At 38.6% G+C, this 114,793-nt stretch overlaps 3 protein-coding genes across 6 annotated transcripts; 2 read left to right on the top strand and 1 right to left on the bottom strand.

Annotated features, from left to right (window-relative positions):
• The first annotated feature begins 8,509 nt into the window (after positions 1 to 8,509).
• Positions 8,510 to 62,146, top strand: TMEM62 (transmembrane protein 62). 3 transcript variants are annotated; one of them, XM_043983879.1, is made up of 14 exons: positions 8,514 to 8,867; positions 9,025 to 9,136; positions 12,489 to 12,626; positions 14,863 to 14,908; positions 21,171 to 21,312; positions 22,721 to 22,845; positions 22,979 to 23,101; positions 28,272 to 28,427; positions 33,381 to 33,540; positions 46,324 to 46,437; positions 47,637 to 47,721; positions 53,633 to 53,737; positions 56,643 to 56,761; positions 61,345 to 62,146. In XM_043983879.1, the coding sequence occupies exons 1-14, from the start codon at positions 8,649 to 8,651 to the stop codon at positions 61,675 to 61,677; spliced, it is 1,977 nt and encodes a 658-aa protein (XP_043839814.1). In that variant the 5' UTR covers positions 8,514 to 8,648; the 3' UTR covers positions 61,678 to 62,146. The 3 variants fall into 3 exon arrangements, with proteins under 3 accessions (XP_043839815.1, XP_043839814.1, XP_043839817.1); XM_043983880.1 differs by lacking the exon at positions 28,272 to 28,427 and having other exon boundaries at positions 8,510 to 8,867; XM_043983882.1 differs by lacking the exons at positions 8,514 to 8,867; positions 9,025 to 9,136; positions 14,863 to 14,908.
• A 131-nt stretch (positions 62,147 to 62,277) lies between these two features.
• CCNDBP1 (cyclin D1 binding protein 1) lies at positions 62,278 to 71,022 on the top strand. Of its 2 annotated transcripts, none has more exons than XM_043983883.1 (11): positions 62,278 to 62,507; positions 62,595 to 62,654; positions 62,972 to 63,051; positions 64,264 to 64,345; positions 64,576 to 64,672; positions 64,834 to 64,907; positions 66,494 to 66,570; positions 67,255 to 67,508; positions 69,177 to 69,237; positions 70,317 to 70,363; positions 70,613 to 71,022. In XM_043983883.1, the coding sequence occupies exons 1-11, from the start codon at positions 62,411 to 62,413 to the stop codon at positions 70,719 to 70,721; spliced, it is 1,038 nt and encodes a 345-aa protein (XP_043839818.1). In that variant the 5' UTR covers positions 62,278 to 62,410; the 3' UTR covers positions 70,722 to 71,022. The 2 variants fall into 2 exon arrangements, with proteins under 2 accessions (XP_043839818.1, XP_043839819.1); XM_043983884.1 differs by having other exon boundaries at positions 62,361 to 62,507; positions 62,977 to 63,051.
• A 1,762-nt stretch (positions 71,023 to 72,784) lies between these two features.
• EPB42 (erythrocyte membrane protein band 4.2) lies at positions 72,785 to 106,571 on the bottom strand. Its single transcript, XM_043986643.1, has 13 exons — positions 106,410 to 106,571; positions 98,336 to 98,521; positions 95,491 to 95,724; positions 88,931 to 89,049; positions 88,456 to 88,560; positions 87,380 to 87,557; positions 85,763 to 85,901; positions 84,388 to 84,497; positions 83,717 to 83,959; positions 79,145 to 79,429; positions 78,686 to 78,846; positions 77,501 to 77,634; positions 72,785 to 73,813 (listed from the first exon to the last, which is right to left on the bottom strand). The coding sequence occupies exons 1-13, from the start codon at positions 106,417 to 106,419 to the stop codon at positions 73,651 to 73,653; spliced, it is 2,067 nt and encodes a 688-aa protein (XP_043842578.1). The 5' UTR covers positions 106,420 to 106,571; the 3' UTR covers positions 72,785 to 73,650.
• Positions 106,572 to 114,793: the final 8,222 nt, after the last annotated feature.

The following is a 114,793-nucleotide window of genomic DNA, read 5'->3' on the forward strand; positions in this document are numbered from 1 at the left end:
TCCTCCTGCCTCAAGGGCTGGTGCTCTATCTACTGCATCACCTAGCTGCCCCAGTACCAGAGTTTCTTAAAGGAAAAACAATATGGTTCCAGACAGACTCCAGGGAAGATAAAGACTTTGGAATCTTCAAACATATAAGGGAAGCTAGCTTTGCAATATGTCCAATTTTTAGCTTGCCTCTCTGTACTTTGGAGACTTTCCCTTGCATGAAATTGGGCCCTCTCTTTTGGTCGACCTGAAATCTCATCTCACTCTCATCAAAAGAATTCATTCACTTGTGTATTTGGGGGCATATTTTTTTTTAATTTAAAAAAATTTTTTTTGTGGGGCAATGAGGGTTAAGTGACTTGCCCAGGGTCACACAGCTAGGAAGTGTTAAGTGTCTGAGGGTAGATTTGAACTCAGGTCCTCCTGAATCCAGGGCCAGTGCTTTATCCACTGGGCCACCTAGCTGCCCCATGGGGCGTATTTTTGTCTATATAACATCAAATTTCTACTTGCTCTTTGCTAAAATAAATGTGTTTACTTGCTAATATGTAGAGAAGGCAAAATACCCATCTTGGATATAGATAAAGGAAAGAGAAATCACCCAGCTATGGCTTTTCTCATGCTCTTCTTAAAGCAGAAATCTGCAGTCTTCCTTGAAGGGGGTGACCTGATTCTAGAGATCTCTATCCATGTTTTCTTCAAGCCATATTGAGACAACATACATACACTGGCACACATCATACCAATAAATGTAGTGTTGAGTACCTATCTAGATGAAGGAGAAGAGAATGAGTAGAGATTGGCATTGGATGTTCCTTAGCCAGGAATTTGGGCAGCTGCATGTATGGCTCTCCAAAACCACAACTTGTGTCTCAATGAAAAATAACACAGCTGTGAGAATTAATGAGAATTTTAGGACACATTGATCATTGGCATTTCAAGTGTATTTGCAGCCCAGTCTGAGCAAAATCATGCAACTGTTCTTTATGGGGTCCACTACAAATTTATGTTGGTCTCTCAATGCTACTAGGCAATCCTACTACTTCCCTTATCAACTCACTTATGCCAGTCTCCACACTGGCTTTTCCAAACTTTTTGTCCCTCCTCAAACTTCCCATGGCTTTCCCTTCCCTCACTCTTAGCTGATAACTTTTCCTCATATTTTACAGGGAAAAAATTGAGGCCATTCTCCATGAGCTCTCTCTTCTCATTTCATATCACTCAAATGCCTCTTTCCACTATCTCCTCCTTCACCCCTATCTCACATGAACAGGTGGCCTTACTCCTTATCAAGGTCCCCCCATACCTGCATAAGAAGTCCCATTCGATCTCATTTCCTCCAATAGATTGCCCTCCTGTCACTACTCTCACTTATTTTCAGTCTCACTATGTCTACTGGCTTATTCCTTACTGCCTACAGACAAACTAATTTCTAAAAAAAAATCCTCAGAGGCAGCTAGGTGGCGCTGTGGATAAAGCACTGGCTCTGAATTCAGGAGGACCTGAGTTCAAATCCAGCCTCAGACACTTAACACTTACTAGCTGTGTGACCCTGGGCAAGTCACTTAACCCCTATTGCCCTACACAAAAAAAAAAAGGTTAAAAAAAATCCTCATTTGATCCTTCCACCCTTTTTCTGTTCTTTGTGGCTTTGTTCTCAAAGAGGACTGTGACATTGGGAGGTGATGTCATGATTTGCAGTGAACTGGAATTAAGTGAGGGAGAGCTGTGCAAGGTCACCAATCTCACTCTATCCTCCAGAGCCATCTGGGTCTAGTGGAAAGATATATATATCAGGACAACTGGAGATTGCCCTGAATGTTTGAGGCAATAGGGGTTAAGTGACTTGTCCAGGGCTCACCACTTCTCTGGGCTTTGCAGATAGATTACAGTATTTGGATACCCTCTCAATCTGGCCACTTCAACAGCATTGGTCTAGCACTGGTCCCTATTGCCACTGAGAGAGAATCAGGCTAGAGTGCCTGCTGCCACTCATAGTCTGGTCTTAGTTCTTTCATCACCCATTCATAACAGATATAAATATCAGACATTATTCCTGACCTCAAAGAACTTGAAAAATTGGAACTGGAAAGGCAAAATTAAGACACAAGAAACAACAGTTAACAAAATGTAATGAAGTACCAAATTGGTGCAGAAATTGATTTCTTATTGTTCTTCAGTGTTATCCAACTATTTGTGACCCCATATGGGGTTTTCTTGGCAAAGATACTGGAGTGGTTTGCCATTTCCTTCTCTAGTAGGTTAAATTAAGGCAAAGAGAGATTAAGTGACTTGCCCAGGGTCACACAGCTAGTAACTATCTGAGGTTGGATTTGAACTCCGGTCTTCCTGACTACAAGCCTACTACTGCTCTATCCACTGAGTTACTTTAGCTACCTCACACCCAGTTCTAATCTGAGTTCTTTAGACCTTCAGGATAGAAGAAGATTAATGAGTGTTGCATTGGTGAGGGAAAGGTTTCATTAAGAAAATGGGACTTGAATTGGGAGTGAAATAATATAGAGGGGTTTGACAAGCAAAAGAGGGAATATTCCTAGTAGAAAGAAACTTGAACAAAAGCAAGGACTTACTTTCTATTCCACTGATTGTCTGGGTGTAAAAGATTTGTCAGGATAGAAGTGATTAAACTAGTCGCAATAGTTCTTTTGCCAGAAAATTTGGCTACTGTTAACTATATCAATTTAACTATCATCTAGAGAGAGTTAACTGTCATGGCTATGAGATTCTATTGAGGCACTGAAAGACCTAAGAACTCCATTCCCGAGAGAATGAATGAATAAATCTTTGAAAGAGACTGAAGAGACATTTTTTAAAAACTGAGTTTAGCTTTTATGTTGTGGAGAAGCTATCCTGAAGAGAATTTGACTCTGGCTGTGATCTTTCTCATATTTTATACATTATTGAAATCTATATAAATGTCTTTATATTTTGTATTACACTATTAATAAATTGTATATTCAGCAACATTGGTCTTTGTCTAAGGCTAGGATGTCATGGGCTGTTAATAAGAGAAAAAAGTAAAAGCTTATGGGAAAAGAAGTTTCTGCAATTTATAAACTGAGGTGGAGGTTCAGGGGGTGGTTAATGAGAGATACTGTGCATTTCTATTAATTTGTGGGAAAATATTAGATTGCTTTAGAATCCAGGTGGAGTTAATAAGGAAATGAGCCAGTAGCAGCTAGAGAGTCTTGAGAGTTGCTGTGTTTGTCAACTACATGACATCCAACACCAGACAAAGGCTATGCATGGACAGTCATCTCTGAACCTGTTACACATGCAAAGAATTTTCTTAAGAAACTTAAGTTATTTTATTTTTTCTTTGGATCTTGTTACTTTGTCACTGTGACTACCTATAAAGGGTATGTACAGCTTGTCTTTGCTACTAAACATGAATGATATATTAAGCAGTTTGGTTTAACTGGACAGAGATTGGATAGATTCTGAACATCTCATAACATTGGTATAGTAAATACTCTGAGTGGGAAAGCTCCCTCTATCAATGCAACTTAGCATCTTTTCTGCAATTTATAGCCTTAGAGAGTTTCCTAGAGCACTGAGAAATTAAATAACTAGCTCAGGGTCATGTAGCCAGTAAGAATAAGAGGTGAGACTTGAAACCAGGCGTTCCTGGCTCTGAGGCCAGGACTGCCAACCACTGTACCTGTGACCTCTCACTGGTCAGAGATACTATATTTAATTGCAGGACCCTAGTGTCATTGCTAAGATCTTTACTGTTACAACTTATAGCTATCTTATATTTTGTAGAGCACACAAAGACAACATTTCAATTTTTGAAAACCCAAGTTTTAAATCTGTCTAATTTTCCATTTGGAGGCAGGTACTACAGTCCTTGAAGCTAAGAAGATCTGGGTTCATTTCCTGCCTTTGACACATACTGGTTTTGTGACCCTAGGAAAGTCATGTAACTCTGTCTTCTAGATAATTATTTAAGGATATAATTTGAGAAGGTGCTGACTTACATTGGTAGAGGGGATTTCCCTATACTAGTGAATCACTGATACAGTTCCTATCCCTTTCCATAGAATTATAAAACTTTAGGACTGGAAAGGTCTTTAGAGATCATTGCCTCATCATTTAATTTTAGGATAGAAAAAACCAGCGTGACATACATGCCCAAAGTCATACAGTTGGCTAAGTACAGAGGAGATTGGAGTAGAATCATTCATAAATACTGATTGATGGGTACTTTCTGATGCCCAATGAAGTTCTCTTTCCAATACACTAAAATTATTGAAATGCTTCTGTTTACCAAGTACCCATAAATGGAAATTTTATCAAACATGTTCCAACGGCTGTTTTCTAGAATTGTATTCTTAGATTGAATTTTATTGGATTACAATAAACATTAAAAAAAAAAAAAGGTGTCCCTGGACATGTCATTTAACCTATCATCCTTAGTTTCTTTGTAAAATGAGTAGAATAATAGCACTCACCTCACAAGGTCATTGTGAGTATCAAAGGAGATTATATATGCTAAATGCTTTGCAAATCTTAAAGTGCTATATTAATGCTAGCTGTTATTATTGTTCTATTATCAGGGGAGCAGACTAGTCCAGTTCTAAGGGTACGAAGAGGGAAAACGGGAGATAGAACAAAACAAATATGCTAGGGTAGAAAGGAAGAACAAGAGGGTGGAACTTGCTATTTTTCATAATGAGGGAGAATTTCTCATATTCTTATGAAGAATACTCTGCTTAAGAAGAATTTATAAATATTAGAAGACTAGGTGGGGGAAGCGAGCGTAAAATGAACATTACTCATCTGAAATGGACAAAGGACAATTGAACAGGCATGCGCATGCGCAGTGCGCTCGCGAGCATATACAGGAGACAGACACGTACACAGACACACACAGACACAGACACTGACGCACAAGGACGCACAGACACCCACACAGACACACCCACAGACAGACACAGCATGATGTAGAAATACATCAAACTCACCCAAATAAACAGCAGGGGAAGAGGGAGTAAGAGGAAAGATAATAACAGAGAGGGAATAGCTTCAAGAAAAACAAACTTCCTGATCCTGGTGGTCCATGGTAGGATTAAAGGGGGAAAAATAAAAGCAAAGAACTAGAATCTAAGGGAATGCTTTTCAGTAAGGAAATGGCTGAAGAAATTGTGGTACGTGAATGTAATAAAATATTGCAATATCAGAAATGAATAAAAGTATGGTTGTAGAGAATCCTGGGTAATATAAATGAACAGAATGAAATAAGCAGAACCAGAAGAACAATTTATAAGGAAAACAACATTATTAAGAAAAAAAAATAGCTTTGAAAGACTGAATAATTCTGATCAATGCAATGACCAACTATGTCCTTAGAGGATATACAAGGAAGCATGTTATCCATTTCCTGAAAAGAGGTAATAGACTTAAGGTGTGGAAAAAGACATACATTTTTTGATATGACCAATGTGTAGATTCCTTTTAATTAACTGTGTTTATTTGTTATAAAGTTATTCCTCTCTTCTCTCAGTTTTTAGAATTTGGGTGGAGGAGGAGGGTTGCCAATAGTCAATTAAAAAAGAGAACCACTGAAACATTTTAATAAAAGTACAGGAAATTCAAAAGGAAGCCCAGACCCAGAATAGTTTTGGAAGTAACAAGGAATTTTGTCAAATAATTTTTTTTGAAACATGCAGTAACATGGATATTCATACTCTTTTTTGTTTATGTGTGTGTGTGTGTGTGTCACACACACACATGAAAATACTCTTTTTTGGTGTTTAAATTTAGAACAATTACTATTTAAAGAACAATGAAGAATTTTTGACAAGCAATTTATATTGGAGAGATGGTAACTGCGATTATACTGAGAGCAACACCCTGGATGGAAAACATGAGAATGATAGTACTAGAGAAAAGTCTCAACCCCTTAAGGTTATCCCTAGAACTCTAAGGGGATCAGTAGTCTTGCTCTGGTGAACCTGAATTACTAGTCAGAAATCAGCTAGAAGGAGTGGCTTTAAGAAATAGGAGTAACCTATATGTGCTACAGATAGACACCTAGTTTAGTAGGTAGGTAGGTAGGTAGGTAGATAGATAGATAGATAGATAGATAGATAGATAGATAGATAGATAGATAGATAGATAGATAGATAGATAGATAGATAGATAGATAGATAGATGGATGGATGGATGGATGGATGGATGGATGGATGGATGGATGGATGGATGGATGGATGGATGGATGATAGGCAGATAGATAGATGGGCAGGTAGATGGATATGCAGGCAGGCAGAAAGATACTTAGAGATGGTTGAGGGCTAGTATGCAGTAATAATTCTGTTGTCCTTTCTTCTCCCTATGTGAGTGACACCACAGAATTACAGGATTTTAGAGTTAGAAAGAACCTTTTCCAACCCATATCTGAGAAAGGATTGATTCTACCATATACTTTCAAGTGATCATCTAGCCTTTGCTTGAAGACTTTTGATGAAGAAGAACCCATTACCTCTGGAGGCAATGAATTCTACTTTTATATAGTTCTAATTATGAGGAAATTGAAATCAAACCTAAATTTGCCTCTTTTCATTCTCTCTGAAGCCAAGCAGAACCACTCTATTTCCTGTCCTAGGTGAAAACCCTTCAAACTATTATGCCCCCTACTAAATCTTCTCAAAGCTTAACATCCCCAGCTCACTCAAACCATCCTCATATGGCCTGAAATCTGGGCCCTTCACATCCCATATGTCATCCTCTGAGCACTGAAACTTATCAATGTTCTTCCTAAAATGTAGCACCCTGAATGAAACCAAGTACACCTGATGTTCAGCAGCCAGATGGCTCAGTAGATAGAACACTGGACCCCCAGCTCTGCATCTATGACCCTATGACACTTCCCCCACTTAAGAAAACTGAACTTGAAAAATGAGTTTGGGGGATTGTACTTTTAAAATTTTTATTTGGGGGTAGGTTTTAGGTCCAAAGTGGCTGTCTGCTGGGGCTTCACAAATGTTCAGAAACTCTTAGTTTAGGAGAGACAAAGTGGGAAGAGATTTGCTCCACTGGGACCTCTTGGAAAGGGCTCTGGCTTTGGAGTCAGAGGGCACAGGTTCACATCTCTATATGATGTTGGGCAAATGGCTTATACCTCCCTATGCCACAGTCTCTTCATTTGTAAAATGAAGTCGAACTAGTTGGTTTTAAAAAATAATAATAAACATTTTTATTGAAAGGTTTGAGTTCCAAATTCTCTCCCTCCTTCCCTCCTTCCCCTGCTCCCCTTCCTCAGTCAGTAAACAATCAGATATAAGTTCTACAACTAGTTGGTTTTTGAGGTTCCTTCTAGCTCTAAATCTATGATCCTCTAATGCCCTTGTGGCCTATGCTGTCTGTATAATCTTAGGGAAGTCATCTCACTTCCCTCAGTTTCCCTATCTGCAAATGGACTAGATAGTCGCTGAGGTTCTCTCCGGATCTAGCTCTATGTTCTAGATCTGTAACCTGAAGAAGTCATTTCACTTCCCTCAGTTTCCTTATCTGTAAAATGGTCTACCTTTCCTCTGAAGTTCCTTCCTGCTCTAAATCTATGTTTCTGTCTTGTCATTCCTCCTTTCCCATGCTAGTAATTTGTATGACCTAGACAAGTCACCTCAGTGACTTCAGTTTCCTTATCTGTTGTTTGTCTTTCGATCTGCAAGAGGACCATGACATCGGGGTGATGTCATGACTTGGAGTCAATAGGATTTAAGTGAGGGAGGGCTATGCAAGGTCACCAACCTCACTCTCTCCTCCAGAGCTATCTAGGTCTAGTGGCAAGATATGTATCAAGACTAATGTAGATAGCTCTGATGGCCCCCAATGTTTAAGGCAATTGGGGTTAAGTGACTTGCCCAGGGTCACACAGCTAAGTAAGTATCTGAGATCAAATTTGAACTCAGGCCTTCTTGGGCAGCTTAGGTGGTCTTGGATAGAGCAGTGGCCCTGGAGTCAAGAGGACCTGAATTCAAATTTGACCCCTATTGCCTTAAAATATCCAGGCCATCTCCAGTCTTCCTGATGTGTATCTCACCACTGGACCCAGATGGCCCTGGAGGAGACAGTGAGGTTGGTGACCTTGCACAGCCCTCCCTCACTTAAATCCAATTCAGTGCAAGTCATGACATCACCCTGATGTCAGGGTCTCCTTTGAGAAAGAAGGAAAACCAACAACAATGGGACATCATCATCATCATTGTATACAACAACAACAACGGTTCCTCCCAACTTCAGGGCCAGTGCTCTATCCACTGCACCACCTAGCTGCTCCCTCCCCCCCTCCCCCCATTTCTAAATGTTCTAGATCGCCACTGGGGTTCTCTCCAACTCGGGACCTATGCTCCAGTCAGTGCGACCTGGACAGGTCACATCCCTACCCTCCATTTCCTAATCTGTAAAAAGGTCTAGAGGATGAGTTCAGGGGTCATATTCTATGAGTATGACAAAAGGCCAGGTCAGGGCGGGCCGGTGCGGCTCACCGATAGGTGACGCCGGCTACGAGCCCGGGAACACCGGCACTGCGGCTGGAGGCCGGCTCGTGCGGCCGGGCGCTGCGGCCTGGCTCCGGCCCAGGCGGAGCATAGAGTCCCGGAAGTGCGTGGCAGAGCGGTTCCCGGGGGGCCCGCAGGATGTCTGTCAGCAAGGGGGAGCGGAGCGGAGGCTGGATGTCCGTGGGCTTGGCGCTCAAGGTGGTGGCTGGGCTGGCGGCCGCGGCTTTGGCGGCCGTACTGCTCGAGCACTATGGCCTGGTGGGCACGTCATCGCCGTGGCCCATGCGACCCCGAGCCTCCCAGAGGCCTTTCCCGGCGCCCGGGGCCGAGGACACCAACATCTTCTGGGGCCTGCAGGTGAGGAGCGCGGGCAGCGGGAGGTGCCCCGGCCGCCGGCTAAGCCGGGAAGGGAGCCCCCGTGTGGGGACCGAGCCGAGGAGAGGCCTTGCAATGTGCCTGCCGTGCTTCCCCTCCCCGACTGCCCTCTGTTTCATGTTTAACCGCTGCTTTGCAGATCTCGGACCTCCACATCAGCAAGTTCTTTGATCCAGGCCGAGCCACAGACTTGGAGAAGTTCTGTTCAGAAACCGTCGATATCATCCAGCCTGCCATCGTCTTAGCCACGGGTAAGCGGTGGCTGCCGCTGTCGGGGCATAGAATGCTTTGCTTCTCTGCTTTGGCAGTGCTGGGTTCGGAAGTGGACCTCAGTATCTCTGGGTCCTCCAGAGGTTGATCAGCCTGTCATAAATAAGCCCCACTGGGTCCTCCCTAGATGCATAACCATTGAATGCAGGAGGTTGTCCAAGGACAGGTGTTACCTGAGTTTGGAGAGTTCTAGTAAGGTTTGTGTGGGGTGATAGATACCACCACCACCATCATTTTAGTTAAGACCATTCCTCTATTAAGTTGTAGAGGGGGCTAAAATGGAAATATGTTTTGCAGGACTTCACATGTATAATGGGTTCCCTATTGCTTACTTTCTCAATGGTTGGAGGGAGGAAGAAAATTTGGAACTCAAAAAAAATGGATGTTTAAAAATAAAGCAGAGGGTTTTTTATCTGGAATTAGGATAAACACGGATAATACATAGTATCTATGAGAGGGAACAGCCACACTAGCAAAATTAAGGAACCTGAAATTTGTTGTATTTACTGTTTACTTGGGAAATTTAAAACCTCTATATCAAAGCTTCTTAAAACTGTGGGTTATGAACCCATATGGGGTCTGTAACAGAATGTGGCGGTCCGAAAAATTTGGCAACAGTAAAAGGTTATGTATATCTATTTTATATACCTATATACCTGGGGTTGAGTAAAAATTTCTCTGGTCAAAAGGGGTTGCAAGTGGAAAAAGTTTAAGAAGATCTTTGTTCTGTATCATAATGAGAATATAATAAAAAAACCAATATTATAACATAAAGTTATAATAGAGAAAGACAAAATGTAACTGACTTGCCCAGAGGAAGTCTGGAATTTATTTTAGAATGAGATACTTATAAGTCACCTCACAGATGCTATAACAAAGTGACAAACACAATAGACATATGAATTTCTGTTGTTTTGGGTTTCTGAATCTTTGTTTCTGAATGTAAGAGAAAGGAGGTGGAATTACTTAATTTTAATAGGTACTATTAATCTGTTTTATGTATTATTTTACCCCCGTTACATGGTAAACTCTATGAGGCAGGGATTATATCTTACCTATATATAGTAACCATGAGAAATTTTAATACTTATTTGTTGAATAAATTAACTGAATGTAGAGCAAGAGTGAGCTTTTTGTAGGGACTCATTTCTACCAGCCCACAATCTTCTTTTTAAATTGTGAACTTTTGAAGAAGATTGAAACGTCTGATTCAAGATTTTGTTGCCTCATCCATTAGTTTCTGTGACTGACTCCACTACTTAATAGTTGATCTATTAACATTGTGCCTGGCACATAGTAGGTACTTAGTAAATACTGGTTGAAAAAAAAATGCTGGTTGAGTGACTGACTCAAATAATATACTCCTAAACCCTTTCTTTATTGGGGTAGTCAGTTGAAGGTGAGGCTTTTCTACATCTCTTCTTGAACTGAGGGAGTACCTTTAGGAAACCTGATTAATATCCCTTAAGGTGAATTCTTCAATGGGGATATCTGGTACTTGCCTAGACTAGTTTAATTATTTTTTCTAAATTCAATTTTGTTTTATTTTCATTTCTGAATTTTTATCTTCCCACTTCCCACTCTCCCACTCATTGAAAAGGCAGGAGGAAAAAAAAGTAGAAATAGATATCATCAAGCAAAACAAATTCTCAACCAGTTTTCTTTTTCTTTTTCTTTTTTTTTTGGTGAGGCAATTGGGGTTAAGTGACTTGCCTAGGGTCACACAGCTAGTAAGTGTTAAGTGTCTGAGGCCAGATTTGAACTCAGGTACTCCTGACTCCAGGGCCAGTACTCTATCCACTGCACCACCTAGCTGCCCCAACCAGTTTTCTTAAATTAAAAAAAAATGTTCTATTAGAACCTTGTAATGAAATTTGTACCATGCTCTTTAAAGAGGTTATTTTACAACTCAATGACTGTTAGGTAGAGTAGTGAATTGGAGTCAGGAAGACCTGAATTCAAATCCTGTCTTACACACTTAACTGTGTGGCCCTGGCAAGTCATTTAACTTCTCTCTGTCCAGGTTACCTATCTATAAAATGGAAATAATAATAGCACCTAAGTCCCATTAAATGAGGATTAAATGCTTTGCTAACTGTCATATAAATGTTAGTTATCTTAATGATTGAAAAAGCTAGTATTGTGTTGAATTGGCTGTACAAGTACAAAAGAAAAGACTGTCCCTACCCTTAAAGTGCTTACTTTCTAATGGTAGGTATGAGTTACTGAGAAAATAGATAAGGCTTTTTAGGGAGCAGGTTAACACACCCCATCCAGGAACAGTAACATTTGCTCATGGTTCTCGGCTCTGGAAGTGGAAAGTAGTGGAGTGGGAGTGGGGAAAGCAAGGATAGATGAAATAGAGGCATTAGAGGCAGTCATCCATTAGGACAGTGGAGTTCTAGGATAGAAAATTCTCTAGTATTTTTTTTTTTTTTTTTGCTGGGCAATGAGGGTTAAGTGACTTGCCCAGGGTCACACAGCTAGTAAGTGTCAAGTGTCTGAGGCTGGATTTGAACTCAGGTACTCCTGAATCCAGGGCCGGTGCTTTATCCAGTGTGCCACCTAGCTGCCCCCTCTAGTATCTTCTTAACATGGGATGTGTGAACTTTTTCTTAAAATAATTTAAAAATTGAATTTCAGTATAATTGGTTTATTTTGTAATCCTATATATTTTATGCATTTAAAAACATTGGTCTGATAAGGGAGTCTCTAGGTTTCACCAGATTGCTAAAGCAGTTCATGACACAAAAAAAGTTTATGGACCTCTCTTTTAGGTTATGGACTCTGTAAGGTGGTTGGCAGGTTGTTGAAGAGGATGGTTGGAGTTTTCCTGAACTAGTGGCCCAGAAGAGACATAATTTGAAATTATGTAAGGTATCCACAGTGGATGCTAGCATGAGAGCCAGGAAGATCGTGGCTCTCAAGTCACTTTTCCAATACACACTGACCATAGGCAAGTCATTTAACTAACTTCTCAGATCACTGGCACTGGAGTCAGGAAGACCTCAGTTCAAACCCAGCCTCAGATACCTACTAGTTGTGTTACACTGAGTAAGTCACTTAACTGTTTGCCTCAGTTTCTTCATCTATATAATAAACTGGAGAAGGAAATAGTAAACCACTAACCCCAAATGGGGTCACAGAGAGTCTGACACTACTGAAATAACGCAATAAAATTAAAATTTCCTTTTGAATGCTTTGAATGCAGTTGGTCTCCTAGTCAGGTAGGTGTTGGGTACCTCAACCCTGTTTATTATACAATGGAAATTATTTGCCTGACCTTCTGGAATTTATTTTAGAATGAGATATAACTTTTTTGTATACTTATAGGTGACCTCACAGATGGCCTAAGAAGGGACCGTTGGGGATCCAGACAGTTTGAAGTAGAATGGCAAACTTATCAAAATGTCCTGAAGAGAACTAGGGTCACAGAAAAAACCAAGTGGCTAGATATCAGAGGAAATCATGGTAAGAGGGAGCTAACATTTGGGTATCTTTGAAGCTGACATTTCTCCTGGAGTTTGTGTTTTCCAGCCCTAATACAATTGAACTAAGTTATAAAATCAGTTATTCTTACACAGATTTGAATGCTGAGGGTCAAATTTGATTGTATGAAACGTAACAGACTATATGGTAAAAACCTAATATGATATTGTTAGCTTCTAAGGGACATGATAATCCAAATACCAAGTGAAAATGTAGTTGTTCTTTACAACTATTATGTGGTATGAAATTATTTTAGTGACTGTTCTTATATGTGGCCATTTATGGCAAAATAAGATAGTTGCACATATACCTCCCTAAAAATACCTGTGGCCTTTTTAAAGATGATTTGTCTTAATTGGCCAGTTGAGATACTTATGTTAGTCTAAATTATTATTCTGTTCGTTGTTAATGAATGTATATACATAAGAATTATCCTTTATAATCATAGAGGCATCCTAGCCTACTGGCAAGTATCCTGTATGTGGAATCAAAAGAATGAGGTGAAGTTCCAGTTCTTTCATTTAGTAGATATGTTCATCGGGGAAAGACTAAGCATCAGGTTACTCATAATCTCAAAAAGGAGGGGGTTGGACTAATTGATTTCTGAGGGCAATGAGATTATCTCATTAGATGAAATGCATAACTATCTGATGATATAATATTCTACATACAAATAATTCTTATAAAGCAGCTCAGATATACTTAAGGTATGATTCTCTGAGGATAAGGTAAACTGTCTTTTTTTTTATCTTTTTTAGGTACCCATCAGATTCTTTTGCAATAAATAATAAATCTATGTCACAAATATTTTCAGGTTGAAAATTAAGTTATTTACTGCAAATAATATTCAATAAAACCGATTCTAATATAATTAAAAAATTTGAGTTGTCCCTTAGAGTTACAATGGAATTTGACCTGTGTGTATATAAACATGGATATGAGCATATTTGTAGTTAGGCTGAATTGTTGACCTCAAAGGTCCTTTGCAGCCCTAAATCTATAATCCTTTTTTCCTATGTATTCTATATATTTCCTTCTGAGATAGTAAACTTCTTGAGAGCTGAAACTATATCTTATCTATTCTCTTGTGTAAACCCTGTAGTGAATTTGTGACCAAAAAAAAGCTCATTGCACCTTTTCTCATAGTTGACATGCTAAGATGATAAAAATAAACATTGTGCTATACCTTTTCTTCTTCTCAGATGTATAAATCTCCTCGGGCTCTTTATATCCAAGGGCCTTTCCCCTGGGAATAAGTTTATGAAAGTTTTATGCTTCATCCCTTTTTTTCAGATAGGAAATAACTTTTGAAAATTCTGAAAACACCCAGTGCTAAAGAGTGTTTGCTAGAATAAAATTATGTAATTTCTTCTAGGTCTTGTGAACCCTTCACACTAGTTAAGAGGGCTGAGTTTGTTTCTCTCAAGAGGTTATGAAGACTGTTCCTTCATTTGGCAGGAGGGTTGTTAAAAGTGAGCCTGGGACTTATTAGCTTAATTTTCATTGTTGGCCTCAATTGGATTTTCAGCCTGTTCTCAAGGTTAATGAAGATTTAATAGATACCCAGAGGACAAAAGTGAGTAATAGTTTTGGCAAGGAAACCAAGTATCTAGTTTCTTTGAAATCATAACATACCCAGATGGATTTGCAAAGGACCTATAATCTATTCTAACCCTTTCTAACCCATCTAACTCCCGGAGTTTCTTCATGGGTCAAATAGGGAGAGGGTATGTTCTTAATCTTCCATTGCCTAGTAGAGTGCTTTATACAGAAGAAGCATTTATTGTAGGTATAATTGATCTGCAGTTCAGAAAAACCAATTACCTGAAGTATGTGATTACTTAAATGTAGTAAGTAAAACCTATTCCTTGTTGATCTCAAGTGAAAAAATCCTGAATTACCCCCCAAAAAACCAAACCCCAAACTTTTTTTAGGTCCATATTAGTTTATTCAAAATACTAGATAATTATAAACATTCATTATTCCTCAGTCAATTATATATTGTTATACAATTTTCATATTACCTGTATTCAATTCAGAGTTTTTCAAGTCTTTTGTTACCTGGTAACAAAATACCATCTTCTTCATCAATTTCCTAGTTGAGTGACTGGCATTCTATTGTATAAAGTACTTATAGAGATATAATAATAATCTTTATCTGATCATTAACCTTTGTGTGAGTTTTTTTGTTTGTTTTGATTTTTTTCCTCCCCTATAGATTCATTCAACATTCCAAGTCTGGAGAGTAGCCAGAATTATTACAGGTACTGAAATGAACTGGAGATAGACTTGTCACTGTGTGTGAACAGTGATTTGGGTAGAGTAAAGTCAATTTGGAAAGAATATCAATCAATCAATAAGCATTTATTGAGTGCCTGTTATGTTCCAGGTGTTGTGCTAGGTGGATACAAAATATGAGGGGGGGGGAAGCACTGATTGACAAATGTACTTTTTATGCCCAGATATGAAGCCTTTTGTACTATTAAAAGAAGAGTTACCTCTTTTGTTTCTATGGGTTTCCATTCAGTTGTGTGTTTAAAAAAAATTTTTGTAATACACCATAAAGTTCTTTTTCACCATTTAATTTCAGCAACATTTCTTTAGTCAGCCATTTCTTTTTTTCCCTAGATTAGGGATTCATCTTTCAATATATTTCACACTGATAGTAGTATTACCCTGCACCTATTAACCAAAACAATAAGTATTCTTTGAGTTTCACCTTTGTGTTCAACATTGGGCTAGGCCCTGTGAGGGACCCAAGACATGATCTCTGTCCTCAAGGAACTAATAGTCCATTTGAGGAAATAAAAAATATTTAAGAAAACATCAAAAAACAATATAAGTGGGGCAGCTAGGTGGCGCAGTGTATAGAGCACTGGCCCTGGATTCAGGAGGACCTGAGTTCAAAGATGACCTCAGACACTTTACACTTACTAGCTGTGTGACCCTAGGCAAGTCACTTAACCCCAATTGCCTCACCAAAAAAACAAAAACAAAAAAAACAACCAAAATATAAGAAAGTATATGATCTAGCACTAAATTATGTCGTACAAGCTATAAATGCTTTAGAAAATGATAGAAGGGACTTTAATGGATCATTGTGGACATTAATGGGGAAACTTTTCAAGGAATTTGATCTGGGCCTTGATGAATAGGTATGATTTGAAGAGGGTAGGGAAGGGCATTAGAGAAAGAGGGAAAGCACAAATGAAGGCCTAGAAGCACAGATGAGCATATGGAGAGTAAAGATTCCTGTATTTATTTTATTTTTAAATAAGTTTTATCGTTTACCTTTATTTTTATGCCAGTCGTTTCCCTTTAAACCTCTTTCCATTGAATTCTTCCTTTTTATCAAAAAACAAACAAAAAATCCAGTCACTGGCCCTAGAAACCACATCTAATATTATATAGGATAATCCCTGTCCATAGTCCCCACCTCTCTACTGAGAGAAAAGTGTAATTCCTTATCATTTTTCTATGACCTAGATTGTTCATTAAAATTAATTGCATTTTTATGTTGTTATTGTTTATATAATTGCCATTATTGTGTTTATTGTTGGTTTTGCTTTCTTTACCTCACATCATTTCATATACCCTTGTTTCTCTGACTTTGTTAATTTCATTATTAGTGAAATAACATTTCATTACATATGCCACAGTTTGCTCAGCCATTATCCAGTTGATGCTTGCCCATTTTGTTTCCAACTTTTTACTACAACAAAAAGTGTTGCTGTGACTATTTTGTTGCATACTTTGTTTTATATATAAGACCTTTCTGCTATATATCCTTGGTGTATGTGCTTAATAGAGAGGTTGCTAGGTAGAGTTAGTTACTTTCCTCACATAATTCTAGTTTGATTTCTAGAATAGTTGGGCAATTTAGAGTTCTACTCACTATGTATTAGTGATAACAAAAGCTAGTATTTATGTAGCACCTATTATGTGCCAGGCATGACACTTTACATGTTTTATCTCATTTGATCCTCACAACAACTCGGTGAGATAGGTGCTATTATTATCTCCATTTACAGTTGAGGAAAAACTAACCAACAAACAAAAAACCCCAAGCCAAACATACAGTTGAGGAAACTGAGGCAAATCCAGAAGGTTCCTGTTCAATAATAGAAAATAATGTTAGAGTGGGTTCAGATTATGAATGATGTTGAACACTCAGCGGAGGAGTTTGACTTTAATGTTATGGGCAATCATAAGGTTCTGAGTAGGAGAGTAGCATAACAAAAATCATGTTTTACAAAGATGCATCTGGGGGCAGCTAGGTGGCGCAGTGGATAGAGCACTGGCCTTGGAGTCAGGAGGACCTGAGTTCAAATCCAGCCTCAGACACTTAACACTTACTAGCTGTGTGACCTTGGGCAAGTCACTTAACCCCAATTGCCTCACTAAAAAAAAAAAAAAAAAAAAAAAAAAAAAAGATGCATCTGATAGCAATGTGCAGAAGAGGCTAGAAGCAGAGAAACTGGTTAGAAGGCTGCATTGATAATTTAGGCATGATTTGATGAGGACCTGAGTGAGGGTAATGGAAGCAGGATTGGAACAAAGAAACATTTTGAGCAGTTGATAGGACTAACTGGATATTGGGGTCGAAGAAAAATATAGAAACAAAGATGACTACCAGGATTTCTTGCCTTTGTACTTTTTAAAATTAAGAATCTTGTTTTTCATACTCCAGTGCATCAATGATTTTTTTTCTGCATCATATCAAGATATCTGTCTGTGTGTATATCTATATGTATAGACAGACACATATATAATGTATTCACAAAGAGAGATAGTATAAAAATACATGCACATCTGAAAGTTCTAATCTTATCAGTATAGCTTTCTTATTCAGAATATATGCCATGCTAATCTCAATGATTATTTATAGGCATACTAATGCTAAATTTTAATCTCTGGCTTCAGATTCTATATTAACATGTCTAAACATATGTGAAGGACAGAAAATGATCATGAAATTCTCAGGAATAACAATGAAAATACAATAAGCCATTTAAAACAATAAATAATAAAAATTGTAATGAAAACAGAAATGGAGGAAAAATCCTAAAGGAGAGATCTAAAAAGTATTAGAGAGGAGAGGTACATTAGAATATGCTGCTTTTGTTTAAATTATATTTTACTTTAAAAATATACTAATCAGGGCAGCTAGGTGGCCTAGTGGATAGAGCACAGGCCCTGGATTCAGGAGTACCTGAGTTCAAATCAGGCTTCAGACACTTGACACTTACTAGCTGGTGTGACCCTGGGCAAGTCACTTAACCCCCATTGCCTCCCCCCCCCCAATACACCAATCTTCTAACATTTTTGATAATTTCTGAAATGACATATTTACTTTGGTCCTATGGCTTAAAGATAGCTGAGGTAAATGATGTTAATTTCAAGGTTTAGAAATTTCTTTGCCCTTTTTCTTATATGTTAAGTAAAATATTTCCCAGAGTTTTTGGAGACCTGAGCTAGAATCCCATTTTTGCCACTTTCTAGTTCTGTGACTTTGGGCAGGTTATTTCGTTTTTTGAAAACTCAATCTCTTCATATATAAAATGGCCATTTTAACTTCAGTGACATCTCATGAGATCGATGTGAGGAGAATACTTTATAAACTGAAAATCACCACATAAATATGAGCAATTATTACTACCTTTTCACAGAACCTTTTTTAATGGAAGGTCTCTTGCTTGGAATTTCCATTTACAAAAGAAGGAGGAATAATAATTTTTGTTATTTGACAGACAAAAATAAGTTTTGCTGAATAAAACACCATAGAGTAAGGGTTCTTAATCCTTTTTGTGTCACAGACCCTTTTGGAATTCTGGTAAAATCTCTGAATCTCTTCATGCAATAGTGTTTTTAATGCATAAACTAAAATACATTGCAAAGAAAAACAATTATGCTGAAATATAGTTGTCAATGTCATAGATCCCAAGATGAAAATGCTTACCTAAACTCTGAAGGAAGCAGTCAAAAATAAAATAAAATAAATATACATACACACAGACATCCCTTACACATAAGAATCTATATGCAAATTGAAAGCATGAAAATTGTCATCAAAAGACATATACTATTCTGTCTGATAACCTGGAAGTTAGCACACTTAATTTCTTTTTAATTTTTAAAAGTGTTGTTCACATTCTCTGTTTTTACATCATAGTCATTCTTGATATATTCCTACTCTACCCCACTCTACCCATCTTACCTTGAAACAAAGCAAAAAGATTAAGCAAAAACCAGAAGCCACAGCAACTGTCTGGCACAATATGCAATATTTTGTACTCTTAGCATCTCTCTGAACCTTTGTCCCTCTCCTCATGGAAAGGAAGGAGGTGGGTTCACTTAGTTCTTCTCTGGGACCAAGGTTAGTCATTCAAATTACATAGAATTTGGCTTCAGCTTAACATACTCTTCATTTGAAATAATCATGTATGTTGCTTTCACTGAATTCCTCATTCATTTTATCTTTTGGCACAATTAACAATGCAGTGTATTCATACACCACAATTTGTTGAATTATTCCCTTATTGATTATCCATCTTTCCAGTTTTTTTTTTGCTATCACAAAAAGCACTACTAAAAATATGTGCTAAAAATATTTTAGTATATAAAGGACTTTTGTTTCTGCTGACATATGCACAGTTATGGGATGGATTTCTTGGTCAAATGATATGAATGGTTTAATCATTTTTCTCACATAAATTCCAAATTATTTTCTGACACTTGACTATTCAAATGTTAGGGATATCCAAGAGTAAGCTATGGACTTCCAGTTTTATTTGCCCTCTGGAGGTGTATAACTACCTGTTCTGAGGATAATGAACCTCCCTACCAGGACTCTACCTGCTCCAATCAATGGAAAGACCTCTATCAGATATGGGTCATGGAAACATGACTGGGTCATGTTGTTCCTCAGTTTTAAATTTTTAAAAAAAATTTTTTAGTGAGGCATTTGGGGTTAAGTGACTTGCCCAGGGTCACACAGCTAGTAAGTGTTAAGTGTCTGAGGCTGGATTTGAACTCAGGTCCTCCTGACTCCAGGGCCGGTGCTCTATCCACTGCGCCACCTAGCTGCCCCTATGTTGTTTCTCAATTTAAAAAATCCTCAGTAGCTGTCTGTTGTCTGTCAAATAAAGTTCATACTCCTTTGCTTGGCGTTCAAGCCCTCTATAATTTAGTACCATCCTCCCTTTCCAGTCTTATCTCATACTACTTTTCCCTTCATGTTCTGTAACGCTACTTCCAAATTGCTCCAGTTAAATTGGACTTTTCCCCTTATACATTCTGTATTTTCCTGTCTTCCTCCAAAATGACCTTTTCCTTCTTAGCCCTCACATAACCCTTACATTTTTGTCCCTCCCTAATACACTTATCATGTAGTATTTTGTATTATAATTATTTATATCAAATCCTTCCAGCAGACTATAAGCTCTGTGAAGGCACAGATCATTCTAAACTTTCATTTCCCTAGCATTTGTCACAAAATGGTCTTCAAGAGTTGTTGGGGATGAAAAAATGTATCACCAGGTGGCCAACCCTCTTGAATCTTTTGAAATTTATATAGAATGGTTCTTTTGTAACAGAAAGATCATCAGTTGCCAGGCCTTTATTCAAAGATTTTTAAAGTTTACATTCTACTCGCATAGCCTTTGTGAACCCTGAGTTATCATGATACCACTTTGAGGGGTCAGAGTTGGACAGTAGAGATTATATACATGGTAGACACTTAAGGAATGGTGCCCAAATTATTGAATTTGTTGCTGAAATTTTGACATTCAGCAAAGCATATTTACTGCCTACATCTTGTCTCTTTAGAATGATAGATTCTAGAGGACAGGAATCATTATCTTCTCTATGATCAATAAGATGTTGAGTACATCATGGGATGCTTTTTAAAGAAAAATTCAATAATAAGTGAGAAAAAATTAAAGTGAATGCATTGTGGACTAATTGATTACATCTTTACCACACTGTGTTCCAATATGTATGAGAATTATAGTGTAGATATGCTGCCTCTGCACTGTATGCCAGAGTGCCAGGCCTGGAGCCAGGACGACTCTTCATAAATTCAAATTTGGCCTCAGACACTTACTAGCTGTGTGACCCTGGGTAAGTCACTTAATCCTGTTTGCCTCAGTTTCCTCATCTGTAAAATGAACTAGAGAAAGAAATGGCAAGCTACTCTAGTATTTCTGCCAAGAAAACCCCAAATGGGGTTATGAATTTGGACATAACTGAGAAAGAACAACAACAACAAGCACTGTATACTCGTTAACCACAAGATGTGTACTATATATCTCTTGCAGGCTTGGTATTTTATTTTAAAGGAATATTTACATAGAGCATGTGAAAAGTTACTCCAGACAATTTTTAGAATTCATTTTAGCTCCATGTCTGTTAGATTCAAAATTATTCCTTTGATAAGGAAGTGAAATCTAGAGTGATCTCAGAGTGAAAATATAAATTCTATTCTTTTTGGATTGCACTGAACACATCCCTATCTTATTTTTGTAGGAAATACTCTGCCTTCCGTAGGCATGGCTCTAACCATTACATCCATACGACCCCCTTTGGAAACTATTCTTTCATCTATATGGATGCCACCATCACCCCAGGGCCCAAGAAACCCTTTAATTTCTATGGAATATTAAATAAGGTATAGTAAAAATCTTAATTCTCTTTATAGTCTTTTTGCTTTAACTGGCTTTGGTACATCAGACCCTCTTGAGCTATACTAGGTATATGAGACTTTACCTATCTATGGTTTCTGAAATCTTCACTCTGGTTATAGCAGTTGCTGTTTATAATACAGTACCTGGTACATAGTAGGTGCTTAATAAACATTATTGACTTGTCGATTTACTGTGACAAGGCTGTGTGCCTTCATTTTAACCCTCATGATTATACCTGTTCTTATCCTTTATTCCCTGGCCCCCTGCCTTCAAACCCTCTCCCTCTTCCCTCCCCCCAACCCCTGCCAGTCTTTCAGGGAGAAGGAACCTCTTTTTCCTGACATCATCCAACATGATTCCAGCTTTGTGTGCCTTCTTATACTATTGAGCCCTGCTCTGTTGCCACTTTCTACTTATGGCCTATATTTTAAGCAAATAGTTAAAGCATTTTTTTTAAAGTTAGCTATCAAATATTACTACACTAAATTTGTGTAGTGTTCACATTTGAGAATCATTGAAGTTAGATCATGGCTATTAGTCATTAAATAGCTCTAGATAAAAATTTGCTATAAAATCTACATATTAATTAATAATTACTTAGAGAAAATGAATGATTTGTCATATTAAAAAGTATTTGGGTTTCAACCAATATAGTATACCTTCTCTGGCACCTAAATGAGGGTTTTAGTTTTTAATGATTAAAAGTATCAGCGAACCATTTATGGACTTCTGCCCCATATCTCATTGTGGAGATAGTCTTATAAATACTAGTCATTTTATTTTGTTTATTTATTTACACACTTACTTACTTACTTACCTACCTACAGGGCAATGAGGGTTAAGTGATTTGTCAAGGGTCACACAGCTAGTAAGTGTCAAGCGTCTGAGCCCGGGGTTTGAACTCAGGTCCTACTGAATCCAGGGCTGGTGCTTTATCCACTGTGCCACCTAGCTGTCCCTAGTCATTTTATTTTAAAAGGTTGGTTGTAAGTTTTATTTTAGGAAGCTTAGTGAAGTGGATTAAATGGGAGAACTAGATTCTTTTTTCTGCAGGGTCACTGAGTTATTTTTTTTCCTTAGAGAAGTCATAATTTTATATTTATTTCTTTGTAAAAGTTTTGTAATAACTGTGCTATTTACTTCACAGAGTTCTGGTTAGGACCACATAAGAGATTAGATAACACTTAGAAAAATATGAAATGTTGTGCAAATTCATTATATTATCAATAATAATAATTGCAGTAATTCAAAGAAAATTATGACCTGAGTTCAAACCCGGGCTCAGACGCTTGACACTTACTAGCTGTGTGACACTTGGCAAATATATATTAGCTAGATCATATTTCAACTTGGGCATTAATGAAAGATCCTGTGATTTCTATCCCATTTCAGACACACATGAGGAAACTCTTTTTACTGACTAAGCAGAGTAGACATAGCAACCATACTATTTGGTTTGGACATTATACGACATCTACTATCATCTCTCCAGCTCCAGGAATACGAACATTAATGAGGTGAGGCAGAACTTCTAGATTCAAAATTGATGGTTTAGGTTTGATACTTTTTAAATTCCCTTATTCTGTAGAATCATCCTAAGGTATCATATTTTACCTAGCCTACAAACGTTGTTTAATTTTTCTCATTTAGTTCTGCCATAGCATATCTCTGTGGCCATCTCCATTTATTGGGTGGACTGATGCCTGTTTTGCACACTCGACATCCGAAGGGCACTCTGGAACTAGAACTAGGAGATTGGAAGGAAAACAGGAGGTGAGAGAACCATATTCATATTTGTCATTTACTATTGTGCAGTAATATATACATTGTATTTGTATAGCATAATCTTTTTGCTATTCCCTAATTGTTGAGCATACAAGCTCTACTTTTTTGCTGTTATAGATAGTGCTACTATGAATATTTTTGTACAGATATCTCTCTTGTCATTAATTTCCTCAAGGTAGAAAACCATTAGTAGGACCACTTGGTTAAAAAATGAACAGTTCTCTAAGTTTTCTTGCAACATTCTAAATTTTGACTGGACTAATTCACAGTTGTGTCTCCACTTGTGCAGATCAGATCTGGGTCTCAACTGTAACTTTAACTCTAGCAAATAGTCTAAAACATTAAGAGGTTAAACTACATGCCAAGGAATGCACATCTAGTATGTGTCAGAGAAAGTAGTTGAATTTAAGGCTTTCTCATGGCAAGGCTTTTGTATACTAAGATGCTTCTTTATGAGCATTTGTAGGTAACAAAATAACAAATCTTAAAATAATTAATGTTTTTTTTTTTTGGTTTTTTTTGTGTTTTTTTTTTTTGCGGGGCATTGGGGGTTAAGTGACTTGCCCAGAGGCACACAGCTAGTAAGTGTCAAGTGTCTGAGGCCGGATTTGAACTCAGGTACTCCTGAATCCAGGGCCAGTGCTTTATCCACTGCGCAACCTAGCCGCCCCCAAAATATTGTTTAATAAGATAGCATGTAAATGAAAAAATTATAGGTCAGTTTTGCAAATGAGATATTCTGTTACATATTAGTAAGCTAGATATATCAAAATATATAAGCAAGTTCATTATAAAAATGAATAAGTGGGTGATACTCATAAAGAATGTAAAAATGACTGTAATAGGAAAAGTAATTTCAGTATATCACATGTGAAGTATTCATCTCATGTAGTCTTACCTTTAAATTCAGAAAAGGTCTTTGATAAAATATTCATTCATGCTAAAACATTAGAAAGACTAGTCTTGGGATTTTTCTTTAATATGATAAATCATATCTAGTTAAAACCAGGAGCTAACATGAAGAAAAATTATGTTTCCTTGGTGAAAATGGCCACAACATCAAGGTTTTACCAATTCTTTTTTTTTTTTTTTTTGGCGGGGCAATGGGGATTAAGTGACTTGCCCAGGGTCACACAGCTAGTAAGTATCAAGTGTCTGAGACTGGATTTGAACTCAGGTACTCCTGAATCCAGGGCTGATGCTTTATCCACTGTGCCACCTAGCCGCCCCTTTACCAATTCTTTTTAACACTGTTTGAAACATATTAGCAATCTCAGTAAAGTAAAATAATGAATTAAAATAACATTGGTAATTAATAGGTAAAACTAAAGATTAACTGGTTATCTAGAAAATTCAAAGGATGCAACAAGAATATAAATTGAGATAAGAAAGGAATTCAGAGGGGTAGCTAGGTGGCGCAGTGGATAGAGCACCAGCCTTGGAGTCAGGAGTACCCGAGTTCAAATGCGGCCTCAGACACTTAACACTTACTAGCTTTGTGACCTTTGGCAAGTCACTTAACCCCAATTGCCTCACTTAAAAAAAATTTTTTTTAAATAACTTAAAAAAATAAAAAAAGAAAGGAATTCAGTATGGTAGAAAGATGAATAATAATAGATGAATAAATAACCTACAGAATTTAAGAGTGCTCATAAACTGCAACTAGAGATGAAGAACTACTACAAATAAATACCATTTATAAAGTACCAAATATTTGGTTATTGATTTACTAAGATATATGAGACATTTATGAACATAATTTTTATGAACATTATTTTTAAAGTATCATGACAAAAGTGAAAACAATTAAAGTGGTATCCTTTACACATAGTTTTTTGTTTGTTTGTTTGTTTTTTTGGAGGGGCAACAGTGGTTAAGTGACTTGCCCAGGGTCATACAGCTAGTGTCAAGTGTCTGAGGCCAGATTTGAACTCAGGTCTTCCTGAATGCAGGGCTGGTGCTTTATCCACTGTACCACCTAGCTGCCCTCCCTTTATTATTATTATTATTATTATTTTTATTTTTTACTGAGGCAGTTGGGGTTAAGTGACTTGCCCAGGGTCACACAGCTAGTAAGTGTTAAGTGTCTGAGGCCAGATTTGAACTCAGGTACTCCTGACTCCAGGGCCGGTGCTCTATCCACTGTGCCACCTAGCTGCCCCCTGCCCTCCCTTTAAACATAGTTTGAATGATTATAATAAAAATATTAATGTTTCTCAAAATAATTTATGGACTTAATATAATACCAGTTGTAATAGTAGTGGGATATTGGATTAAATAATAGTAAAATAGAAAAGTCAATAATATCAAGAAATTCTGGGGAGAAAGCTGGTAAGTGGTGTGCTTATCTTTTTGTACTTTTTAAAACATTATATCCCCCCCCCCCCCGCTTTTTTTTTGGTGGGGCATTTAGGGTTAAGTGACTTGCCCAGGGTCACACAGCTAGTAAGTGTTAAGTGTCTGAGGCCAGATTTGAATTCAGGTCCTCCTGAACCCAGGGAAGGTACTTTATCCATTGTGCCACCTTAAAACATTATAAAACAGTAACTGTCAGCTATCTGGTGTTGATCCAAAGCAGTGACAGAAAAAAATAGATAAATGGAGTGAATATAGAAACCAGAAAATAAATCAAATATATACAAAATATTAGAACCAAATGAATAGCAAGCACTAGGGAACATGGTCCTTATTTAATAAATGACATTAGAAAAACTGAATTGCAACATGGCAAAAAACAAAACAAAACAAAACAAAAACAATTAAGACCTGTATTCCCTTTACCATATATTAGAAATTCCAATTAAGTCAGTGAAATAAAACATAAGTTAGAAGATGAAATATTTTACAAATGTGGAGGGGAAATAAATTGGTATATAACAACTAGAAGAAGTTATGGTGAATCAAGTAGGTAGGTTTGGACTACAAAGGAAGAAAAACAGTGGACTGGGGGGAAATCTCTTTGATAAATATAGCAGATAGAATCCTGATGTTCATAACTTATTCAAAACAAATTCATCCTCAAGAGGGCAATACCCAATCTTTAATGGATACATGGTTGAGAACTATGAATATGCAGTTCACAAAAAAAACCCCACAAATTTAAACTCATTTGGAAAAATTATTCATATTATTAGTGAATACCTCATTAATAAATGCAATTTAAGGAAGCTACCTTAAATGAATCAAATTGGCAAAAATAAATAAAAATGATAAAACTTAATGTGGGGCAAATGGTACATTTATTTTTGTTGGTAGTATTGTAAACTATTCCAGTTTCAGCTCATTTTGTCCATATACAATAAGAGTTACAAAAGTGATCATATACTGTGACTCAATAATCTCATTACTGGGAAATTTACCCCAAAGATGCTGTCAAAAATAAAACAAGAGGGGGCAGCTAGGTGGCGCAGTAGATAGAGCACTGGCCCTGGAGTCAGGAGTACCTGAGTTCAAATCTGGCCTCAGACACTTAACATTTACTAGCTGTGTGACCCTGGGCAAGTCACTTAACCCCAATTACCTCACTAAAAAAAAAAAAAGAAAACAAGAGGGGGCAGCTAGGTGGCGCAGTGGATAAAGTACCTTCCCTGGATTCAGGAGGACCTGAGTTCAAATCTGTCCTCAGACACTTGACACTTACTGGCTGTGTGACCCTGGGCAAGTCACTTAACCCCCCCATAGCCCCACCAAAAAAAAAAAGATAACAAGAACTTTGATAATATTTTATTAGTATATTATCTGTAATGGTGAAAAATGTGAAAATACCCCAGATAACCTAATGTTGTAAAATGTCTCAACAATTAGGATATTTAATTTAATAGAATGTTACCATAGTATAAAAATCATGTAAGAAGTAATGGAAAAACTTAGGAAATAATGCAACCAAAAGAAAGCAGAATTAGGAGAAATATATACATTGACTATTGTATGTATATTTTTGATTAAAATGGCTGAAGTATACAGAAAGAAAATGGATAAAGAACAGAAAGGGATAAAAGAAATAATCGAAGAGTTAATATTAAGAAAAATCTAATTGAAAGTAGTTTTTAATGTTATATACATTTTCAGTTTAAAAATAAAATTTTCAAAGATTTGGCTTCTAATACAGTTGGAAACTCAAATCAGATTAGCAAGTTTTAGTGATTTATGTGAAATTACAGAATTGCAGAATTTAGAACCAGAAGATACCTTAAAGATCATCAAGTCTAGGTCCCTAATTTTATAGATGAGGAAACTATGATTGTAAAGGGTTATATAACTTATTTAAGGTCACACAGCAGAGCCAAGATTTAGATCTAATTCTTCTAACTCCAAGCCCCATACTCTACAGTTTATTACTCTTCTAAAGTTTTAAGCTAAATTGAAATGTATGTGCATTGACTTCATTCATTCATTCATCTGTCCATCTGTCCATTTATTTATTTGTTTGTTTGTTTATTTTATTATTTTTTTTTGCGGGGCAATGAGGATTAAATGACTTGCCCAGAGTCACACAGCTTGTAAGTGTCAAGTGTCTGAGGCTGGATTTGAACTCAGGTCCTCCTGAATCCTGGGCCGGTACTTTATTCACTGTGCCACCTAGTTGCCCCCCATGCATTGACTTTAAATCAGGCAAATAGTTTTAAAATATTTAAAGCATTAGTGAGAGTGTAAACTATGTTAACAGACTTCTAAAAGTTCAGACTTAGAAAGGTCTTAGAGGTCACTTAGTGGTAATGCCTTCATTTTACAGGAGAGAAAACTAGACCAGAGAGTTTACATGATTGACCCAAAGTCACTGGTAGCAGAGTTGAGACTAATAAACTCTAGAGATGTTAACATGGTGGTGTTTCTACTGCCATAGATCCTGGGAAATTGAATATCATAGTAATATTCTTCTACTCTCTGGTTATTTCAGATAGTTTTTAAAATAGCAACTGGTTAATAATAGCTTAAATTAAAAGAAATTGACAATCCTAGTCCAGACCAAATGAAGTATAGGTGACAAGCATGAGGATTTGGAGTTTGGTAAGAAGGAAAGAAAGAAGAAAAATGACACCATTCAAAATCACGATGTCAAGAATTGTTAGTTTTTTGTTTTTACCTTTGTTCATTATATAAATTATCTTTCATTAATCTCATATAACTAAGTTGCCCTTTTTTAATCTTTGGCCTTCAGGTACCGGATCTTTGCTTTTGACCATGACCTCTTTAGCTTTGCAGATTTGGTTTTTGATGAGTGGCCAGTGGTTCTCATCACAAACCCCAAATCATTACTCTACAGCAGTGCTACCCATGAGCCATTAGAGAGACTCCTCTACTCCACGCACATCAGGTACAGAAAAATCTTGAATTTTTTTCAGATTGGTATTTGAAGGAATAGGCCAGTAAGAATGAACTTCCACACAAATACTTTACGTTTCCCAAGCTTAATTTTTTTCTAGGCAAAATGAACATCCAAGGAATTTTTTACTCTTATCTTTTCCATTAAGCTTTAAATTAGTATGTAAGAATTAAAATTTGTGTTGGTTATTAATGGCCTTAGCTGGACACAATTGGGAAGATAGGTATAAATAATCGAATTTCCTTCCTGAATTAAAAAAAGAATTTTTTTTCCCTGAGCTTTCACACACCTTTAATTGATTGTTTTATTTGATTTTTCCATGGGACTTTTTTTTAGCTGCAATTGGGGTTAAATGACTTGCCCAGGGTCACACAGCTAGGGTCTGAGGCTGGTTTTGAACATAGGTCCTCTTGATTCCAGGGCTGGTGCTCAGTTCCCTGCCCCTATTTCCATGGAACTTTTGACTGCTGCTTCATCCTCATTTTTCTTTTCTCAGTAATATCTCCTCACATTGGAAAACAGTTTTAGGTAGCAACAGTCTTGAACTTTTGAAGATTTGTTAAAAGCATTGGCAAAATTATGTCTTAATAATTTACCATTAAAATAATAATTTAATAACTTAAACAAACTGTTTAAATAAGCATATTTCAACCACTCTTAAAAAAATGTTTTTTACACTATAGTTATTTCCACATTTAACCACATTCCTCCTAGATCTTCTTGGTAATAAAGAAAAACTTTTAAGCAAAACCTACTTCTAGTATATACAGCCTTCCTTTCTTGCAATTGGGAAGTTCTTTTCATCCTCATTCTCTGGTTCTGAGATTGTTCGTTGCATTTAATCTGAATTCATATATCTTTTTAGTGTTGTTCCTTTACATTATTGTAATTGTTGTTCTCCTAGTTCTATTTACTTCTCCTTCTATCAGTTTGTACAAGTCTTATTTTTCCTTGTTTCTCTGAATTTCTTATATTTGTCATTTCTTACATTGTAATAATAATCTACTTGTCATATTCAATTAGTTTCTTCAACCCACTCTTAACAAACCTTCAGGAGATACTGAAGGGGGCAGATGCTGCTGCTACTAAATTAATACCCCAAAGAGATTTGATATCAGAGCTTATGGGTTGTTGTTTTTTTAATTTAAGTAAGCTCCGAGGAACAGTGGCTTCCTATGTATTTCCTCATTACACCTAGGAAAGTGCCAAGGATAATTATGCAGTAATTGTTACTGGGTGATGGAACCTGAAGTGCAGAAAAGAGCTGGATTTCAGAGTGATGTCATGAGTGGAGGAGAAGGGAGCTCAAAATCATAAGAAGCACAAAGGAAGAATTGCTTCTGAGACAATAGGAACACAGTTTGTGCTTTTACGTTTAAGAAGGCGCTACGAGGGCATGGCTAGGTGGCGCAGTGGATAAAACACTAGCCCTGGATTCAGGAGTACCTGAGTTCAAATCCGGCCTCAGACACTTGACACTTACTAGCTGTGTGACCCTGGGCAAGTCACTTAACCCCCATTGCCCCCCACAAAAAACCCAACCAACCAACAAACAAAAAATTAAAAAAAAAAAAAGAAGGCATTATGAGAGGAGTCAATTTTCTCTGATACCCACTGCTAAGGGGGATCATTGTATCCTCTTCTGCAGTCAAGTAAGTTATTGATCTTTTAGCTAGAGAGGAACCTGGCTATGGTAATTTTGAAGGCTTACCCAAATCCAGGTAGTTATTCTCTTATATTTTATACATTAGTAACTTTCTTCTCTATTCAGAAAGTACAATACAAACATTGCTGTGATGAAATTGGACTCACTAGCTGAATATGATAATAAAAATGCTTTTTTTAGAAAAAAGTCCTTATTTTTTCTGATTGGTATATTTGATCCCAATAATAAATATTGATTTGACAATTAAATATAAATTCCTACAAACATTTCTCCTATGATTTTCTTAGAGGAATTTGTCTGAACATTTTAGGGTTAAAATATATACTTTAAAAGATATTTAATTGATAATCTTTATATCAGTGTTAATTCCCACTGACTGCCCTTCCTCTTGAGCCCTTCTTTGTAACAGATAATAAAAATTCATAGGATATCAGTGGGATATTGGTAATAATTTTCTTAGAGAGGTGTTTAATCTTTTTAGTCTGAGTACTATGTTTATCTGAGATTATATAGGGAAACCTTTTGACATGTTCAAAACAGAAACTAGTGTGAAATTACTTAGCTAAATAAAATGTTTCTAAGAAGATTAAACTGAAAATCCTGGAGCTAGTCATAGAGCAAAAAGTTTCATTTGTGACTTAAAATTTCAGTATTTCATATTTGTAAAGATTTTTACCTTTATGTTTTTAGAAACCTCTTTTTTCATTTAGAAATTTTTTTTCTTGATAGCTAATTTTTACATAACTGTCATTTCTGGATCTACCACTTCCCATGACCCCATAATTAGACTCTCATTGTAGCAAAGAAAAGCAGTTTTGCAAAAACAGAGTAATTGAGTCTGAATTTGAGCATGCCTTTGCTCAAAGGAAGGAGGTATGTTTCATTATATCTGTTTAATGTAAGGAACCCTCAAATCACATTTAAAAAAATAGGGACCAACATTAAATTCTGTTCTAAGCAACGCTGCAGTATAGTAGGTGCTCAATAAACATTTGTTTAGTGAATTAATAAAAATTTGTTTTAGTTCTATATGAGGGTTAGTTGAGGGGAAGGAAAAGGAATTAGGAAGGGGAAAGACAGTGAACTGTTACATAGAGACAGAAATTCAAACTTTGTGTAAGCCTTGTGAGGCAAAGATCTTTTAAAAAAAATAGTCCTCCTGATGCCTTTGTTTTTTATGTTACAGTTTCAATCTACCCCACTCTTGTTCAGATGACCTTTTCCCCTTGCAACAAAGCAAAACCAACTGACGCACTATAGTCCCCATTTTTCTACTCAGGCAGAGAAGTACTTTCTCATCTCTTTCAGGGCTAATTATTCAGTGATGAGTGATTTTAGTATTTTTTTCATTTACATTATTTTTATTCATTGCGTATCTTGTTCTGGTTCTGTTTTCTTTGACTTTGCATTAGTTCATTCAAATCTCATGTAAGTCTCCTATTTTCCATTTCTTATAGTGAAGTATTTTAATATGTTTTTAGACTGTAATTTTTTCAACCATTACCCAATCAATGGGCACCTACTTTGTTTCCAATTTTTCACTACAATGAGAGGTTGCATATTTTGTATATATTGCATATTTTGGCACAAATGAGGCCTTTCTGACATGCTTGGGGATATATGCTAAGTAGCAGCATCTCTGAGTCAAAAGGTATGAACAATTTTGTAACTTCTTTCTCTAATGATGCCTAATTGTTTTCCAAAATGGATGGATGAATTCACAATTCCTACAAAAGCGTATTTGTGTGTCTATCTCCCTTTGGCCCCTCCAATATTGACTATTTTTCTCTTTTGCCATCTTGGCAATATATGAGATGAAACTTATGAAACTTCGGAGTTGTTTCAATTTGTATTATTCTTATTAGTCATTTGGAGCAATGATCATTTACTAATACTATTAATTTGAAAAATTATACAACCCTTTAAAGAAACATAGGTAAATCTCACCAGAATTATTATAGTGTCTTAATCCCTAACGTTGAAATGTACAAGAATTTGCAAAATTTTCTTTTTTCCTCATTTCTAAGCCTGATTGGTCAATAAGCATTTATTATGTCTATATACTACGTACTTTCCGCTTTGGAAATTAAGGAATGTCATCTCATAAAGAAAAAGAGCTATCTTCATAAAATGGCATCCATATCTTGGTCTTTTAGAATATCATAGCCAAAAATTTTTAAAGTCATATTACAGAATCATACCTCAGGCATAATTTAAATAAATTTCTTTCTCTTTTTTTGTTTTTTTGAAATAAATTTCTTAATACTTGTGATCTAAATAACTAAATGTAGCCAGTGGACCCCAAATGCTTTCCACACTTGGAATAGGTTCATGAAATGTAAAGATAAAATAGTCATAAGATTCACCTAGGTTACGTTGAGATCCCAGTTAGTGATGGGGTCTGAAATAACTTCTTTTGTAAGTCCTTTCTTTTTCTTCTGGACCATAAACTCTCCAATGGCAAACGAATTTACAATATGTTATCAAAAGTATGGTATCTTAAGCTGTGTACTAAAAAGTTTAAAAGCATGATTAATGTGAGAAGTAACAACTCCTCTTTAGGATAAAAGTGATTGTCAAGATCGTTCTTCCTTTACTTTGTTGTTGTTTAGTTGTTTCAGTTATATCTAACTCTTTGTTATCCCATTTGGGTTTTTTTGGCAAAAACACTGGAATGGATTGCCATTACAGATGAGGCCAGTGAGGCACACAGGATTAAGTGACTTGCCCAGGATCACACAGCTTATAAATATATGAGGATGGATTTGAACTTAGATATTGACTCCAGCTGCCCTACCTTGACTACCCACTTGATTTTAGAAGCACCTCAAGATTTGAATCATTTGTTCATAGATCTTGAGCTAAAACAAACCTTATAAGTTAGTTTTCATCTTCAAGGCCCTCATTAGCATTTGATCCAGTTTTTTTTTTTTTTTTTTTTTTTTTGCAGGGCAGTGAGGATTAAGTGACTTGCCTAGGGTCACACAGCTAGTAAGTGTCAAGTGTCTGAGACTGGATTTGAACTCAGGGCCTCCTGAATCCAGGGCTGTTGCTTTATCCACTGGGCCACCTAGCTGCCCCCAGAGAACTGATCAGCTTTCTTAAGCAATTCAGCTTTGTCCAAAGTAAACCATTTGTATTTTTCATAGAAAGCAGAAAGACAAAAATCCATTTTCTAAACTGTGCTTTTTCAATGTACCCATATCAGAGTACATCCTTTCTAATAAAAAGGGACCCAAATTCTTAAAATCATACATTTATGCATATTCTCATTTTAGAATCTTGGCCTTCTCACCATCCTCCATTACCTCTGTCAGAGTTAAAATTAATGATATTTATTTGGGGAATGCTGTTCATCTGTCTGGTCCTATTTTCATACTGAAGTGGAATCCTAGAAACTATAGTGAAGGGTCCCATACAATAGAGGTAAATGTTCAGGTAAGGTCTTTATTTTTACTTAATTTGCACCAAAACCACATACTTAAGCTAGTAGTTTGGGTTGAATCCATTTTTGACTGTGCTTTGGAAATCTCATCAAATGGGAAAAAAATGATTTTATCATCCTCATCCTCATTAGTCTGTTTATGCATCATGTTTATTTTGCCCTGAAGAGAAACACAGACAAAATCATAGCTTCAGACTTAACTTGGGGGTCCATGAACTTGTGTTTTTTAAAAAATATATTTTTACTTATTTGTTCAATATTTTCCAATTACATATAACATTTTTAACATTTATTTTTTAAAAATTTGAGTTCCAAATTCTCTCCCTCCTGTCCCTCCCCCAAGCCTTGAAAAAGCAAGCAATATAATGATTATATATGTGAAATATATATGTGATTATATATGTGAAATCATTCAAAAGATATTTCCATATTAGTCATCTTGCAAAAGAAAATACACAAAACCCCTACACTTCAATCAGCACTCAGAATTCATTAGTTCACTCTCTAAGGTGGATAGAATTTTTTTCATGGGTCCTTTGGAATTGTCTTGAATTCTTGTCTTACTTTTTTTTTTTTTGTGGGGCAATGGGGGTTAAGTGACTTGCCCAGGGTCACACAGCTAGTAAGTGTCAAGTGTCTGAGGCCGGATTTGAACTCAGGTACTCCTGAATCCAGGGCCGGTGCTTTATCTACTGTGCCACCTAGCTGCCCCCCTTCTCTTACTTTAAAAAAATTTTTTTAAATACATTTCAGTGTAACAGGATTCCTTTATAATTCTATGCATTTTATTTTATGCATTTAAAAACATTCTAAGAAGAGGCTTCTGTGGCACACAAAAAATTTAGACTGCTTTAAACTGAACACTGGAAGAAAGAGGAAATCAGAGAAGCTACTAAACTATTGTTTTTTTGATCACAAGGGCTTTGCTTTGTGGGAATTTTTTCTCATCTCTTTGCAACCTAAACTATAAATAGACAGAGGATGGGGGATGTGGTGGAAAAGGAGAAAATGGGAGAGGAAAAAAAAGTTTCTTGGAAAATTACTCTGGCTAGATTTCTTTTTCTCCTAGAAGTGTTTTCCCAAATTGTGGTTATTGTGTCACTGATGAACAGTCCTAATAATATCCTATTCCACTCTTCCTCTTAGGTAACCAATAGTAATAATTTTGAATTAGCAGATTCTAGAAGTTACTTAGCAAGCCATTTGAAAGATTCGGTCATTGACAATTCCAAATTATGAATGAGTTTGTAAACTTTATTTTTAAGTTGGCCATCTGGAACTCAGAGCACATCTTCCCATAGAAACAGTTCTATAAATGATAGTTAGCTACCACAAAAAGTTCTATTTAATCTATAGTGTACCCAAAATATAATACAATAAATCTCAGTTATCTGGCATCACTGGGGAAGGACTCAGTTTGGATAAAAATTGTATAGATTAAAAAAAGTCCCAGCACTCTCAACTTCAGCTATTTGAAATATTTTTTGGTGTAAGACTTAATAATATGTAGTATTTTTCCTGCTTTCTTAGACTATACTGAGAATAAGAGAGTTTTATCTTAAAGGAGTCATATTCAACATTATATGCATTTTTAAAGTTTTACTCTATATCTGTAGAGCAGATGGTATGGGACATTGAGCTGAATGTATGTGGCACTTTCTTACAAGCTTGATTTCTTCAAGAACTCCTTGAAATAAACTTACTTTTGGCCATTGTCCTTTCATAAAGTAAAGTGAAGGCTAAGCAACCATCTGAACTTTTGGGCTGTATAAAGATTGACAATTAAAATTTTGTCTTTGAGGATATGAATAGGCAGTTTTCAGATGAAGAAATCAAAGCTATCTATTGCCATATGAAAAATACTCTAAATCACTATTGATTAGAGAAATGCAAATTAAAACAACTCTGAGGTACCACCTCACACCTATCAGATTGGCTAATATGACAAAAAAGGAAAATACTAAATGTTGGTGAAGCTGTGGAAAAATTGGAATACTAATGCATTGTTGGTGGAGCTGTGAACTGATCCAACCATTCTGGAGAGTAGTTTGGAACTATGCCCAAAGGGCTATAAAGCTGTGCATATCCTTTGATCCAGCAATACTATTAGGTCTTTTTCCCAAAGAGATCATAAAAAAGGGAAAAGGACCCACATGTACAAAAATATTTATAGCTGCTCTTTTTGTGGTGGCAAGGAATTGGAAATTGAGGGGCTGCCCATCAATTGGGGAATGGCTAAACAAGTTGTGGTATATGAATGTAATGGAATACTATTGTGCTGTAAGAAATGATGAGCAGGCAGATTTCAGAGAAACCTGGAGGGACTTGTGTGGACTGATGATGAGTGAGATGAGCAGAACTAGGAGAACATTGTACACAGTATCATCAACATTATGTGTTGATCAACTGTGATAGACTTGATTCTTCTCAGCAATACAATGGTCCAAGATAGTTCCCAAGGACTCATGATGGAAAATGCTCTCCAAATCCAGAAAAAAAGAACTGTGGAATATGGATGCAGATTGAACCATACTATTTCTACTTTTTTTTGTTTTTCTTTTTTGAGGTTTTTCCCTTTTGCTCTGATTCTTCTTTTACTTATGCAGAAATATGTTTAATGTGATTATACATATATAACCTATATCAGATTGCTTGTTGTCTTGGGGAGGGAAAGGAGGGAGGGAGAAAAATTTTGAACTAAAAATCTTTCAAAAACAAATGTTGTAAATTATCTTTACATGTAACTGAAAAATAATAAAATACTTTTATGATAAAAAAATTTTTTAAAAAAATTTTACCTTTGAGCAAAATTAATTTGTAAATCAAAGGCTGAAGTAGTTTTCTCCCAAGTAGTTCTCATGACCATCCTATGAAAATAATAATTTTAATTTTTACTGTTGCTCTCAGTGTTTTATGATCTATCATTCACATTCATATGATGTGTTTTCTGTGTCACTACTACAAGTAATTATAGGCACCTCCTTGTCAGCCTAAGTCTTGAGTCACCAGTGTACCCTTTGGCAGGTCACATATGTGAAATGAGGGGTTTGGATTAGATGGTCTCTACTGTCTATTTCAACACTAAATCTTTGATCCCATGATGTTACTTTTCTAATTTTTCACTTAGTGATCATAGAATATGAAGAAGTTTTTCCTGATCATTTCAAGAACTTGTACTTAATCCAAGACCTTTAAAGAATTTTTCTTCAAAAACCCCCCGCCTTCCCCAAAAAGACTTGTCTATAGACATAATTCTGGTCATAGTTTTTTAAAGGTCTTAATATTTGACTTTAGCTATGCTCAGAATCAGAAAGATTCATAACATTCTTTTGCCTTGACATTTTTTAATTGTATTTTTCTCCAATTACATGTAAAAATAATTTTAACATTCATTTTTTTAAATTTTAAGTTCCACATTCTTTCCGTCCCCCCTCATTGAGAAGGCAAGTAATTTGATATAGGTTATATATGTAAAATAAGTTGGAGAAGGAAATGTCAAACCACTCCACTATCTTTACAAAGGAAACCCCAAATGGGTTCATGAAGAGTTGGATATCACTAAAATGACTGAACAACAATATATGTGCAGTTGTGCAAAACATATTTCCATATTAGACACATGAAAGAAAACACAGACCCCAAAAAAAAACTACAAAAAGAAGATAAAGTAGAAAATAATAAGAAAGTTTAAAAAAATGCATCAGTCTGCATTCAGATTCCATCAATTCTTTCTCTGGAGGATAGCATTTTTCATCGTTAAGTCCTTCAGATTTGTCTTGGATCTTCATATAGCTGAGAATAGCTAAGTCATTCATAGTTGATCATTGGATAATATTGATGCTACTGTGTACAATGTTCTCCTGTTTTTGCTCATTTTACTTTGTGTTAATTTATATGTCTTTCCAGATTTTTCTGAATCATCCTGCTCATTTCTTATAGTACAATAGTGCTCCATCACAACCATATTCTATAACTTGTTCAGCTATTCCCCAATTGATGGTCATCCCCTCAATTTTTAATTCTTTCCCACCATAAAAAGAGCTGCTAAAAATATTTTTGTACATAAAGGTCCTTTTCTTTGTTTTTTAAATATCTTTGGGATATACACCTAGGAGTGGTATTGCTGGGTTAAAGGGTATGCACAGTTTTATAACCATTTGGGCACAGTTCCAAATTGTTCTCCAGAATGGTTTGGATCAGTCCACAACTCCACCAATAGTGCAGTTGTGTCCCAATTTTCTCACATTTCCTCTACTATTAGTCATTTTCCTTTTCTGACATATTAGCTAACGTGATAGATGTGAGGTGTGGTACCTGAGAGTTGTTTTAATTTGTATTTCTCTAATCAATAGTGATCTAGAGCATTTTTTCCATATGACTATAAGTAACTTTGATTTATTCATCTGAAAGCTGCCTATTCATATCTTTTGACCATTTATCAATTGGGGAATGACTCATTTTTGTAAATTTAGCTCAGTTCTTTATATATTTGAGAATGAGGACTTTATGAGAGAAACTTGCAATAAAAAATTTTCCCCCAGTTTTCTACTTTCTTTTTACTCTTGGCTGTCTTGTTTTTGTTTGTGCAAACCCTTTTTAATTTAATATGACCAAAATTATCCTTTTTACTTTCTGTAATGCTTTCTATCTCTTGTTTGGTCATAAATTCTTCCTTTCTCCATAGGTCTGACAGGTAAACTTATGGTATTAGCCTTTATGTCTAAATCATGTACCCATTTTGACCTTATCTTGGTATACAGTGTGAGATGTTGGTCTTTTCTTGGTTTATACCAAACTGCTTTTCAGTTTTTCTATCAGTTTCTGTCAAATAGTGAGTTCTTGTCCCCAAAACTGGGATCTTTGTATTTATCAAACAGTAGATTACTGTGGTCATTACCTACTGTGTATTGTGTACCATATCTATTCTACTGAACCACCATTCTATTTCTTAGCTAGTACCTGATTGTTTTGATGATTACCACTTTGTAATACAGTTTGAGATCTGGTATAGCTAGGCCACTTTACTTCACTTTTTTTTTTTATTAATTCCCTTGACATTCTTGAACTTTTGTTCTTCCAGATGAGTTTTATTATTTTTTTCTAGCTCTATAAATTTTTTTTGGTAGTTTGATTAGAATGGTGCTGAACAGTAAATTAAATTAGGTAGAATTATCATTTTTATTATATTGGCTTAGCCTACCCATGAGCAATTAATATTTTTCCAGTTATCCAGATCTGACTTTATTGGTGTGAAAAGTGTTTTGTAATTGTGTTCATATAGTTGATGGGTTTGTCTTTGCCTTGCAATTTGTTAATTATTTTTAATTGGTTAGACCTAGTCTTCTAATGCCACATCAAGTTGAAATACTTTTTTAAAAAAACCATTTAGTCCTATATTTGTTTTTTGTCTTTTTTTAACAGTTCAGTGTTTTATTATTTTCCAATTATATATAAGGATAGTTTTCAACATTTGTTTTAATAGGATTTTTAGTTCTAAATTTTTCTCCCACCATCCCTTCCCTCACTCCTCCCAAGACAGAAAGCAATCAAATATATGTTATATATGTGCAGTCACATGAAACATATTTCTGCATAAGTCATATTGTGAAAGAAGAGTCAGAGCACAAGGGGAAAACCTCAAAAAAAAAAAAGGGAAAAAAAAACGGCCCAAAAGTAGAAACAGTATGGTTCAATCTGCATTCATAAACCACAGTTCTTTTTTCTGGATGTTGAGAACATTTTCTATCATGAAGTTCTTTTTTTTTTGTTGTTGTTGTTGTTGTTTTTGTGTATTTTTGGTGGGGCACTGAGGGTTAAGTGACTTGCCCAGGGTCACACAGCTAATAAGTGTCAAGTGTCTGAGTCCGGATTTGAACTCAGGTCCTCCTGAATCCAGGGCCGGTGCTTTATCCACTGTGCCACTTAGCTGCCTCTATCATGAAGTTCTTTCAAATTGTTTTAGACCATTGCATTGCTAAAAAGAGCCAAGTCTATCACCTTTGTTCGTCTCACAATGTTGCTGTTACTGTGTACAATGTTCTCCTGATTCTGCTCATCTCAGTCAGCCTCAGTTCATGTAAGTCCTTCCAGGTTTCTCTGAATTCCTCTTGCTCATCATTACTTTTCACACTGATTTTTTAAAACTTTATGTTCTAAATTTTCTTCCCCCCTTTATCCTCGTCCCTTCCTATGAAATCCAGCAATTCAATATGTCATACATGTGCAGTTATGTAAAACATCTCATTAGTCAGGCTGCGAAAGAAAATAGACAAAATACCTTTAGAAGGAAGAGCTAACAAATAAAACTATACTTCAATCTGTATTCAGACACCATCAGTTCTTTCTCTGTTAACGGTTTGCATTTCTCATATGTCCTTTTGATATCATTCTGCTCATTATGAAATACTTCTTCTTGAGAAGATGCAGCTATTTCCATTGTTGCTTATTCAAGGTCTAGTTTTTTGTTATTACTTTTTTGAGGGGCTTATTTTGGGGTCTCAAAAGTTTCAGGCCTTCAAGGTTTCCAAAAGGCTAATGTCTAAATAACTAAGGATTTACAATGCTAATTATTCTATCCTGGTGACCCCATGGAATGCTAAGGGATGAGAGAGTATGCTGTGTCAGCAAAGTCTGATAAATAGCTCTAAGCTGAACTTGGGACAGAGGTCATCATCACCTAGCACTCCCCAGTAATGAGTCTGTCTTGATTTTTGAGTTGCATAGTACCCACATACAAGGACAACTCCAGAATTTTCAGATATGTACATAGGCAAAAGATATACATTCAGGAGCCCCAGAACATTGAACATCATACCACTCTTTCCCCACTCCAATCCTACCAGGCTCTTGCTCCTCATACTCCCCTCTCAGTGAATCAGTTTGAGTTTACCAGCATTGAAATCTTGTTGTCAGGAGGTGGAACCAAGATGTCAGGGTACAGACAGCAATGCAGCTGACTCTTCCAACGTACCCCTCCAAACAACTTTAAAATAACACCTCAAATCAAATTGTGGAGTGGCAGAGCCAACAAATAGTCATAATGGGACATTTTTCATCTTAAAACAAATTAGGAGGTCAGCAGAAGAGGTCTGTGATACAGGGGTGGGATGAAGCCCAGAGTGTGGCAGCAGCACCAGTGGTGGGACTTGGAGGCAGCTGCAGCTTGGGGAGCTCTCAGCTCAGAGGTGGTAAGACCAAATAAAAAGAGAGGTACAAAAGCTCAATGAAAAAACATTCCTTATAAATTAGAATTGGACAAGTGGAAGCAAATGATTCCATCAATAAACAATAAACAAAGTCAAAAGAAGAAAAAAAATAGAAGAAAATGTGAAATGTCTCATTGGAAAAACAACTGACCTGGAAAATAAATCAAGGAGAGATAATTTAAGAATTATTTGACTAATTGAAAGCCATGATCCAAAAAAGAGCCTCGAAAGCATATTTTAAGAAATCATAAAGGAAAACTACCCTGGTATCTTACATCCAAAGGGTAAAACAGAAATGGAAAGAATCCACCAATCACCTTCTGAAAGAGATCCTAAAATGAAAACTTTTGGAGTAAATAGTATAGTAAAATTCCAGAGCTTGAAGGTCAGAGAGAAAATAATGCAAGTAGACAGAAAGAAATAATTCAAATATCAGGGAGTCACAGTTAGGATCACACAAGATTTGGCAGCTTCCATGTTAAAGGAGTTGAGGGCTTGGAATATTATATTCTGGAAGGCAAAGAAACTAGGATTATAACCAAGAATAATCTATCCTGCAAAACTGAATATAATCCTTCAGGGGGGTAATAGATATTTAATGAAATAAAGGACTTTTAAGAATTCTCTTTTTTTCTTCAATCTGTATTCAGATACCATCAGTTCTTTCTCTTTATCTGGATTGCATTTTTCATTATTCCTTCAGAGTTGTCTTGGATCATTGTATTGCTGAAAATAACTAAGTCATTCGCAGCAGATCATCTTACAATATTGCTGTTATTTTGTATATAGAACATTTCACTTTGCATCAGCTCATCTATATCTTTCCTGGTTTTTCTGATAGCATCCTGCTTATCATTTCTTACAGCACAATAGTGTTCCATCACAATCTCATCCCACAATTTGTTCAGCCAGTTCCCAATTGATGGGCATCACCCCAATTTTCTATTTCAACCTTTTTTAAAAAAAATCTCTTTTAGGATATCAACCTAGTAGTGGTATTACTAGGTCGAAGAATATGCATGGTTTTATAGCCCTTGAGTCGTAGCTCCAAATTGCTCTACAGAATGTTTGAATTGGTTTACCAAGAGTATAGTAATGTCTCATTTTCCCCATATCCCCTACAATATTTGTTATTAGAGAATATAATTCCTCTACTGTCCCACTGTCTAATCCAGTAGGCATGAAGCAGTACCCAGAATTATTTTAATTTTTTAAAATTTTTTCGGTGGAATGAGGGTTAAGTAACTTGCCCAGGGTCACACAGCTAGTAAGTGTCAAGTATCTGAGGCCAGATTTGAACTCAGGTCCTCCTGAATCCAGGGCCAGTGCTTTATCTGCTGCGCCACCTAGCTGCCCCTTACCCAGAATTATTTTGACCTGAATCCATCCAATAAATAGTGAGTTAGAGCATTTTTTCATATAGCAAGAATTCTTGATGAAAAGCCCAGGACTGACTAGAAAATTTGAGATTCTAGTAAAAGACTTGAGAGAATCATATAAAAGTAAACATGAAAGAGTATTTATAAGGGATTCAATAAAGTTAAACAATTTAGATTCTTATATGGGAAGATGATAGAAATAATTCCTAAGAACTTTATCATTAAAGGGAAAGTTAGGAGTTTATAGAGAGGACAAGGGAGTGAATCAATTATGTTGGGATAATTCCCCCCCCCCCCCAAATGAGGGGATGTTTAAGAGGGGTACACTGGGAGAAGGGGTAAGGGAGAGGTAGAATGGGGAAAATTTTCTCACATAAAAAAGGCACACAAGGTGAAGGGGGGAAAAGGGGTGGTGGTGGTCATGGTGGGCAATGCTTGAACCCCTCATTAGAATTGGTTTGAAGAGGGAAGAAGATAAATACACACTCAGCAGGGGAAAGAAATCTCTTACCCAGTAGGGAAATAGGAGGGGAAAGGGATAAGAGGAAGGGTGGGGGAGATGATCGAAGAGAAGGCAAACTAAGGGAGGCAGTGGTCAGAAACAAAACAGACTTTTGAGGAGGGATAGGATAAAAAGAGAGGGAGAGAAAGATAAGCAGAAGAAAATAGGATAGAAGGAAATACACAGTAATTGTAACGGAGTGTTAATGGTATGACTCATCCATAAAACAGAATTGGACAGTGGAATGAATTAGGAACCAGAATCCAACAAAGAGACACACTTGAAACAGAAACACACACATAGATTTAAAATAAAGGGCTGGAGCAGAATCTGTTATGTTTCAGCTAAAGTAAAAAAGGCAGAGGTAGCTGGCTTGAAGCTGTTAGGTGGCATATTGGATAGAGCTGTGGGCCTGGAATCAGAAAGACTCATCTTCTTGGTTTCAAATCTGACCCCAGACACTTACTAGCTATGTGATCCTGGACAAGTTGCTTAACCCTGTTTGACTCAGTTTCTTCATCTGTAAAATGAGCTAGAGATGGAAATGCAAACCATTCTAGTAATTTTGCTAAGAAAACCCCACAAAAAACACAGAGATTCGGACATGATTTACCTGACTGAACAACAAAGCAATCATGATCTTAGATAAAGCAAACGCAAAATTAGACCTAATTAAATGAGACAATCAGGAAAACTATATTTTGCTAAAAAGACAATGCAGTAATATAAAAACTGTTTACAGCAAGTTTCTCTGACAAAGGTCTTTTTTGTCAGATATAAAGGGAACTGAGTCAAATTTATAAAAATAAGAGCCATTCACCAATTGGTAAATTGTTAAGGCATATGAAAAGGCAGTTTTCAGAAGAAGAAATTAAAGCTATATGTAGCCAAATGAAAAAATGCTCAAAATCACTACTGATAAGAGAAATGCAAATTTAAAAAATTCTGAGGTACCACCTCACACCTATAAAAAAATAATTGCTGAAAGGGATGAGGGAAAAGAGGTACACTAATGAACTATTGGTAGAGTTGTGAAATGGTCCAGTCCTTCTAGAGAACAATTTTGAACTATGTAAAAAGGATATTGTAAAGAATTAATTGTTATTTGAGGTTTTTATAACCCCATCTTTTGGGTAGAATTAAAAAAAAAAACCTCAGCATGCTCACTGGCCTCTGGGGCTCCGCAAACAGCACGGTGCTTCACCCACTGGTTGTAGCTGTTGCCATGGCACTGGCACCTCACGTCATCACCACTTGCTGATGCCTACATGGGCCTGGCAAAATTATAATGATTGGAAGCCCAGTGAGGGCAGTCATGTGACTGTCAGAGCAGCCAGTCAATTGGCTGGGGGCTGTGTGTGGTCGGCCTGGGGTCTTCTGGGAAGAAGGGAGGTTTGTTCGCCATTCTAGCTTGAAGCTGGAAGGTGACAGGACGCTGCTGTGCGTTCTCAGCTGATTCCTGGGTGGTGGTGTTGTTCAGGTTGTATAATTTCCCTTTCCCCATTTTATTTCCTTTCCCTTAATCCTACTGATCCTGTTTGTGTTTTTTTAAGTTTGTTCTTGTTAAATAAATCCTGCTCCGTTTTGAGGGAGGCTATCCATCTCCTTCCTTGCCCCAATATTGCGGCGAGCTGCTTAGCTAACACTCCCCAATTAAAAATTGGTCCCCACAATATAAAACTGTGCCTGTCCTTTGACCCAATAATACCACTCCCAAAGAGATCAAAGAAAAGGGAAATGGACCTATATGTACAAAACTATTCATAGCAACTCTTTTTGTGGTGGTTAAGAATTGGAAATTGAAAGGATGCCCATCAATTGGAGAATAGCTGAACAAATTGTGGCATATGATTGTGATTGGAATACTATTGTGCTATAAGAAATGATGAGGGGGATGATTTCAGAAGAACTTGGCAAGCAAGACTTTTATGAACTGATATCAAATGAAGTGAACAGAACCAGAAGATCATTGTACACAGTAACAGCAATGTAGTAATTATGAGCAACTGTGAAAGACTTAGTTACTATAATCAATACAGTGATCCAGAACAATTCCAAAGGAGTCATGATGAAAAATGCTGTTTACCTCCAGAGGAGGGGGGAAAAACTGATGAATTCAGTGCAAATTGAAGTAAGATTTTTCTTACTTCATTTTTCTTCCCTTTTTAGTGATGTAGCTAATATGGAAATGTTTTTTGTGATTTAACATGTATAATTGATAAAAAAAAAATTTTGCCTTCCCAAGGGATGGGAAGGAGACAGAATTTGGAACTCAAAATTTAAAAAGAAAAGAATGATAAAAGAAATATGTGTAAGGTTTATATCACAAAGACATCCCCCCAAAAGAGAAAAAAGACCTATTTGTACAAAAATATTTATAACAGCTCCTTTTTTTTTTTTGTGGTGGCTAAGAATTGGAAATCAAAGGGAAATCAATTGGGGAATGGCTAAACAAGCTGTGGTATATGATGATGATGGAATATTATTGTGCTATAAGAAATGACAAGCAGGATGATTTCAGAAAGGCCTTGAAAGACTTGGATGAACTGATGTATAGTGAAGTGAACAGAACCAGGAGAATGTTGTACATAGTGACAGCACTATTGTTTGATGAAGACCTGTGAATGACAACTGTTCCCAGCAATAAAATGATCTAAGACAATCCCAAAGGACTAATGACAAAGCATACTATCACCTCCAAAGAAAATTGATATTGATTGAACAAAGACTGAAGGATGCTATTTTTCACTTTCTTTCATTTTTTCTTTTATTTGAGTCTTTTTATATAAAATGACTAATATAGGAATGTTTTACATAATTGTGCTTGTATAACTTATATCTGATTGCTTACCGCCTGGGCAGGGGGAGAGAGAATTTGGAACTCAAAACTTTATGTAAAAATGTTTATTTTAAAATATATGTGTGTTTTTTAAAACCAAAATAAAGAAAGAAAAATTGAGGGGGAAAAAGAGATTTTATTATCTACTTAGCTTTATCCCTTTTTTTCTTTTCTTTTCTTTTTTTTTTACTTAGCTTATTCTTAACGATTTATGAAGTCAGGTGAAATAAGAAGGTTTTTATCAGTCCTTTCATATAACATTGGAAGAATCCTAGTCTTTGACATATAGTATTGATAAGTTAAAATTGAATTCAGGATTCAAAAATTAAGCATTCATTCTTTTTTTTTTTTTTTTTTAGTGAGGCAATTGGGGTTAAGTGACTTGCCCAGGGTCACACAGCTAGTAAGTGTTAAGTGTGTGAGGCCAGATTTGAACTCAGGTACTCCTGACTCCATAGCCGGTGCACTGCGCCATCTAGCTGCCCCAAGCATTCATTCTTATAACATTAATTGGAATACTGCAAGGTTCCTGGAAACATACTACATTCTAGATTCTTAGACTAGTTTCCTTTTACTAACTCAAAAGACTAAAACTATTTTCATACCTCAGTTTTAATGGTACTCTCACATTCAAAAAATAAAATTTAAGCAAGGAATTAAGTAGCACCAATATAGGAATCACTGTTTGAATGTGTTTATGAAGAGGCAAAGGAATACAAGAAGAAATTTAAGAGATTCAGTGAGAACTATTACTGTTTATGTGGGAAAATTTCTTATAAATATATTTTTGGTACATTTTAAAGTGTATTAAATGTATGTAAAAGCTCATCTTATATTATTTTTGTACATAGGATTCCAGTGGAAGAAATAATATCGTTCAACACATATTTTCTATAAAAGGAGACATTCATGTCAAATTTGACTTCATGCCATCGTTCATCCTCCTAACTGATCACTATATTGTGGTACGTATATTCAAATGTGTCTGAGTGTATTTTTTTTTAATTAAATTAAGTTTTTTTGATGGGGCAATGAGGGTTAAGTGACTTGCCCAAGGTCACACAGCTAGTTAAGTGTCAAGTGTCTGAGATGGGATTTGAACTCAGGTCCTCCTGAATCCAAGGCTGGTGCTTTATCCACTGCGCCACCTAGCTGCCCCCCGTGTGATATATTTTTATATCTATTTATAGTTATGTAGAATTTTGCAACTTTTAAGTTTCTAAAGAAGGTGGTCACTCTATTATACCAGTGAAATTGGAAAGAAAATGTAAAAGAAGAAAACTCTAATGGAAAGAACTTGTCTTAAAATGAATGTGAATAAAATTCTCTGAAGATGCTTTAAATTAGAAGCAGACATACAGACAAGGAGCACTTGGAATAAATACAACAAAATTGTTGTGACAGTCAAGTGAATAGATGTGAAAGCACTTGGTAAACTGCAGGACTATTTATCTATACAGATTCTGAGTGTGATAAATAATGGTTCATGGTTCTAAGTGCCATAAATTCTAGGAATTTTAGGTAGTGTTGACTTAGATGAAGGATTTTTAATAGTGTAGTTTTCTGTGTTATGACTCCAGTTCAGTTAAGCAATCAATCTACAAGTATATATTTATTGACATAAATACTATGTAAAAAAAGATCTCTGCCTAAATATAAATGTTATTGACCCTCATAGAACCTCATTAAAAAAAAAACTAACCAAAATCTGTCAGTCTAGCCTAAAGTGAGCTACCTTGTGAGCTTTGTGATAGTTTGAAAACAGAATAATAATAGAAAATCAATTGACTGCACAAGTTTTATTGTTTCCTTTTATTTATATACCTCACTGATTTTTCCTTAACCTTACTTTTTAACAAAGAATAATTTAAATTAAATGAACCATCACATTGACTGTCTGACAGCATAGACTATACTATATTCCATAGTCATCCCTAATGCCCCACTTCTATTGAGTGTCAAGAGGTGTTATAAATTTCAATATTGAAACAACTTGTTGAAATTTTCTTTTGATGGGATGATGTTCAGAATTGTTTCTTTCTGACTATACTACTTCCTTCTTTGGTCATTATAAATGGTCTTATTTCTATTTGAAATATTAAAAATCTATACCTGCCCTGAATTTATAGAACTTATGTAATTCATAATATTTACTTCTTTGTAGGCCCGAATCATTTTTGTTCTGATTGTGCTGCTCCCACAACTCCTCCTCATTACTTTCAGGTACTTAAGAAAAATAAAACTGAAAGGTAAGATTTGATGCTTCTTTTACAAAACTATAAACTTTTAAATATCAGTTTAACTAAATAATAATAATAATTAACATATAGCATGGTAGGGCTTGCAAAGAACATGTGTTATCTCATATGGTCCTTATAACAACTCTGTGAAGTAGGTGCTGTTATTATCCCCATTTTATAGATGAATAAACTGAATGCCAATTCTATTGTAAAGTAATAAATCTTAATATATTCTATCTTGGTATGAGCTCTTAAGAGTTTTAGTTTCTTTAAACTGCTATCCTATTATAAAACACCTTGCCTTTGTGAGAGTTGGAATAATGCCCTCTGTTGGGAGGAACATTTTGTGAGCTCTGGCCGGAGGACAAGCCATGTGGCCTTGGCGGCAGGTAGTGATGGAAGTGACGTTTGCTCATGGGTACTGTCGATCAAAGCTACCAGCCAATTAGCTTGGAGCTGTGTGTGGGTAGACGGGATGTTTCCAGTTTAGATAGGAGGCTTGTGGGACAAAGAGGGGGTGAGGCTCGCTCTTTTTCGCCAGGACCTTGTGAGGAGTGGAGCTAGAAATGCTGGCTCCCTGAGATAGATGAATCTTGGCCTTTTTCTCTCTACTCACCAAATTCTTATGCTCTTTAATAAATGCTTAAAAGTCTAAACTCTTGCAAAAGCTTCTAATTTATTGGCGACCACTCATTAGATTTTTAGACAGTCTAGCTAGAATTTTAGCCACCTCACCAATAGCAACTATTCACCTTGAAGAAAATTTCCAGGTTTTTTTGTTTGCTGGCAATAACTCCACAATCTGAAGATTATAGAATCATAGAACAATTTAATGCCCAACTTACCTATAATTATTTAATATAAATCTTAGATAAACGATTGTTAGAATGACTGATGGCTACATTACCAAAGCATGTCAGTTCTTCCTCTACATCTTTTTTCACCTATTCCCTGTTTACTCTTATCCCTTTACTCATTGACCCACCAACTTAGTTTGGGCTTTATTATCTATCCCATAACTACTGCACTATTCTAAAAATTGGTTTCCTAGCTTTCAGTGTCCCTCTTCTCCAATCTATCAGCTGCCAAATTGATGTTTTTAAAGCACAAATCTGACCATGTAACTCCCCTGCTCAAGAAGTTTCAGTGGCTCACTATCATCTCCAGGATAAAATACAAATTTCTGGCATTTAAAGCCTTTAACAATCTTGCTCCAGGCCATCCTTCTAGATTATTTCATATTACTCTTCTTCATTCATTCTGTTTTTGTCAAACTGGCTTTTTTGTGGATTTCTATAAACAACATTCCATCTCCCACCTCTGTACCCTCATACAGGGTGTTCATCATGACTGGAGTGTTTCTCCGTCTTACCTTTTGCCTCTTGGAATACCCAAGTCTATTCAAGGCTCAGCTTAAGCTCTACCTCTTAAATGAAGTAATTCCTTATCCTAGTTTTTATTGCTCTCCATACATACCTGAATGACTTTTTATTCACTTATTATATACTTTATATTTACTTATCTCTCTACATAATGCTCCATTCCAGTAGACTGTAAGCTCTTTGGGGGTAAGGGGCGTGGTTTTTTTTTATCTTTTACCACCAGTATAGTGCCTTGCACTTAATAGGTATATAATAAATGTTCGCTGAATTGAATTGCTACACTTGCAAAGTTAACTTGTTATCCAGGAAAAGCCCAATCTACCAATCTTCCGTATGTTTATATTTGTATAGAGGAAAGGATTCTTCATTTGTGCATGTCATGAACCCCTTTGGTAGGCAGGTACAATCTATGGGCCCCTTCTTAAAATGATATGTTTAAGTGCATAAAATAAAATACAAGACAACAAATAAAAACAATTGTATTAAAATCCACTTATTAAAGTATTTTTTTAAACAAGTTTGTGGAGCCTATGTTAAGAACTCCTAGCAAGGCCTGCAATTTTAAAAGAGAAATTGTACAAGCATTTTCCCAACTTCGAGTTGGGAAAGTTGTGTATTTTTCTTGTGTATGGAACTTCTTGCCAACAACTTGCCCTCAGAGATTACACACTCTGGAACATCCTTCTGACAAATATGTCTCCATCACACCCTGGGCAATATATTTCTCCAAAGTCCCAAAGGTCCTTTACCTCTTTGTGCATTCCACATTGTCTTGATAACGCTAGCCATACATATCCTCAAGAAACCACCCCTATACCATGTTGAAAGTTGGGGAGGGCAGAAAGATGGAATGGCCATATTATAGGTTTCAATTAGCTGACCAGGAAATCCTGTGCTGCTTCTGTTCCTTCTCTTTTCATTGTCCCACCAGAGCTAACATTGAGCCCAGGTAACTATGGGAACTCTGGTCTTCTTGGGACTCTGCCATGCTACATGGTAGGGTGTGTCACAGTGAAAGCAGACTTTCTTTCATCATAAGACTTCCTCATTTAAGTGGCTATGGACTGAACCACGAATGAGTCACAGAATCTGACAGGTGGAAGGGCCTTTGTAGACCCTCTAGTCTAAGCCATAACCTAGTAAGAGTCCATTTTCCAACATTCCCAACAAGTGACCATCCAGTCTCTGCTTGAAGACTTCCAATGTGGGAGAATGGACTATATTCTTTGACTAATTAGAAGAGTTTGTATTTGATCCTAGAGATAACAGATAGCTGCTGCAGTCTGAGTAGAGGATTGACATGGTTCTCTTCTGCAGCAAGGTGACGCACTAGATAGAGCTCTGGACTTGGAATCATGAAGATTTGAGTTGAAATCCAGCCAGAGACACTTACTAGCTTTGTAATTCTAGGCAAGTCACTTTGTCTGTTTTAGTTTCCTCATCTATAAAATGGGAACAATAATAGCACCCACCTTTCAGGGTTGTTGTGGCAATAAAATGAGATATTTGTAAAGCACACTGTAAATCTTGAAAGTTTTTGCAAATAATAGCTAAATGTTAGGTGGTGGTATTATTATTATGTAGGAATATCATTTTAGTAACTGCATAGTAGATGGGATGGAGAAATTAGAGACGAGGAAGAGGGAACAATTAGCGCATTATTTAAAGTAGGTCAGATGATAACTAATGTTCGTTTCACTTTTGGACTATGCAAATTAGACATTTTTCCTTATAACTGTGAGATTAAAATTGGATATTAGATCATAAATCTACCCTACTTAACCTTTCCCTTAATTCATCTCCCAGACTAGTAAATGGAAGAAGCTTCTGGTTTTCTAGATAGACCTTTTATTGTATGGTAGTCACAAGGTGATGTTGATTAGAAGGAGAGGAAAGTAGAAATACAATACAAATCGTCTTAAGTCTAGGCTTAGTCTATATTCCGTATAAAACTCACCAAAAACGGAAGTCCACCTTTGGGGAGAGAGACTGAGTCAAGCTCGTGCTGTTAACCGAGAGCCAGGCCGAGTCAAACTCCAGTCTGCGTCTGTCTGTGCAGCGCAGCCAGGAGACCATCGGAGCAGGAAAAAAGGCCCCACTTCTGTTCTCTCCTTGCCTTTTAAGCTCGCACCCCAGAAGTCGAGTGCTCAGCAGGCAATCTGGCATGCATCGCAGGCAGACTGGTGTGCGTAGCTCATGCTGTTGGTCTCCGCCCCAAAAGGGTGGTCCTAAAAAAAACCTGGCGTCTCTCCATTATCTAACCGACTGTTAAAACTTTTTACCACATATCAATAATAAATCTCTCTCTCCACAACTTTCATTCATTGTTCCTGGTTCTTATTATTAGTTTCAAGCGGAACAAATTGAATCTCTCTTCTACATGATCGATTTTTAAATACTTGAAGACAATTCTATTTCTTACCTCCAAACCTTCTCAAGGTTAAATATTCCCAATTCTTTCCATATGTTCTCTAAGTCCTCTCTTTATCTCAGTTACCATCTTCTGAACATGCTCCAACTTATCTTTGTTTTTCCCAATATATACTGTCCAGAACTGATTGTGGACTGTGGAGTTTTGACTAGGTCTGAATGTAACGGCACTGTATCTCCTTCATTTGAGATCCTGCATCTCATAATGCAACCTAGGAAAGCATGAGCTTTTTTGGTTTCCATACTATATTGTTAACTCATATTGAACTGGCAATCCACGACTTATAATTTATCAGTTTTGAAGCCAAGGTTCTATAGATCCTGGGAATTTTACCTCAATACCTTTTCCATTATAATCTTCACATATACAATTCTTGAATTTTCCAAAACTTCTCTTTTACTCATCTACTTGCCCAAAGCTGTATAAAAGTTCAGGAATGGTGCAATGTATTTTTTCATAAGAACTTTTGTTTAGCTATGTGTCTCCTATCCTGCACTTGCAGGATTTTAAAAAAACAACAAACAACCAAATCTAAATGTAGAGCTTACATTCGTCCTTATTAAATTTTATCCTAGCTGATTTTGCTAATCATTTTACCTCATTGACATATTTTTAGATCTGAATTCTTGCATATTCACCATCTCATCGCCTAGTTTCATCTCAGTTTCATGGGTTCCAGCTCAGATAGTATTGGACCCCCTAAAGGTATGGCGTAGACAGCCCTGCATAACAAGAAAGAGCATTGTTGGAAGCATAGTGAAAACAATCAGATTTTTAGTCCTAGGACCCAGATCCAAATCCTTAGTCAACTACCTACTAGCCCTGTGACCACAGACACATCACTTAACCTTTTTCTCATCAGTTTCCTCATCTATAAAATGAAGCAGCTGGCTGTGTGAACTCTAAGGTTTCTTCCAGCTAGAGCTTCTGACTGATACTGATATCTCATTTCTTGAGTAGCGAGCCCTCTTTCATTGTCAAACATCGTGTATGTGACACTGATGTCACCGAGGGATGGGAGGCACCCCCAGCCAGTCTTTAAGCCTTTTAATGAGCCCACTCCTGAGGTCACTGAAATTGCTAGAAATTACTTCTTGAAGCTCATATAAGATACTTTCCCACTTCTACTCTCCCTTTTTCAGCCATGCTTTATACTCTTACCCAACTTACCTTTTTTTTAAACATAGATCTCACATATCAATCTTCTATTCAGAAATCTTTAGTACCTTCCTATTTTCTACTGAGTAAAATTTAGACTCCTTGTCCTGCCAGAAATCCTATATGGGACTCTGTCCAGTGTGCTAGGGTTTTCCTGTAGACCCCTTGACATTGCAGGAATACCAGTGGAGTACAAGAGCTGCCCTTTGGTTATCCTCATACACAGTAAATGATTGGCTTACTTTGATCATATATCTCTCTGGTTGGCATCCTTTATACTGCTTCTCTAGTGTATTACCTGGTAAAGAAAAATACAAAATTGCTTCTTCCTTCTGTGTATTTGTAGTAATAGTGTCACAGTGGTGGACAAAATATCAAAAGGTACTAAGAATCACACACAATTTCTAGACTGTCTGTAAATATTGACTTAGCTATCAGTCCTATGAAATGTAAGAGCTTTGTCTAATGACTGGGTACACATGTTACTGGAGCAACTAAATCATCTCAGTCTTGACATAATCACTATAATTGAAATGAGAAATAAAAAATAGAAGGGCGGCTCACAGTATCTCTTTGGGGAGGCGAATAAAGGAGTGGTTGGAATTGATTTTATTGCATTTCCAGAGGCAACAAGAAAAATTTCATGAGACATTTGATCTTCTTATTAAAATATAAAAACATGGCAGAAATCATTATAGACCATGTTCTTCTAGAATAGGTGTCAAACTCATCTCATAGCCCAAATCAGATTAAAGTGTAATTGAGAAATATTTAACAAAACAAAAATACAGTATAGCATAAATAATGTTAATTTGTGGTTTCCTAAGTCAATATGCAGTCTGCAGGAATCCATTTGTATTTGAGATTAACACCTTTGTTCTAGAAGATATTTTAAAGAAATTGAACTATGCTTCATCTTTACTGGATTTTTCAAATTTACTTTGTTTAGGAACTCCAGGATGTATAAATCTGGCTATATTTTCCTTTAATGTCTTGAGCAAAACAGATGCCTTTTACTACATTGTGTTGTTCCTGAATTTCTATACAGCTCTGGGTAAGTAGCCTAGTAAACTAGAGATTTTGGAAAATTTTTTCAAGATGCTTATAAAAATTATGATGGAAAAGGTATTTAAGTAAAATTCTCAACATCTATATAGAGAGTTTTTGCTTTAATAAGTGAATAGATGTTTAAGCCTTTTCCTGCAATAATGGTCTTGGCTGATTAGCTGTTTCCTAATAGTAATAGTAGTAGTAGTAGTAGTAGTAGCAGCAGCAACTGCCATTTATATATGTCTGCTATCTGCAAAGAGGCACTATGCTAAATACTTTACAAATATTATCTTATTTGATCCTCACAACAGTCCTAGAGGTGAGTGCTATTATTATGCCCATCTTACAAATGAGGAAACTGAGGCAAAAGAGATTAAGCAACTTACCCATTATCTCACAGCTAATGAGTGAGTATCTAAAGCTGGATTTGAACTTATATATTCCTGATTACAGGCCCAGTGCTCTATTCATTACACCACCTAGCTGTTACCTAAAATGCTTAGGGTATATTAATTTAGGGCAACTTGACCTTAAGGATATAGAGGTAACAGTCTAAGAACTGATTTGTGTAAAAGCAAAACAGCAAATAAGCCTTAATATTTACCTATGGGTAACCATCTAAAAAATAAGCTTAGACAAGAAACTGAGGTCAGTAAATTGAAATCCTATTGAAACTATCTTTGAAGTATTTAATCAATCAACAAGCATTTATTAAGCTCTTACTATATGCCAAGCACTGTACTATATGTTGGGGATGGGAAAAAAAAAAGATAAAAACATGGTCCCTATCCTCAAGAAACTTAGATTCTAATAGAGGAGTCAATCTATAAAATCCATGCATAATGTAGATGGAAGGTAATCTCAGAGGAAAGGTACTGACAACTGAGGGGACCAGGCTGTAGAAGATGGGATTTGAGCTGAGTCTTAAAGGAATCTAGTGAAGCCAAGAGGTAGAAGTGAAGGAGCAAAGTATTGCAGGACTGGAAGCCTGCCAGTGGAAAGGAATGAAGTGTCTTTGGAACCACAAGTAGGCCAGAGAAGCTGCTGGAAGATAGAGTGCATGGCAGGGAGTCAAGTATAAGAAGATTCAAAAGGTTGGAAGAGGACAAATTGTAAAGAGTTTTAAAAGCCAAACAGAACTTTATATTGATCTTGGAGGTAATAGGGAGCCACTGGAGTTATTATAGTTCCCAGGGCTTTAAAGAAGTCACTGTGTTTGGATAGAAACATAATAGTCCTTCAAGTTGCATATAGGTCTGCCAGTGTTGCTTGGTGATCAAAAGCCCATTTTAAGAAACACATTTCACATTCATTTCACAAACACATTAACCAAGTACCTACTATGTGATAGAACTGTATAGTTTCAGTACAGTTTGCAACTTTGGCAAACTTTTTTTCCCGTTGCAACTTTTTTCCTCTTCAACATGAGAAGATAGAAAGTAAGTATGTTTAAAAAAATGTTTGATACTCAGCTCTGTCCTGAGTGTAATGGCCATATAAAATATCCATTGGGAAAATCTTTCTGGGGGCAAACTCTTCCACTCTGAACTTCTGGAAAGAATAAATGGGAGGGGATGAAGTTGTCCAAGTCCTTTTTTCACCCCAACACTGAAAAGCAAACCTGATTATTTAGAGCTCAGGGTACGAAAAAACCCCATAAAGAATAGGATGCTTGGGGCAGCTAGGTGGCGCAGTGGATAGAGCACCGGCCCTGGATTCAGGAGGACCTGAGTTCAAATCGGGCCTCAGACCCCTGACACTTACTAGCTGTGTGACCCTGGGCAAGTCACTTAACCCCAATTGCCTCACCCCTGTCCCCAAAAAAGAGGATGCTGAAACAATATAGAGATAGAGAACATCATATGGAAATGGTTCCTTTTGTCAAAGCTAGGAAATAAAAGACAAACTTTTTAGGCTAAAATAGCTCCATTGGGAATTATGCAAAAGTATATCTGCAGAAATTGCATGTGCTTTTGATAAAACTACTCTCCCTAGCCAACAGGAAAACCTTGCTAATGTTTTCCTCTTGAGAAGAGAAATCATATAAAATTGACTTTTCTTTATCCCTTTTGCGATTATAGGGAAGAACTGAGAGTAAAGGGATATAGAGAACTGACTTTCCTTTAGCCCTTTTGGGCATGTAGGAAAGATGGTAGGCAGCACACTGAGAAAAAAACAGCTAACCGAAAGCACACAGAATCACCATTCATTGAGAAAAACAGCATTTTGGGAGAATTGCATGAAAGGGCAAGATGAGCTCTACCTGCATCAATAAAACTTGAAAAGATTACAGTAATAGAATGACTTATCAAAAACCTTAATTTATGGAAAAGCATTCAATATATTTCAGAAATAATTTAATCAGAAATAGTTAAAATAAATGGTTTTTGCACTTAGAGGGGCAGATTTCACTTATCTGGAAAATTTACAGCAATTATCCCATAGAATACCCTCTGATATTAGATAAATAAGATATGAGATAAATTAGATAAATGAGTATGATACCATGGTCATTATTTAAAAAGAATTTTCCTGAAAAAATGATGAGTCTAAAGGCTACTCATTAAAAATATATATCATCTCTGGGTACAGAGAATGCTTTAGGGGTGACAATTATATAGACTGAAGGTGTTAGGTACTTAAAACATGGCTTAGAGGGATTAAATATAAAAAAGAGCCACGTGGGAAGAAGATACAAATAAAACCTTTCATATCATTAACACATAAATATGCCAGTCTTAGGTCTAATAATGAGTCAGTGGTCTTCCTATACCTAAAGAACTGATTCAGAAATTACTCCAACATCAGCAATCTGTTGTTTCTTATCATCATTTTCCTAAATGTCTGTTTAGGAGTTACTGAATACCACCTATTTATTCTTCTTCCTTCCTGTCCAATGTCCCTTTTAGGACCGTGGTTTGTTGGTGAAATTATCGATGGTAAATTGGGCTGCTGCTTTTCCTTTGGGGTATTTGTTGATGGGCATTTCTTTCAAGGCAGCATGACATTTGTATTTGGAATTATTCAGGTAAGAGTCATGGATTAAAATTCAGGAATCATACTGCCATGAAAAATTTTTCCCCCAATAAAATGTGTAATTTTTAATAGAAAGAAAAACTAGAATAACAAATATTTTTAAATGGACCTGGGATTAAAATGAGGCATATAATTTGAAAGATTTATGAGATCTCTGGCCCTGTTACAAATGGTGAAGAAGACATACAGAGAACAGTTTCCCTTTTGACCAAAATGCAGCCCAACTTATTACTTCCCAGAAAAAAAGAACACTAAATCCAAGAATGAGAACATTAGATTAACAGTGGTACAGAATGAAACTTACTTCCACCAAAAACAAAAAACCAGCTAGCAAGCCCTGAAAAATAGTCACTTGAAAAATCCAGTATTGGGTTTAAACTTCATGGCCTGAGTCTAGCTGAAGTTACCCATGTATACTCTGGCATAGCTCATGTAACAAGAAAGAGGCACCTTGACCTTCTTGTTCTTTTACTCTTTTTTTTTTTTAAGTGAGGCAGTTGGGGTTAAGTGACTTGCCCAGGGTCACACAGCTAGTAAGTGTTATGTGTCTGAGGTCGGATTTGAACTCAGGTACTCCTGACTCCAGGGCCGGTGCTCTATCCACTGCGCCACCTAGCCGCCCCTGTTCTTTTACTTGAAGGGAATTGGTAGAATCTTGTAATACCCATAGTACTTTTTTCTCTACTCTCCTTGATCAATCACATCCCAAGGATCCAAGTCTTTCATCAGAGAAGGGGATTTTCCAAATTCCTCAATCCAGATTGTCATGAGGGTATTTACCTCTCATAGCATGCTGGGCCTTTTCAGTAGCCTCTTTGTTTTATTTACAGAGTTTAATTTTAGATAGGCAAGTGAAATTATGGTCATAATAGTTGACATACATAGTTCTTTAAAGTTTTTTTTAAAAGTTTTTTAAATGCTTATTGATATCTTTTGTTTTTATTATCTTCATTTCTAAATATTTCCTTCTTTTTTCTTCTGCCCAGTTAGTAGATCTCTCTAGAAACAAAAATGAGTAAGAGGAAAAGAATCAGTTCAACAAAACTAATTGACATATCAGCAGAACCTAACAGTATATGCCATATTTTACACCCATAGTCCTCCACTTCCTCATGCTTGGTTATTATAATTACACAGAATTCAGTTTCTTTTTTGTTGTTGATTTCATTTACATTGCTGTAATCCAGTTTCTCAAAGCATGTGTTGTGAGTTTTGCTGGGTGTGCCCCTAAATTATGCATGTTATAATACTGTAGATAGCAGATAAAGAAAATAATTATCTTATTTAATATAAATTTTACTTATCCCACACAGTAATATTCACAAAAGCAAATAAAGGTTGTCTATTACACATATGTACCAACCTCAAAACACATCAGGTCTTGAACTCACAAGGAGCTCAAGTCTAGATGTCCTTGAAGAGAAATTATCTGCCTACAAGTCTCTAACCCTTCTTGTAGTATTGCCTATTTAACATTCAGTGTGCTGAGATTCCTCCTGGCCAAAGGCGAAAAATACTTTGCCATGAGCACTGGGGCAAGGAAAAGAAGAACGAACATTCATTATTCACCTACTATGTGCCAGGCTTTATGCTAAGCTCTTTATTTACAAATATTATCAGTTAGATGCTGTTATAATGCCCAATCTATAGTTGAGGAAACTGAGGCAGACAGAGGTTAAGTGACTTGCTCAGTGTCTGAGGTAGGATTTGAAGTCAGGTTTTACCACTCTAGGCTCAGCACTCTATCCATTGGTTAGGTTTAATTCTCTCTAAATTGCTTCCTTATCTAGCTCAGTTGAACTGCTACTGAAAAGCAGTTGCTATATGTTCAGAACCTTTTTTTTCTAGGGGAAAAAAATTAAGAAACATGATTTGTTAATTCAACATGTGTTTGAATTGGGATATTACAAAAGTTTTTATTTGGAAATCTGTGGGATATGTTACATTGGAGTTATGATGGTTGTGTATAGGTTGTATTATGCTAAAAAAAAAACCTTGCAACATTTATAGAGTCCCTATCTATGATGTATAATTACTTTTACTATTATTTTTAAATTATATCTTATTAAAACATTTTGTTTTTACATGCCTAAAATTCCTGGGTATACTCTACCACAGAAGTCCAACATACAGCTCTCTTGTAAAAAGGGAAATGTTAAGGGAAAAAAACACCCAGAACACCCAAAATATAAAAACCCAAACCCAGTGCAGTGACTCCATTTGACAATGTATGCAAATTTTCCATTCTTTTCCATCCTTCCTTTGTAGTCCCCTGCCTCTCTATAGAGGAAGGTATGTTTCATTATTTGTTCTCTAGGACCATTATTGGCTTTTCAATTACTCAGTTTGGCTTCCTTTTAGAAGCTCTACTATTATTAAAGAAGTAATGCATCTAGAAAGAAAATCTTTAAAAATAAATACACTCCAGGGAGGAAAAGCATTCACCACAGAGAGAGAATCATTGGTTCTTTTGTTCCATTATGCAATCCCTTTTTCTGTATTCTCTTTACTGGGGACATTGAACAAGAAAAGATTTAGTGGCTCTTAGATAATAGGAGCCACTAGATATTTGAAGCCTAAAGTAAATGCTTATGAAGTTGATGAAGCAAACACCAAGCAACACATAAAACTTATCCAGAAAAATTACCCAGAAAGCAGAGGGAACTCTCTTCTTTCCCTGACTCACTTTCTATACTTCCTTTTTCCATGCCTAAACTCGTCTACCACATAGGAATAAAGAGAGAATAAAAACACTTGGATGCATAAGTGTTACCCTAATGTGACTTGGGGAACTAAGAGACTGAAAAACATTGTAGCAAAATGGAATATATGTCACAACACTATTTGGAGATAGATGTGTATATATGGGACATATATAAAGTAATTAACTTAAATTTATACTCGTTAAAGTATTATTTCATTAAATGATACCATCAAAATGAGCCAGAGGGTTCTCAGCCTTGAAATTATCCTTGACTCTTCTCTCTTTCTCAGCTCACATATCTCATCAGTTGCTTTTCAATTGTGTCTGACTCTTTGTGACCCCATTTGAGGTTTTCTTGGCAAAGATACTAGAGTGGTTTGCCAATTCCTTCTCTAGTTCATTTTACAGATTAGGAAACTGAGGCAAACAAGGTGAAGTTACTTGTCCAGGATTATACTGTTACTAAGTGGCAGACAAGATTTGAATTTAGGAAGATGAATCTTCTTTATTCCAGGCCTAGTTCCCTATCCACTGCACTACCTAGTTGCCCTAGGTGCTAAGTCTTACTTAATACATCCATCTATTTCTCTCTGCTCATACAATCTTTACCCTTATTACCTCTTAGACTAATGTAAGCAGTAGTCTTTAATTTTTCTTCCTGCTCCATCCCACCCCATCTCTTCTTTCTGCAACCCAACTTCTATGTAGAGCTGCCATACAGATTTTTATAAAACAGATTTGACCATGTCATTCCTGCCTCCTTCCAGTTAAAACTCTTCATTGGCTCCCTGTTGCCTGTAGGATAGAATACAAAATCTTCAGCCTGGCATTTAAGATCCTCCATGATCTTATTCCCACCTTTTTTTTCCATCTTATTTCACATTACTCCCCTTAAGCATTTTGTGTGCCAGTGAAATTGGCCTTTTAGTTATCCTGTGTATGTAATTCTGTCTCCTACCTCTGGGCCTTTCCATACCTTTAGAATAGCTAACATTTTCATAGTGCATTGCATATATGATTTCATTTGAACCTCCTAACAATCCTGTGTGGGAAGTACTGCTTACTATCTCTATTTTACAGATGAGAAAACTGGAGCCAAGAGAGGTTAAGTGTATTGCTCAGGGTCCAAACTGGTGAATATCTGAAGTGGCATTTAAACCTAGGTCTTCCAGACTCTGGGTCCAACACTATCCACAAGGCCACATGGCCTCCCTTTCACCTTTACCTTGTATAATCCCTGCCTACCTTCTTGGTACTTCTTAGGTACCCCCTCCTAAATGAGGTCTCTCCTGATCTCCCTTTTCAGTAGAATGCAAGCTCCTTGAGAGCAGGAATTTTGTCTTTGTATTGGGTGTCTAACCTGGGACAGTGCCTTGCACATAGTAGGCAGTTAAATTTTCTCAATTCTAATATACATTCCTTGCTGCTTGTTATAATAAGTATTGTTGGATGGGTGAAAATCATTTTGGTTTGGTTGCCTTGATGTGATTTCAGATGATTCACAAAAGTGTGGTGATGAAAATAAAGTTGTTTGAAAGAATTTCCTAGTTCACAAAGCACTGTCCCCTAAATGTTCTTATTTGATAAGTCACCAACCCTGAGAAGCGGGATTAGTAAAATCCCCTTTTTACTACTGAAGAAACCCAGACTGAGTGAGTTTTGGTGCTTGTACAAGGTGCAATGGTTCTTTGGTGACAGAGCATGGACTGAAGTGAGGTGTAGACCAGTGATCCATCCTCAATGGAAATTTTTGGAGATAAGATAGGTGTTACATATAGAGAGTTGGCTTTGAGGTCATATATAGGCTAGATTCTGCCCTTATCAGAGATTAGCCAGCCACATGCTGATAATTCTTCTGTTTCCTTTTCTAGATGTTGCTTTTTAACATACCCCTTTTGGTCTATCTGTGCTGGACCTTGTTGCTGCGGTGCCAGGGTTACATCTTTTCCTCTCATCTTAAGGGAAGATACCACAAGATTCTACCTGTCCATATCCTCATGCTGCTGTTCTATTTATACCAACTTAATAGCTGTTATTGGCTCGGGAAGGCCTACGGCCCTGTGACCGTTCTTTTCTCCCCCATGTATGCCTGGTTGGCGCTGTTTGCCCCAGTTTTTGTTCGTTGGGCATGGATCCTGAGCCCCAGTGAACTCAGAGCCTTCACAGTGGAACTCAAAAGCCATCAGAGCTCCCAGAGCCAATGATCCATGTGCAGCTGGGCAGAGCTCAGGCGCCTGCCGCCTCCGCAGGGGCTCCCAGATGCCCTCCGGGGAGGCCCGCCCAGGCAAGCTGTGCCCGAAGCGGATGGGAAAGACTTGACCTGCAGCTGGTGGGCCACATACTGATTCTCTAAGAGTGAACCTCCAAAAACCACCCCCAATTAATGCTGTGATTGCTGCTGATTCTTGATGCTTATTCCCCATGGAAGCATAAGAATGAACTGAACTTTGTGGAATGAAAATGCCGCACTGTGAGGGCGCCTAATGGATTGGAGGCCCTTTGGGAGGGGTGGTGCCAGGCTCGCCGGCCGATCTCTCCCTGCCGTGTCCCGCCTGCCCTGGGCTCCTGCCTCACGTGGGTTGTAGATGGTTTAAATGAATTTCAGGTTCTCTAGGTCCTCGGCCTCCAGTGGTGGGATTGTTTTAAACGAATCAAATAAATGGATAAACAATTTGCGGTCCTGCGCTTATCTCGGTCGAGGGGCGGAGGCAAAGAGGGAGGGAGAGCAAACATTGGTCATCGGGCACTCCGGACACGCCCAGGGGTCTGGTCCCGGGCTCTCTCCTTCGGCCCCGGGGCGAACCGACTTCTCAGTCTGCTGGCGGAAGCGGGTAGAGCGCTGCCGGAAGTCGAGGTCTAGTGCTTCGCTTCCGGAAGTTGAAGGCGTTCTCCCGGAGCGCCGGCGGAGCGGTCGCTGGTGTCTCGGGGCTTGACGCGATGGATCGCGGGGCGACGGGGCTGAGCCCGGAGGAGCCCGTGGCGCAGCTGCGGGGGCTCATCGGCGTGCTGCGCTCCTTACTGCCGCGGGTGCGGGGTGAGGACCGGGGCCGGGGCGGGAGGGAGCCGGGGCTTGGGCCCCTCTTTCCTTTCCCCTCTCACGGCCCGTCCCGTCTCCCCGCAGATGGCGAGGCCCGGGAAACCACGGAGGCGTTTGATGCGCACAGATTTTGGGACAATCTCGGTGAGTTTGGGGGGACCCACGTGCCCTCTTCCCTCCAGGTTCCCTTCTGGAAGCAGGAAGACCCCCTTGCCTGTCACCTCCCTCTGTGAGACGGACAGACCCACCGACCGGAGTGAAAATTTGAGTCAGCTTCCCCTTCTCAGGTGTCCCGAGGGCGGGGCGTCAGCTTGGTGGGGGCGTCGGAGGGATGGGCAAGAGCATGGGGTGCCTATGAGGTTATCGGCCAGGGCGCAGCCCCAACATGTGGAGCCTTATCCGCGCCAGCTGCTGCTTTTTCCGCACCGCCCCACACCCCATCCACTCTTTCCTTCCCCTAGGGCAGAGGGCTCTGGCCGTGTCCCAGGAAGCCACGAAGCTGAGCCTGGCCTTCGCAAGACCTCCTCTGCCTTCCCCAGAGGTGGGTTCGTCTTGGGTTGTTCTGGTGCTGCCCACTCACGCCCTGCCTCCTCACCTATCCCCCTTTGGCGTCCCCTTATTTCTTTCACTTCTTTTCCTAAAACCAAAGACAGCAGTCTCAAGGTTTTTACAGAGCCAAGTACCAAATCTGGGGTAAGGTTATCTATCCACAAGTTTTCACTGCCTTTCCCCTCCCTTTCATTTCCACGAAAGTAAGTCTGTGTGTGTGTGTGTGTGTGTGTGTGTTCCATTTTCACCTCACCTGCAGTGATGAAACTTGTCTCTATGTTCCTTTCATGCCAGCAGTTAGTTGAGATGATGCATATGAAAGCACTTGAGTTCTTTGGATAAAAAGCAGAGTATAAATACAAGGTAGTAGTAATTAGTTTTTCTTTTCTCCAAAGTTCCTATTTTTTTAAAAAACTCTTTATGATGTACTGGTAAAATCCTAGGGACACTGTGAAGAAACAGTAGAACATTATTTTCCATAGACACTCATTGCAGTGTTTTTCTTCACTCCACGGTGGAAATTAAAAGTAGAATTTGTTTATAGTCTGTTCTAATGCTACATCTCCATATAATTTACAGTATGTGTGTGGGGGTGTTGTTTTGGTATATAAGCTTCTAGAAATCTGGAACTTATTTAATTTGAGTTGCTTTACTTGTAGAAACTTACAAAATTGACTTGATAATTGTGTTTTTGACATTAAAACATGTTAAGCAAATGAGGGAGGGGAAAAAGAATTAAGCGTTTTTAGTCTGATTATTTTATTACCTAACATGAACTGAGTGCTAATGTGAAAGAATGACAGCACTGAATTAAGTTTTTACAGTACAGGATTAAGAGCAGGAGATCACTAAAAGACTTACCCTGGGAAAATAGATATGAGCAGTATTAGTTCCGTTCTAATTACCTCCAGGTTTAAGATGGGATTCCCCAAAAGTGTGCCATCCAAAATTTGGTGTGTGTGATCCAGAGTAGGTCAGTCACTAGCATCCTGAAATAGTGTTTACTCTTCCTCTTCCATACAATAGATATTTTATTGACTGGGGTATGTGGGTGTCCAATATCCAAACTCTAGATAGTATATAGTAGGTGATCAGTAAATGCTTTAGATGAAGTTGATGTGAACCTCTGCTCTTCTCTAGGGAAGTTGCTTTTCATCATGTCACACTAATTCTTCATTTTGGAATGGACCCATGTTTTTTATAGGACTGCAGGAAACTCTGTGAAAGTATCCAGAATGCTGTGTTGGCAGAGGTTTCTGCATACTACTGGCTTCCCAAAGACCAAGGTAACCTGCTTTGCACACTCAGGTACTCAAGTACTCAGAATACAATTTTTGAACAAGTGATTTGAAGAAGCAGGATTCTTGTGCCAAAATCTCCTTTGGGCAGAACACTACCACCTTTCTAGTCAGAGAAAAATACCAATGGGGATTGAGAAGGAGTAGAAAGGTTAAGGCAGGTGGTGTGTGAAACATAGGTACTGCCTACTTCGCTTAAAGCTTGGCTTTGGTTGCAGGAATCACCTTACGAAAAATGGTTCGAGATACCGTTGTGGATGTAGTGGAGGGAATGGCCCAGCTTGCGGAGGTGATTGTTAGAACTCGACCTCAATGGTAATGACCTGGTTCTGATTTTCACTTGGTGTGGGACTCATGGGGAGGATGGAAAATCCTATGATTCTCCTTTTGGGCACCAAGATGGGACAGGCAGAAAGGATGCTTTTTAGAAGATAGGGATTTGAGTTGTTGATATCCTCGTTGTTTTTGCTCTTTAGTATATCACACGAATATCTCATATCAACTGGCAGTATTTGGGAAACGTGTGACCAAGTGTCTCACCTACCAAAAGGTGAGTGAGGTAGTGGGAGGTATGGTATTGATTGTATTCATCTATATGAGAGGGAATTGGCACTTTCCACATATTACTTCCAATTTTGTATCATTCGTAATGTAACTAAGCTTTAGCAAGTAACAGATTTTTAAAGAACTAGTCATCACTGGTAAAAGTTAGAAAAGGGAAATTTGGTGTTAACTGTCTATCTTCTCCATTATCATTTTCTTTCTCATTACCCCAGAGTACTGTCCCCCTTCTATTCAAATTCCATTAGGGGATTATAAATATTTGTCGAGTATTTGGGGTCCATATATTTAGTCTTACTCATAGGCAGTGTCAAGAATGCAGCTGAAATAGTCATTAGATAAAACCAGGTGATTGTGATGGGAAACTCTTGGCTAAAGTAAGTGATTTCTACATGGGCCATGATTTAAGCATTTCAGGTCCTCTCGAGGATTTATTTTACTTTGATATTGAAAAAGTTGTATATCAGTGGAAAGAGTTTTACATTCAAACTCACACACCTCTTGCTAAATGCCTACTGTGCTCAGCTTGGTGCTGGGGGACATAGAAGGATTACATAAGACAGGGCTCTTGTCTCCACGGGATGTAGAGGTAAGCAGGAGAACACCCACATATACCTAACATAAAATAGTATAAACACATAAAAGGTACAAACAAAGCGAAGGGGGCTAGTAAATTGGGGGAAACTTCCCAGAGAAGATGGCATTTGAGTGGGCTTTAAAGAATGGATAGGAATTTATAGGCTAGGGAGGGCATTCCCAGCATAGTTGAATAGTGAGAGAAAAAGAAGAGAAACAGAACAGCAGGGGTGAGTAAGGGGACAGATAGTTGTTCAGTTTGGCTTAAGTAAAGAGTATCTACAGAGGACTATTATAAGAGAAGATTAGAAAAGAGAGGGTGGCACCAAATTGTGGAAGTCTTTAAATGCCACGTCAAAGAGTTTGACATTTATCCAGTCTGCATTAATGAGCCACTGAAGATTTTTGAGCAGGAAATGATGTGACTAGATCTAAGCATAAGAAGGATTATGCTAGCAGCAGTATGAAGGATGAAACAGAAGGGGAAGATCTATAATTAGGCTATTTCAGTAGTCTAAGTGGATAGTAATAAGGGCCTGTACTAGAGTGATTAGTTGGGTGGCTTGGTGGATAGAGTGCTGTCAAGAAGACCTGAATTCAAATCCAGCCTCAAACACTTAATAGCTGTGTGACCATGGGCATGTCCCTTAATCCACTGGAGAAGAAAATGCAAACCACCCCAGTACTTTTGACAAGACACAAAGTGTTGGATTAAAGTAGGAATAGAAATTAGGAGAAAAATGTGGGATAAATACTAAGCTAAAATCCATGTAACTTGGGATCTGAAAAGAAGGGAGAGAGGGAAGGAAGAGTCAAAGACAGCACCAGGCTTTCAAACATGGGACCCTGGGTGAATGGTGTTGTCATTAATTAATGACACTGGAACATTTATCCTTTCCTTAGAGCTGCTACAAGTGGAGAAATTATCATTGGTTCTCCACAGATCAGAGAATTGTTGGGTTGTTCCTCTAATTTGGGTTTCTCTTATTCTGCTTGTAGATAACAAAGCAGCAGCCCTTTTAACACTGGCTTCATATCTGAGGGTAGTGAAGGATGCGCTTGAGGAAATGGAGCAGGTAAGGGAATTCCGCCTGCCAGGTCATTGGAAAACTACCTTAAGAGTTAATAAATGCTTAATTTGTGACCTAATTCTCTTATCACTATGCCAGCTTAATAAGTGTAGTACTTAATATTCATTGTCTCATTTGATCCTCAATTCCCCCCTCCCCCCCTTTTTTTTTGGTGGGGGCAGTGAGGGTTAAGTGACTTGCCCACAGTCACACAGCTAGTAATTGTCAAGTGTCTGAGGCCGGATTTGAACTCAGGTCCTCTTGAATCCAGGGCTGGTGCTTTATCCACTGTGCCACCTAGCTGCCTCCTTCAATCCCTTTTTAAAGGTAGATAGTATAATTATATCGATTTCACAGATCAAGAAACTGAGGCCCAGAGAGATTAAATGATGTGCTCAGAGTCATCTAGCCAGGGAATGATAGACCCAGGATTTTGATCTAGTACTTTTTCACTTTGCCATTTACTGAAACTTACTATGTGAATGTCAAAATACCGTAATAGTTTAAATTTGTAGTCTTATCAAAGTAGGCAGTCACAGTTTGGGGGTTTGGGTTTTTTTGTTTTGATAATGACTAGAAGATAAACTTGGCTCTCAGTGGGTGGGACTGAATCAATGAGAACCAGATGCCTTTTCCCCTGAAAATTTAATTATGATAGTCAGGTGTCAGATTTAAGATGTTGTCTTCCAGGCACAGGGGGACAGTGGAGACCCTTACAGTGACATCTTGGAAGATGATGAATTGGGATCTCGGGGTAATAGGGACACATATTGGTCAGAAGAGGACCAGCAGCTCTTAGCTCCATGTATGGGACTGATGAAAGCCTCTAAAGCTTGCCTCAAGAAAGTCAGGTCGTCAGTGGAAACCCATGGGAAGACAGTTGTCGCAGATCAGGTCGCCCAGCTAGATGACATTGTAGACATTTCCAATGAGATCAGCCCTAGGTAAGTCTTTAGCTTGAGATAATTGATCTTTTCAGCTTTCCTCATCCCTGCTATCTCTTCCTTCCCACCCTCCACCCCCCCATTCTTAAAACAAGCTACACTCCTGCTAAATTCGACTATTTGTTGTTCTCCAAGCTTGCTTCATATTTCACCCCTTTGCTTTTGTTTATGCTGTTCCCATTCCCTAGAAACTCCCCCCCCCCCAAGTTCTGCCTTCTTGGCCCACTCAGATGTCCCTGGGTCTCTTCTTGCCTCTCTTTTTTTTTTTTGCAGGGCAATGGGGGTTAAGTGACTTGCCCAGGGTCACACAGCTAGTAAGTGTCAAGTGTCTGAGGCCAGATTGGAACTCAGGTACTCCTGAATACAAGGCCGGTGCTTTATCCACTGCACCACCTAGCTGCCCTCTCTTCTTGCCTCTCTCACCCAAAATGAATTCTTTCTCCCCTCTGAATTCCCATATTACAGCATTTCCCAAAACTGTTCCAAGCAACCTTGCCATTCCATGTAATGTGAAACAGTATGCAGTGAGGAATTCTTGATAGTTTTCCCTCAAAGACAGTTGAAATATGAAATTTTGTATGTATCAGAAAAATACTACATATGACAATGTTTCAGAATAGGCCCCATCTTCCTCTCTTTTTTTTTTTTTTTTTTGTTTTTTAGGCAATGGGGGTTAAGTGACTTGCCCACGGTCACACAGCTAGTAAGTGTCAAGTGTCTGAGGCTGGATTTGAACTCAGGTACTCCTGAGTTTAGGGTCGGTACTTTAACCACTGCGCCATCTAGCTGCCCCCCATCTTCCTCTCTTTTGCTCTGAATTTCTCCAACACCTTTTTAACCTCAGGGTATTCTGGAACCAGCATTTAAAGATTCTATTAATAGAGCGATATCCTTATTGTACTACAATGTCTACAGTGCTTTTTCAGCATATCACATAAGTAACTCTTTATCACCTGGCAATAACTAAGGAAACAAAGAGTCTTCTATAGCTAAACTGATTTGAGAAATGTTGCTTTAGCACTAAATTGAAATCTCCCTTTTCCATATTCGAGATTATATTACAGTCATTTGTGTATCCACTTCTCCCCAATAGGTATTGTGGCTTAATGGCTAGAATGCTGGCCTTGGAATCAGGAAGAACTGAATCCATAGCTCATCTTTGATATGCATTAGCTTTGGGGCCTTTAGCAGGTCACTTAATGTCTGTGTGTTTTGGGCAGATCCCCATCTGCCTTCCTTTGCTTCCCTACCTGAATATTTGTTGAGTGAATGAATAAATGAATATAGTATGATTTGTGGAACTATTATTAGCCCCCTGGCCTCTGCTTGAGGTGTCATCCTTCTATTTCTGTAGTGGATCAAGCACTTTTATTCTAAAATGTAAGTGGAATTTTTACAGCTGCACAAGTAGATTATTAGCACATACTATATAACATATGTGTGTTGAGTTTAATTGCATCTTTCGGGTAGCTATGTCATGATCCTCGTGTCTGGAGCCTTGTGTTTTTAGGGAACAGGGGCAGGAGATTTAGGGGGAAAGCCTGAATGTCTAAGGAAGATTTGTTGTTCTTCACCGTCAGAGTGTTTGTTCACCAGTCCCACCCCCGGGGACCTGTAGCTGTGTCTTCAGTTTTGCTGTTAGTGACTCTTCTTGCTTTATGCTTCTAGTGTGGATGAGTTGGCTCTGAGCATGTATCCACCTTTGAATCGGATGGCTGTGCGACTAAATGTAAGTATTTTTGCTGGAGGAGCAGCTACAGACTCAGACTTGGCAGACATGCATTCTAGTTCTCAGCAGGGTTATCTCAAAGGGCCAGTGTATTTGTTCATGACTGTAGCAGATATCAGCAGCTCCCTTCTCCAAAGGCTTCCAATTTGAAAAAAGAAAAAAGAAAACTGTAACAAGTTGAATGCAATTTTGTTTTTCCTAAACCCAGCTTGACATTTGACCAAGGGGGGTGGGGAAACCCCAAACTACAAAAAAGAAGGTTACAGTTTCTTATGCGTTTTTTCTTCTTCTTTGCATGTTTAAATATTTGTGTTTGTAAATTAAGTTCACAATAAAAAAGAAAATTACAAAACTAATTTTTAGAAAAGAGATGGAGACAGCAAATTCTGTATTTAACAAACCTTGGCCTTTCCAAAGGCTTTATTGTATATATGGCAGAGGGTCAGCTAGGAGAGGGGAAAGAGTCTCAATTCCATGGTGCTTCAGGAGCATTCCTAATGACCAGCTGTTTCAGCATTTGGTTGTCAGTTTTTTACTTGGCTAGACAGAAAAGAGTATTCTGAAGAGAAAGGAAGTATTCTGAAAGAGAAATTCTGATAAGGAGTTTGACCATTTAAGCTGTGACTTTTATGAGCTATGCTTTGACTGTATTCCTAGAATTGGAAGGAAGAACTGAGTTTTCTTATTCCCTCCATACATATAATTATAGTTGCTAATGCTACTGTTAAAAAAGTGAAATTGCCATCTACCTTTAGTTCACAAAATTATTTTATAAGTGCTGATCTATCTTTAAAATTGCATTTAATTTTAAAGATCTTTGTACCTTCTTATCTCTTAATATTCTAACTCTTTGGTAACTCTAAAATGTATAGAATTTGTTATTCACGCTCATATCATGTTACCTTGATGTTGATGCATGTAAAAATTCTGTGTTATTGATGGAAAAATGAGCAAGAATACCAGGCACCTCCCTTGACAGCTGGGTGGCTTGCAGGGAGGTGGGGCTCACCCTTTGTGACTTCACTCTGCTTTCCTTTTTTGCTGGCAGAATGAATTATTTCTCGGCTTTTCATTTATAGGCTGCAAAACTCGCATCGGTGTTGAAAAAGGTTCTTGAAATAACGAAGTAAGTATGAAGTTCCCAAACCCTCTTAGAATATGCAGGAAGGTTCAGAGCCATCCTCTTCTAGCCACCATATTTTTTAGTTTCTGTGAGCACATAGTGGTAGGCTTGGACTGTGCATGCAAACTGTCCTATTGAGTGCCTGCTTGGTGTGTGCTCCCCCAAGATGTGTTTCGATGAGGTTATTTGAGGATACACTGTCCCTTGAAACTGGCATGAATTCAATTTCTTTTTCCCCTCCACCCTTTTCAGGGCAAGTCATGTGTGTCCCCATGAAGAAGAAAACTGGGTTCAGTTTCTCTCAAGTGCCATTGATCACAACATGAACAAAATCAAGAACCTTACCCAGGGTGAACTTTGAGCCTTTTTCCTCTTCCTCTCATGGTGCCACAATCAGGCTCTGATGTCAGCTGTTATGATGGAGCCAGCAATCTTCCTGGGTCAAGGAGAGCTGTAGACTGCACTTAAAAAAGGAAGGCTGTGTCCAAAGGCTGTTGATTAACCAAGACTGTTAAATGTGTGCAAACTATGTGAATGCAAAGCTTTTTGTGGGCGGAAACAAAAGATGACTCTATGACCTATTTATGCTACTCAGATTCCTGGAGAGCTTTGTGCTGTATATCCTTTATTTACAATAAAATGTCTGTTTTTGTTTCTGAAAATGACACTGGCTCTGTAACGGTAGTTCTCCTATGAGTCTACCAGTCAACAAGTATTTAGTAAGTGCTTGCTGTGTGCCAGACACCATTCTGAGCACTGTAGATACAAAAAGACAAAACAATCCCTGCTTCCAAGTAGTTTATATTTGTCTTCTGCATCTTGCCACACATAAAATCAGAGTGTGCTCCCCAACATCTTTTCCCAAATCACTGCGATTGCTTTGTTGCATTGAGCTCATTTGCTTTTGTTTTATTATCAGTAAAAGCAGAGCCACTTGTTCACTGTAACTAGTACAGCAAGAGATCTAGGACTTCATGTGTGTGTACTTCACCAATGCAGATGGTGCTTTGGTGTAGATGGTTTCAGAAGTTGATGTACTGCACCTATCACCACACCTTCCTCCCCTATTCCCTATCCCCCCACTCCCAAAAAAGAAAAGGAAAAAATACTCAGGGTAGCCAATTTGCTGGAGATGTACTTTTCCAAACTTATCCCAGTTGGTCTTTGGATGACATTTCCTGAGACAGTACCTGAAGCCTTTCCTGCTTTGTGTAGGACCTCTATGTTAGAGCTTGTGCAATCTTGGTCATAGCCTTAGAGAATCAAGGGGCTTCTTCCTTCCGTGAAACATCAGGGCCGAACTTGACATTACCAGGGGTGGTTAAGATTCTTCAGTTATGTTGGAACTTAGTTATGTCAGAGTTGATAATGAGTTGGCTGGAGCTCAGTATGCTTTGTTGATCAAGGATTTCATGAAGTGCTTTTGTCTCTATCCTTGGCACCAGAAGCGAGTCACTCGACCCCATCTGAGCAGGTTTCCTTACAAAATGAGGGCTAACAGTTCTTGGCACTACCTGCCTCAGGGTTTGTGTGAACAGATAAAAGAATGTATATAGTGCACTTTGCAAACTTGAAACCAGGATAGAATTGTAAATTATTAGTACTACAGCCTACTTTGTTATAGTATATGCATTCCATAAAAGTCTAAGCCCAATGTTTGTAAACCAAATGCTTTGTAACATGCTAGAGGGGCTTGGAAGCTTCTGTGTGTAAATTGAATCTTCATATGTTGAATTTTCTTAGAATAAGGTAAATATGAAATGATATTTCAGTAGAGCTGTTCATGTATTGGAAAGGCTGTCTTAGCCCTACCCTAGTCCATTTTCATCTGGTAAACCAATCTCTGCTATTTTGACTTGTTAACAGAAACCCAGGGAAACATTTAAACGTGAAACATTGACAGGCATTGTTACATACAGGATGTCCCGAGAGTCTTAGTGTGGTCTCAACCTATTAAAACTCAACATTTATTTATGATTTCTCATTTTATTTTAAAAAATAACAAGGCCATTTAGTATTCTCAAGTTTAGGTAATGGACTGTTGTTCAGTCATTTCAGTCATGTCTTCATGACCCCATTTGGGGTTTTCTTGGCAGAGGTACTGGAGAGGTTTGTCATTTCCTTCTCCAGCTCATTTTACAGATGAGGAAACTGAAGCAAACAGTTAAGGGACTTGCCTAGGGTCACACAGCTAGTAAGTGTCTGAGAGCAGATTTGAACTTAGGTCTTCCTGACTCCAGGTCCAGTGCTCTATCCACTGCATCACCTAACTGCCCTTAGTTAAGGGTGGTCCTCTTCCAAAACAAAGGAAACAAAGTTCAAAAAGGAAATACAGCGTCAGCACGATAAACTAAGGTAAGGGACCATGTCCTTTATGGCTTCATATGGTCCATCTCTTAAATATTTGATTATTTCTACTTCTCTTAGTTCTACATGCCAGACTTCAACTGTGGGACCCAAACTGGGGAAGTCAACCTCCCTGAACCTGTTTCCCCATCTATAAAATGGGAGTGATAAGATCACCCGCCTCATAGACTTCTTGCCACACCAGATGGTGTGTATAAAGCATTTGTTAAAACATTATGGCTCAATAGAAATGTTATCCACTATTATTACATCGCATACAATTTACATGTATTAGAGTAAACAAGTCATTTGTGATCAGGGGCAATATTGATTCATAGTTAAATTATCACCAAACCTAATTTGTGGATAGTAATTTGAAATATTCCCTAAGAATTTGTTTTGCTGAACATGTCAGACTGACAGATCTGACTTTCCTCTCCAATCCTCTCTCTTCCCCTCCTCTCTCCTCTCCTCTCCAGGTTGTTGTGAGGATCAAATGAGATGATATTAGTAAAGTGCTTAGCATAGTGCCTGGCACACAGTAGGTACTATATAAATGCTATTATTATTAATACTATTTTATTATTTATTCTGAAAACTATAAAGCACTCTGTTAAAAAAAAAGGGGTGGTGGTACCATCATTTTATCATTAATAAGACATCTAATTTCCAAGGCTGCCATAGACCAGCGTGGTTGGAGCCCCCTTATTCATCCCTTTTGGGTCAATTCTGTTCATACTAGAGGATTAGGAGTGATGTGAGTAGAGAGAAGCCCCTTCCTTCCCTTCCTGAAATGACATTCACACATTAGAGAAGCTTATGTGTTACACTTTCATTTAAGCCATGTACCTCTCCCTGTAATGCTCATCTCTAGCTTGTGATTCTGGGCCTGTCATTTCATAAATCTGGACAGAGCTAAAGGCGGGAAGGAACATCGGGCAAACTTAAGCTGGAGACTGAGGCATCATCACTTTGATACTCTTGTAGCCTGTTAGGTTCTGGAACATGTTGCAATCTACTTCCACGGTAAGTCGATGGAGCCCCGCATGGGTTGGAGTGAACTGGATCTGGTAGTAGAGGGAATTTCCAGGCCAGACAGAACCTAATCTGAAATTTACAATAACAACAAACAAACCAAAAGTAGGTAGCTATTTTTAGTCTTATTTTTCTTAGGCAACTAGGTGGAGCTGTGGAAAAACTTAGTCAGGAAGACCTGAATTCAAATCCAGCCTCAGAAACTTTCTAGCTATAGGCAAGTCACAACTTACATCTATCTGTTTCCTCAACTGTAAAGTGGGGATTAAAATAGCACCTACTTCGAAGGGTTGTTATAAGGATCAAATGAGATATTTGTAAAGCGCTTAGCACAGTTTCTGCCACATAGTAGGAGTTTAATAAACGTTTGTTCTCTTCCCCCTTCCTTAGTTCTCGTCCTATACCACAAAATCTGATCTGCTTTGGGGGGAGGTCTTTGCTTTTGTTTTGTTTTTGGTTTTTTTGCGGGGGGCAATGAGGGTTAAGTGACTTGCCTAGAGACAGACACACAGCTAGTAAGTGTCAAGTGTCTGAGGCCAGCTTTGAACTCAGGTCTTCCTGAATCCAGGGCCAGTGCTCTATCCACTGCTCCACCTAGCTGCCCTGTGGAGGTCTTTTAACGTCTCTGTCTCTGTGTCTCCCTCTCTCTCACGTATATGTATATATATGCACATATATATGTTTAGAGATAGATGGGTGGGTGGATGGATGGATGGATGGACAGACAGATGGACGGACAGATGGACGGACAGATGGATGGATGGATGGATGATATAGTGTTAGGAGCTCTGGGCTAGCAGCCTCCTGAGAGTCCAGAATTCTTATTCATGTTCTGTCACTGGTTCATGTGCCTGTGGACTAATCACAACCCCTTTGGGCCTCAGTTTCCTTATCTTTAAAATAAAGAGGTTATACTGGATGGTCTCTGGGGTCCCTTCCAGCTCTTGTGAGATTCAGAGAATACTCAGCAGTGAAATTCTATAATACACAATTTCTTGCCTCTAAAGTCACAGAGTTGCTTATACAAAGATAAGAAGACATGTTATTTGTAGACTGGAGCCTCACTGGGCCACAGAACCAAAAGAGAAAGATGGTCGTCTAAGCAATTGGTCCCTCCTTATGTTCTCATCTACTACACCTCCTTGGGGTTCAAGGGTGGGGAGTCTCCTCTACTAGTAACTTCCAGTAGCTGCAGATTAAAATAATAATAACTAACATTTAAAAATCACCTTAAGGTTGCTAAAACGCTTTGTGTGTATTCTTTGATCTTCACAACAACCCTGTGAGGTAGGTGCTGTTATCACTCCCATTTTCATGAGGAGAAAAGGTGGAGTGGGGAGAGATCACACAGCCAGCAAGCCAGGGAGGCAGAATTCAAACTCAGGTCTCCCTTGCACCAAGCCTAGCCTTCTATTCATCGTGACACCTGGTTGTGACCTGTGGCAAGTCATCTAATTTCTCCTGATTTTCTTCATTTGAAAAATGAGTATAGAGACAGCTAGGTGGCACAGTGGATAGATAGATCACTGTCTCTGGAGTCAGGAGGATCTGAGTTCAAATTTGACTTCAGACATTAGCTGTGTGACCCTGGGCAAGTCACTTAACCCCAATTACCTCCAAAAAAAAAGGAAGGAAGGAAGGAAGGAAGGTAGGAAGGAGAGTTGAGTATAAATAGTAGCTCTTCCCTCATAAGGTTGTTATGGAATAGAAACAGGAATTGGCATAGTGATTTCAATAGTGCAAGAAACTTAGGGATGAGGAAAATTCTTTCAAAAAAGTTGGCATAAATTTGCCTATAGCGGCTATGTTTAGGGAGCATGCTCAGGAGCTATGACCTCAGGATATGTGAGTTAGAGATGCTTCCTCCTTTCTTGATACCTATGTTTTGGGATCTGCAGTTTTCCTGAGGGATATCCAAGCAATAAGTGAACTGGGAGGTCATGAAAAACCATCTTGAATGGCTGCATTCTCTAAAAAGGGAACATTCAGCACCCTTTTGTTGTTCAGTTATATCCAACTCTTTGTGAGTCCATTTGGAGTTTTCTTGGCAAAGATACTGGAGTGGTTTGTTGTTTCCTTCTCCAACTCATTTTATAGATGAGGAAACTGAGGCAAACTGGCTTAAGTGATTTGTCCAGGGTCACACAGCTAGTCAATGTCTGAGGCCAGATTTGAACTCAGGAAGATGAGTCTTCCTGACTCCAGGCTTGTCAATCTATCCACTGTACTAGCTGCCCCTCAGTACTAGTCCCAGATGAGACAAGGGCTAGGTGGGTTTTAGATGTTGAGGCCATAGCTTTATATGAGCCTGGCACTGGCTTCAGGGACAATGGCTAGATGTAAGCAGCATGGTATGATGGACGAAAAGCTAGAATTGAAATCAAGAAGACCTGGGTTCAAGTACTGCCTCTTGATACATAGTCTGTTTGACCCTGAGTAAGTCATTTAATTTATATGAGTCTTAGTTTCCTCAACAGCAAAATGGGTATAATTAATAACTCCTACCTCATAGGGTTGTTATGGGATAGGGACAGAGACTAGAATTATGATTCTGTTGGTATAAGGAACTCATGAATGAGAAAACTCTGTAGCATGGCATCTTCTCTACAACGTATAGGGAGTAGCCTGGACTAGGACACTGAGGGGTTAAGTGACCTGCCCAGTATGTCAGAGGTAGGTCTTCCTGGATCTAGGCTATCTATTTATTCACTATGGCGGAGTACCTCTACAGGAAGTTGTGGGAAGCCTTTGTCTTGGGGAAGCTAGGTGGCAACACTTATTAGCTGTGTGACCCTGGGCAAGTCACTTAACCCCAATTGCCTCACTAAAAAAAAAAAAAAAATCTTATGTCTTGCAATTTTAGTTGAACAAATTCCAGAATGGAATGTTCACTTGCTGAAACCAAACTTCCATCCTCATGAAGCAATGACATCCTATGATCCCCACAACTGGGGCCAATTTGGATGTCAAAACATTGGCCCCATTTCCCTCACCACACCATCAATGATAGCCCTGGACAACTCTCCTATAGTGGGAAAGAAGGCAGATTCAGGGTCCAGTCAAGATGGCCTCATCTAAGTCCAAAGTATATCCTTTCTCAGTCCCTGGAGGTGTGGTAGGTCATATTTGTGACCTTGAACATCAAGTTTACTTTTCTAATAAAAGAGTAAATGAAAGACACAGCATGTTGGTACAGGCCTATGTTGCCAGTCACTGAGAAGGATCTTTGGAGCTCCAGATTTCTGAGCTGCAGTGGGAGATGCCAACTTGGTGTCCACACTAAGTTCAGCATTGATATGGTAAGCCCCTAGAAGTGGGGAGTAGGTCAAAGCTCCTGTGCCAATAAGTGATGTAACCCTTGCACTTCTAACTTGGGTGAGCTAGGGAGATCCAGCCTTTAAACAAACAAATAAATAGATGAATGAATGAACAAATATATAAACAAATAAATAAATAACTAGGAGATATTTGGGCTATGTTGTCATGAGTCATAGCTATTGGTCACCAGCCCTAAATCTTGGAGCCTGGATCATTTCTTTTTTTTTTTTTTTTGCGGGGCAATGGGGGTTAAGTGACTTGCCCAGGGTCACACAGCTAGTAAGTGTCAAGTGTCTGAGGCCGGATTTGAACTCAGGTACTCCTGAATCCAGGGCCATACTTTATCCACTGCACCACCTAGCTGCCCCAGCCTGGATCATTTCTGACTAGCCAAGCCATGAGAAGAAAGGGACAGTTGTCCTCCTCTGAGCAGCCCTTTACCTATAGCTCCTGTCTCTGTAAATGAGTCCTCTTCCAAATACTGTGATCACACAATCTTCCATGGGAGAGTCCAACTTATTCTGAACATAGATGGAGGCTATGACAGGTTCATACAGCCTTACCGTCTCTGGCACCTGTGGGGAGAAACAGAACCCGTCATACCCACAAAGGGCAGGTTTGGAATGCTCCAAGAACATGTTTGTCATGGTAGTGACTAGAAGTGAAGAGAACTAGATGGAACTAAAGTTATTCATTCCCCACATCAACACAATACTCCCAGCTTCCACATACCCTCCCACCTTCAGCCATGGTCACAATCTGTACCCTTATACAAGCCTGAGCTCAAGGCCAGAGGCTATGAAAGGAGAAAAGGAATCAGGACAGGACCAGCAGCTGTTGTCTATAATTGAAGAAAAACTTCACTCATGATGAAACATGCTTCCTTTTCACACTGCTATCCACCTCCAGGTAGAAAATTGATGGATTCAGAGTACAGATTGAAACTTATTTCCTTCCTTCCTCTTTTCCTTTCTTCCTCCCTTCTTTCTTTTCTCTTTTTCTCCTTTCCTTTTCTTTCCTCCCTCCCTTCTTCCTTCCCTCCCTCCCTCCTTCCTTCCTTCTCTGTCTCTCCCTCCCTCCTTCCTTCCTTCCTTCCTTCCTTCCTTCCTTCCTTCCTTCCTTCCTTCCTTCCTTCCTTCCTTCCTTCCTTCCTTTATTCTCTCTCTCCCTCCCTCCCTTCCTTCCTAGGTAACAAGAGAATTTATTTGGCATGACTACACATATTTGTAATTGGTTTTGTTTTTCTTGCCTTCTCTCTGGGGGAGGGAGAAAAAGGAGAGAGAGAATTTGGAACTGAAATAAAATTTTTAAAAATAAAGAAACAAAACAAAAAGAAAACCTTCACAATCGAGGAGGATAGTAGTTTAGATTTTCCATGGCAGGATGACAGTCTCTCTGGGATATAGAATAAATATCTCTTGAATACAGAGGGAAAACCTCCTGCTTGTACATCGGGTCTCCTGACCACTACAGTAAAATTGTCACTTGGCTCACTCTGCAGCACACTCTGTTCATTCTGCTTTTCCCTGAAATGCAATCTCTTCAAGTAAGGCTATGATTGGATGGGAGAGAATAATTCAGGAAAGTCATTCGGCTCAGTAATTCAGGTAAGGAACAACCTCTAACCTCAATGGTGAGCTCTGGTTTACAGATGGCAATGTCCCGTTGAGCAAAGTAGCTAATCTCAGGATTTTTGTGGGTTGCCACAGCTGTCAATCTCAGGATGCTGTTCTCAGGAGGGCTTTGCCCAAAATGGGAGGAAGACAAGCTCGTGCTGATGGTTCTAACTGAAACACAAGAGGAGTAGAGATCAAGGGAAGAAAGGGAAAGATTGAAGGAGAACTGTTAAAATGAGACTCACAGTTACTGTCATTACCCTGATAAAATTATTGAAGTGGGCTTGTGCAACTTGACTACTACTGAACATGGGGATCCTTTTGGGGGGAAATTGAGGACATGTTTAAGTTTCTTTGACCCAGAATCTCAACCTTATTGACCTGCCAAAACTTTCTCTTGAGTCTATTTCTCCTATTTCAAAAGAAGCCAGAGGGTGCTATGCTTGGGCAGTATGGGAATGTATTTTACCTTCATTGTCTTGAAATGTAAGGGGTAACTTCTTTTTGTAGAGCTGGGTGTTGGTTACTCCATTGTAGTCCATGGCCTGAATCCCTATCACCAGCTCTACATCCTTTTCCTCATTAGTGTGGTTAAAGATCTTCACGGCTATCTCAACATCTCCATCCAAAGGCATGGAACTGGATGAAGTCAAGAGCATGTGCAGAGGACCCGATGTCTCTGGACTGATGTCCTTCCCAGGTTCAGCTTTCTCTTTCAAGACTTTCTCCAATAGTTCTCTTTTTTGTGGAGATCCTGAAGGATAAAGATATAGAAAACTCACCTCTCAGCCTTTAGAGGTTGGATCAGGGGTTCTTAAACCTTTTTGTGTGTGTGTTTTAGCTGTCCTTTGGCAGCCCAGTAAAGGTTATGATCCAGTTCTGAGAATAATGTTTTTAAATGAATAAAATAAAACACAAAGGATTACAAAAGAAAGGAATTCTATTGAAATACAATTATCAAAACATTTTTTTCCATCCAAGTTTGTGAACCCTTAGAAATCTGCTAATGGATCCAAGACAATTCCAAAGGACTCATGATGGAAAATGTTCTCCACATCCAAAAAAAGAATTGGGGATCTGAATGAAGACTGAAGCATACCTCTTTTTTAAGGTTTTTTCCTTTTGTTTTGATTCTTCTTTCACAACATGACTAATGTGGAAATATGTTTCTTGTGATTGTATATGTATAACCTATATCAGATTGCCTGCCCTCTTGGGGAGGGGGGGAGGGAAGAAAGGAAGGGAGAAAAATTTGGAACTCAAAATCTTATAAAAATGAATGTTGAAAACTATCTTTACATGTAACTGGAAAAAATACTATTAAGATTTAAAAAAAAAAAAAAGAAATCTGGGGGCAGCTAGGTGGTGCAGTAGATAAAGCACCGGCTCTGGATTTAGGAGGACCTGAGTTCAAATCCAGTCTCAGACACTTGACACTTACTAGCTATGTGACCCTGGGCAAGTCATTTAACCCCCATTGCCCTGCAAAAAAAAAGAAAAAAAGGAAAAAGATAAAGAAATCTGCCACTGGAACTTTTGGAAATCCATGGAACCCAGGTTAAGAAGTACTGGATTAGATGATCTCAAAGGTCCTTTATGTCTGCAGACAGAGATGTGGTTGTTCTTGAGTAAAAGATCTGAATTAAGATGTATATTGGTTTTAAATCTGCTCAGACTCTAGGGCTCTTCGGAGTTCTAGTGTTTGATACAATAAATAGAGGCCAATCAAAGTTGTTCACATTGAAGATCTAGTGTGTAGCTTTCTAAGTCCATGAGTGGCCTTTTTAATATCACAAATACTCCCTTTGACCCAGCAATACTACTTTTGGGTCTTTTTCCCAAGGAGATCATAGAAAAGGGAAAAGGACCCACATGTTCAAAAATATTTATAGCTACTCTTTTTGTGGTGGCAAGGAATTGGAAATTGAGGGGTTGCCTATCAGTTGGGGAATGGCTGAACAAGTTGTGGTATATGAATGTAATGGTATTCTCTTGTGCTGCGAGAAACGATGGGCAGGAGAAGTTCAGAGAAGCCTGGAAGGACTTGCATGAACTGATGATAAGTGAGATGAGCAGAAGTAGAAGAACATTATATACAGTATCATCAACATTATGTGTTGATCAACTGTGATAGACTGGATTCTTCTCACCAATACAATGGTACAAGAAAGTTCCAGGGGATTCATGATGGAAAAGGCTCTCAAAAACAAAAACAACAAAAAAACCTATGGAATATGGATGCTGATTGGACCATAATATTTCTTTTGGTTTTGGTGCTGTTGTTTTTCTATTTTAAGGTTTTTCCTTATCGCTCTGATTCTTCTCTTATAGCGTGATTGATGCAGAAATATGTTTAATGTTGTTATGTATGTGTATATGTGTATGTACATATATATGTGTGTATATGTGTATATATATATATATATATATATATATATATATATATATATATAACCTATATCAGATTGCCTGCTGTCTGGGGGAGGGGGGAAGGGAGGGGAAGAAGGGAGAAAAAATTGGAAATTGGAAATCTTATGTAAACAAATTCTGAAAGCTATCTCTACATGTAACTGGAAAATAATAACATTTAAAAAAATGTTTTTAAAGAGTACATTCTAGGCATGGGGAGACAGATTATGCAAGTGCTTGGATGTAGGAAATAGAACACTGAGCTCAAGAAATTAACAAAATATATATCACAAATACTACAAAATTTCCATGACTTCAAGGCCATATAATCCAACCTTGAATGATAACTCCCCTTACATTTCCAACATGTGATCATCTACTTGCAGCCTTTGCTTGAAGACTTCTCAAGTGAAAACCCTCTGCCTTTTGAGGTAGCTCATTCTCCTTTGGGATAGCTATAATAATTAGGAAACTGTTTCTTGTACTGGGTTGAAATTTACCTCCCTACAGTTTCTGTCCATTGTACCTAGTACCTTAGAGTTTTCTCTACAATCTGGCACACCTTTGTAGGACACCAACATGGTTACCATGAAGGTGTCTAGTCCAAAAGGAGTTTCACCATATGACTATGGACAAATCATTTCAGTTTCCTTATAAGCTATAAAGCAATTAAATTCAATGAGCATTTATTAAGCACCTACTGAATATAGAACACTGTATTAGATGTTAAGGGAAAAGAAACATTTAGACAAGGTATCATCCCCAATTTCATGGAGAATTTTATCTGGTAGAGGCATCTAGGTGGTACAGTGGATTGAGTGTAGGACTTGGAGTCAGGAAGACCTGTGTTTAAATGCTGCCTCAGACATTGACTACACTCAGCCTCATCAGTGAAATGGGACTAATACTACCCTCTACCACAATGGGTTGTTGCAAGGATCAAACAGAAAAACATAAAAAGTGCTTTGTAAACATTAAAATTCCATATGAATGAATGCTAGCTTTTATTATTAGGGTTGGGTGATCTGAGCTGAGTAATTCAAAACATATAAGCAATATGTAGAGAAAAGAGAGGGGAATTTCTAAAAGTCATAAAAGGTTGAAAGGAGAGATATAAAAAAGTTCTAGGTGAGGGAAAGGAAAGCTCATTACTGATTGGGGAAATCTGGGAAGAGTTCATGGAAGAGATGGTATTTAATTTGGGCTTTAAAGTGTGAGCAGGAATTCAACAATGGGCAGCTAGGTAATGCAGTGGGAGAAAGCACTGGACCTGGAATCAGTGAAACCTGGGTTCAAATCCTACCTCTGACATTTACTGCTTGTATAACTTTGGACAAGCCATTTAACTTCATGGGGACTTGATTTCCTCATATATAATGAGGGGGTTGGACTATCTGACTTTTGAGGTCCTTTCCTGCTCTAGTATCTATGATCATATGAAATCTATGAATACTGAACTAGGAACGAAGGCCATATTCCAGTCCCCACTTTGTTACTAACTCTATGATTTTAAGCAAATCATTACATTTCAGTCTTCTTATCTGTAAAAGTGAGAATATTACTTTTCCTTGATATATATGCATATATATGTGTATATGTATGTCTGTGTACATTTATATGTATGTGGTTTCCACCAATAGCTTCATGAAGGCAGGGCTATTTCATTTTCATCTTTGTACCTCCAGTACCTAGTATGGTGCCTGGCATATTGTAGGCACTTAATAAATGCCTGTTGATTGGTTGATTGATTGGTTCTGTCTATTGAACATGTAACAGGGCCAACAAAAGCCCTTACATATATGGTTACTGTGAAGGTCAAATGTGAAAGCATTTTGAAAACTATAAAAAATCTATATAAAAGTAAGGTGGCACTATTAGATGAACAGAAAATGAATTAGGTGCTGCTCGAATTGAATCGGGAATTGTTTTGTTTTTTTTTAATTTTTTTTTAAGTGAGGCAATTGGGGTTAAGTGACTTGCCCAGGGTCACACAGCTAGTAAGTGTTAAGTGTTTGAGGCTGGATTTGAACTCAGGTACTCTTGAATCCAGGGCCAGTGCTCTATCCACTGCGCCACCTAGCTGCCCTCAAACCAGGTATTGTAATTATTGTGACCATCATTGGAAAGGAACAAAGAATTGGCCTGTGGGTACACTATGGAGTTAGATATTCATATTGAAAGCATGTTTCTCAGGAGGGGAGAAAGTTGTGGTTTCATTGCTTCCAGAGACCATCTGCACTTTTGTTATTGTTATTGTTCAGCTGTTTTGGTTATATCTAACTTTTCATGACCCTGTTTAAGGTTTTCTTGGCAAAGATACTGGGATGGTTTTCCATTTCCTTCTCCAGCTCATTTTACAGATGAGGAAACTGAGGAAACATGTCTTCCTGACTCCATACCCAGTGCTCTCTATCCACTGTGCCACTACTTTAGTCATTCCATTTATAACTGCCTTTTATCCTATTCCTATTTGGTCATATTAAATGAGATGATATATGTAAAGTGCTTTGCAAACCTTAAAACACTTTGTCATTATTGTTGTTATTGTTATTATTATTCCCTAGAAAGATTCCTTCTAACCATTTCCCCTCAAGGACTGTTGGGTGTCAGGGAGTCATGGTCTGACTTTTACCTTCATGGTATTTGTAGTTTTGGGTGATGTCTTCACAACGATCCCCTCCGACCCCCTTGGTGCTGATGTTGTTGCCCACATATTTGGGGCTGGCATCAGCCCGAACCACCGTCCCATCCTTGCCCTTTATCCAGACCACACAGGAAGCATTGAGCGAGGCAAAAAGAGCTGGTGCCACAGGGCTCAGTTCCAGAGCCCCTTCCTTGATTGCCCTAACTGGAACTAGATCACAGGTCACTAAGACTGAAAGAGAGAAAGAAACAGGTCAGCCTGGAGAAAACTTCTGGCCTCCCTAAAGGAGAGGAGCTGATCCAAAGCAAGAGAAGTCTCCTTGACTCTCCCCACACCCTATTACTCTCAGTCTTCCTTCCCCTTCTGCCTTACTTAGTTTCTGGACATCATTCTTCCTCTCCCAGGATCAAAGTGAGAAGTGGGAATAGAGTTTCTGAAATTGGGAGTCTTAGGGAAGTTCTAAGGGCATTATAACCCTTTGGTGGTAGTGCTAACAAGAAACATCAGCCTTTTTGCTTTGATCAAGAGGTGATGTGCCACGCAGTAGGTTGTAAATATCCTCAAGATGGTGGCATGAGAAACCATGGAGACGTGTAAGTGTAAGGGCTTCAGAGCTTTCTTTCTTCCTCTTCATCCTTTACTAGATTTTCCATTCTTACCATTGCTTCCACCATCTTTATGAAGGCCTGAGTCCACAAATTGCCATCCTCCATAACCCGGGGACAGATCAGGTCTTGCCATCCAACATTCAGTTGAGACTTGGAAGATGCTGTGAGTAGCAAAAGGGAAAAAATGAAGTAGGAAAGGAGAACTAAAGAGGCTCTAGAAATAGGAGGCTTCAATATTTAAGGGAGCCCCGATTTTATCAGTTAGGATATCTACCCATGCAGATCCAAGCTCTCTAAGCCTTAGAAGATTCTTCTTTATCATCATAATCACCACCAGCACCACCATCATCATCATGATCATCTCCTCCTCTTCTTGTCCTCCTCAGAAAGATCAGCACCTGGTGGCCTACTTTCTGGAGATGACCCCTTCTGCATACTCTTTTTTTTTTTTGGTGGAGCAATGAGGGTTAAGTGACTTGCCTAAGGTCACACAGCTAGTGTTAAGTGTCTGAGACCAGATTTGAACTCAGGTCCTCCTGAATCAAGGGCTGGTGCGTTATCTACTGCGCCACCTAGCTGCCCCCAGAGATGACCCCTTCTAAACTTAGGTTGGTCTCTGATAATAACCACAAGGCTTTTTCAGTTTGATAGGTCCTTTAAGAGCTTTTGATTCTTGTGCCCTAGCCTTTTAGAACCCAGGATTTCATTTATACCATCAAGAGGCATCAAAATTGATCTTTATTAAAGAAGGAGTGGGGGGCAGCTAGGTGGCACAGTGGATAGAACACTGGTCCTGGAGTCAGGAGGACCTAAGTTCAAATCCAGCCTCAGACACTTGACATTTACTAGCTGTGTGACCCTAGGCAAGTCACTTAACCCCAATTGCCTCACCAAAAAAAAAAAAAAAGAGTGGAATATAACAGAATTGCTGCATAAATCCAGGGAGGAGGCTGGAGAATAGTTATTTCTAGGCATCTTGTTTTATTTAGAATGAAAAAAAAAATTTCCCCCAATTACATGAAAAATCGATTTTTTACATCCATTTTAAAACTTTGTGTTCCAAATTCTCTTTTTTCCTCCCCCTCACTCCATCCCCGGACAAGAAGGCAAGCAATTCAACATATTATATGTGTGTAGTCTAGGCATCTTGCTTTTTGCCTTTTTTTGTATCCTTAGCACTTAGCACAGTCTCTGTTATATAATAAGCACATAGTAAATACTTGTTGACTGACTAGGAAGAAGGCTTATGGGTAGTTGTTGGCTCATTTGCCTCTATCCCTTGAGTGTCTATGAGCAGTAATGGTAATGATGGTGAGTGGAGGTGGGAGTGATGGCTCTGGATGGTCTGCTTATTTGTTTGTACCCTGTTGGCTTAATTCAGCCTCTATCCCATGCCCTATCCTTTCACCCTCTGGGGTTTCCTCACCAGATTCGGCTTTCTTGGTCCTCTCCGGTCTGAATCCCATTCTCATCATAATATTCATTCACAGTCAAGGCTCCTCTTGTGCCATGGGCTGAGTCAAAGATTGTGATAACTCGGGCAGGAATACCTAGGGATCTCAGCACTGTATGGTACAAGGGGATAGTGAGTAAGTCTGGGCCCATGGTGGCATTCTACCTCTGTACAGAGCACTGTGGTAAGTGGTATGAAAATCTCAATGGAAGGAAAAGACAACACATAACAAAAGAACACATGAAGGCTTTGAAATATGGAATTATACCCCAAGAGTTATCAAACTGTGTATACCCAGCAATACCACTCTTAGGTCTGTTTCCCATGGTGATCAGGGAAAAAGGAAAAGAACCCATATGTTCTAACATGTTTATAGCAGCTCTCTGTGTGGTGGTGAAGAACTGAAAAATGAGGGAATGCCTGTCACTCACTTGGGAAATAGCTGAACAAGTTGTAGTATATGGTTGTAATGGAATACTATTGTGCTGTAAGAAATGATGAGCAGGTTGGTTTTATAAAAATATGGAAAGACTTGCATGGAATAATGCAGAGTGAAACAAGCAAAATCAAGAGAATGGTGTATACAGTAACAGTAATATTGTTCTAAGAGTAACTGTAAATGATTAAGCTATTGTGAATAATTTGTCCTTGTTGTTCAGTTGTTTCAGTTGTGTCTGACTCTTTGTAACCCTGTTTGGGGTTTTTCTTGGCAAAGACACTAGAGTGGTTTGCCATTTCCTTCTCCAGCTCATTTTACAGATGAGAAACTGAGGCAGACAGGATTAAATGACTTGCCCAGGGTCACAGAGCTAGTAACTATATGAGGCTGGATTTGAACTCATGAAGATGAGTTTTCCTGATTCCATCCCCAGTGTTCTACCCACTGAGCCACCTGACTGCCTTTATTCTGAGTAATATGAACATTCAAATAACTAACAAAGTTATTTGAATAACTTACAAAGTTACGTATGAAGCAAAATGCTATCCATTTCCCAAGAAAGAACTGATAGATGGAAGTATGTGTTGTTTGGTTCCACATATTTATTTATATCTTGGCCTCTAATGAAGGGATGGGAGGGAGGGAGACAATTTGGAACTCAAAAAGTAACAAAAAATAAAATCAATATTAAAAAAAGGCTTTCAGGGGCAGCTAGGTGGTGCAGTGGATAAAGCACTGGTCTTGGATTCAGGAGGACCTGAGTTCAAATCCAGCCTCAGACACTTGACACTTAACTAGCTGTGTGACCCTGGGCAAGTCACTTAACCCTTATTGCCCTGGGGGGAAAAGGCTTTCAAATAAAATATACAAATAACTGCAAAAATAACAAGAGCACATATAGAGATATAATACAGCTAGAGATATGCCACAGAAATGTATGCCTATATATATATGTACACATACATATGAAGGGTCTTAGGGAATGCTGAAATAGAATGAGCCTTGAGGCAGGATGGGATTAAGGTAGTGTTTCATCTGTGTTTGAAGGAAAATATAATATTCTGAGAAGGGAAGAGTATTCTTTTCAAAGCATAGATAAGCAATGAAGCTAATGATCTCTAGGAGCTAGACAGGTAGAAAGTGGCTTTTACCTGAACAGGTGACAGCTGCCAACACCCAGGCCTGCCCATCAGGCACCTGCCGCCCTTGGCCAGTGAGCCAGTGCCTAAGGATGGGCAAGCTCCCTCGGCGCTTATACAGGAATCTCTCGTCCTCAGAATCTTGTGTTTGGGGTGTGGTCAGAAGACTCCTCTCCTTTCTGTCATTCAGCTGTTGGGGAATTGGGAGCGTGAGAGAGAGGTGTTACTACAATTCTCCTAGGGTACCTGAGAGAGAAAGGCCCTGTATCAGATGGAGGAGATATATAAAAAGATCTGCTTCCAAGTTTGGGTGGCCCCTAGAACTGACTTAGTTTTTTTCTTTTTTGTCCTCATTTCTGGTCTTCTCTTCCTTCTCCCTCTCTCCTCTCCTTCTTCCTTTCTTTTCCTCTCTCTCTGTCTCTGCTCTGCCTTCTCCTCTCCTAATTTATACCAGGCCACTTCTATGCCCTTTTCTAGCCTAACCCTATGCGCCTCACTGTTATCTTCACTGAGGTGACGAGTCACTCATGAAAAATGTCCTTCTTTTGGAAGGGTTTTAGACAGACTGGGGAAAGCACCAGGAGAATCTGTAAGAAATGGTGTTATGGGTGACCTGAGCCTTAGACTCTTAAGTACAGTTTAAAAATCAAATCTCCACAAATAAGTGTAAAAAAATGTGTAAATAGACAATATTAGCAATAGACTTTGCAAGAATCCTAGCTTCCAGGAGGGAGAAGGAATAAAAGGTAGTGAGACTAAAAACTAGGAACTTAAAATCGAGGGGTTTTCCCCCTTATTTCCAAGGTGAGTCATCAACAACATTTATAAAATGCCTACTGTGTGGAGAGTTCTGTGCTGGGTACTAGAGTGATATACAAAGCTCAGCACCATCTTTTTCTACACAAAGCCTTTTCTGATCTTCTTCCCTTCCACCTCCCCCATCCTGCAACTGCTAGTGCCCTCCCTTCATATTTATTTTGTAATTATACAACAGGAGCCTCTAAATACACACACACACACACACACACACACACACACACACACACACACACACACACACACACACCCCATACCAATAAATCACTTACCAAGGCTCCAAGTACCCGGGTCACATGTATAGGGTTGCTCCACTGGTCGACTTCCTTATCTACTTCCAGTAATCTCAGGCTGAGATCAATGACACTGACCTCAAACTGTAATTACAATGCAGGATGATGTGTTACAGGCCTTAAATGACCCTTAAATGAGCCCTTTGTAAAATAGGCTCCTAACTGGGGACATCTTTCACCTCACCCTTCTTCAGAATCTTCCCCCGCCCTTCTAGTCTAGTTGGCCCCTCTTCTCCACCCTTTCTGTCCAATCAAGAATTCTCACTAGGTCCTGTTCCTTCTTCCTCCTCCGCCTTGCTCTAGCAGGTGTTTATCCATCAAGAGGTTAATCCAAAGGAAAAGAGTGACCTACCGAGATGCACTAAGGCCAAGGAAATTGGAACTTCCAGCTCTGAAATGGACATAGATTTGCAATCCAATTTTCCCTGTCCATCCTATCCTAGGAGTCCAGTACCTGGTGAAAGTCCCAAGGCTGAGGCTGAATGCAATCTGATGTGCCCAGGTAGATGAGGCCATTCTGGTTCAGCAAATATTCCCTGCGTTGTGCCTCATTCCCCAAGAATACTGCATCCTCTAGAAGGGAAAGTGGACAAGATCGAAGCAAGTGTGGTTCCCAGAGTTATCCTCAATGTCATGACCTTCACTCACTCAGGGGACAAAGTCAGTAGACATCTTCTCAGCTCTGGGGACAATGAAAAGACTCATTCTTACCACTCCCACAATAACTAGGCCATGTGGTCTGCTTTCTTTCTGTAGAAAGCAGGGTGGGGTACTAGGGATGTTATGAGGCTCCTAAGATCATAATTATTAGTTGACACCTTCTGACTATTTGCAAGGAAGGAAAAATAACATCCCTTCCTTCCCATGCTCACTCTGACCCTTTTAACTACAGTTAGAATAGTAGGTCTCAGAAAAAGGGCAGTGATTGACTTTGTGGCTAGATTGAGGTAGCATCTTTCTGTTATTAATAGGCAGAACTTTCTTCATTTGAAGCCAATATGGCTTTTGAAAAGGGATACCCCCAAAGGAAGCTGACATCAGGGCATAGATCTGCAGAAGGTACAATTTTGGCTCTGACCCTTGGGTGAATAAGATAGTAAAGAGGAAGGTGATTTTTGTTGGACTCTTACAAATGGCTTGACTAGATGTAAAGTAGTGGGAAGGACATAGCAAAGAAATGTTTAGTCTATCCACTATCTTTTTTGGTGAGTGGAGGATAGCCTGGCCATAGTCTTGACACTTTTTTAAATCCCTTCTCATCTTCTTTTCATCCTCATATCTGAGGTGTAGAACTGGTAGGCCACTTAACTTTGTGTCAAGAAAATCCAACATGATCCTAGGAAACGTATTGATTTGTCAACTAATTTAGTCCTATTTGTTGGAATAGGTAGATATCTTTACCTTTAGAAAGATTGTTTAAAATCATATTTTCATTTTATAGAAGTTGTTTTTCATTGATATACATTTGTACTCAGCTAGAAATTTTCCCCAAAATCCTTCCCCCAAGTATCTCTTATAATCTTTCTCTATAACATCTCTTTCATATGTTTCCTCTCCCTTCACACCGCTACCAACTCAATTCAGTCCCTCATCAACTCTCAGCTGGACTATTTCAAGTCTTTTTTTTTTTTTGGGGGGGGCAATGAGGGTTAAGTGACTTGCCCAGGATCACACAGCTAGTAAGTGTCAAGTGTCTGAGGCCGGATTTGAACTCAGGTAACTCCTGAAACCAGTGCCTGTGCTTTATCCACTGTACTACCTAGCTGTCCCCTATTTCAATAGTCTTTTTTGTTTTTGTTTTTGTTTTTGCGGGGCAATGATGGTTAAGTGATCAATAATCTTTTTTTTTTTTTTTTTTGCGGGGCAATAGGGGTTAAGTGGCTTGCCCAGGGTCACACAGCAAGTTAAGTGTCAAGTGTCTGAGACTGGATTTGAACTTAGGTACTCCTGAATCCAAGGTGGGTGCTTTATCCACTGCGCCACCTAGCTGCCCCGATTAATAGTCTTTTTTTTTTTTTTTACATATAAGGTATTTTATTTTTTCCGTTACATGTAAAGATAGTTCTCAACTTTTGTTTATACAAGCTTTACAATTTCAGATTTTTCTCCCTCCCTCCCCTCCCTCCCCCCCTCCCCTAGACAGCAGGTAATCTGATATAGGTTATATCTATATACATATAGATATAGATATATAGATATATATCTATACACACATATCTATATACACATAACAACATTAATCCTATTTCTGCATTAATCCTGTTATAAGAGAAAAAATCAGAGCAGTAATGCAAAACCTCAAAATTAAAAAAAAACAACAACAGCACCCAAAACAAAAGAAATAGTATGGTTCAATCAGCATCTATACTCCACAGTTCTTTTTTTTTTTTTTCTTGGATTTGGAGATCCTCTTCTATCATGAGTTCCCTGGAACTCTTCTGTACCATTGCATTGGTGAGAAGAATATAGTCTATCACAGTAGGTCAACACTCAATGTTGATGATACTGTGTACAATCTGATTAATAGTCTTTTAATGGGTCTCTGCATCATCTCTTTCCATTCTAATCCACTTTTTTGGAAGTTTAAAAAAAATCTGAACTTGATGAACATCAAATAAAATGAGCATTCCTCATACACAGAAAAGAAAAAGATTGTACATGAAACTGCATATCTCCATTATGTACAGTTTGCTTTTCTTTTTATAGAATAAATCTAAAATGTAATTTTCAAAGCTACCCTTCTTGTTTGTGACTTTTTTCTGACCTTCCTTAGGTTGTCCTGGCTGTTCCAAGAATAATACATTACATATCTCGGCTCTGGACATTTTCTCTGGTTGTCCCCAATGCCTGGAACATTCTCTTTCCTCTGCCCTGAGTACTGATCTCCCTGGCTTCCTTTAAGTCCAAACTAAAATCCCATCTCCTACAGGAAGCATTTCCTAATGTATCTTAATTCCAGTGCCTTTCCTCTGTTAATTATTTCCTATTTATCCTGTATATAACTTGATCTGTATATATTTATTTGCATGTTGTCTCCCCCATTAGATTGTAAGCTCCTTGAGGGAAGAGATTGTCTTTTGCCCCTTTTTGTATCTTCAGCACTTAGCAGAATCCTTGGCACATCGTAGGCACTTAAAATGTTTGTTGGCTGATAGATTTGCTTCTGTGCATTCAAAAAATGTTTCTTTTCTTTTTCTTTTGCTTGTCTACAATCCATTTTCCTCATCTTCTAAAGTGATTTTGCTAAAGTGTAGGGCTGACCATATCACCTCCCTGCTTTCTGCCGAACTGCAGTTCCCTTCAGGATCAAATATAAAGTCTTTTGTTTGGTATTTAAAACTCTTCCCACCCTGGGTCCTTCCTGACCTGATTTTCTTACATTGTACACCAGTTATCTACTCCATTGGCCTGCTTGATTTTTCTAGAACACAATCCAATTTGTAGCAGCTGTTCCCTATGTCTTCAATGCTCCCTTCCAGCCTCTGACTCTTAACATCCCTGGTTTCCTTTAAAATTCCTTTAAGACTACCTCCTCAGGGCAGCTAGATGGCACAGGGGATAGAGCATGGGCCCTGGATTCAGGAGGACCTGAGTTCAAATCTGGCCTCAGACACTTGACACTTACTAGCTGTGTGACCCTGGGCAAGTCACCTAACCCTCATTGCCCTGCCCCCCTCTCAAAAAAAGACTACTTCCTCAGGGACCTTCTTATGGTTCCCCGTAGCTACAGGTGCTATTCCTCCTATGATGCTCTTTCATCTCCTCTGTATTTCTTTATCTTAAACAATCTGTCATCTTCCTCATCAAAATGTAAGCCCCTTGGGGGAAGGGACTGTTTGGTTTCTCTCTCTTTCTCTCTTTCTTTCTTTTTCTTCCTTCCTTCCTTCCTTTCATTTTTTTCTTTGCATCCCCAGGGCTTAGCACAGTGCCTAACACTGAATAAATTCTTGCTCAATTGATTGGTTTATTTTGCTAGTTCTCATTAAATACCAGATTCTCCCCTCTCTCTTTTGTGGTTGTTTAATCGTTTCAGTCATGTCTGACTCTTCATGACCCCGTTTGGGGTTTTCTTGGATAAGATACTGGAGTGGTTTGCCATTTCCTTCTCCAGCTCATTTTACAGATGAGGAAATTGAGGCAGAAAGGATTAAGTGACTTGCCCAGAGTCACACAGCTACTAAGTGTCTGAGGCCAGATTTGAACTCAGGGAGACTCATCTTCTTGACTCCTGGCCTGGCACTCTATCCACTGTAACACGTAGCTGCCCCTTCTCTATCTCCTATCCTATCTTAAGGAAAGGCATATCGGTTTTATTGAGTGAGATTCAGGCTACCACAACATTCTATGGTCACGTTCTCAATATCCAGGAGCATTACTGGCTGATAAGGAAAATTAAAGAGCCCTTCCCAGAGTAGTGTTGTGGACAGTTACCTGGCTGACTGAAGGTGGGAGCTCTATATTTTCAGATGGTAGGGAGGGAGGGAGGTAGAACAAACCATCATCAGATAGAATTGTCAGCTCCTAAAGAATTGAAATTAGCATCACACTAGCACAACAGAAGTGCAATGAACTTCTTTTTTTTCTTTTTTTGTGGGGCAATGGGGGTTAAGTGATTTGCCTAGGGTCATACAGCTAGTACCTGATTTGAACTCAGGTACTCCTGAATCCAAGGCTGGTGCTTTATGCACTGCACCACCTAGCTGACCCCGGAATGAACTTCTGAGTGGGCCTGTTGGTAATACTCCTCAAAGAGTGGGCAAAGAAGTGTCAAATTCAGGATACAAAAGTGTTTCTGGGGAAAAAGAATATCAGAGTAGGATCCTGAGAAACTCCCTGATTCCCTCTCCTGTTCTAACATAGGGGAAAGGGGTGGAGAGAGGTGAGAAGAGATATATGTGCCATTGAAGTAGGAAAGAAAAGAGAGCCAGAGTTCTTTTTCTCTGGGGGCTCTAAGTTGATCTAGAACCCTCACAGATTTCTTCTAGTCTGAGAGTTCTAGATTGGGAAACTTGAGAAGAATATATGGGTGGTGTTTATCAAGGTGGCTCTCCAATTTGCCAAGAAGTTCAGGGCAGGTTAGGCCAGCTAGGAAGTACAGTGGATAAAGCACTGGCCCTGGATTCAGGAGGACCTGAGTTCAAATCCAGTCTCAGACACTTGACACTGACTAGCTGTGTAACCCTGGGCAAGTCACTTAACCCTCATTGCCCCACAAAAAAAAAGAAGAAGAAGAAGAAGTTCAGCGCAGCATACAGCTCTCCTCAAGCTAATTTCTAGTTGGCCAGATTCCCTAACTCCTCTCTAGACCCATGTGGGTGATTAGAATGGCCCCAGGGATACAGGGAAGGAAGGACTCTAGAAGGAATGGCTCTGAGATCCTCAAGTGGAGCTGCTCCTCCTAATAATTCTCTCCAGTTCCCCATATCTCATACTCTCCTCTTGGGCCATCAATCCCTTCATTCTGGGTATCTTCCATGAAGATAGCTCAACAACCCTCAGAATAACCTCAAGCTCTGGTTGGAAGGTGCTCCTGAAATTTGGAGTCCTCCAGAAAAGGAAGGTGATACCTCATTGTAGATACTCAATTTTAGTCACCTAGCTGTATTCCTTCATTATGGACTATGATCTTTTTTTCCCCTAGGTTCTTGGTTTAAAGTCAGGACACCCCTTTGTGCATTATCTTTTTTTTTTTTTAAGTGAGACAATTGGGGTTAAGTGACTTGCCCAGGGTCACACAGCTAGTTAAGTATTAAGTGTCTGAGGCTGGATTTGAACTCAGGTACTCCTGATTCCAGGGCGGGTGCTCTATCCACTGCGCCATCTAGCTGCCCCTGTGCATTATCTTGATTACATTTTCCTGCTGAGGTTAAGAGGACACAATTCCAAGCATCCCATAAGTTAATGAGTACAGATGACTTGTGATTCAGTACCCAAATGAGGTTTATGTGTCCCTGGAATCTATAATGGATTTTTGAAAACAATTAACTTAATTGCACTGCAGATGAGAAAAGTCAATAAAATGCTGACACCCAGACAGCCACTTCCAATGGCAGACAGGAAGAAGCTCCAGGAGACAGGTCCTAACAAGCCAATGTGTCCAACCTTCCTGATCCTGTCAAATAGTGGTGCCCTTCCTAAGTAATTCACATTTATATTGTTCTATAAATTGTCTAGACTTAAGAAAGTGATTGAGAAAATGTTAATGATTCAGATCAAACTTAAACAATAAGATTTCTTCCCTATGGCTTAAACTTCCATTTTCTTGGAGCTGAAGGAACCTCGGCTGAGGGAAAGGGCTGCTTGTGGAATTGAGTCTGCCTGCGGCCATCCCCTAGTATTTTCTACTTTCCTCTTCTGCAGGACTGACTATGGGTAACAGTGATGTGTCTGTCTGGGTTGAAACCAAGGAAGGAGATGGATAAATGGTCTGGATGAAGAGAGAATGTTTAGAGTAACTGAATTCTGGGATTGATTTTAGAAACCATCACCTAACCGGCTGTATGAACCTAATGAAGAGTATACCCTAGGAGAGCTTCCTTCAACTAGAGACTAATAATAATAATAATAACAATAATAATAATAATAATAAACAACTAGCTTATATATTAACACTTTAAAGTTTGCAAAATGCTTTGCAAATGTTACCCCATTTTGCATATCATATTGCTGGATGGAAAGAGAATTTGGAACTCAAAATTTTAGAAGTGAATGTTTTTAAAAAATTGACAAAAACATTAAAAATTCTTTTTTCCTCACGATTTCCTTATTTTAGCCTCACACCAACTCTGGGAGATAGATGTTATTATCTCCATTTTGCAAATGAAGAAACTGAGGGAGACAGATTAAATTACCAGAATCATATAGCTAGTTAAAGGCCAGATTTAAACTCAGGTCTTCCTGACTCCAGGCCAAGTGCTCTGTCTACCGTGCCACCTACTTGCCTATATATTAGGCTCATGTCCTCTGGGCCCATAGCCTTCTCCGGAGAGCAGATGCCTCAGGATCTGAACTTACCTTGTCCCCAGGGATTAAAGAGTAGTGTGAAGTGGCCCAGGGGAAATTGAGTCCTTCGAGAGACCCGAAGCAGGAGGGAGTAGTGGCCAATGATGGCATCAGCGGGTGTGGTCACTGAGAGGGTCCAGGTTTGGAAATCTCTGTCTTCTACTGCTGCACTCCACCATTTAGGGTTACCTTGGCTGGTGATTGGGAATTTGACTTTGGTTCTGTTTGTCTTGGAAGGCTGCTTTCCTGAAGGGACACAAAGAAATCAATCTTGGTATCTTTGGTGATAACTCAGAGTGAGAAGGACAGAATAATAACAAGTCAGTAGTGTGAGTGGAAATTAATTGGGATGTGAGGTATAGAGAGATGTGTGTTCAAATATACTTCATCAGGGCAGCTAGGTGACATACCAGGCCTGGACTCAGGAGGACCTGAATTTAAACCTGGCCATCCCCTAGTATTTTTGCCTCCAATATGTGTATGCACACACACACATATAACACATACACATATATATGTATATATATGCTCTCATACATATTATATATACACACATTATATATGTGTATATGGACCAGAGGAAAATAAATGGAATCCTCTTGTTGGAGAGGCAGTGGAGTAAAGTAGGTTGAGAGCCAAAACCAGAGTCAGGAAGACCTGGGTTCAAGTTTTGTCTGTGATACACAATGGCTCCGTGACCTTGAATAAGTCATCTCTCAAGGTCCCAGGCAACTCTCAAAGACTCTCTTCTTTTTTTTTCCTTCTTTTTTTTTTGGGGGGGTGGAGCAATGAGGGTTAAGTGGTGACTTACCCAGGGCCACACAGCCAGTAAGTGTCAAGTGTCTGAGGTCAAATTTGAACTCAGGTCCTCCTGAATCCAGGGTCGGTGCTTTATCTACTGCGCCACCTACCTGCCCTCTCAAAGACTCTTTTCAGAACAATTATGGTTCCATTTTGGTAGATGAAGTTTTTTTACTGGAGTTCCCTATACTAGGTCTGCTTTTAAAAAAATCTCTATATATGATAATATCTATATCAATATCTTTATGTCAGTGCTGATAGAGCAAGCCCAAATAATAGCAAATGTTTCAGAATGTCTTCATCTATCTTCCTCTTCCTCTTCCTTCTTCTTCGATAATATAGAGCATAGAGTACAGTACTGGGATCTGAGTCAGGAAGGAAGTTGTTGCTGTTTAGGCATTTCAGTTGTGTCTGACTTTGTGACTCCATTCAAATCCTCCTTTGGACATTTATCAGCTGTATGACTCTGGTTTCCTTATCTGTAGAGTGGGAACAATCATATCTATTGTCCCTACCTCTAGAAGGCTGTGTAATGGGGGTCAGATTAGAGAATGTGGTGAACTGACTTGGCAAACTTTAAAACTGGTCATTATTATTCCATTAGACTTTCTTCAAAATTCTTCAAGATAGGTGGGTTAGGCATAATTATTATTATTATGGCCATATGCCAAGTGGGAAAATTGAGGTCTGGAGAGTGCCCGGGTCACATAGTTAGCTTTTGATTTTTTCGGCGGGGGGAGGCTAAGGCAGTGAGGGTTAAATGACTTGCCCAGGGTTACACAGCTAGTAAGCGTCAAGTGTCTGAGGCTGGATTTAAACTCAGGACCTCCTGAATCCAGGGCCAGTGCTTTATCCACTGCGCCACCTAACTGCTCCATGTTAGTTAGTTAGTTAGTTAGTTAGTTAGTTAGTTAGTGGTGATGCTATGCCTGAAATACAGGTCCCCTGATTCCAAGTTTGATACTCTTTCCACTGTTCCAGAGTACTCAGCTCAACAGCTCACACCCGAGTTAATAATAACAATAACAACAGCAATAGTAATAACTAACATTTATTTATTTACTCTGTGCCAGGCCCTTTACAATTATTACCTCATTTGATCCTCACAACAAACCTTGGAAGTAGATACTGTCCTCCCATTTTACAGGTGAGGAAACTGAAGCAAGCGGAGTGATTTTCCCAGGGTCACACAGCTAGTAAGTATGTGAACCTGGATTTATTTTTATTTTTATTTGTGGGGCAATGAGGGTTAAGTGACTTGCCCAGGATCACACAGCTACTATGTGTCAAATGTCTGAGGCCAGTTTGAATTCAGGTCCTCCCTGAATTCAGGGCTGGTGCTCTATCCACTGTGCCACCTAACTGTCCCCTATTAGCCTGGATTTAAACTCAGGTCCTCTTACCTCAAGACTAAGTGATCTATCCACCCAGTTGTACCACCCAGCTGCCTCATAGTTGAGCAACTTTCTTCAAACACCCCCAACCTCCAACCTCAATCCATTTCTTGTTTTACTTTTCCCTTTAATCCAGAAAAGTAGAATTTAGTATTTTAAAAGTACAGTCAGGGTCAGAGTATCCCTCAGGGTCCTAGTGATATTGCCTATGGCCTGTACTTTTTGAAAGCAGAGGAAAAAGCGGTGTGGGTAGAGGCACCAAACTCTCTTGAGCTGAACTGTCCTTACCTTGCCTTTCAGTGATATCCTACCACTAATAATTTGGTTCCCCATCTCTACAAGTTCTATCACTTGGGCGTTTCATAGCCCCATGATCCTAGCCAGTGGCCTGGCGCCAGTGATTTGGGCCAGTCTGCTAGTTGGAGGGTATCTAATATGGGATATGATTGTGCCTCTACCCTTCAGTGCCTTACCACACAGGGAAGGAAAGGGACAGGAACAAGTATTTATTGAGCACCTACTATGTGCCAAGGACTTGTCCAGGGTTACAAAGCTATTATCCGAGGATAGATTTAAACTCAGAACCCAGCACTGTATCTACTGTACCACAGGCTGCTTCTAAATGGACCAGAAGGGCAATATTTCCTAGGCACGTTACCTACCTGTTTGAGCCACAAGGGTGACCTTCTTTAAAGCCCGAATAAATCCTCGAACCAGTGGGTGGAAGTGCAGGGTGATGGTGAAGGGTTGCCCTCTTCGAACAATGAGGCGCCTGGAGCTGATCTCCTCGGTGTGATGTTCCTCATTGTTTCTGGCTATGTGCAGGTCACAGCTACTGACATACAAGGCTGTTTGGGGGAAATGACATTGTGAGGTTTGGTCTTCAGTCAAGCACCACACTCATTCTAGTTGCTGACAGTCTTTTCTAACCACAGTGCAAAAACCTACAACCTACACCTCTGGTGTCTCATAACCAGAGACCCGCAGCCTCTCCCATCACAGATACTCATAGTTATCACTTCATATCCTAGGGGCTAGGGGTGTGGTACACAAGTGATCTAGAAAATCCAAATAAAATATTTCGACCCTCCTTTTATACCTAGAGAAGAGTCTGATTTTTTTTCTTTTTTCTTTTGTGGGTTGTTCATTGTAAAATTTGGCTTAGTATTTGTTCATTAGACTCTGTGTCGTCTAATGGTTTTCTAGCAAAACTCCTCCCAAATTCCCATTAATTCCTTACGCCCACCCATGATACATCAAAACTTCGCTGGGGAATGGGGAAAGTCACAATGTGGAAGGGATAACTATTTCTATTGACTCTTGTAGACTTTGAGAGAGCTTTACAGATCATTGTCCAGGGGAAGAAACTGAAGGGTAAACAACAGTGTACAGTGATTTATCTAGAGAAGGGAAGGGACAAGAATTTATTAAGCACCTACTATGTGCCAGACATTGTATTAAGAGCTTTACAAAAATTTTTTCATTTGACCTTCATAATAGGCAGATGCTATTGTTACTCCCATTTTACTTCTGGGGAAACTGAAGCAAACAGAGGCTAAGGGACTTACCCCAAGTTATACAGCTAATAAATATCTGAAGACTCAGGTCTTCTTGACTCCAAGTTCAGTGTTCTATCTACTGCGCCATCTAGCTGCCTTTGACCTAAATGCTCATAGGACTTCCCCATAGCAGCATTTCATTCATATCATGGTAGCTTTTTGAGGTAATGAAGGAATAAGGAATATTATGATTTATTGGTTGTTGTTGTTAAATCATTTCAATTGTGTCTGACTCTCTGTGACCCCATTTAGGGTTTTCTTGGTAGAGATACTGCAGTGGTTTGCCATTTCCTTCTCCAGCTCATTTTACAGATGAGGAAACTGAAGTAAACAGGGTTAAGTGACTTTTCTAGGGTCATACAGCCATTAAGTATCTGAGACCAGATTTGAACTCAGGTCTTCCTGACACTATTCCCAACACTTTATCCACTGACCACCTAGCTGCCCCATATTATGATTAGCTGATGGGTATTCTCATTTTCAAGATAGGAAAAGCAGAATAACTAAAGAGTCTATTCCTTTTGGCTTAACAAACACTTATTAAAAGCCTATTACATGCAATGTTTCTCAATAAATAAAATGAAAGGAGAAATGTCTAAGGAAGTTGAGGTACATGAATATAATGGTATAATGATAATAGCTAATATTTATATAGCACCCACTATATATGCCAGGTACTGTGCTAAGCCCAATACAATTATCATCTCATTTGATGAACTCCCTCCTCCACTCTGTTTACTGGTTTCCTTTTAGTCCCAACTAAAATCCCACCTCCTACAAGAAGCCTTCCCCAACCCCTCTTAATTCCAGTGCCTTCTCTCTGTTCGTTACAGTTGCCTTTCCATATCGCAGGGGTTGGGGCACCCTCACAATCTGGGAAATCCATGTAAAATTTTTTGGCTCTCTCATCGTTCTAGAGAAGAAGTCTGAATTATTATGGTATTAAAAGATAAAATATGTTGACATTATACAATACTATACATATATTTTATGCATTTCTGAGTTTCTAAATCTTTTCTGTGTCTCTTGCCAACATTAAAAAAAAATAAACAGCCAATTTGCACTGGCTGCCCCCCATGTCTTCAATGCTCACTCCCAACCTCTAACTCTTAGCTTTCCTGGTTTCCTTTAAGATTCAGTTCAAGCACCATCTCCCCAAGAACTCTCTCTTGATTTCTTCTAGCTACTGGTGCCAACCCCTCTAAGATGCCCTTTCGTCTCCTCTGTTATTTTTAAAATCTTGAGGGAGACCTCATTGAAATGTAAGCTCCTTGAGGGCAGGGACTGTTTTTTTTTGTTGCTTTTTGCAACCCCAGGGCTTAGCACAATGCCTGGTACATAGTAGGTACTCAATAAATGTTTATTGAATTGGATTGGAAAAGGAGGAGGAGGAGGAGAAGGAGTATGATGGTGATGGTGATGATGATAACTCATAATGATACAAGAGAAAGAACACTATGTCTGATATTCCCTGTGGGAAGTTGGGCAAGTCACTGAATCTCCCTGGGTATCTTCCTCATCTTCCTCATGTATAAAATGAAGAGGTTGGATCAGGTGACCTCCAAGATCCCTTTCTACTCTAGATCTAGGACCTGTGATCAAGGATCTACAGAACGATAGCCCTGGACAAGGTGACTCTGAGGCCTATTCTGTTTCTAAATCTTGTCATCCTGTGGATGAGATCAACAGAGGAGAGGCCATAGAGAGATAGAGAAAAGAAACTTAATGAATCCAAGGTAGATGTGAGTGGGAGATAAGATGATGCTAGAGGGGGCAGTTAGGTGGCGCAGTGGATAGAACGCTGGCCCTGGATTCAGGAGGACCTGAGTTCAAATTTGGCCTCAGACACTTGACACTTACTAGCTGTGTGACACTGGGCAAGTCACTTAACCCTTATTGCCCTGGCCCCCGCTCCCAAAAGATGATGTTAGAAAGTTTGTGGTTGTTTTTGCTTTTCTTGCAGGGAAGAGTTGCTTTAAGTGTCTGAAGTAATATGCTTTTTGATGAGAAGGCAATTGGGCATTTACTTATTAGTTTGATGGGTGCCCTTCACTTTTTGCCCTTTTCTAATGGATCTTGCCATAATTAGGACCTGTATAGTGAAATAATCAGATTCACTCAGTGTCTTTTTAAAATTGAGCCTATTGACAATTAATTGATGCAATCCTATAACTGCCCATGTTGTGATTCTTTGTCTCTGAATTTAGTTCAGAAATTTAGCTGGTTTGTAATGAGTTAAATTTAGAAAGCTAGTTCTCCTGTCAATCACTGTCCCATGCTTATGTCAAGGAAATCTATTATCCTTGAAGGGGGCACCAGGGAGTGTGTTCTAGTATCTTTATACCCCCAAGCTATCCTTCAAGGATGTCTTGTTCATTATCCAAAGAAGTCTGGTTTGCTATCTCTAGCGGTCCTCACAGATGAAGCAGGACTCAAACAATGAACATTTTTTAGTCACAGGAGGGAAGGAGAGGCTTTTGGTAGTTCTCATTCCCAATTTCCATCTAATCATATTTTCTGCCATCTATGATGTGAGCCTTTCTATTTTCTGTGTTCCCAAAAACTATAAAAGAGAGCTCTTCCCCTCATTAAGGATCTTAGCTTTGCTGGGGAAATTGAGGTCCTATTTATTGGTAAATTAGTGCTTTGCTAATAAATTGAACATACTCAGACTTTTGTGCCTCAGTTTACCTAATTTCAACCACAACAGTAATCGCCTGGAAGCATGGATTTTGCTTGACCTGCTTTGGAGAAGCAGTCCAACCCTGATGGCAAATCTCTTTTTTCTTTAAGGTAACTTTGAAAATTCAAGGGTCCATTTGAGAATTTGTTTTGCTTGACTATGCATATTTGTTACAAGGGTTTTGTTTTTCTTTCTTTACTTAAATATTTATTTCTATTTATTTTACTGTTTTTATTTAAATTTATTTATCCATACCCCCAAAGAGATCAGTGAAAGAGGAAAAGGATCCATGTGTGTAAAAATATTTATAGCAGCTCTTTTTGTAGGAGCAAAAGTTGGAAACTAAGAGGCTACCCACAACTGAGGAATGAACAAATTATGGTTATCTGAATGAAATGGAACATCAGTGTCCCATGAGAAATGATGAAAGGGATGGTTCTCAGTGAGAAACTAGAGAAGATTTGTATGAACTGATGCAGGGTGAAGTGAATGTATCCAGGAGAACAATTTATACAGTAAGAGAAACAATGTGAAGACAAACAACATTGAGAGACTTAAGAACTCTGATCAATGCAACAACCAACCACAATTTCAGAAGATGGATGATGAAGAATGCTACCCACCTCTTGCCAGAGAGACAATGGACTCAAAATGCAGAATGACACATGCATTTTTATGTGGCCAATGCAGGAATTTGTTTTGCTTGTTTGCGCATATTTCATATATAACCCCAGTCCCAAAGCATATGAGTATGGGAGTCTCTCCTTCTTGGTGGAGATCAATGCCCTAGGTCTGTATGAAAGGCAGGTAGAGGTGGTGATAACATGAGAGAAGAGAGCTCAAGAGTTCTTTAAGCTTTCAGTCTCTTCAGGTAACTTTAAGCTTTGGATGCTACAATTGCTTCAGGCTCTTTGGACTTACAGCCTTGAGAGAGAAGATGGAAGATGCCAGCTTCTCTTCAGGTTGCTTAAGGGTGAATAAGAATCTGGGAAGAAGACAATGTGAGAGGAGCTGGCCACTTTCATCACGTCCCTGACCAAAGATTGCTGCACTAGTGAACTTTGGGCGAGATCTAGGACTCTCTCTTGGTTGAACTGTAAACTCACTCCAAATGGGAGAGCTTCTTTATTCTGTATGGTCTCCTATGTATACTTTCTAATATTTCTATTTTGCTACCCATTTGGATAAATGGGTTTCTTGGCTCTTCTCTGTGTGTGTTTATTGTGGAACTGGTATTTGGTGGGAAAGGGGTCAATCCTTGAATATAAAGCTTGAAGGTCAATCCTCTTTCCTCCCAATAATGAAACAGTAATCAGAAGTTAGATTAAGCCTGAAAAACATTCTGCCTCCCTTTGAGTCACACAATGACACCCCCATACTACATGTAGGGGAACAGCTCTTGCAATGCATACAAGGTGGTGTGTGTGTGTGTGTGTGTGTGTGTGTTTGTGTGTTTTAATGGAGCTATGGTGGTGGAGAGAGAAAACAAATGCTTGTTAATTGAAAAAAATAAATTAAAAAAATAAAAACAAATTCAAGAGTCCTCCTAATTTAAACTGGCATCTTTCCCAATCCCCACAATCCTTTACCTTTAAGTCAGAAGAATGACAGATAAAGTTGAAGAGGTTAGAGATTAAGGACATGAGGGTGAATCATTTAATTTCTAATCTATCATTTTCTTTCTTTTTCTTCTCCCTCCCTTTTTTTTATTGATGTTGCTAACAAAAGAGGTCCATAAGTTTGCAGGTAACACCAAATTGAGAAGAGCAGCTATTGTCCTGGAGAGCTACATTCAAATTCAAAAATGACCTTGGTGAGTTGGAGAACTAGGCAGATAGAAACAAGATAAAAATGGAGATAGACAGTGCCAGATAATTTATTTAAGTAAAAAAATATATTTCACAAATGCAATATTGGACAGGATTGTCTTTGTGGAATCGTGACAGAGAGAAAGCCAGAAGTCTGAAAGCATTAACAAATGAGTATGAGTCAGCAACGGTTTAAAACCAGGGATTTTTATTACTATTATCTAATGAAATAATATTTGTAAAATGCTTAGCACAGTGGCTGGCGCATAGTAGGTTCTAATAAATGCTTATTCACTTCCTGTCCTTGTATTGTATAAAATCTCAGACTAATGAGAGGAGGTGGGGAATTGACTTCTCTTGGGTAGCTACAGGATCTTCTACCTTGGGTGGACATTGTAAAGGACATACTCATAATAGCAACCAAGAAAACCAGGGGCCAGCAGATCATTGTGTATTTGTAGTCATCGATCAATCAACAAGTATTTAATAATTGCCAACTAGATGGAACAGCAGATGGAGTGCTGGGCCTGAAGTCAGAAAGACTCATCTTCCTGAGTTAAAATCTGGCCTTATATGCTTACTAGCTGTGTGACCCAGGGAAAGTCACTTCACCCTGTCTGCCTCAGTTTCCTCACCTGTAAAATGGGCTCCAGAAGGAAATGACAAATTGCTCCAGCATCTTTGCTAAGAAAACTCCAAATGGGATCATGGAGAGTTGGATGTGACTAACAGCAACAACACAAGTTATAGAGTGGTTGTACGGTGATATAAGAGGAGGGACTTTCCACATTAGAACTTCCTTACATCAATGAAATTACATTTCCAGATTCCCCAAATCCCACTACAATGCCTCAAATAAAAAAAAAACACCCAAATTTGTGCATTTTGAAAAGGTCATATTAAAAAGTATCCCTCATCGCACCCCAGAAAGGTTTCTACTTCGCCTCTCCCTATTTTTGGCCCTGGCAGGTGTCTTCTCTCTACTGTGTCTGGATTTTAACTTTGGCACAAAGCTTTGAAAACAGGCAGTCAGTTGTTAAGTACCTAGTAGGTTCCAGGCATTATGGTAATCTCCTGGGATATAGAGAAAGATAAAAGACAATTCCTATTCTCAAGGGGTGGCTAGATGGCTCAGTGGATGGAGTCAGGAAGACTCAACTTCCTGAGTTCAAATTTGGCCTCAGATACATACTAGTAGTGTGACCCAGGGTAAGTCACTTAACCCTGTTTGCTTCAGTTTTCACATCTATAAAATGAACTGGTAAAAGAAATGTCAAACTAATCCAGTATCTTTGCCAAGAAAACCCACAAAGATTTTGAAGCAACTTAACTACACTAGGTTCTAGTCACTATGTTAATCCCCTGGGATACAAAGAAAGATAAAAGATAATTCCTATTCTTTTTTTTTTTTATTTTTTTTTTTACATTATGAGATATTTTATTTTTTCCGTTACATGTAAAGATAGTTCTCAACTTTTGTTTATACATGCTTTACAATTTCAGATTTTTCTCCCTCCCTCCCTCCCCTCCCTCCCGATAATTCCTATTCTTAAGGAGTTCACAGTCTAACAACATAATTCTACTTTTAATAAGATACTTTTTTCCTTTATAAATGTGAAGTCAAAATACTAAAACATACTTTTAAGTTTAGAAGTAGCTAAGCGTCTTAAACAAGGGCTTCTTACATTTTTTCAACTCACAACCCTGAGAAATTTTTATGCTACCATGGGTTTATAGGTATATAAAATAGGTATATGTAACCTTTTACTGTTGCCAAATTTTTCCCAACCCCCCATTCAGTTACATGACCCCATAACGGGGTTGTGACTCATAGTTTAAGAAGATTTATCTTAAAGAATTTGATTTCAGAAAGGAAATTGAAGTAGCTATAAAGGAACTACCAAAAGAAAGACCCTGGCCCAGATAGATTTACAGGCAAATGCTACTTATTGTTTAAAAAACAATTAATACCTATGTAGTGCAGTTTTTCTGAAAATTTGAGATAAAGTGTTCTATCAAGCTTCTTTTTAAAAATGAGACAAAAAATTTAAAAAAATATATAAATGAGACAAATAAAGACCCAGTACCCAAGTCAAGGAAGGACAAAAAAAAGAGAGAGGCCAATGAATGTCAATTTTAACATTTTAAATAACATCTTAGCAAAAGGATTACAGCAATATCTCCAAAAATATTATCCACTGTGATCAAATTAGATTTATGCCAGGGATACAAATATAGTTCAAAAGCAAGAAAATGATTAATACAGCTAATCATATTAAAAATTTAAAAAAAATCCAGCCAGCAATAGCATAATAAATCAAGATAATTCTTAATTTATCCAATGCCATTTATTCCCCACACACACACCCTTAAGCATTGGCCAAATACTTCCATCAAAAAATCCAGGTAAATACCTATAATGCCAGGTCACTCTTGGACAGGTTCCACAGCAGCAGACCATTGTTCCTTTTCTTTACTCCTCATTCCCTCCCCCCCACCTCCAGAAAGGATAAAGATGCCCATAGGCCCATACATTCATACTTAACTTCTTAAGTATTTTTGACTCTTCACAAATGAGGATGAGAAATTCACTTCCTGATTCCATCACTACCCTCAATGTCTTTACTTCTAATGGTACTTCTCATGCATGGAAAGACAGCATAGGCCGAGCTCACATCTAGCTTACCTTGTCCCATGGCTTCCAGTTCCTATTATTTACCCAATTGTGAGAGGGAGTCCACTGGTTCTCCAATCCTTCCTTCTGGACTGCCACTTTGAATCTATTTCCCAAGCTGACGGCTGAAGGGATAGAATGTGCTTTAAGAACCCGCTAATGTCAATGTCTTGTTTCCCCTTTTCCTTTTGGGGCCCTGGGCAGGCTCCATCTATCTCCTCTGTTCCCTCCCCTTGGTTATCTTACTGACCAGGTTGTCTAAAGATGAACCATTTTTCTTTTATCTTTGGACTCCATGCTGCGTGGGGTGGGTGTGTTCTCAGCCGAATAGGGAAAAGAGCCATAGACTTTCTTGGCCTTAGAGAAACATCACCCAAACTACCTATGCTGTCTCCCCCACAGTTCTCGCATTGCCTTAGATACAATGGAAATAAAAAGCCCAAGGAAAGAGGTATTTACAAGCATTTCCATTTCCAAACGTCAGGAAAAATTCTGTACATATGCACTAATCCATTTTGAAAAATAAATGCATCAGGAATTTAATTTTCCCCTCCTTCCTCTACTTTCCTGGGTATGGATTAACTCCCAAGGAGAGCTGGATTCTCCCTCTCTTCCATAGTGGTGATGAAAAGCATGTTAGGGGATTTTGAACTCCACTCTTGTACATAGCTATAGATCACCAAAGACTCTTGGATTTGAGAAACAAGTAGGATGGAACTGGGATGCTTTCTCGAGCTCGTGGAAAGTCCAGAAGAATGTGGGAAACACGGTGCATGAGAGTTGAGGAAAGAGGACGTGAAGTTACCTTGTCCCTTATTCAGTATGGGGGTGATGGAGACTGGCCAGAAGATGAGAGGGATAAAGTATGTTTCTGATTCCTTGGTGCACTTTTGTATGAGGTCAGCAGGGGAGGAGCACAAGGGAGGAACTTTAAAATGGATTGGGGGGGCGGGGGACCCTACTTCACTTGAATGGTGATATTGTCATGAGAACAAAAACTGAAATGCTGTCTACCCTCTGCCATATTGTAACTGGGACTTTCTCTGGTGAAAGGGCTAGTGTTGCCCCCTTCTGGGAAGAGCCCAGAACTGCAGGCAGGATAATGCTGCTGCTGGGAGTTTCAGGAATTACCCCATCCTGACTGAGCAGAGATCTGCATAGGTACCACACTGAGAAAATCCCTGGAGCTACACCTGGCATGCATGACTGTAAATGACTGAGGCCATCTAGGTCACTAGGAAAGTTTTGTTCATCGGTAGATATCAATGTTTTTCATGAGCTCTGATAAGAGATCTATTTGTTTTCTTTGACCTATGAATAGACTTTCGAAACCTCCTTGTGCTTTATGAGCTGTGTGTTGGCAAAAAGAGTTGGTGACAACACTCTGAGTGTTGTTATAGGATGAACTTCTCAGATTTTCCAGGTGAGGTCTGTGATTCAATAATGTGAGAAGTGTCATGTGTGAGACTGACATAAAGTTTCCTAAAAGGAGCTCAAAGATGAGGAGAGGGGTGTTCAGCTGTGATAATGTGCTTTGCTATGACTAGTCTCCCTTAGATGAGTTCTACTATTCTGAGAGTTACACATACTCCTTAGTATTTCTTTTTTCTCAAGTCCTCTAAAGAAAAAGCAGGGTAGGGGAGGATACCTCACCTTTCAAATGGTTTTAAAAAAAAAGAAAAGAAAAAATCCTTTTTTATTTCTTATACTTTGTTATTGTTGTTCAGTCATGTACAACTTTGAGACCCTGACGTATCAATATCAATACTGTCCATTGGGTTTTCTTGGAAAAATAATAGAAATAGTTTCCCATTTAATTCTCCAGGGGATTGATGCAAACAGAGGTTAAATGACCTGTCCAGGATCACACAGCTAGTAAACGTGAAGCTGAATTTGAACTCAGGTCTTCCTGACTCCAAGTCAGTGTTCTATCCACTGCTCCCTCTACACTTTCTCTTGTTGTTGTTCAGTCATTCACTCGTGCTCAACTCTATATGACCCAATGAATTTTTGTTCATGGGGTTTTCTCGGCAAAGATACTGGAGTGGTTTGTCATTTTCTTCTCCAGTGTGTCCCCATTTTACAGATGAGGAACTGAGGCAGATAGGGGTTAAGCAACTTCCCCAGGGTCACACAACTAATGTCTGAGGCCAGATTTTTAACTCAGATCTTCTTGACTCTGGGCCCAGTGCTCTATCCATTGCACCACCTAGCTGCCCCCATACTTTGTCATAATCTTTACCTAAAAGCAGATCTGACAATTTAACTTCTCACTCAATCAAATCCAGGAACTTCCCATTCCTCTAGGCAAAAAGATAAACTCCTCTGTTTAGTATTAAAGTTCTTCACAACTGTGGGCAGCTAAGTGGTGCAGTGGATAGAGCACTGGCCCTGGATTCAGGAGGACCTGAGTTCAAATCCGACCTTAAACGCTTGACACTAGCTGTCTGACCCGGGGCAAGTCACTTAACCCTCATTTCCACCCCCAAAGTTCTTCACAACCTTGCCCCAAACTTTTTAGTCTTGTTGGACATTACTCCCCTTCCTGCACTCTCTGATCAAGAAAAATTGGTCTTCTTGCTACTCCTCACACTGGACACTCCATTTCTCATCCCCTTGCCTTTGCATTGGTCATCTCAAATGCCTAGAATTTATTCTCACTTCGAGGGAAAGCATTGTCTTCTGCTTGGCACATAGTAGGTGCTTAAGTGTTTATTGACTATCTAATAGTTTCCCTCTCTTTAAGGTGAAGCTCAAGCACTACCTTCTGCATGAAGCCCTTCTTGATCCCCCCAAATGCTAGTGTTCCCCCATTCCAAGTGACCTTTTATTTAACTACCTTGTATAAATTTGCATTTATTCACTTTATGTTTATTTTATGTATACTTATATGTGTACTTGTATTTTCCATTAAAATGTAAGCTCTTTGTGAGGCAGCTAGATGGTGAAGTGGATAGAACACTGGCCCTGAAGTTGGGAGGACCTGAGTTCAAATCTGGCCTCAGACACTTACTAGCTGTGTGACCCTGGGCAAGTCACTTAATTCCAATTGCCTTATACATTCGGGGCCATCTCCAGTTGTCCTGATATATATCTTGCCACTGGACCCAGATGGTTCTGGAGGAGAGTGAGTTGGTGACTTTGTTTTTTGTTTTTGTTTTTGTTTTTTTTTTGGTGAGGCAATTGGGGTTAAGTGACTTGCCCAGGGTCACACAGCTAGTAAGTGTCAAGTGTCTGAGGCTGGATTTGAACTCAGGTCCTCCTGACTCTGGGGCCAATGCTCTATCCACTGTGCCACCTAGCTGCCCCGAATTGGTGACTTTGCACAGCCCTCCCTCACTTAAATCCAATTCACTGCAAGTCATGACATCACCTCCCTATGTCATGGTCCTCTTTGAGAGGACCTTCATCTAGTGGCTAGCATGCAGTGCCTGGCACATAGTAGATGTGTAATAAATGTTTGTTGATTAATTGCCTTGCCTACCAAAGTATAACATTTTCCTTGTACTTCAAGTCCTTTCCTTCTCTATTCTATCACCCACTAATACAGAGCTTTATTATCACCTACATAGAATATTGAAATAGAGAAAGGACACACATGTACGACAACATACATAGCAGCACTTTTTGTTGTAGCAAAGAATTGGAAACAAAGTGGGTGACCATCAGTAGGGAAGTGACTGGACAATCAACATATATGAAAGTAATGACATATTGTTACACCATAAGAAATGACAAATATGATGGATTCAGAGAAACCTTGGAAGGTGAACATGAACTGATGAAACATGAAGAGAACAGAAGCAGTAGAATAATTTGTATGATTGACCACAAGGATGTAAAGAAGAATAAATTGGAGAGACTTGATAGCTTTTATCGAATCAGTAATGATTCCAGAAGATGAATGAATGATAAAGTATATCTCCTTCCTCTTAACAAAGGAGTGCTAGAATAGAGGTACAGAATAGGACATATATTTTCAGATATATGGTTCTAATGTAGGGATATTTCACTTGACAAAACAAGCAATGACTAATCATTACTTCAGAAGACTCATGAATAGTTTATTTCCCACTTTGCATAAAGATAAAATAGTAGTCATGCAGGAAGAGAAATATATGTATTTTATGGATATAATTAATGTGTTTAATTACTTTTTATTTGTTCATTTATTTATTTATTGACTCATTGACTATACTTATTGAAGTCAGGTTTTCTATTTGAGGCTAGGGAAGTGAGATAGTGGGCAATGAGAGTGATGCAAAAAAAGAGTACAAGAAAAAAGCATTGATAGAACATTACAAAATATACAAAAGAATGCAGAAGGAATCTTAGGAAAGGATAAAACAGGTCAGTTTCGTTAATATATTAAGTTTAACATGTACTTAAATAAAATTCATAGTTACAAATGTAGTACTTATTACTTTGTTTATTGAAATGTTCACATTGGGTGATGTTTGTTCAAATCATAATAAAAAAGAACAAATTTTACATAAATTTATATAGTGGGATGAACTTGATGATCTTATAGTGGGACAAGTATCTTCACCAAGAAAAAAACCAGAAATGGGGTCATGAAGAGTCAGACACAACTGAAACGACTGGACAATACATTATTGGTGAAACTGTAGATTGTTTCAAACATTTCAGAAACTAAGGATTTTTCAACTCCAGATCCTATAAACTCATTACTTATCCTCCAATATCTGCCCCTCCAACCTTAGTTCCCTGTTTCTATTGATAGTACATACTCTCATCTTCCCCATCAACCATGCTTAAAACCTCAGTTTTCCTTCTTCGTCTTTTCATAGCCAATCATTTGCTAGATCTGTTTCATCTCCAAAATATCTCTTGAATCCATCCTCTCCATTCTTTTTTTTTTTTTTTTTTAGTAAGGCCATTGGGGTTAAGTGACTTGCCCAGGGTCACACAGCTAGTAAGTGTTAAGTGTCTGAGGCCGGATTTGAACTCAGGTCCTCCTGAATCGAGGGCCGGTGCTCTATCTGCTGCGCCATCTAGCTGCCCCTATCCTCTCCATTCTTGCTTTCACTGATTTATCAGTTCAGACCCTCTTTGAATACCTGATAACCTCAAACGTGAGATGTACAAATATAGAGAATCCATCCCAAATGTTCACACGGACTATTTGTGCCCTTCCTGTGGTAGAGCATTCCAAGCTCACTTTGCTCTGATCAGCCACAGTTGGACGCATTGTAACTTGACTCTAACATACTGATGACATTTTGGTCCTCTTGGAAAATGCAGAACAAAAACCAATTAATCATCAACTTCAAGCTGACCCCTAGCTTCCTATAATATCCCTTCCCCAAGATGAACCGTAATCTACCAGAGACATTAATCATCTCTCCTTCTGATCAAATTTTACTTGACCAGCAGTATGTCCCTTAGGAAGACACTACTTTCTAAGATGACAACTAGTAGATCTAATATTGGGTTAATATGTTAATGGATGTGTGTGTGTATCTCTATTTGCATTTTAATGAAGTTTCTGGAAGACTTACTACCTTAACCCCAAAGAGTGACTGCAGCTGAACCTTGGGAACTTCTAGAATTTATAGCAGCCCCAGTGGAACTCCAGTTAGTCAGGAATTAGTGTGTCTCTGACCAAATATCAAGCAGGCAGGCATCTACCCTGCTTAGGCATAGAACTAGCTCTGAAGACAAGACAATAGGGACTAATAGATTTGGGACACACATTAAAAAAATACATACACTGTGACTGGGCTCAGGATTAGTCAGAGTCCTAGGGAGTGGCACTTTCCATGAAGGGTAACTTTCAAACCAATCATCTGACAAGTGCCTAATCACAGGGTTTTCTTAAACCATTTTAAATGACTAATGTCACATGGTAATTAAAGAGCACAGTAATTGTAAGGTGCTTCCAACTCCCCCCAACTCCTAGATGAGGTATATTGCCTTTCATAGTTTAGCCGAAGTGGCCCTCCCACCACACCCTCTTCACTCGCCTCCCTCCCTATCCTCAACCCTTTGCTTTATTATGATGAACATGATTGACAGGTGCATTTATTTAATGTAAATCTTGAATGTCTTTGTTGTCAATGGTGTTGTCAACTCCTGGAGGGCAGGGGCTGGGTCTATTGAACCTGACAGTGTTCAAAACAGTGCCAGGAATAGCATCCATAGGGTGCCTTAGCACAGTGCCCCGGCACATTGTAGGTACAACTCTGCCTCACTTAATATGCAATTCACAAGTCAAAACATCACCCGGGATGTCATTGATCCTCTTCAAAACAAAGGACAGACAACAGTTGGATTATTGAATAGAAAGTATTTATTAAGGATCTAGTATGCGTCAGAAACATGTACTAGGTCCTGGGGAAACAGATACAATTGAAACAAGACTTAGTCTCAAGGACCTTGCATTCTGTCTCTGCATGCTGTCCCTGGGCTCCATGGCAACCTGCCCAACCCCCAAATCACCACAATGCTGCTACAAGAGAAAGACAACCAAGACCAAATCCTGCAGGCACCGCTCTCACATTGCAGCTTTCAGCCTCTTTTGTACATACTCTACACAGCAAACCTCCCCGCCCCCCCATCAAGTATGGTTTAGCTTTCTGTCAAACAGTCTACACCACTGGGATGGTAGAGGTCCCTATTTCGGTTTAGTGGCATGCCCTTAATTCTCCATCACCTCTACGGAAGGGTCAAACAAGAAGAAAGCCCTGGTAGCAGAGCAGCTTATAGGAGCTATTGTTTGCGAGGCAGGTGGTCACACAGGATGAAGGAGACCACAACATTTAGTTCTCATCCACCAGACCCTGTGAATGATGGAGGCCTTTCTGATCTCTAGAACCTTTCAATGTTCTGGCAGAACTGCTACTCTGCAGTTTTTCTTGGCTATTCCCCAGGGTTCACATAGAACAGTGCTATAGAGGAGAGAAAACCAGAGGGATCATAGACATCATTGTGGCATTATTTGCCAAGTACTGTATAAATATTATACCATTTTATCCTTGTGACAACCCTGGAAGGTAGGTGCTGTTATTGTGCTCATTTTATAGATAAGGAAACTGAGGCAGAGGTTAAATGACTCACCCAGATTCACACAGCCAGTAAGTGTCTGAGACTGGATTTGAATTCAGATCTGGCCTGATTCTGAGTCTAGAACTCCAATCCCTGAGCCACTCAGTTACCTCATATGATCCTTATAGCTGATCCTTTATATTATAAATTTAGAGTGGGAAGGGACTGAGAAGTCATGCAGCCAAATTCTCTTGTTAAATAGAGATAGAAATTAAGACCCAGAGAGATGAAATGATTTGCTGAACTAACATTATACAGACAGGAAGTAGTAGAGCTAGCATTCAGACTCAAATCCTCTTACTGCAAATTCAGGACTCTTTCCACTGAACCACACTGCCATGATCCTATTCTTGTTCAGTTGTTTTTAGTCATGTGTAACTCTTCATGACCCCATTTTGGGGTTTTCTTGGCAAAGGTACTAGAGTGCTTTGCCATTTCCTTCTCCGGCTCATTTTACAGATGAGGAAATGGAGGCAAGCAGGGTTAAGTGACTTGCCCAGGGTCACACAGCTAGGCTGTGTCTGAGGATGGATTTGAACTCAGGTTGTCCTGAGTCCAGGCTAGGCGCTCTATCTATTGCATCATGAAAGCGGTAATCAAATACCTGAAGGGTTGTCATGGGGAAAAGGGAATATATTTATTCTGCTTAGTCCTAAACTAAAGATTCATTACCTTATTTATATCATGGACTCCTTTGGCAGTCTGGTGAAGCCCTTCTTAGATTCACATTTTTAAATGAATAAAATAAAATAAGATTACAAAGGAAACTGATTAGATTGAAATTTACAGAAACATAATTAAAAAAAAACACCAAGTTTATGTATATTAAGAACCCCTGCCGTAGAAGGCAGAAGTGAGAAATTATATAGAGAGGCAGACTTTGGCTTAGTATGATGCCAAATTTTCCAACAATAAGGATTATCTAAAAGGTAGCCATGGGAACAGGAAGCATCCTATCCCTGAATGACTCTAGCAAGAGGCTGAATAACCATTAATATTCGTTGGATACTGTAGAGGGGGGAGGGTGTGAGGCTATGTTTCTGTTAAACTGCTCCCCATGGAGTCAGGGGAGAGGGAAGAGAATGGTAGAGAAAAATTACGTTAGGTACAGTAATGTCAATGTTAGGACACTATCCAGTGAGATGATAGATGATCTTTAAGGTGAATTATAAACACGAGCTTCAGCTGAATGGATCAATGGAGGAACTCAATAAATACCACATGAATGAATGAATGAATGAATGAATGAATGAATGAATGAATGACCAGATGAAACTTTAAATGTTCCTTGTTTTATAGGGCTTAATGGGGACTTCTTCTATAATCAT

Source organism: Dromiciops gliroides, chromosome 2 (genome assembly GCF_019393635.1).
Source record: "Dromiciops gliroides isolate mDroGli1 chromosome 2, mDroGli1.pri, whole genome shotgun sequence".
NCBI lineage: Eukaryota > Metazoa > Chordata > Mammalia > Microbiotheria > Microbiotheriidae > Dromiciops > Dromiciops gliroides.

Coding starts and splice junctions, on each gene's coding strand:
- TMEM62 (XM_043983879.1), top strand. CDS start 8,649: ATGTCTGTCAGCAAGGGGGAGCGGAGCGGAGGCTGGATGTCCGTGGGC. Junction 21,313..22,720: donor TCTATGGAATATTAAATAAG/GTATAGTAAAAA, acceptor ATCCCATTTCAG/ACACACATGAGGAAACTCTT. Junction 46,438..47,636: donor TAACTGATCACTATATTGTG/GTACGTATATTC, acceptor ACTTCTTTGTAG/GCCCGAATCATTTTTGTTCT.
- CCNDBP1 (XM_043983883.1), top strand. CDS start 62,411: ATGGATCGCGGGGCGACGGGGCTGAGCCCGGAGGAGCCCGTGGCGCAG. Junction 67,509..69,176: donor TCCAATGAGATCAGCCCTAG/GTAAGTCTTTAG, acceptor TTATGCTTCTAG/TGTGGATGAGTTGGCTCTGA. Junction 69,238..70,316: donor GGATGGCTGTGCGACTAAAT/GTAAGTATTTTT, acceptor TTTCATTTATAG/GCTGCAAAACTCGCATCGGT.
- EPB42 (XM_043986643.1), bottom strand. Junction 88,561..88,930: donor AGCCTTGGGACTTTCACCAG/GTACTGGACTCC, acceptor TTGTAATTACAG/TTTGAGGTCAGTGTCATTGA. Junction 85,902..87,379: donor GGCAGCTGTCACCTGTTCAG/GTAAAAGCCACT, acceptor TGTACCATACAG/TGCTGAGATCCCTAGGTATT.